The 144,179-nt window shown below is 44.6% G+C and overlaps 1 protein-coding gene and 1 long non-coding RNA gene across 2 annotated transcripts; one reads left to right on the forward strand and one right to left on the reverse strand.

Annotated features, from left to right (window-relative positions):
* Positions 1-26,088: 26,088 nt before the first annotated feature.
* On the reverse strand, positions 26,089-28,705 carry LOC119541728. The gene is made up of 2 exons (XR_005218337.1): positions 28,319-28,705; positions 26,089-27,324 (listed from the first exon to the last, which is right to left on the reverse strand). It is a non-coding gene; the product is annotated as an uncharacterized LOC119541728 (long non-coding RNA).
* A 956-nt stretch (positions 28,706-29,661) lies between these two features.
* On the forward strand, positions 29,662-102,111 carry NUAK1 (NUAK family kinase 1). The gene is made up of 7 exons (XM_037845905.1): positions 29,662-29,958; positions 61,481-61,601; positions 79,475-79,626; positions 82,320-82,385; positions 92,407-92,526; positions 94,418-94,550; positions 97,505-102,111. Exons 1-7 carry the CDS (start codon positions 29,698-29,700, stop codon positions 98,659-98,661), a joined length of 2,010 nt encoding a protein of 669 aa, XP_037701833.1. The 5' UTR covers positions 29,662-29,697; the 3' UTR covers positions 98,662-102,111.
* The last annotated feature ends 42,068 nt before the right edge of the window (positions 102,112-144,179 follow it).

Here is a 144,179-nt window from a genome sequence, read left to right on the forward strand (position 1 = left end):
AACAAAAGAAGGACACGTGAAGGTCCCTGGACGCCAGGGTGTCAGAATCTGACCAGGGTTGGCTGCAGGATCCCCTCCCCTCACATTCTCCTCCGCTCTGGGTGTTGCTCACAACCTCTACTTATGTCCTCCCAAGTTCTGTCCCATGGGCTTCCTGCCCAGTGTTGTCAGATATTCTGAATTTTCAAGATAAGCCACCACATCTAGATTTAAAAGAATAAAATAATCTCCCAAGTTCTAAATGTTAGCAAACTCTTACTTTTCCTTACAGACTTCTTCCAGCTATCACCTCTTCTGGGGAGTCCTCCCCTTCCCCCACCCCAGCCTCCCCGGGCCCCTCACACCCTCAGCTTCTCTCTCTCATTGCACCTAACCCCCTTGTATAAGCTCTCTCTCATGGCTGCTCACCTGTCTGTCTCACATTTATCCCTGAGTTCTTTGAGGACAGCCTCCTGGCCTGACTCATTCAGTGTCCTGGAGCCCAGCACAGGGCCTGGTACTTGGGGGAGCCTGATAAAGCCTTGCAGAATGAACTGATGACTCAGTGACCAATGAGCTAACCAAAGAGCTAATGCAGGAAGATTTGTTCTGACGCTGAGCTTGCAAATTCACATCAGCCTGGTAAAAACAACATGAATCCCTGAAGCTGACTGGCTGGACCTGAGACAATACATGCCAGGATGCTTGAAATGTGAAGGAGCTAATTTCTGCCCCATTGTGTGGATCAAGCAAACTGCCTAAAAAATGAAGACACATGGGGGCTACTAGTGTCCCTTCCTTGTAAATCACTAAGTGGAAATGGATTACACACTATACTCTGTCAAAGTAGCTCTCATGTAAAGAGACAAGAAAATGGAACAGGACACAAATGACATCAATTGTTAGGGTTGTCAGGATACTGGTAACATTCCTTTCATTAAAAATTTTATTTTTTATTAATGATAGTTAACATGGGCACCTATATCATGCAGGTAGTGAGTTTCCTTCCCACCAATCTTTTACACTTGGCAATGCTGTTTTACACAATAAATAAAAACGAGGAAACAAAATAATTTTACCTGTTTATATCTAGTTCCTGTTCTGTTAGGAGCGGCGATGAGAGGCCAAGAAATCTCAGTTTTAGGGAGTAGAATTTATCTAGTAGCAGCACCAGGAAGAGAGACTAGCCTGCTTCCTAGACCCAGGAGGAGCTTATAGGGCACTGTTAAATCTCAATGGGATTATACACGATGGCTACACCAGGGAAATGACAATACATTCAAAGTCTACACCATGATGGGTACATTAATCATGTGACCTCATTTAATCTTTCCAACAGGCCGTGAGGGCTGTAATTCATTCCCATCACATAGATGAGGAAACTGAGGCTTAGAGAGGTGTGGCAGGCAACACAGCTAAGAACTGGCAAAGCTGGATTTGATTCCAGGCCTGTCCTCTCATATAGCTCGCCCTGATGAGAGGCAGCTGAGGGACGGAGCTGCAGACGGATGTGTGCCTGCTGACCAAGGTTCTTGTTCTCATTAACTACAGCTTCTCTTTGGTGCTCTGTTTTCTTTCACTCACTCATAATTTTTCTGAAAATTTCTCTCCTTAGGGCAACATTTTCCATCACAAAAGGTGGTTTGTTTTGGAAAAGTTTGAGTAAAAACAGCTCTATATTTCTTGCTTTCCAGAGAATGGAAAAACACATGCTCTTTGGTCATGTTTTCAATAGCTACTTTAAGAAACAACAGATTGACACCCACATAAATTATTTCTTCTTTGTTAATCAACCCAGATGCCATCCACAGTGTTCCCAACAAGTGGTTGGGAACATGAGCTAAGAAGTTGACTGATGTCTTATCATATTTATTCTCTTTATGAAATCTGTATCCTCTGCTTTTGAAAAATGAATGCTTGCTATTTCTCGACTTGGGATTATTTAATATTTTCCAAGGACCAGCAGACTTCCAGTGGCTTTGGGGGACATCCAAATAGACATGGTCCCTGTTAACCTTTAAATCTCATAATATGGGCAAAGATATACAAAGATACATGAAATAATTTGCATAGTGCCTTGCAGTTTAAAAGTGCATCTGCATACGTATTTCATTGGCTAACTCTATGAGGTAGGGCAGGAGGCATTTTTATTCCCATTTTACAGAAAAGGCAAGTGGGATGCTCAGCAATTAAGTGATGGGATTAGGTCACTTGGCTAAATAGCAGGGCTACCCTCCAACCAAGGACTTCTAACTCCTGGATCTGGCTCATTACACAGGGAGACGGACTGATCTGGGTTTGAATGTGACCGTGCTGCTTACCAGCTGGATTGCTCTTGGACAAGACCCTCAACTCTGAACATCTCATGCCTTCATTACAGAAGGAACAGCCACCAGGATGCCCGTAACTAGGGACATGAGAAGAATCAGTGAGTGGAGGAGAGATCCAAAAAAGCAGGTATCTTCCCTCAGGCTCTTCAAGTAGCTCAAGCAAAAGGCGGGATTCAGTGGGAAGATTCTGGGGCATCTCATAGAAACCAGGCTCTTCTTCTCTCTCTCTCTCTCTTTCTCAATCCTTCTCTCTTTTTTCTTTATGTATCCCTACTCCCTGGGACCCTGCAACCTCTCATCTCTGCTTCTCTCTCTGCCTGTCAGTTTTCTTCTTTCCCTCTCCCCATAGGCTTTCTCTGCGTTTCTGGACCCGGGACATAAAATGGCCATCTCAGCCCTTGCTGTCTTCTTGGTTTAAGCTCCAACAGACAAGAACCAGAATTTCTGAATACCAGCTACAACTTTCAGAAAGATAAGATCTGATTGGTCCAGCTTGGGTCAGAGTTCTTGGAGAAGGGGCCATGGGGTCGAGCAGTCAACAAGTATTTAATAAACTCTTCAGAGCCAGGCAGCATGTTTCCTGCCATCATGGGATCAGATTTTTTTTTTTTTAAGCTGCTATTAATTGTTTATGTGAGTCAGACACTGTGCCTGGCACTTGTGATTTCATTTCATCCTCACAGCAGCCCTTTGAGGAAGGCATTATCATGCCCATTTTTTTTTAACATATGAGGAAACTGAGGCTCAGAGAAATTAAACCATTTGACCAAAAACACATGGATAATAAGAAGCAGAGCTGAGATTTGAACCCAGGTCTGTCTGACTCCAGGGTGGCATAATGTAACCACCAGATAGTTCTGTAGTTCTGTCTGTAATGACATTTACTGTTATTGTACTGCTAAGAGATGGATGAAGGAATGAGCAACTCAATTACCATTATTTCAAAGACACATGAGAACATGGGAGTGTCTTGTTTCCTTCCCAAGCTCCTATGGAGACTAATGTGCTCCAATTAATATAAGGGTCCCTTTCCTGAGTCCTGGTTTAAGGTATTTCTTGAGCCCATTTTGGCACTGCTTCTGCTGGTTCTCCAGCACTCTCCTCCTTCAGTCCCAGATGCGACTCAGGCCACTGACAGCCAGTGGTCCCCAAGGGCACTCCTCCCTCTGGCCTGTGCTGAAGTTCCAACCTGTGTTCTTTGCACCCCTCAACACAAGATGACCAACAAATAGGACTTTATTCAAAGAGAATGAGCCTCTCAGATCCTTGTACGATGGGCAGTCTTGGAGAGTGAGGTGAGAAGCCTGTTCACTGGCTATAGGGGAGTCCAAAGAGGCACTGCCCTAAGCAAAACTCTACAAAGGGGTCTGGGGATGGTTCAGTAGCTGAAAATTTTTAAATTACTTATTTAGGAGATAGGTGAAAGGTTTTATATGTGAACTAATGCTATATATTAATTTCCCAGCTGCTAAAACAAATACCATTTGATGGACTGGCTTAACAACAGGAATTTTGTTGGCTCAGTGTTTCAGAGGCTGAAGGGTTTCTTCCACTTGGAGTCAGTATATTCTGGCTGGCCAGGAATCTTTTGAAGTTCCTTGGCTTTTTTATCACATGGAAATGCACATGGTATTATCTTCTCCTTTCTCTTCTGGATTCTGTTTACTTCCACCTTCTGGCTGCTCCCCGTGGCTTCTCCTTCTGTGTCCAATCTCCTTTGCTTATAAGGACTTCGGCCATATTGGAGTAAGGCCAAACCTCACCTAGTTTGGGCACCTTATTTAATAACATCTTCACAGTCCTATTTACAAATAGGTTCATACCCACCGGACCAGGGGTTGGGACCCAATCATGCCATTTGTGGGGGACATGATCAAATACCCAACATGCTGGGGTGGCCAGGAGAGCTCATGAAGGCGCAGACTCAAGAGTCAGGGATAGGAAACCATGAATAAGTCCTTGGGAGTGTGCGGAAAATTTTGGATAGCATTAGCATCCTTTGGCTGGATCTGTGCACACTTAAGGCAATCCTACATAGATCTCAAGAGTAAGGAAGGTCCATTTCATATCTAGATTACAAGTAGAATGTGTGTTCAGAATTGGAAGCCTTAGTTTGTGTCCATGCTGCTTTTTATTAGCTGTGTCAATAAAAAGTTATTGACAAATAACTTGTTAAAGATACTAAATCTTTCTGAACCTCAGATTCCTCATCTGTGAAGTGGAGATGATGGCTGCTTTGCAGGGTTGTTCTGAGGATTGAATGAGATAACAAATGTACAGCTCCTTGCACACTGCCCCCTGAGCATGCTTGCCCCCCACCTTTCCTGCAATTCCCTCCCCTTCTGGCTACACTTGAACATCTTCTCTGTCCTTCAGGGCCTGGCTCCTGAGTCACCACCTCTGGGAAGCCTGCCCCAGCTCCAGACAGAGAGAGGCAGAATTTCTTCTGTGCTCCCACTCTCTCTTATGCTTTCCTTTCTGGGAGGCCTTTCAGGTGTGGTATGTGAGTGAAGGATTTATTTTTATGTCTCACCCCCTGAGCTCACTTGGGTCCCTTGAATGGACTAACTTCACTTTATTCATCATCCCATTCTTTAGCAATATAATGGTTGTGCATTTCCCGACTTTCCTTGCAGCGAATGTGACCATGGGACCAGGTTATGGCCAACGGGATATGACCAGAGATGCTGTGGGAAACGTCCCTTAAAGGGAGGAGGTCTGCCTGCCTACCCCTTCTCCTTTTCCCTTCTCACTGGCTGGAATGCTGACATGGTGGTGCACCATCTTGGATCGTGTGGATGAAGGAATACTTCATGGTGGATGCTGTGCTGTGCAGCCCGGATACTCTTTCTGGATGGAAGAACGTGTTCCCACAGCTGCCAGGTCCTCAGCATTCAACCGTCTCTGAGAATTGCTCTCAGCTGAAGAGTGTCTTCTTCAAGATCACACCTTTTCCTGGGGGCAGCCGGTACCCAGTGATGAACCTCTGAGTGTTTGTATAAAGGTCCCCGCTTCCCAGCCTCACATCTCTGACAAATCTGAAAGGCCATCACATCTTCAGAGCTCCCCGAGGGGTTGGCTGAGGCCTTGATTGTGGCTGCATCACAGCCCAACACGTGGTGCTGAAACTGAGAGCACCATCGGGAAACTTCCTGCATGCCAGACTCCATCTCAGAATCTGATCCTGTGCACCCTGAACTGCAACAGCCTACAAGGAGGTGTTTTAGTTTCCTGGGCTGCTCAAGCAAATACTATGAAATGGCTCAGGTTAAATAATGGGAGTTTATTCACGCACAGTTTCGAGGTTAAGAGAAAATCCAAATCAAGGCATCATCAAGGTGATACTTTCTCCCCGAAGACTGGCGTTCTGGGGCTGGTTGCCAGCATTGCTGGGCCCTTAGCTTGTCACGTGGCAAGACCCACGGAGACATCGCTTGGTCTCTCCCTTCTCTTCTGGGTTTCATTGATATTCAGCTTCTTGCTTCCGGTGACTTTCTCTCTCTCTCTCTGAATTTCATTCTGCTTATAAAGGACTCCAGTAATAGGATTAAGACCCATCCTGATTGAGGTGGGCCATACCCCAACTGATCCTATTCAAAAGATCCTACTTAAAATGGGTTTACACCCATAGGAATGGATTACATTTAACAACATATTTTTCTGGCATACATACAGCTCCAAACCACCACAGAAGATGAACCAAAGGAAAGAAGAATCTGTGTCCCTGACACTATGGAGCTGCCAAATCAACCCTGTGCTGTTTCTCCCTGGACTGTGATGTGAGAAAAGGAAGAAACGGATTTATTCAAGCCATTGTTCTTTTCTGTCTCTGTCACTGCAGTAGGTCTTATGTCCCATGAACTGCTGTAGGCTGCAGAGGGTGCTGTGCATTGAGCAGGTGGTTGCAGATTCTATGAACACAGCTCAGTGGACAGTGCTCCCAAATCAGTCTGTGCATCTAGAGAAACTAAAATATACTGGTTTGGAGGTTTCATCCATGGCCTATAAATCTTTTTGTGTGGGACCCAAATGGTTCTGATGTAGCCAGTGAAGCAAACATCTGCAGACAGCATGCACTAGTATAGGGGAAACTCATTGGACTTCCATTAGAGGGAGCTCAGTTCCAGCCGCAAATGTCTCCTCCCCCTCTGTTATTTTTCTGGGCTTTCATAGCCTCATCTCTAAAATGGGACTAAGTTATTTAAAAGTCTTTTGCTCTGCCTATTTCAGAAAGTTGTATAGGCCAAACTGAGGCCAGATGAGGGACTCTAAAGGGCAATAGCACTGAATACTTACGCAAGGCACTGTTAGCATTGCTGGTATCGACATTAAAAGGCTGCTTTGGTCACAGTCGTGTGAACTGATGATGCTTGACAGACGGTGCTCCTACAACAGCCCAGGGGCATTGTGACTGGGGGATTGTCCAGTGAATGCCGTTCTCTTTCAAACTTGCGTGTTGAAACCAGAGAGCCAGTGAGGAGCCTTGGCTAATCCTGGATGAAGGCTGAACAACTCAGTGAGCTGAGCATGGAGCAGGCTTTTATCTGGGCCTGAACCTTTGGTTGCCCTGGGAGGAGAAGCTCTTTCAGTCCTTAAGACAGTCAGTCACGGTTGACCAAATGTGAGCCGAGTGAATCCAAACTCCCTGTCTTTGTCTTGATGCATTCTCTGTGAAGCAGTGTGTTTGTGTGTGTGTGTGTGTGTGTGTGTGTGTGTGTGTGAGAGAGAGAGAGAGAGAGAGAGAGAGAGAGAGAGGGAGGGAGAGAGAGAGAGACAGGGGCCATAGCATAGTAGCATACTGAAGCTGGACCTTAGCATCTGTCTAATCTAACCTCCTCATATTGCCAATCAGGACACAAGGCTCAGAGAGGTTTAGTGTCTTGTCTAGTGTCACACAGCACATAAGGAGATAGCTAGGAGCAGAACATAGGACCTTTAACTTCCAGGTCTGGGGCTGTTTACCACTGCATAAGGGCTGCTTATGCTAGCTACCTCAGAGGCTCAGGAGAGCTGAGGAGTGCAATGGAGGTGTCAAACACATTTGCTTTGACACAATTTCACATCTTAATAACTTGTTCCTCCCTTGGTGTTGCTACAGCCCTGTTCGAGTAGCTTCTCCTCAGAAGCAGCCACAGGCAGTGGCCTGACTGACCCTGGATGACCCTTCTTTGAAATGGAGAAGAAAGTTGATTATGTGGCTGAGGAGAAGGGATAGCCTCTGCTTCTCAAAGGACAGCCCCTCCACTGCCTGGAATTCCTCCAATAAGGTCACTCTTTGGGGTGGCCTTTCTAGGATTCCCCTACTTAAAATGTAAATACTCCTGGGAGCGCAGCACTTTTCCATCTGACCTGCTTTGGTTGCCTGGGATTGTCTCATTATCTCAGAGCAGGACCTGGGAGACAGAATCCAACTGAGCGCATTGTGGGGTGGGGTAGGGCAGGGAGTATGGGCGGGAGGACTGGGTCGTGGGAAACAAACTTTTCTCACTTCACAACTCTGAGGAGGGATTGGTGGGCTCTGTGGGCCTGGCCCCTGCCTGGATGATCTTGACCAGGTTTCCAACATTAGATAGGAGGCCTGGAAAGTCCAGGCCCTGCTAAGATGGCGACTCACCCCTCACTCCCTCCGCAGATCTGGAGTGGGGAGCCAGGCACCTCAGAGCAGAGGCTGCTGGGAATGAGGGCCCAGGCAGAGAGCCAGCTGCCATTTTGACCATGTCTGGGGACATGGACGGGCTCTTGAGGGCCCTGCCTCTCCTGGAGGCCTCATGGTGGCCCTGGCTGAGAGAGCAGAGGCAGAGCTCAGAAAGGCCATGAGGACCAAAGCAGGGCTTGGGGAAGGGTCTTTGCAAAGGCAGGGGAGGATCCCCAACTTCCTTGTGTCATCTCAGGGGAAATGACAAGTATTTCATGATCCCTAAATATCTGCTCTCCCCATTGGCTCTGCCTTCTTGTCAAAGGATCAGCAGTTCTTTTAAGAAAGAACATTTAAAAAATTTTTAAATTCATAAATATTTACCATAGAAAATGTGGAAAACATAGAAATGCATTAAGGAAAAACAAAAGCAATCTCGTGTGAACCCGCTGCTGGCAGAAAACCACTGTAAACATTTTGTCTTGTGTCCTCACAGTAGTTAGAGTGTGCAAATATTTATAAAAGTAGGGTTCCATGAAAGCAGCCCTCTACCCCATCTGAGGTCTGAATCTCTCGGGAGAGTCCGAAGCTGGGCAGATCCATACGAAGAGAAGGAGGCATTACTGAGGAGTGGGTAGGGAGGGTTAAGGAAACAACAGGCATGGCAAAGGCACCCCAAGACTAGCAACAGTGGGAAAACCTCCTTAGTGATGCGAGGCAAGAAGAGGGATTCAATTTAGAGGGGCTGGAGCCACAGGGAGAGCTACGGGGCAGGCCCCTTGGTTGTGGAGGGATGTGGAAACTGCCAGTGACAGGCTCTTCTCACCCTCTGATCCTGCTGGTGCCTCCCATTCCCTGTGCCCAGCTGAAGGCCGGAGGACAGGCTGCAGGTGTCCGGCCCAGGGACGCCAGAACAAAGAACAAAGCATGGATGGGTGGGGGGCAAAGAGATAGCCAGTGTATCCTTTCTCCCCTGGGGAGGAGTGGGGGAAGGGAAGAGAGAAGCTGGTTTCTTTCAAGTAAGTAAAAATTCAGTAAAAATCAGGTGGAGAAAAAGCTCCTCTTCCCCTACTAACTATCTCTATCTGTCTATCTATCTATCGTCTATCTATCTATCTATCTATCATCAACATCATTCTAAATCATGTCATATCTATCTACTTGTCTATCATCTATACCTATCATATATCATATCATATCTGTCTACCATCATCTTTCTAAATTGTTATATCGTATCATATATCATATCTACTTATCTATCATCTATACCTATCATATATCATATTATATCTATCTACCATCATCATCTTTCTAAATCATATCATGTCATATCATATCACATCATATCATCACATCATATCATATCATATATCATATGTCATATCATATCACATGAATCTCCTTATGTATCATCTATATCTATCATATATCATATCCTATCTATCATCTATCTATCTATCTATCTATCTATCTATCTGCCTATCTATAAATTTCTCTCTTCCAGGAAAAAAGCGGAGGCATTCTGCAGTAGCATCTAAGTGCAGGCTCTAGAACCTGGCCACGCTGGGCTCATACGCTGGCCGGACCACTTAATACCTGGGTGAGTTTGAGGCAGGTGATTTCATCTCTCGGAGGCTCAGTTTCCTCATCTCTCGAATGGGACCAGAGGTGGTTGGGAGGAGTGGATGAGTGAATGTGAGTAGTAGAACAATGCCTGGCACACAGTAGGTGCTCAGTCAGTTCGTAGCTATGTCAGCAACTCATTTGGTAAATAAGAACTGTTGAATAGTTGGGGACGGCTTCCTGGTGCCAAAGGAAGAACCAGTTGCCACTCCTAGGTGGGGCTGTGGTCTGCTTGCCCCCTCATCTCAGGCTGCTAGATTCAGGCTTCTCGGTCAGGGCCTGGGACTGAGTTTCCAGGGACTTTCTCTTCCAGTTTATCTCCTTAGAAAATGAGTGTTCTTGTGGAGAGGGAGTGATTCTCAGTGAGGCGCTAAGGACTTACCAGACCTTGGCAGGAAGGGAAGTGGCATCTACTAGCTCAGTCCCAAGGGGAGAGAAGGGGGGAGGGAAAGAATTAAGAGGTAGAGCACAGAGCCCCAAAGGGAGCGAGCTAGACAGAAGGCCAGTTTCCTGGGGCCAGGACTGAGCCTGGTCTCGTCTTGGTCCCGCCTGTGGGTCTCTACTGCTTTCTAGCTGCATGACCTGGGGCAAGCCCAAAAATGAGCTTCGGTTTCCCCTCCTGTGAAATGGGAATAATAAACCCTCATCAGCCTGTAGTGAGGTTAAAAAAAATGATGCACCTGAGAAGCTTGCTGAAGTGCCTGGCACAAAATAAGAAACTAGCACATGGTCATGAAAATAAAACCAAGTGAGTTATGATTAACAGTGCTATTATACAACAATTACGATTATCTTTTGAAAGTAGTAAGTGCTCTTTTCGAGTGCTTTTCCTTCCTCTGAGCCCAGCACAATACCAGTCGGTTCTCAACACATGAAAGCTTAAACAAAACAAAACGAAACAAAACCCAAAAACCCAACCAACCAAACAAAAATCATGGTTGCTAAAAGGATCTTTTCCTCCTCTTCTTCTTCCTTCTCCAGTTCTTTCTTCTTCTGGAAGGCAGGTCCTGGGTCCTGTTTATTGTGAGGCAGGCTAGAATAGGGCACTCTGGGCAGGCCAGGGGCATTGGTCAGTTCAGATGAAGAAGCAGCATCAAGCCACAGATGTCCAGATGGAGAGCAAGAAGGAGGGGCCGAGCCAAAAGGGGACCAAACCCTATCAGATCGAGCTGACAGGCGGACAGACAGGCAGAGGGAGGAAGGCGGGACTGGGTGAAAGGAGAACTCCTAATTCCTAGAATCGGCTGAGATAGCCAGGTGGAGGAAAAGGAGGGGTTAAGTCAGGGTGGGGGGAGAATGGGAATTTCCACCCCCAAACCCTAGCCTGAAGCCTAGTAACAGGCTAACATATAAAACTTGGACATAAACTGGCTTGGGCCCCCCTCTTGGGGCCCACCCACGCTGACCTCTCCAGTGTGAATTCCTTCTTACCAACCTTTGCTATTTCCCCACGTGTGCTGGCTTTTTCAAATAAATGTTATTGCTTGCTACTATTCCTCTTGTCCCTGAATTCTTTCTTGAGACAAGAAAAACAGGCCTGCACCAGAGCTCCCCTCAGGTGCCAACCAGGCTCAGGTAACGATTGTTTAGTTTCCAGGACCTAGCACAGTGTACCAGCGTACCTGAAAGTTTTTAGTGAATAAATGACAAAGGGCTATTCCAATGGAAAGACTTGTTTCTAGCCTTCTATTATGCTCCTAGAAATGCATCTTGAGGTTATTGACCTTGGTTATATAAATGCAGCAAAGCAATGAAAAAGCTAATAAAAATGGCAGCTAATCTTTCTTGGAGGGATCAGGAGCTGCCTTCTGTTTATTCCAGAGCCCATTAGGTGAAAATCAAAGGCTTTAAGGCAGAGGAGCCAGTACTTGGTGAGAGAGCAGCAAAGTTCTCATCCCTTCCTAGAAATGCCGAGTATTTAATCACTCACCAAAAAATCCAGATGTGTTCTTTCCAAAATCCAAGTCACTTCTCTTTGAATTACGTAAGAGGCTTTCCTGGCACTTTGTTTTATTCATTGAATGTTTCTTTGAAATGTTCTAGTTCTGGGATGCACAATAGTCACTTTTTGGTAGGGCAAGATTTATCTCAGGGTTTTGAGAGCTCATGTGTTAACACTCCTTGGATACTGGAATGAGAGACCTGTATGCCCATTTGACTGTTTTCAACAGGGTGTTTGAAACCATCTGTGATTCTTTCTCATCTTGAAGACCATGTCATGTGACTAGTCTTTGTAATAAGAGCCAAAAGGAAGAGGCAAAACTGGGGGTCTCTGGCCTGATTGACAAGGGCAGCACATAGCTGCCTCCTGCCTCACCTCTTCCTCCTGAAGATGGTCTATGCATGGTCACCTCAACTCTCACCACTACCCTTGTGCAAACTAGGGTTGCCAACTGCATTAGTTAGCTTTTGCTGCATAACAAACTACCCCAACATGTAGTGCCTTAAAACAACAACCATTTATTTAGCTCATGAGACTGTGGGTTGACTGATTGTTTCTCTTATCTGGGCCAAGTATGGTTTATCTCTGCTGGGCTCCTGCATCTGCAGTCAGCTGCAGGGTTGCCTGGGGACTGGCTGGTCTAAGAAGGCTTCGGTTGGGTACCTCATCTCTGTACCCTGTGGTCTCCCATCCTCCAGCAGGCTGGCCCAGGCTTGTTCCCATGGCAGTTGCACAGGGCTTCAAGACAGTGAATGGAAGTGGGTAAGACCTCTTGAGATTCTAGGCTTGGCACTGGCTGGACATCACTTCTGCTGCATTCTATTGGCCAAAGCAAGTCATAAAACCAGCCAGATTCAAGGATTGGGGACGATTGGAGGCCATTTTTTGCAAACTATTCAGCCATTGGGTGAAATAATACTTAGCACAGTGCTACCCATTAGCCATGCTCAGGAAATGTTGAATGAATGAATAAAAGCATTTTACTAGGTAGAAGGGATAAAAATAAGAATAAGATTCAGGTCTTGCTCCCAAGAATCTCAGAGCCAAGAGGGGAAGGCAGACTCATAAACAGAATTCTAATAGTGTCTTCAGGATGGGGATAGCAGTTTGTGTGGTACTGCTGACGTCAGCGAGAGAAGGGCTTCCCTCACCCAGCTGGGGAGTGAGACTGAATATAAGGGAGGGTTTTGAGGGGAGGAGATTCCTGAACTAGAGTTGGTAGAATGTAGTGGTTAAGGCAGGGTTTTTGGTCACATTGCCTGAACTGAAATACCAGATCTGATACTTACTAGGTGTGTGTCCTTAGTCAAGTACTCCTTTCTCCTTCCCTGTCCCCACTATGGAGACTGAACGTGTCAGGTATTCGCTTTCCCAGTCGGCTTTATAGCTAAGGTAGCTAATGTGACCAAGATTTGGTCTATGGAAGGTGCTGGGAAGTATTTTTGCCTTTCATGAAAGAAGAGAAAAATACATGAAGGGAGTTTCCCTGTTGCCTTGGCCAACCCTCCATCACCACCCCCTTTCCTTTCTTTGAAGGCAGAAGTATGAGAATGTGATGTCTAGGACTATGGCAGCCATGTGTGACCATGAATTAATATCTCAAGGGGTAAAAGAAGCCAATCAGCTAGGAATGGTAGAGAAGAGGAATAGAAAGAGCCTGTGACTTTAATGTCCTTCTTGAACTCCTGAGCTAACCCTGGAACCTTGAACCTCCAGGCTTCCTGTTGTGCAAGATACTAGCATGTCTTCATTGTTTTACTTTTACTTGGCTGCTCTGTTCCTGTCACTAAAAACATCCTCTTATAAATCCTCCGATTATGGAGGAAGATGCATCTTCACTCAATGTGCCACATGCTAAGAAGACTCTTCCCAAAAAGGGTCAAGCAATAGCCAATATTTATTGGCATGAGTGCATCCCTTCTTAGGGTGACTACTCTGAAATGGACCCCGTTCATTTTGGATTTATCAGTCCTGGTATATTTAATTTTAAAAAATCAGTCTCATTCCTTTATAGTTACACTCCAGGGCTTCAGGTTAGCTCAGTTAAATATTTACTTAGCACCAACTACATCAAGCAGTGTAATAGCACTCTGCCATACAATGAAAAAGAGATTCACACCCTGACCTCAAAGAACTCACAGTCTAAGGGGAAGAATGAGTAGATAAACAGATAATTCCAACAAAAATGGAAAGGGGAATGATGGGTATGAAAGTGTAAAGGAGTAGTCCACAGCCACATGGCAGGGGTAGAGCGGCAGCAAATCAAACCAGGAAAGAAAGTGCTTATTGAACACCCACTATGGGGTGTCTAGAGTGTATGAGTATATGACTTCTGACTTGAAGTCTCAGTTCTGGCCACAGCACCTTATCAAGAGCAACATCAGCACATGAGAGCTGTCTTCCTCCCAGGAGGAGTGCCATATCTTATCAGCATCAGTATATCAAGGTAGTCCAGCAGAGCCAGCATGGGCACGAATCAGCTGATCTAGGATCAACATATTAGGGTTTGCTTATTTGCATATAGCCAATGAGAAACAGAGTGTGAGTAGCAATACCCCAACGGAACCCAATCACAGAAAGGGAGCTCTTCCCTACAGAGCCCAAGACCCCTGATCTTTCATAGCTAGGTGGCATTTGCTCCCACTGCAGGGGCAAGGTTGTCCCCCACCGCTTCCTAAGTAACCCTTGAAGTCTGTGGCCAGAGGCTTTGGATTTTGCACTGGATCCAACCCACTGTCTCGGGCAGAGGCTGAGAAAGCAGCTGAGGCAGGCAAGATCACCCATTCCTACAGAGGACTCTTCCTGGACTGATAAAGACATTTTATCCCAAAGGAATATATGTGTGTGCATTCATGGGAAGGTTTCATCTAGATAGTTTAGTTAATTTTATATTAGATGATCCTTTTAATGTTAAATAATTCTAATTTTAAGTTTTTGCAAATATAACCTGAAAAGGCTTCCTCTGATGGGTTTCCGCTTATGACCGAGCCAGGGGAGTGAACGAACCAGCTCACCGTAGCTTGTAGACCTCCACAGCTCTGACAGGGTACCCATAAATGGGGACTTTGCCAGACATTTTTGCTAAAATAACAAGGATGGATAACGGAGCCCACTGTCTCTGTAGCTCTTTTGTTGACAGATTACACTCAAGAGGCCAGAGTGACAGCCAAGGTTAGACTCTACAAACCCAGGACAACACCCTCAGAGGACAAGAATTCTTAGGTGAAGTCACCCCTGGTCAACACTGCCCTATGCCACTTATTTGCAAAGATAATGGGAAGGTCTTTCACCCATGTTGATGCTTCCCTAGCTCATCTGGCGTGGTAGGTTGTTATATAACTCAACAAAGACTGTTCTTCATCTTAATCTGCATTCCTGAGAGTGTGAACCCATTTATAAATACGACCTTTTGAAGATGGTATTTTTAGTTAAGGTGCGGCCCAACTGAATCAGGGTGGGCCTTAATCTGTGTTACTGGACACCTTATGAGAAGCTAGGAGTCTGAGAGAAACACAGGAGGAGATCAACGACATTGCCATGCGACAAGAAGCAGAGATGCAAGCCAAGGGACTCAAGGATTGCAGCAAGCCACCACCAAAATGCTACAGAATTTGGGGAGTAAGTATGGTCACATGAATACGTTGATTTTGGATGTCTAGCCTCTGAAACTGTGAAACAATACATTCTGGTTGTTAAGCCAACTGGTGTGTGCTATTTGTCATAGCTGCCTGGCAAACTAAGACACCTGGCTATGTCTGAAATTCTATAATTAGAGTTTCATCCCTTTGGCTAAGGCCAAACAGGGAATCTGTATCATATTAAAATGCATTCTTAACTGGAGAGTGAGGCTTTCCACTTAACCTCAAAAGATTTGCTCTCATATCCTCTTCTCTCATTGGATGCCCTTGACAACCCAGTGAGATAGGCTTGATGATTACGCCTGTTTCACTGATGAGGAAACAGAAGCCCAAAGAGAAGCAGAGCTTTAAACTCTTGGCTTACATTCTGTATTTCTCAGGCTGACAAACCTCATCTGTAAATAGGACAAGATAATGCAATAGCATGGCTATTCTGGCAGTTATCTGGAAGATGGAATGAGGCACGTTACTCTTTTGTCTGTTGGTTCATTCATTCATTCATTCATTCATTCATTTACATTTAAACAAATGGTTCTTTGCAGTCCATTCTTAGCTACCAAGAATGCCTACGGAGAAATTGCTGCACCAACAATAAAAAACAGCAATACTTACCTTTACCTGAATTCTTATGATGTGCCTGACACCAGGCCCACTTTAATATAATTCTCCCTAAATTATATGAGGTATTGTTATTCTGGAACATTTTGTAGATGCAGAAACTGAGGCCCAGAGAAGTTAAGCAATTTGCCCAAGATCACACAACTAGCAATGGAGGGAACTGGGATATGCCCCAGTTCTGACTCCAGAGCTTTCATTCTCAATATTACACAACCTCTCTGCATAGCTTTATTCCCTTCAACTTTGGCTGGGCTTGTTTCATGTAGATGCACCCAGATGCTAAGGGGCTACACAATCAAATGGAAATCTGAAGTGGCAGGTAGGCCAATGACTACCAGTATTGTGATGAGATGTTGGAAAATTTTAGGTAAAGGTATTGGAAATCCAAACTCTGGATAATTGCTGTATCTGTGCTGTGGCTGGGTACGGGCTGAGTGGGTTGCTCACTGTCTCCTTGCCTCTCTTCACAAACTATCTGGGTGGCCGCCTGCATCCATTCATCATTGTCAGTGTAGGGATATAGTCCCTTGGGCCAGTCCACTCCCCATTGGCAACCAGACACGAGTGACTGGTACAGCCTCTGAAGAGGAAGGCCAGGACCTGAAGCTGGGTGGAAGTACCCCAAGAGCTCACCGAGTTCTCTAAATGCCCTTTCAGCATAATTAAGTCACCAGGAGTCCAACCGACTGCCCTTTTAAAAGAACATTGAGTCGGCTGCCCTTTTTGAAGGAGCAGGAGGCCAAGCTGAAGCTAAGTTGGGTCTCTCCATCCGGTCTTTCTCCTGGCTCTTCATTTTGGCTCCCTGTACTTTACTCTGGAGGTTCAAAACTCATCGCATCCCCTTTCATTTGGAGATCAAGTCCCTGAAACCTAACAAGTAAAAAGTACTTTTACGAATAGCTTTCACAAACATGCTCTTTATTAATTTGGACAATGCCTCTATGAGGGAGGTTAACATCATCCCATTTTATAGATGGGGGAACTGAGGCTCAGAGTGGCTGCTTGATGTGGGGGGAACTGCCGAGGACTCGGAGTTGGCAGATCGGGCCCCTTTAATCTAGCAAACAATAGTGGACGCTGCATAATGCCTTACAGCTGACAAACAGTTTTTGCATTCAACTTCTGATCCCATCTACCAGAAAACCTGGAAGGGGGTATCAGAGATAACTCCAGTGTTAACAGAACGCAGTTAGTGACAGACCCGATCGTCTAAGTCCATATTCTGTTCTTTTTCTATCATATCACTTCCCCTGGATTCTTCAAGTTCTTTGAGCTTCTTTTCCAGGGGTTGAAAAGCTTCTCCAGTAAAGGGCCAGACAGTAAATATTTTAGGCTTTGGAAACCATCTGGTCTCTGTTACCATGAGTCAACCCCACCATTGTAGCTTGAAAGCAGCCAGAGATGACACACAAACAAACAGGTGTGGCTGTGCTCCAATAAGACTTTATTTATGGCACTGAAATTAGCATTTCATATATATTTTTGGGTCATGAAATATTATTCTTATTTTGATTTTTTCAACCATTTAAAAATGTAAGAATGTAAAACCCTAAGGTGCTGCACAAAAGCAGGACAGGGCCATCGTGTCCTGGCCCCTGCGCGGTCCTCGTCTGGTAAAACTGGGGAGCCAGAGTATCTCTCCTAGGCTTGTTGAATGGGTTAAATGAAATCACACAGCTAATGCTCTTCATGCGGAGTAAGCACGTCCTCATCCTTGTGTCTCCTGTAAGAGCATGAACTTCCCTGGCCTTCAGTTTCCCCATCTGTGAGAAGGGAAGGATTGGACACTTCTGTCCTAAAAGCCGGCATGAATTTCTGCCCAATTGTTTCTTCCCATAAAGTGGTTTGTTTTCTCATTGTCCTGAGGACATCAGTGCCTCCTGGACCTCCCGTGAATTTCTCCACCTCACCCCTCTTTTTGCTCAGTCCTTTTTCTCAGACGGGCTCTGTACCTATTTGGTGCTTTGGCTCACACTGAAGTGAACTAGGTTTATTCTCCTGGTGTTTCTTGGAGAATTTCTAGTGGGTAGAGACTCAGCCACTTGGTGGTGCTGTGGGAAGAGGTTTTTCCTCAGAAAGTCACTGGCAAGAATTTGGGATTTAAGTTGGGGCATCAGAAATAGTGCTTTGGGGGAGCATGGCGGTGTGAGGCTACGTTCACACCTGTGTCTGTTTCCAGAACTTGTCCATACCCTGTTAGTTTGGGCAGTCGAGGCTCTGAGTTCAGATATTTCAGGCATCCTGAGTGTGGTGCTTTATTGGAGGGGGCAGGGAAAAACAGATCTCAATTGATCCAAATTCTTGTAAGTTCCCCAGATGTTCTCTTCTGTTGTGAGGGGGAGGGAGCCACACAATTTCTTTTTAGAGCCATTAGAGATACATCAATGACTTTTACCCCTCAGTGAGCTGATGTCTATGACTTTTATATGACCATTATTTGTGAGGTGTGATATCGCTTAGATACTAGCTGTGGGTGTGGCCAAATACCTGAGTTTGAGCCTGGCTCCCTATTTATAAGCTGCGGGTCCTCATTACTATGAGAAAAATAAGGATATCTAATCCCAAGTAACATATCATTATGAGGATTAAAAGTGACCACTTGTGTGAAAGCATTCTGCAAACTGTAAAGCATGATGCTGATGGAGATATTAGAAACTCTTTGAAGCCAGAGGATAGTCATATATTACTTTTAATCCCCAGCCCTGGCATCAGCAAAAATGTTCCATAAACATGTGTTGAATGAAAGAATGAACAGGTGTATGCAAAGCATCATGAAGGGGAGGGTGGACAGGAAATGTGCCCTTTGGAGGGTTTCCAAGGATGAGGAATTGGAAGGCCGCTGCCTCATCTGCTGAAAAGGCCTCCCCCGCTCTTGTGACCCTCCCCAGCCATCCTCTGGGAAGCCTGGCTCCACTTGGCCCCACTTGAGTCCTGCGTCACTGCTCCGACTTTTGGACCAAGAGCCTCTGCCGTCATCAGTGGGCTGCTGACGTGCCTGGAATGCGCGCGCACTCTCTCCTGCTGGCTTTCAGAACCTAAGTCCCCTGGTGACAGTAAACACCACCCATGCAGGGCTTGACACCGAGCTGCCCTCTGTCTTGGCAGGGTGGGGCCGAGGGACCAGTCGCCCATGGTTAAAAAATACAAACAAATACAGGACAGGGACATTCAGGCAAGAGTCTAAAAGAATCCAGGTCCCCAACCTATTTTTTTTTCTGACCTAGATTTTTGTTTGAGACAGAATTACTTGGCAAATTGTAATCATCTGCTTTATATGATTGCTACAGTCTTGATGGCTAATAATAATGTTATTATCAATCAAAGAGTATTAATGACAGCTACCATTTTGTCAGAGCTTACTACAAGCTAAGCACTTCATACACACTGTCTTATTTAGCCCTGCCAAGATGAATATTAACCACGTAGGATTATATCACATCCACCCTATAAGGCAAGTATTAATTTAGACCTATTTTACAGATGAGGGAATTGAGGTTCACTCACTTGTTTGGGGTCACAGAGCTAGAAGGCAAAAGAGTTGGAACTTGAACCGTTATGTACTAATTCATCCATTCACTCATTTAACAAATACTTAAAGAGCGTTTACCACGCACCAAGTGCTAGGTACCAGGGATTCATGAGTAAATGATACTGATAAAAATCCCTGCTCCGTGGGGACAGACACAACAGGTAAGTAAATTAGGTATTACATGGCGATAAATGCAAAGGTGAAGAACAAAGCAGGGAAGAGGGTAAGGAGTATGAGTGGAGGGTCAGGGGAGGGGAGGGTGCTCAGGAAAGTCCCCACTGAGAAGGTGACATCTGAGCAAAGAGCAGGAGGTACTGGGTTGCTGAGCTGCGTGGATCAGAGAGGAGCTCTTTGCTGCCTATAAACTTTGCCGATGGGCAAACAAGCAAATTGGAATCCAAAGATTTCTGTGGATTCATCTTTCCCTTAAATTCATTCTCATTCTCTTTCCTGGGCTATGCATTTCCAGGTTAGGAAATAGGGATAGTACGTTAGGGAGGAAGTAAAGGTAGTGAAATTCATTCATTCAATCACTCATTTCAAAGTTTATTAGGTACTCACTACAAACCAGGTCTATACTTCAATTAGAAAGAATAAGATCTTAATCTGCATGGTTGGATACAATAGCTACTAGCCACACGTGGCTACTGAACTTTTGAAATGTGGCGATGTGACTAGGGAAGTAAATTTTAATTTTATATAGCTTTATGAACTAAAATTAAAATATAAGTTTGACAAAGGAAGCAATATAAAATATTTTTACTGCTAAATACAACTTTATTGTTTTGGTAAGGCTACATTTCCTACATTTGATGGGGCTCTTTTGTTGCTCAAATGTGGATTTTATCTCTCTAAGCCTAACTGTGCAAATAAATCCATCACCCTCCCCGACGTGGGACAGAACTCCCCAGATGAATGAATCTTCCTGACGATGTGGGGACATGGATTCCAGGAATGGGCCTGACCTTAGCATCGAGGGGTTGAGAATGCTTTTTTGACCAGAAAGGGGGAAAGAAAGGCAGCAAAATAAGGCTAAGAGAATTCAAATAGTCAGAGGCTGTCCTGGAAGTTACTCCTATGCAAGCTCCAGCTAGATTTGCCAAATGACCACAGTATGATAAGCCCAAGTCAATGGTAGTCCCGAAATCCTATCTGAGACTCTATAAAAATGTTTCACTCACAAAGCTTATTCTTCAGAAATTTAAATCCTTCAGAGAACTCCTAGGCCAGCTAAGTCCCAAAACCCAGAGGCAATAGCCTCTTCAAGAACATCAACTAGATGTGTCTCCTTTTCTCATAAATTTGACACCCCTTTTAACACGAACAAATTAGGGTGGTCACTGCTTAGACATCCCTGAAGATCGGGAAAGTGATTAAACCAGAGGAAGGGGTAGCAACAGACAAGATGGAACTTAACAAAGGATTACGAATACTGAATCTTTATATAATTTTCTTTTTCTTAGTTGCGATGGTATTAGAATAGCTAGAAGGAAAGAATTGAAACGGTGGAACTGTAACTCATAGCATCCTTTGAAATTTGTTCTATGGCTGCTTATCAAATTGTAATTTGAGAGCCATCACATTTTGTATATATGTTATATTCCATAGTAAGGAAATAACTGAAACTATGGTACTGTAACTCATAACAACTTTGGAAATTTCCTATATAACTATGTTAAATCATACTTTGAATGATATTACTTTTTTGTGTATATGTTATATTTCACAATAAGGATCTAATTGAAACTGTGGAACTGTAACCTGTAATATTCTTTGAAATTTGCTAACTATTTGTTAAATTGCACTTGGAAAGTTGTCACTTCTATGTATATACGTTATATTCTACAATAAGAAATACGATAAAAAAGACTATAAAATATCTCATTGATGAATTTTTATGTTGCTTACATCTTGAAATTATAACATTTTGGATATATTGGTTAAAGTAAAATACAGTATTAAAACTAATTTTACTTGTTTCTTTTTACTTCTTTATAATGTGGCTGCTAGAAAATTTAAAATTACGTATGTGGCTCGCATTACATTTCTATTGGACATTACATTTCTGTTGGGAGGAAGTGGGTGCCCAGTTGGCTAACTGAGGTAAGTGCTATCATAGACCCAGCAACCGAGTGCCCGGGAGATAGAGAACTGAGCCTTCAGCTCTGCCCAGTGCAGGATCAAAGGAGGTGATGCCTTAAGCTGGGTCTCCAAGATGAGTAGGGGTTTGTCATCTGGAGGACAGGAAAAGGGACCTTCCAGGCAGCGGACACAGCACGTGCAAAGACCGAGTAGCATGAAACAGTGAGAAATGCCCCTGGAACGAAGGGTGCTTGGGGGTAGGGGCAGGTCGGGGAGAGGCCTCTTAGGGCCAGACCATACAGGAAAAGGGAAACAAGCATTACTCAGGAGAAAAGAGCATTTGCTGGGCACCTATTTGTCTTTATGCTATGTATTCATTCATTTGTTCAACATATCTTTGCTGAATGCCTACCATTTGCTAGGCATTGTTCTAGGTGCTGAATATGAAGCACTGAACAAGACAGGGAAAACCCCGGCTCTTGTACACTGACATGCAGGTAACAATATCTAGGAGGAAACAGAAAACAACCGAGATCAGGGAGGTTGAGTGACTTGGGCAAAGTCACACAGCAGGTGATTATAAGGCCAGGGTTCTATCCCGGGTCTTTTTGATGCTAACCCCAGTGCTCTTTCACCCTGCCACCTGCTCTATGTGTCAGGTTAAGGAGTTTGGAGTTTGTCTTGAAGGTCACAGGGGACCAACAGAGTGTTGGAGGAGGGAGACACCGAGTCAGATGTGTGTTTCAGGAGTGAACCATGGTAACCATGTGGAGGGGGGATGGCACTGGAAAACCGACTGGAAATTCTATAATTCCTGCTTTGCAGTTCTTGTAGGAGGCTCTCCTTAGCATTTGCCATAGCTCCCCCTTCCTGCCAGAATCACTTTTCTCCCTCAAGTCTATTGTCAACCTAGTGGCTAGAGGGAGACTTCAAAAACCCAAGTCTAATTAAGGCACTGCTCTAGTCAGAATCTGCCTGACTCAGAATAAAATCCAAAGTTCTTAAAATGGTTCACAAGGCCCTATAGGGTCTGGTCCTCCCTTAACTCTCTGGCTTCAACTTCTATTGCTCTCCTTCTATTTCAATCCACTTTACTCACATTGGCCTCCTCACTGCTCTCTGAACATGCCCCAGGCCCCTTGCACCCCATAGTCCTTATGCCGGGAAGATTCTTTCCTCAGACACCCAGATTGTATGCTCCCTCGCTTCCTTGGAATCTGTGCTCCAATGTCAACTTATCAGTGAGTCCCTTCTCACCCTCCTCACCACCTTACCTTGATTTATTCTTCCAACTAGCCCTACCATTATCTTTCATATAATACATTTATTTGCTGATGGCTCATTGTCTATCTGTAAACCCAGTGAAAACAGGGACTTCGTTTTGTTCACTTCTGTATTCTCCGTACCTAGAATTGTGATGGGTTCATAATAAACACTTTGCTAATATTGCTGAATACATCAGTGCATTCAGAGAGCACATTATAGAGAATCACACTTTCTCTTCCCACCCTACCCCCTTTAACCTCAATGAAACCCAAAGGCTTTTTCATTGTAGCCAAATAGAGTTCTATTCCCACATGACCCCAGCATGTTCCTGCATGTGACATTTGCTCTCAACTTCCTGGCTGCTACTCTTTGCAGGGTGGCATAGTGTTGTTTCCTGCTTCCGGAGTCCAGCCAGTGCTTTCCCTGTTGGTGGGAAATTTATCACATTGATGTTACTTTTCTAGATGATAGAACTGTCCAACAGATCCCTGTTGTTTTTATTCCCCCAGGAAGAAGTTATCTTACTTTTCAGTTTAAAGTTTAGGACAGAGAAAACAAAGCATATGGAACTGCTGCCACTCATTTGCCTGCCCCACATTTTTCACCCGTGCACAAAGATAGTAGGAAGAGATGCGATGGGCAAGGAACGTAAGACTGAAATCTGCAAAAGGAGTTGAGAGTTGCCAGTGGCAGAGGGTCATCTCAAGTCATTGTTGGAGACTGAATCATGTCCCCCACAAAAGACATGTTCAAGTCCTAACCCCAGGTCCTGTGGGGGTGAACCCATCTGTAAACAGGACCTTGGAAGATGTTATTAGTTAAGGTGTAGACCAGCTGAACGAGGGATGGCCTTAATCCAATAAGGCCGAAGTCCTTATGAGCAAAGGAAATTAGACCAGGAAGTAGAAACCAGAGGAGGCGACAGAAAGAGACAGACCGCCATATGGTGCAGGTAGTGGCTGAGCCACTGCCAGAATGCAACAAATTAAAGACAGAGAAAAATGACCTGCTAATAACCTTGACGTTGGACTTCTAGTCTCCAAAAACTGAGATGATAAGTTCCTGCTGCTTAAGCCCACCAGTTTGTGGTATTTGTCATAGCAGCCCTGGCAAACTAAGACACTGATCTGGCCTGCTGACATCATATCACTGAGAGGTGAAGGCAGCTGCCCAAGGGGCTAGAAGCCAGGCCTCCTTTTCTTTTGGTTGTCCCCATACCACGGGAGATCTCCAAACTGATGCTCATCCCAAAAGAATCTTACTGACCTCAGTCACGAAGTAGATGAGAAATTGAAAGTAAACTCTTCATCTGGATTATTTCAGTTGAATCCTTTAACATCCGCTGATTCTATTTATAATCCTATTTCTTGATGTCATATATCAACCCCATGAAAAAGCCTTCCCTTCTGTCTCAGTTTCCAGGCTGCTATGACAAATATCACACTATGGGTTGGCTTAAATGATGGGGATATACTGTCTTATGATGTCAGAGGCTGGAAGACTTGCTTTCCCACAGGGTTGGCAGCATTCTGGAGGCTGGAAATCCTCGGGGTTCCTTGGCTTTCCCATCACATGGTGATGTTCTCTCCTTTCTCTTCCAGGTTCCAGCTTCTTGCTTTTCCATGTGGTTTTCTCTTCATAAAGCTTCCAGTAATAACAGGATTAAGGTCCAGCTTCTTTCACTTGGCCACACCTTAACTAAAAATTACATCTTCAAAAAGTTCACACCCACAGGACTAGATTAAGATTATGAACATCTCTTCCCCCACCCCCCGCCTTGGGTACTTAATCCAACCTACCACAACTTGTATCCTTTTATACACAACATAAAAGACCAGCGGGAAGGGGGTAAATAATATTAATGGCCAAAATTTATTGAGTGCTACTACCCATCTCTTGCTGTTCTTAGTGTTTTTTTTTTGCATTAAATCATGCAATTCTCATGAAAACCCTTTGAGGTAGTTATTGTTAAAGCCCAATTTCACAGATGAGGAAACTGAGAAACAAAAAGGAAATTGCCCAAGATCCACATAGCTAGAAAGTGGTAGAGCTACCATTAGAACTCAGCTGGTTTTGATTCTGGTATTTATGATCTTAATCAACATTGTAACAATCTCTCCAGCCACTGAGCAGGGAAGGACCACAGCTTTCTGCTTTAATTTGTAAGTAAACATTCATTTTCATTTTAGTTATCTATTCTGCATGCAAATAGCCTGGGTTGTCCCAAGAAGTTTGGTGGCTGGAGGTCAGCTGAATGCTGTCAATTGTTGTTTCTACCCCAAAACTGGATAGGATCATGCTTTTCTTATCCCAACTGCATCCTCAGCCCCAGATACCCGGTGCGTAGTGGGAAAATAATAGTTTTGCATAGTAAATTGTTTCTTGCTGTTTTACGACTTACGAATACTTTTCTAATTTGATCTCTGAGGCATGTAACACAGAAAAAATTAAAGGAAAAACTCAGGCCCCAAATCATCTGCTTTCTTCTAGAATGAGCAAGTAGAGAAGATTATAACAGCTATCAAATATTTGGAACCAAATACATTTTGGTTTTTATATGTAAATACAGATAGAAGGCAAACTATATGTATATTAGTGAGTGCAATACTAGCTCTGTTACAAATAAACCCTCTAATTTCTGGGGCTTAACACAATTGAAGTTTATTGCTCACTTATGTATATACCAGTCCAATGTGAATATTCCCGGTCAGAAGGGGACTTTATTCCTCAAGGTGATGCAGGGACCCAGGCTTCTTTTATCCTGTGTCTCCATCATCATCTGGAACCTCAGTATCTTGTTTTCCAGCTGGGCACAGTAGGGAAGGCATACCCAGTTTTTAAACATGCTGGCCTAGAAGTAACTAAAATTACTTTTGCTCACATCCCAATAGAGAGAACTAGTCACACTGCAAAATTTGAATGCCAACAAGGCTGGGAAATAGATCCCTGACTGAATAGCTAGCTGCCTGTTTGTTCCCCTATGGAAGGAAGGGCATGAATTTTTGGTGGGCAGTGAACAATAACCCCTTCGTGTTGCCATTTAATGCAGATGCCCATGAGACGACAGCAAGAAATTTCATAAGGTAACTTCCCAGTACCTTATTCTAGAAAAACAGGAGAAAAATATCAACCAAAGGACAGGCATTCATTGATGTGACTTGTGATGTCAGGTAACTGAGGCATGTAACAGAAAAAATTAAAGGAAAAATAGAACAAGGTCTTTGAGTCAGATATTTGAGTTCAAATCCTGACTCAGGCAGTTGCTAACTGCCTGATCGCAGGTGACTTAACCTCTTTGAAACAGTTTCCTCAACAGTGAAATGGGGACCACAACACCCACCATGCAGTTTTATAATGATTAGAGACTATATACATATATATTGCATGCAGTAGGAAAATGATAGCTAGTATTGCTATGTTTTCTGAATAAAGATTTCTTGAGAAAGTAAACATACCTTGTTTATTTTAAATTGCTTTCATAACAGAAAGTATAATAAAGAACAAGTAATGAAATGTACGTAAATACAAGTTGTGGGGATAGCGTGGATATCATGCTTCCAACTACGGATCTAACAGTATCTGTCCTGTACCAGCATGAAGCGAAAAATCAGTCTAATCAAGCAGCATGCTTAAACCACTTGTAACTGCTCAGGATTCTAGTTAGGAGCCATGGGAGAGGAAAAATAAGTATAAGATCAATAGCCATGATTTATTGAGTGCATATATTACATCCCTTAATCTGCCTGCCAACCTCATGGGATAAAGGATTACCACTGCAATTTTGCAGAAGAGAGAACCAAGGCATAGAGAAGAATTGTCCGAGGTGGTCCTAGGTGGTAGGTAGAGGTACAAGGATTCAAACCCAGGCAGTCCAGCTCTTAATCAAGTGGCCTGAGACCTTGTTGGAGGAAATGCTTTATTATGTGTGAAAACACTTGCACATGATGCATGATAACATTGTCCTGAAGTGTGGTTCAAATTATAAATGCTATAGGAATTTGGTCTGGAGAGGAACTCCCAGGGCTTGGGCATGACTGTATGCCAAGCATTGTCCTGGGCATTTTCCATCCTTCCCATTTAAGGAGAGGCAGCACAGCATATGCAAAGGGGAAGAGCATGGGCTTTGGAACCGGACAGGCTGGGTTTAAATCCTGGCTTTGCTATCTATAAGCTGTGTGATTTCAGGCAAATTACTTAACCTTTCTGATATGGTTTCCTCAATTGAAAATAGGGATGAGAGCACCTCCTTCCCAAGTAGCGGGGGGATTTTAGATAACATATGGAGAATACCTAACACAAAACTGACAATAAAGTAGGTGCCATTCATTCAATAAGTCCTGATTAAGTCCCAGGCACTTGGGAATAACACTATCAGAGTAAACCAGATTATACTGCTATAACAAACAACCCCCCAAATCTCTGTGATTAGCTATTCACACATGCAACTTTTCCAGTGCAGGTTGACTGGTGCTCTTCTGACATCTTTACATAGAGACCCAGGCTTGGGGAGGCTCCATCTCCGTATAGCCATGTTTGTCAAGGTAGGAAAACACGAACATGGTGATCAGCTCTCTGTGTCTTTAAGTTTCCACCGGGAAAAAACATATCACTCTGCTTTCATTCCACGGTTTACGCAAGTTGCAGGGCCACATCTAACTTCAAGGGGATGGCATGGTGGATTCCTACCCAGGAGAGCAAAAGAACCAGAGAATATTTGGGGAAGTTTTAATTATCACTACAGATGCAATCTGCCTATCTATAAGACAGATCCTCCAACCCCTATTTTAAGGAGAAGAAACTGAAGCTCAGAGAGGTGAGCTGACCAAAAAACAAAGTCACACAGCCAATCCACTGGGAAGCCAGGACTCAAGCCCCCTGCCACTTGCTCTGACACTCCAATCTACAGGCACCATGTCTACAGACTGTATAAAAGCATGTTTCAGGACGGAGGCAGGGAGGCCCTGCAAAGGTGTTGGACAGAACAGGAATTGAATAAATATGGCCTTTGTGTTTGTATTATGCAATAGCTAGTGTGGGTCTGGGGAAGGCAGAAAGGGGCGGAGGGGTTTATGTCAAGTATTAGTGGAAGAGAAGTTTGGCCAGATAAGAGCACCAAAAGTAAGAGTGTGGTAGAGACTACCTAGTTAGAGAATATGATGAAGGGGACAATTCAGGGCCATTATTCTGGCAGAGGGTAGGTGCAGGAGGAAGACAGGCCTTTGCAAAAGTCCAGAGTAAGGTGATAAGGGACAGACAGGAGTGAAGACAACAGGGATGCAGAGACGCAGAGGGAAGCACGAAACTGAGTTGCTGCAGAGAAAGCTCAACGGTTCAACGGTTCAATGGTTCAAAAGTAAAGACTCATGGAGGTGATTAACACAACGCCCCAGACACTCTTCATATCTCCCCCTTCCTAGCCCAGCCTGGTATATATACCACACCATTTAGATATACATATATACATAAATCCCTAGGGCCTCTTTTCCTCTTGTCTTCTTCCCTTTTTTCTTGCCTCTTCTTAAGGAGAATGGGGCGGGGGGCGGGAGGGGGGCAGCCTAGACGCGACTGGAGGCCCTTCCTGCCCGATCCTCAGCTTGTGGAATGTGGTCTTTTTTACCATAGCCAGGACCTGACCCTCCCCGTTAGAGGAAACCTCTGGAGGAAAAAGAGGCCTACCAGTCGACTCTTGCTCAGCAGACCCCGGGCCCGGGCCTAAAGCCCCTTGTTTGCCCACCTTCGATGGCGGCCCCCGCGAGCCCGGAGGGCGCGCGCCTCTGTGGACCCAACGCCGTCCTGGCGCCTCCAGCGCCCCATCTCTTCCACGTCCCCAACTCTCCTCCCCTCCCAGGCGGCAGCCCCGCGGGAGTCCCGGATGGTGCCAGAGGCCCGGCAGTCGGCGGCAGACCCCGGGTGCACTCCCTGCTTCTCCCTTCCTCCCTGACTCCTCCCTTCTCTGGGGAGGGCGCCGGGACCCAGGCCTCAGCGTCCTTCCTGGGGTGCTCCGGGGCTCTCAGCTGCCGCAGGCGGGCGCGGCCCTTCCCCAGCTGAAGGTGGGGGCCTGCGAGGCCGGCGTGCCAGCCTTAGCTGGGCGGGAGGGGGTTGCAGTGACTCACCGCCTGTAACCCAACACCCGCCCTACTTCCCTTCCTCCAGCCTCTCCCCAATCTCCGGACTGGCGGCCGCCGCAACACCTAACAAAAAATGAACGGGCGCCCGGGCCCGTGGCTCTCCTCGCCGGGTCACGAGCGGCCTCCGGCGGCCCCCGGCTTAAGGCGCTCTCGCTTCCCCGTCCACCCGGCTCGGGGAGCCGCTCCCTCCGCTCCGGCGCCTGCAGGAAGAAAGGCCGAGCGGCCGAAGCAGGAGGCGGCGGCGGCGGAGGGCCCTCTGTAGCTCCGGCCGCGGGCGAACCCGGGAGTGCTCGAGGAGGGGGCGCCGAGGCTTGGAATCCTCCGGTCCCTATCCCGGCGGAACGAGGACAAAGCCTCCTGGCTGCCGCCGCGGCCTAATCCGCGCGGCACAAAGGGCGAGTCCCGACACGCACCCATCCCCCTCCCAGCTCGCGGTGGCCCCCGACCGGGGGATGGGGTGGTGGGGAGGTGGGGAAAGCCCCGGCCACACCGCCCCTTGCTCCCCCTCCCTGGGGCCGAGCGTGCGCGCCGCCCCCGTTCCCGCCCCGTCTGCCCGTCCCCCCGGGGAGGGGTTGGGGGGCGCGGCGCCCCACATAACACTCCCCCTCCTGCTCTCGGAGCCACCCCTCTCCCCTCCCTCTTGCAAACACCACGGCCTCCCCTGCCACCAGCGCCACCTCGCCCGACGCTCCGCAGCTCGCGGCGGCCGGTGGGCGGTGCGCGGACCGTGCGCGCCGGGGGCGCCAGATGTGCAGTCCCGGCCGCCGCCAGTGACCCAGCTGCAGCCCAAGCGGGATCCGGGCCGTTTGCTTCATGCTGCGGAGGCGACCCTGAGCGCACCCCGGTTTCCCTCGGCGGAGACCCCGACACGCTGAGCGCTGCATCCCGGTCCTACCCTCTCCAGCTCGGCCTGCCCCGCGTTTGGATATGGAGGGGGCCGCTGCGCCCGCGGCGGGGGACGGCCGGGACTTGGGGCCCGGGGCGCCGGGCTCTTCCCCGGAGGCGGCGGCGGGGGCGACCGCAGCTCCAGTGGCGGCGGCGGCTGCCCCGGAGCCCAGGAAGCCGCATGGGGTGAAGCGGCATCACCACAAGCACAACTTGAAGCACCGCTATGAGCTGCAGGAGACCCTGGGCAAAGGCACCTATGGCAAAGTGAAAAGGGCTACCGAGAGGTTTTCCGGGAGAGTGGTGAGTGAGGAAATCCCCGGGGGTGCCCGACTAAACGCGGCTGGGGTCTGAGAGCGCGCGGGGCGGGGGTCTGTGCGTGCTGAGCCTTTCTTGTGGGAGAGGGGTTCCCGGGACCCCTCCAGACTCCTCACTGTCCCCCAGCACCCCGTGACTCAGGGGTGTCTTTTAACCGAAACACTTGTTACAACCTGTATGTAATATATACATATATTGGGATATATATATCCCAACAGCAAAGTCGTGTTTATGATTTGCAAACATTTTGCAGCGTCGGGACCATCAGGGTCTCCCTCGCGGGCACGCATTCAGACTATGCCCTGGAATGCCGTATTTCTCCAACTCCAAACAGATTCGCATCCTCATCTCAGAGCCGGTGCCAAGCGTGCTGTCCTGTAGGCAAATGCAGTCTCCTTACCCACCCAGCCATCCACAGACCCTCTCTCCGTGTCCTCTCACTTGGACTCCCGGTCGTCCTGATGCTGTAGCTGTAAAGGGAGAGCAAACCTGTGCCTGTTTTGTTTTTGTTTTTTTAAGAGAAGGAGCTGGGGAGCAAAAATAAAGGCTGCTCCAAGCCTGACAGTTTGCATCGTGGCTTCTGGGAGGACCTACGCTGAGTGGCAGCAGACGCATTGCATTTCAGGTGCCGCTGCAGGGCTACCAAATCCTTAGGGGATCTGGCCAGCGGTCCCACCCCCTCTGACAGCTGAGACGTTGCCAGGGTCCCAGCACCATTTCCACAGACCCAAGGAGCGCTTTGAATGCCCTGGGGTCTCGCTGCACCATCCCAGCTTTGGTTCCTTGTCATTTTCCTTTCTGTGGAACAGCCCATTGAAATCCACACTGGTTGTGGCTAGAGGGTTGGGTTCAAAGTGTCTGACTGTTGCAGAAAGATTTTGTGTGGTGTGTGGCAGAAAATTAACATGGCTCTTTGATTTGAAGCAGATCAGATGTATTATAATCGATTTAAGGCCAAAGTATGGAACTAATTATGGGACTCCTTGTGTGCACTTTTGGGGGTGTTTCGCGGCCCAGGGCTGCTTATAAACTTAATAAATGGCCACAGGGAAAAAATGAAATGAACTGTCGAATGAAGTGGCAGGTAATGTTGACATTTTTGTTTTGCATTTGTACAGGGACAGTTATATGGAAAAAATGAGACACCATCAGCAAAGTTCAGCCCCCAAATTCTAAAATATCTGAATGTTATCGGGACTTGAGTGATTTGGATATTCTCCTCATTTCTCAGCTTCACTGGGTTGATGTAACTTTTTCCGCTAGCTTTTTAAAAAGTCTGTAATCAGTTATTTGGAAATTGGAGATGTACATTAGATTTTTTAAGCTGCTTCTGTCATAAACTCTATAGCAAGCAAGTATTTGAGAATTCACTGTAGCAGGTGCCATTTTTGTAGTGTGAACATGTTCAAGAGGAGTTGGGCTGTAAAGATGGAAGAAGAGGCTGAGAAAAATGCACTTCATTCATGCTTTTCTTCTGAGGTGATATTCCCCAGGCTGATTGTTGAATAAGCAAAAGCTAAGCTTAGCTCCTTGGTCATGTTGTCTTAATAGCTGTTGAAGAATCACGCAGGGAAGCTGGAAGGAGGAGTAATGAAAAACAGATAGATGCGGTTCCGAGCTGCAGGTTGAGGATGTGAGCATGTGAGGGCCTGAGTGGTAAGGGTGTGTCCCGTGTTTTGTGAGGGGACAGAAATTGCCTAAATGCTTTGGGGAGCTGCTTCAAACTCCTTGGAAGCATGAAACCTTTCCTTATGGCAGACTTCGTTTGGAGCTTCACTGGGGCTTCCTGCCAGGCGTTCTTCCAGCCATCTGATCCACAGACTAGGATTGGTGAAAAGTACTTGCATCAGTAAGCAGGAGCCTGCCTTTCTCTCCGCGGGTGTCTTGCTCTTTCTTTGCAGAAACTCTGAGCATTCCGTCTGGATTTAGTCAAATGGCCACTAGGGGGCGCCCTGGGAACAGCGGAGTCTCGTTTCTCAGGCGCAAGACCTGAGTCCCGACCAGGTATTGTCTAGCTTGGGTTCAGTTTCCCATTGTGCTATTAAATTCAGTTAAATCTCTTGTTTTACTCAAAAATTATGTGAAGATTTTGAATTTGGCAGCATATCCAGGCCCAGACACTGGTAACCCCCAACCTGCTTCGTTTCTTCAGGGGGCTGCTTCTGCTGGGTAGATAACTTTAGAAGGTTAGCAAGATCATCTGGATGACACCTTGCATTAAACAGATGGGAAAACTGAGGTTCGGGGAAGGGAAACCCTCCTTGGCCCCGAGTGCTCCCCTTGCTGAGCCCAGTGCTCACAGATGGTGGAAGAACTTAAAGTGAGAAACAGGAATTGTCAGGTGGAAAATTCCCCTTGTCTGGCTGAAAACAAAAAACAAAAAAAAACAAAAATTGGCCAGCAAGTTGTTCTTGTCCCTACAGTGCTGGTGACTCAGAATCTGTCAAGAGAAGCAAGAAATTGTCATATAAAGTATGAACTTGGAGTTGTCTTCTGGTTCTGATGGTGCAATAAACATCCACAACTTGCTTTTGAGGTGTAGTAGAGGAGAATTTGGAGAGCACAGTCTGCGTATCTTTTCAATCTTTGGGTAGAGTCCTGAAGTGATGTTTGATTTTCATTTGTACAAATGCTCTTTATAGCATCTCTTGAGAGGGGCTGTGGCTTTAGCCCACTCTGCTGATGCAGGGGCCTCAAATCTTAGGCTGGGTGAGCGAAAGGCTGTTTGCAATGCTGTGAAATCAACACTCGGGTGGAAAGCAAGGGCCCCTCTCAGATGAGAGAGACGTTTCTAAAAATGATAATGTTGTGGCTTTTAATTGCACATCTGGCAGGGCTTTCTGAAAACAAAACAAAACACAACACAACATAACATCATTGTTGATATTCTGTGAAAGGTAGCTCCGAAGGGAGTTGTGAATGAGAAGCTTGGAGTCAGCAGGTGCAGCCCTTGGCCCGATCCAGGCATCCTCCCGTCTTCTGTCCCAAATGTAGTTCTTCAGCCGTTTGCTTGAGCATGTCTGTGAGACCAGGATGCAAAGTGGCTTGTTCCAGAGATTCACAACCCAATAAGGAGGCACTCTTGTGGAAGAGCCAAGAACCCCAGTTTATATTCAGATCCTTCACTTACACTTCCTGCCTTTGATCTTGGACAAGCTCTGCAACTTTTTGAAACCTCAGCTTCCTCATCTGTAAAATGGGGCTATTTATAGCCCATTTCATGGACTTGTGAGAATCAAATACAATAATCTATGTATAGCCTCAAGAGGGGAAATTAGTCAATTTAGTCCTCCTTTGAGTAGATTTTCTCATCTCATTTAGACTTTCATTTAAATTTTAAGACCATCAGATGTGTTGGACAATTGGCCTTGTATCACAGAGGGAGGAAGGGGGAATAATCAACTTTTCAGGGCAATTAAATGCATGCTAGGATAATTAGGGAGGTGCACCACAGGAAGCTGAGACAATCATCCAGATTCAGATAGAATCTAAACTCATTTCTAAGGTCTTGAATTTGGGCCTGGTCTATTGCACAACTTTTGTTTTGATACAGTTTTGAGCAGGGCTGTGGGGTGAGCCCCTGTGTCATAATACAGCATGTTTTGTTTGAGCCAAACTTCCTGAACCTTCAGGACACACAAAACATTGCCAAAAAAACAAAAACAAGAAACAAACAACTTTCTGGGGAGAGGTGTCATGCAACCACCTCCCTGCCAAAGGCCAAGTTCTCCTTTCTCTCTGCACCAAGTTATCTCTGTGGGCAGTGTGTGGTATGATGTGAGCAGGGGACAGGTCTCTGGGAGGGTCAAGGATGGGAGGGGCAGGATGGATGGGCACCGTGCACCCCTGGGTCTGCCTCAGAAGGAATTTGACGAAAAAGGTGTGTTTTAAGCACCGGTCAAATGTTATTCATAGCCTTGTGCTGGAAAACTGGGGATCAGATTGGGAAATGAATGAGCTGGGCTGCTGTGCCAGGGAGCCACGTGGATGCCACCAGGCGTGTGTTGCTGCAAAGGCCCAAACCTGGTTTTAGGACATAAGGGGCCTCGGCGAACATATGGTCCAAACTTTTTATCCCAGAGGAGGGAAAAGTAAGGCTCAGAAGTGTTAAGTGACTTTTCTGAGGTTGCACAGCTGGTAACTGACTGAGCTGGGTCTAGAAAACCTGATTCTCAGCTAAATATTTTTACATCACTCATTTAGTAAAACTTTACTAGAGAAAGAATTTATACTCCAATAGCAAAGATGAAATGTACTTCCAAATATTGAACTGATTCTGTTCAGTTCAACAAAGATTTATTACCACCTGCCATATGCTACTGGCCATGTTAAATGCTGGGATACAGAGATGAGTAAGATCCAGACATGAGCTTACAGTCTGCAGGAGGAGCCAGTGTGAGCAGTTCCTAGGCCACGGGCTCCCTTTCTTTCGAGGACTCAGATTATTTCAGGTGATTTCCAAGTTGGCGTGTAGCTCATTGAAGCTTAGTTCATCAAATTCAGTCAGATCTTTGAGAGGGGCAACCCCCCACCCAGCACCCTGCTCCTACTGCCATGGCTACCATCATTAACTTGCAGCTGACCTTTTTGAGAACTTGGGGTGTGTCTTGCTGTGCTAAGCGCTTTACGGACATTTTTCTCATTTATCAACCCTACGAGTTGTGCACTCTAGTTATATCCATTTTACAGTTGGGGAAGCTGACACTTTGTGAGGTTAAGTAACTTGCCGAGGGTCATACAGTTAAAAATGTCCAACAAGCCCAGAGCTGCTGGAGGATTCGAGAACCTTCCTGCTGCTGCCCAGCTGGTGGCCCCTGGCTTAGGGCTTGGTCCTTTCACTCGTGGCGCAGGAAGGGCAGCATCCGGAGATCCTTTTCCTGGTGGTTTCATGCTGGTCTTCAGGAAGGGGATATAGGGATGGGGGCATGTACATACTTTAGGATTAAGGAAGGAGTTTTCTCCTCCAGCTGACAGAGGGCACGTGCTACTGAAGATGACCCTTGATTGGGATTGCAGAAGACTGCAATGCAGGGCAGATTTCTAGGGTGTTCCTTCAGGTGTGTTTGGGCAACAGCGAGCAGACCAGGTGCTTGGAATGCAAGGTTCCTGCCGGGGTGCTGTGGGAGACAAGATTGGTAAGAAGGGACTAGGATAGGAGAAGTAATAATAAAATTCAATAATAATAATTACCATCATAGCTAATGCATATTGAGTGCTTCTAACATGTGGGGAGCATATGAACTGATTTAACCCTCATAACAATCCTCTTATCATCCCATTTTCAGATGAAGAAACTGAGTCACAGGGTGGTTAAATAGCCTACCCAGGGTCACACACAACAGCAGAGCCAGTTGTGGACCCGGGCAGTGTGAAGGTGGAGACCTTGCCTTTAACCCTCCCTTTCGCTGCTCCTGGGCACTGCTGAGCTGGTTCTGATCAAAATGGGGCTCTGAGCGCATCCGTCCGGCATTCTGGCTTGGTGCAGGGAGACCAGCTTAGAGGTTTTCACAAGAGTGGAGGTGTGAGGAGATAAGGATCAGAAGTCAAGTTGTGGGAGAGAGACATGTCTGCTTCTGGCTCACTGCCAGAGTGGGTTGTAATGAATCAGGTCAGGAAGCTCGCTCTCCACCTGGACACACACGGAGCCCTTTGTTTCCCAAGACAGCCTGAGACCCCACATCCCTAGGGGGCCTCTGGGGAGGTCAGCTGGATCACTCCCTGACTGCAGACAGAAATGCACCCATGTGACAGGACGTCTTGAATCTTGTTTCCTTCCGGGAAGCAGCGGGAGAGCAGGGGTTGAGTCAGGGTATCTTGTCTTTTAAGCCCTGTTAACCATCTTGAATCCATCCCAAATTGCCACCTACTGCCAACACCTTGCGTGGTGCCAGGCACATAGTAGGTCTTCAACAAAGGCTTGTAGGATAGAACTGAAGTGCATAAGGTGAGCAAGTGAATATCTTAGGAGGTGTAAAGGCTGTTGGTCATCATTTCTGATCTCCAGGAGCATTCAGATTTGCTGAGAAGAAAAGATAATGCCTGGAAATGAATTATGTAGCAAACCCTGCAAAGACAGACAGACCTTTCCCTCCACAAATTCCCTTTCTGCTATATTTGCTCACCCGTTCATCAGGGAGAGACATACATCCAGGCTTGCTGGCTTCCTGGCCATGGCTTCCTGTCCTCAGTGGCTCTGGAGTCAGACAGCATAAGTCTCATTTGTCTTACCCACATGAAAGTCCTGGAGCATCTGTAAGTTATGATTTGTGAAGTATCTGCTTTAAAGCAGAATGCATTTATCATTGTGCTGGCGCAGATGACAGTATACAGTGCAGGAATGAGAAGATCCCAGGCCCTTGACTGGGAGGGGCTGGGCCAGATGATCCACCCATGAGTGGAGTCTGGCTCTATTGATAAAATTCCCTGGAAATGGCCCAGGAGCAGCCAGATGTTGAATTCATGGCCAGGCTCTTCGGTAAGCTTTTAACTGCACATTGAAACTGGGGTTGGGCAATTCCATTCCTAGGTATATACCTGAGAGAAAAGCAAACACATGTTCACACAAAAACATGAATACGGATGTTCATAGCAGCATTATTCATAATAGCCCCACAGTGGAAACTACCCAGATGTCCATCAACTGAGGAATGGATAAATAAGATGTGGTATATCCATTTTATTTATGGAATATTATTTATGGAATACTTTATTCCATAATTTAATGGGATGTTTATGTATTATTTATGGAATACTATTTGACAATAAAAATAAATGAAGTACTGATACATGCTACAACATGGATAAACTTTGAAAGCATTCTGTTAAGTGAAAGAAGCCAGACACAAAAAAACACATATTATATGGTTCCATTTATATGAAATGTCCAGAATAGACAAATCCATAGAGACAGAAAGTAGATTAGCAGTTGCCTAGGGCTGGGTGGTTTGGGGGGAAGTGGGGAGTGACTGCTAATGAGTTTAGGGTTTCTTTTTGGAGTGATGAAAATGTTCTAAAATTGATAGTGATGACGGTTGCACAACTCTATGAATGAACAAAAAACCATTGAATTATACACTTTAAATGGGTGTGTTGTATGGTATCTGAATTATATCTCAATAAAGTTGGTATTAAAAAAAATTGGGGCTTGGGGTGGTGGTTGGGGAGCAGGGAGTTGGGTGGAAGCCTGCCTAGCAGGCCTCCGAGATTCCAAACTGCAGGGCCATGGACTCTCCCACTCATTCTGTATAAAAAGTAGAAGGCAGTGTCCTGTGAGCAAGCCCTGGAGCCTGCCTGCCTGGGTCAAAATTCCATCCCACCTCTTGACAGCTGTGTGACCTTGTGCTAGTTATCAATCTCCTTTTATCCTCCGTTTTCTCAAATGTAGAAAATAAGAAACATTTCTTATTTTGTGGGATTGTTGAGAAGGTTCAAGGGGATGATGTCACTAAGCCTTCGGCCCAGTGGTTGGCATGGAGTAGGTGCTCAGTAAATGCACCCAGGACCGTTGCTAGTGTAAAAGACACCTTTGTGTGAATCAGGAGAAAGGCTCCCTTCCCGGCAGGAAGCAGTCCCCCACCCTTGTGGCTCAGGGACAGTGGTGTGGGCTATGCCATCCCCGTGCTCTCCGAGCTGAGCTCCTGTGCCCGTATGGGGCAGCCCTGGTGGTAGCTTCCATCATTCTTTTATTAGCCACTACTTATTGCTGCTCTGGGGCCAGTGTTTCACCAGCAGAAAAATCCAACATGCATTGGTAGTAAGCACACAGATCTAGCAATGAAGCAGATGTATATAATGAGCACTTTCTCATGTGCCCAGGGCTGAGGGAAATTTCAGAGGAGAAGATGATGAGTCCTGCCATTGAGATACCTAGAATTTTAGTTAGAGATATGTGACTAATACATCTGGAATAATCTAAGAACAATTCAAAACATTGGACAAATGAGGGATAGAGGAAAAATCACAGCTGTAGAATCAGACGGACTTTAATTCAAATCCTGCCCTGCTCCTCAGTAGCTAGGTGATCCTGGATGAGCTGTACGCTTTAGTTGAGCATCTGTTTTCTCATCTAGAAAAATGGGGCTTCCCAATATCCTACCAAGTGGGATTGCCATGAGACTAGCCTGCGGAAGTAGATTCTTAAAAAGGAGAGCTAGTATTTTTATTTTGGTGAGAGGCAGTTGCTTAGAGTACCGGAAACCTTATCTTCGATTGCGTGGAGATCAAACTCTGAATTTGCTGTGTCCTTCAAGGCCCGTGCTGGGATCTCTAAACTCCCACTTCCTTATTCCTGGATCTCTGGATCTCCGTTCCTTCAGAGCATGTAGAGTGTCTTTGTTTGTCTGTCTGTGCCCCCCCTCCCCTTTCTCCCCCTTTAGAAGGCAAGCAGGAATGATATCTATCGTATTTGCCATGTTTCTGGTCTGTAGCTCAGTTCCAGGCATATGGTAGTGCTCAGTAAGAATGAATGAATGTCCCGAATGACTCTTTGTTGCTCAGATGTGGCCCTCTCTCTCTAGCTAAGCCAACTTGAAAGGTGAAATCACTGCCCTCCCCTCTACGTGGGATCAGACACCCAGGGGAGTGAATCTCCCTGGCAACGTGGAATATGACTCCCAGGGAGGAGTGTAGACCCGGCATCGTGGGACAGAGAACATCTTCTTGACCAAAAGGGGGATGTGAAAGGAAATGAAATAAGCTTCAGTGGCAGAGAGATTCCAAAAGGAGCCGAGAGGTCACTCTGGTGGGCACTCTTATGCACATTTTAGACAACCCTTTTTAGGTTCTAAAGAATTGGGGTAGCTGGTGGTGGATACCTGAAACTATCAAACTACAACCCAGAACCCATGAATCTTGAAGACAGTTGTATAAAAATGTAGCTTATGAGGGGCGACAATGGGATTGGGAAAGCCATAAGGACCACACTCCACTTTGTCTAGTTTATGGATGGATGAGTAGAAAAATAGGGGAAGGAAACAAACAGACAAAGGTACCCAGTGTTCTTTTTTACTTCAATTGCTCTTTTTCACTTTAATTATTATTCTTGTTATTTTTGTGTGTGTGCTAATGAAGGTGTCAGGGATTGATTTAGGTGATGAATGTACAACTATGTAATGGTACTGTGAACAATCGAATGTACAATTTGTTTTGTATGACTGCATGGTATGTGAATATATCTCAATAAAATGAAGATTAAAAAAATAAATAAAAATTAATAAAAATAAAAATATAATTTTAATCTTAAAAAAAAAAGAGTCCAAATGGAAAGAAAGAATGATCCAAAAAAAAATAAAAACTTAAAAAAAAAAAAAAAAAAAAGAATGAATGAATGAATGAATGAACAAGTGCATGAAGAATGCACCACTAATCCCAAGAAGGGAGGGTTCTGTGAAGGAGGGAGGCAGCAGTTGGCCCCGCAGGGTTTGTCCTCCCGTTTATCTCCATCACCCCTAGCCTCCCCGCGTTGTGAGAGCCTGGCACTGCAGCCCTCACAGCTGCTGGGGAGCAGGAGACTCCAGCCCACCCCGGACACAGCCTCACCCTCAGTGGCTACTCCCCGCCATTCCTTGGCGCTCTGCAGTTTCCTTGCGCTCCTCCCACACTTTTCTGTCTTCTAAAGCTCCCAGATTCCCATCTGAGAAGCCCTGGTGTTCGTCTCTGCAGAGCGTGCAAGCCTTAGATGCAAGATGCATTTGCAAGGTTTTCAAAACATTTCATCCAGGGTTGTAAATGAAGCACTTTAAAAACTGTAAACCTGCTGGAGTGCATAGTTAATGCATATCTGGAAAAAACACCACCATGATTTGCCTTTTAAACTTGAGAAAAGAATTCCTCTTTATTTACTTTCATAAGAGACATTGAGAGCCAAGAGGAGATTTCCAAGGGGATGGAGCTAAGAGGAAGCTGTGGTAGGTTTAGCACCTTTCCTGTAAGGCGAGGGTGTTGTTGAAGTTGCTCAGGGTTCAACTTTAATCTGTTTGGCTGAAAGGCCGATTCCCAGGAAAAAGTAGTTGCTTCTTTCTAGTAGTATCTCCTAAAGGGGTCCCGTTCCCTTCTGTCCATGTCAAGCTCCTAATATTGATGTGACTCGAAGGCCACAAAGGCAGCTGATTGCACCAGGTTAGAACAAATCCTTGCCAGCTGCTGTCATTTTACTATGAATTGGGTTCGGCTTGTGTGTGATTTGCCCCAGTTGTCAAAAGACACATTCCAGTCTTTTACAGGGTGGTGGGAAGGGGAGTGGGCGATCTGTTTCGCGAATCTAAGAGGTGGCTTCTGTGGTCAAGGGAGTGACCTCTGGGGCCAGACTGCCTGGGTTCGTCTAACCTCTTGTGTCACCCTGAGAAATTCCTCTGTGCCTCAGTTTCCTCATCTGTGAAATGGGAATGGTTATGAGGGTCAGTGAGTTATAGGCTCAGTTCTTAGAAAGTGCACAGCCCGCAGTGGATGGCCTATAAATGTTATTCTTGGAAGGGGCCCTCTGGGAACAGGGAGGAGGTTATTGTGGCCGTCTCGGTTCCTCGGAGCCGGGCACGGTGCACTGCATATGCGAGGTGTCCCCGTGTTGAACCCCCTTTGTTCACTTGTAAGTTGAGGGGCTCAGACAAAACATCCTCAGAGGTTCTAGCCAGCTCATAGGAAGAGAATACTAGGATTCTTGGAATTGAATGGGTGAAACAGAGACTTCGTTTCCTGCTGCCTGGCTTTTGGCTGAAGAACTCCTTATTGCCGGGAAAGGGAAGTATCTTCAGTTCTCAAATCCCCTTGGGATGGTTTGGTGCAGGCTCCGTTAACACACACTCAAGTGCAAGGAGAGTTTTCCTTCTGGAGAGTGTCAGCCTGTGCCAGGGAGGCCTTTCGAATGTGCCCCCTTCAGCTCTAGGCAGGTGGTATTAAGTGCGACGATGAGGTGGGTTCTGAACTAGACTGTGTGAGACGGAAAGTGCTCACCTGGAAAGAACCTGCCATTTTACTCATCTGTAAAAGCAGATAATTGTAGAACCTGCCTCCTGGGTTGTCGGGTCACACACACATGGACAGGGCTGAGCACAGTGCCCAGCAGTAGCCAGTTCTCATGAAATGTGAGCTGTTTTTCCTTGGGATTCAGAGATGAGCAAGCTCATGTTCTGCTGGGTTGCTTGGAAACATCTTTGTTCATTCTTTAGATACTTACGGTCTAGGCAGGAGGGTTGTGCTTTGCTTTTGTTCACAGAGGGGGTGTGGGGCAGGGTCCTGGGTTGCCTTTGCCCTGGGCTTTGTATTTGGGTCTCCCTGGGGGCACCTTTTAGTCCTCCCCAAGGCTCTAGCGGTGGTTTGGGCATTTAGCACCAAGGGAAGTGCAGCACTTTGATCCCAGGTGACAGATGGACTCAAGGTGAGATCCTAGGAATGAGTAGACTGAGGAGAGAACCTCCCCGCCATGGGAAGGGCTTGTTTTTAGTAATCTCACTTAAAGGGAAGACTTGACTAGCATGTCTACTACTCTTTCATCATTAAAGATGAAAAAATAAAGCTTACACTTGTAAGCTCTGTGTGTTGCCAGTGTTCTCTCACTGATCTCTTAGAACCATCCTATGCCACAGATGCTCTCGTTACCCCACTTTCCAGCAGTGGGAGCGGAGGCCCAGAGCCACGCCACGTGGACCTCGAGGAAGGCAGGAGTGGAACCCACTGTCTGTCCGAGCTTAGCTATGACCCTAGACTGCTCTCCAAGGAGGAGCAGAAATATCTCTGCCATTTTTTCTAGTGGCGGGTGTTCCTTCTGCCTTTCCCAGGGAGGGGGCTTAAAAATATTTATCCCTGTATTTGTTACTCTCCTTCTCTGTGCCAGGCACTGTGCCAGGCATTGGAGAGACAGCAGAGCGTAAGATGTGACCTCTGCCCACACAGCTCTCATCCACGTTTGATGCTAGAATGTGCATCTGACTTGTCACTTCTAGATCCTCGGTCCCGTGGTCCAACTTTCCCTGCTGGTCCGTTTAAGGAGACAGATTCTCACTCCAGTAAGAACCTCACTTTGCATCTTCCCGCTGGTTAATTGATATCTGTTTCCCAGACAGAATCAAGCGGAATGCTTGGGGAGGGAACACATGTGTGAGTGGGTGTGCCAGCAGTTGGTGGCAGAAATCCTGGAGAGGAGAAGGATTAAGTAGAAATCTCCACTCAGTTGCATCCACCTGCCTGAATACATAGGAAGGCTCAGAGCAAAAGGGGGAGTCTTACCCTGAGAATCCTAATAGCAGGAAACATTTAGGGAGCTGTTACTGTGTGCCAGGTGCTGTTCTAACTACATGCTTTCTCTCCTGGGAGCCAGTATTATTATTTCATTCAATTTGCAGGCGAGGAAGCGGAGGCTTAGAGAAATCAGGTGATTTGCCCAAAGTCACAGAGCCAGGATTTGGGGCTGTGGGCTGCCCAATTTCAGGGCTCGTGGTTGTGGCCACTGGGCTCCATTCTTCTCACAGGTGCTCGGCCTTGGAAGCTTCTGCAGCTCTCTGCTTTGGCTTTAAACCTGCAGAGCAGGATGACAGACACTGTCAAACCCAGACTTAAAACTCAGAGAAGTTGTCATCCAGCTTGTGCAAACAGCTATTTGAGTAACGTAGTTCCATGATCCTAATTTTTCTGTGCCATCCTCATTTATGTACTCCCAGTGCCTGGTATATGATAAGGATGCAATACATATTTGTTGAATAGCCATTGTAGTGTTATGCATCTGGGAATGTTAGAGGACTTGGGCGCTAGTCTTAACATTGTCACAATTTGAGTTGTGTGACCTTGGGCGAGATACGTCCCTTCTATGGCTTCAGCTAACTTATCTGTAAGATGAGTGCTCTGGGCAAGAATTTTTTTTTTTTTTTACGATCCATTATTCATTCCACAAGTATTTATTGAGTACCTGTTATGTGTCAGACACTGCTCTGGATGACAGGGACAGAGCGATCAGACAAACGAGGTCCCTGCTGTCTTGGACCTTACATTCCAGCCCTTTCCAGATTCGGCATCTTGTGAGTCTTTATGTCTTGTCCCAAATTGCTTCAGCATGTGGTTGCTGCATTCTCCCTGGTTTGTCCTTTGCTAGAAGGGCTGCTCCACCAGGGCAGGGGTTTTTGTCAGTTTCTTTTACTGATCTGTACCAAGAGCATCCAACAGCATCTGGCAAATAAATATTGGTAGCATGCATGCATTTATGCAAGAATGAATGATTGCAATATCTCTGCTGCTAATGAAATCTCAGGATTTAAATATTCTGGGGCTAAAGCCTGGGAAGAAAATTAAGGCACAAAAATCCCATTTTCCAGAAAAAATTAGTCTTATAAACAAGCAAGATGCAGCTGAGTTTGGAAAGGTTTATTATCTGCCAGTTGAGGGATTAGGGAGATGGGCGGGATTCCTTGCCTTTTAAAAAAAATCTGGTGATGCTTTTGCAAACCACAAACAAAACAAAACAAAAACAAAACTCTACCATTACTTTTCCTTTGCTTCAAGCGAAAGCAGCACTTGCTTCTTAAAACAGCTCATGAAGGAAAAATTATAAAAAATATTTTGCATTTCTCTGGTGGCAGCACAGTCTGAATTCCTTTCAGCCTCACAATGAGTTCTAATTTTATGAAATGTTTGGATTAGCAACCAATTTTCCGGTGGAATTTAGGAGGCTTGTATTCGTACTTATGCTTGAAGCGAAGAAATCTCATAAAATCCATTTGGTGTATTGGGCCCAGTGGGACGTTCTAGCCAAGGACAAAATGACCATCAACGGAATGACGGAGAAAGAAGAGATCTCTTTGGCAGCTGGGGGCAGGCTTTGCAGATGGTGGTGTGTTCTTGAACTGCAGTTTCTGAGGCTTCGTGGGGATTGCATACCACTTCCAACTGATCATAGGCTATAAAAATTCCAGCCCAAGTACAGTGCCTTGTACCTGACCTTGTTCTTTCAATTCCCAGAGCCAGAGGACATTGGGGCATCTGGTAATTGGGTGAGAGGCATTTGATAGCACATGATGTACTATACCTCCCTCCCCCCTCCCCATAATGCATATTGCCTTGTGATTTCCAAGGCAATAATTACGTATTTCTGTCTGCATTGCCCAATTTGGACACATGCTATTAAAATTAAAATTAATTACAATTAAATAAAGTTAAAAACTCAGTTCCTTGGACCCATTAGCCACATTTTAAATGACTAATAGCTCTTTGTGGCTAGTGGTTCCCACTGGACAGTGCAGAAAAGATCATTTCTATCATCTCTCAGAGAAAGTTCTATTGGACAGCGCAGCTCTAGACTCTGAGTTTAATGAGGGCAGGAGCCTGTTCCATCCCTCACCTTGCTTCATTAGCTCCGTAGCATTTACTGCTATCTGAAATTATTTCTAAGTAACCTTATTCATGATGTTTAATCTGGTATGTAATAAGCACTCCATAAATATTTTTAGAATGAATGAACGAACAAAGTGGTCTGTCTGATTCAGGCTTGCTTTGTATGTGATGGACACATAGTGGGACTTAAAGTAAATTGGAATGATTACTTGTAGAGTTGTAGCCACTGAGTGGATTCATCTGAAATTTGTTGAGCGTCTACTGTGTGTCAGGCATTGTGCAAAGCCTTGGAGGATACGGTGCTGAGCAAATAGACACGGATCCTCTAGTTAAGGAGGTTTTCTGGTCCGATGGTTCTTAAATTTGTGGACCCGTGAATCTCTTGGGAGTGCCTGTTAAAATGCGCCTTCCTTGGCACCCACCCTGGAGAGTCTGATTCAGCAGGGCTGGGATGGGAAGAAGGGAGGCCTGGATGTCTTATGCATTTTAACCCAGCAACTCAGCTGAATGTGAGGCAGGAGCTCCAGGGTCTGCACCGTGAGAAACACAGCTCTGGGCAATGAGAAGCTGCTTTGCTGTATTCATCTGCACACACTCCACTCTACTTTCTTCAGTCCCCACCTTCTCTTGTGATAAACAGAGGACCCTGGGACCCCAGGTTCTTATATTGAACCTTAAACTTGAGGTCTCTTTCCCCATTATCCCTCCATGGAGTAATAATAGCAAACAGTTCCATACAGTAAATGCACGGGGTGATGCACTAAGCATGTTAAATCACTGACCTGAGCCCATCCTCCTGGTAGGTATGCACCATCATTATCTTCATTGTATAGGTGAATAAACTGAGGCAGAGAAAATTTAGTCACTTGCTTGAGTTTACACTACTCATAGGTGGGATTCAAACCCAGGAGCCTGGCTCCGGTGTCTGTGGGTTTAACTGCTCTGTGACACTGCCATTGATTGTCGCTGGACTTTAAGCCACTGCCTCCTAAATGCCGAATGTACCTTATGATCCTTTTCTGCCAGTTGCTCGGTATCAAAGTTCAGGTAGGATTAATGAATGCCTGTTCAGGGGATTAGCAGGTGTCGACATTATGAGCTCTGTTGATCTACAAATGCCTGCCCCTGCCCTCAAGGAGCATAGTTAATTCATTCTGTAGACATTTTCTTGGGCTTACTATGCTCCAGCCCTGGGTGGGGCATGAGGCGTGGAGACTTGGCCATGGTCTAATGGGGGAAACAGGCAAGTAAACTGCGAGACTTCCGGAGAGAGTGTCACACTGAAGACAGGTTTCCTTTTAGGTAGGAAAGGCAAAGCAAACCTTAAATTTAGCTTTTCCTTCATTTTCCTGCTTGTGGCTTCTCAGTCTTTTACATTATTTTGCTGCGAATACGTCTGTCCGGTAGGGGTTGCGTGCGTGTGTGTGTGTTCTTGGGTATGTGTGTTTTCTGTGTGTGGTGGTGGGTCCAGCCACCTGTTCTCTTGTCCATCCCTGCTTCTAAGGAAGGGTTAAAACTGCTTAGAAAGGCTGGAAGGCCCTCAGAGCTGGGAGCTGCCCAGATGGTTTAACTTGCTTGTGAACCTTGAAAAAAGGAGAGTGTAAGGGAGAGGCATTAACATTTCCTGACTATGTAGTGTGCCTTCTGCAAGACACACTAATTGAGCCATTTATGTGGGGAATCTCATACAATTGTCACAGCAACTCTGATGTGTAGTGATTATTAGTTTCACTTTCCAGTTAAAGAAATAGATGCTCAGAAAGAGTACTCACCTGCTCAGGTAGCACCTACATTAAAAACCTCACATCTGTCTGACTCCACTGCGGGCCCTTCCTGCTCCATCAGTGGTTCTTGGTCCTGGCTGAGCATTGGAATAAGCCGAGGAGCTTTTAAAATACATTGATGCCTGGGTCCCATCCCAGGCTAATTAAATGAGACTCACTGGGAAGGGGGCCTAGGCATCAGCATTAAAAAAAAAGATCCCTAGGTCATTTTGAGGCACTGCTAGGGTTGAGAGCCACTGGCCAGAACATCACTGGCTATGGAGGTCCCAGGGTCTTCAGTCCTGAAGGTGACCCCATCAATACCTGGTTGAACTGAAATCTTGTTCACAGGAAGGACCGTCTCCTCTCCCCGTGTCCCTGCCTCCAGTACCTTCTCACCGTCCCATGGGGATTGCATGCTTTGCTTTCTTCAGGGATGACTGGTGTGCCCAAAGCCTTCCCACTGGACCTGAGCCGGGACCTTTTGCTTGGTTGCATCATGGGCTGCCCGTAAACCGGCAGCTGGCTTGTTTGCTTTGTAGGCCCCAGTTGTAGTGACCTTTGTCTGTCTGTTTATTTCAGAGAAATAGTTCCATCCTGCAAAATCAGTTCCCTGGGGGATAAAGAAGTACATTTGGAGGGACTTCTTTTAGTGGGGTGACCTGAAATGGCCTCTCCAAAGCGGCTCCAGCTGTGCCTTTTCCCCAAACCCCTTCCCCACTTTGCCCTCTGACATTGTCCTTTCAGCCTCATATTTTGAAGCTGTCTTTGCAGTGCTCTCACTCACTGACATCTCTCTGTAAGGCCTATTTGTTAATAATAATAGTAATAATAAAACAGCCAGTATTTTTGGACCATATACTGTATGCTGGGCAACTACTGGGCATTTTCGATCTCACTGCATTTTATCTTTTCTGGGCAGTGATGAGAGTAAATATGAGTCTGAATTCTGGGGATTTTTATCCTTAGAACAGGGGCAGTAACAATTGTGCCACTGTTTTGTGGCATTGTCAGGGGATGAGGTGTTTCGTGGACTGTAGAGGCTGCCATATTGGAAGAAATTGTCTTGGCCCTGGTGGGAGTGGGGGGTAGTTGGCTAATTGCATGGAAGGGTACGGAAAGAGCAGAGAGTAGCCTAACAGCCCCTAGTATTCAAATTGCTATGGGTCTCAGACTCAGAAATGGAGAATGCTTATTAATCTGATGCATTGGTTAAGCGAATGTACTAGTAAATTGTAATAGAAAGCTCTAAATATATGTATATTTTCAAGGTAATTGAAGCTTACCCATTCAAGGGCCAATACTTTTTAAAATGTTAGCCATTTCTTACATTTCTTCATTCAAGGGCCAATATTTTTTAAAATGTTAGTCATTTCTTCTCTGAACATCAGTCTTAGGTTAATGCTGAGATGGACTCAGAAACACATTTGGAAGCAACTCGCAATATTATCTGAACATTACTTGCATTTTATGACCTGCTTAAAGATGCAGGGAATAGAAATCTTGCAGATGGGATGCTTGCATCAGAGCAGGGCTGGTTTCTGCCTTCTTAAAACAAAGTAGTTTGAAGATGGTGAAACCTTTTCTTGATATTCTTGCGGTCCTTTCCTAAATAGTCCTCAGTACTGTTTGGGAGTTTTCATATCTGCTCTTTATGGTTTGTCTATCGTTTCCCTCGACAACTTTCATTCCTTTTTTGAACCTTTTTTTAAAAAAAAAAAAAACTTTTTCCTATAGCAAAAATAATGCATGCTTAATGTGAAATCTTACAAGACACAGAAAAGTTGAAGGTAAAGTTAGTTGTCATGTCTTGATTCTTTCAGTGAGCCTGTCTCAAGTGTCCTTCTGGTTCCATTTTTCCAACTTCCTAAGTTTGCTGTTACCAAGCTTGTTGGAATTGTGTTAGTAGGGAAAACATGGGTGACCATCTGTGGGGGTTGGTGCATGGGTTCTGTGACATTTCCTTGGGTGGCTTTTCTAGGGTCTTATTTTAGAGAATCCTTCCTCATACAGTTTTCCCAGTTGAATGGGCTGTGACAGTGGAACTAGTGAAGTTGTTTTCTCACATAACAGGATGAATAATATTGGGGGAAATCGGGCTAGCCAGGGCCACCCGGTCCATATGTGGCCAAGCTGGGTCTCTTGATTTGAGGTGCGTTTCTTATTTCACCAACTCCTACCTGTCTTCTAGATTGTGGAGTTCAGGAATAAGTGGATTTGTAACAAAGGAGATGCACTATATTTGGATAACTAACACCAAGAAAAACCTATCTGTACCTCAATCATCTAGGTTGTTCAAGTGGCGGATTTTTAAACTTTTTATTTTTGAGGAAGCAAGCAGAATTTAGCAATCTCTTGAGCACATCAGATCCAGTCTCTGAACGTCAGTCTTAGGTTAATGCCGAGATGGACTCAGAAACACACTTGAAAGCAACTTGCAATATTATCTGAACATTGCTTGCATTTTATGACCTGCTTAAACATGCAGGGAATAGAAATCTTGCAGGGACAACTAATTTACTTGTTCACCTTTTATGCAGATGGGATGCTTGCATCAGAGCAGGGCTGACTTCAGATGTCTGCTCCAGGATATTTTAGCTGAACTGTACGAGTCCACTAAACAAATGTAAGAGTTCTGGGGAAAGAAGAGCTGTGTCTCAAACCAAATGTTTTACATGGAGAACATTTGGGGAATATTGGTATTTGTGTGTACAGTACATCAGAAAGGAGCTTGGAGGGGTTCAGCTGGGATGTTTTTGGCCTGTGGTTGCTGGATTTGACAGTTTTGTTGTAAGGGAATGGTTCTTATGAAGTATTGCCATAAAAGCAATGCTCGATCCAAGAAGGAGTGTCCTTGTTTAGCCGCACACTCAAATTGTTCTGATTAGCTCCCCAGTCAGATCTTCCAGGACCTTTGAACAGTCTGATATCCAAGCTGGTCTTTCCCAAAGCTTTAACACTACAGAAGGGTGTACTTGTGGTTCCATAGAGTTGGTGAAATGGGGAAACAAGTGAGGCCCAGTGAAAGCAGCAGTAGTCACAGGACCCAAATACTTGGGTGTTGCCTTTCTTATTCGTGGGAATTTTGGGAGGTTACAACTTTTCTGTTTCAGTTTTCCTCTCCTGCAAAATAGATTGCCTATCTCCTGGCATGGTGGGAAGAATAAAATAAAATGGGACAATAATTGGAGGGGGTCATTTATACAATGTGGTGTTGAATCCATGGGGTTGTGGGCTTGTCCACAGATATAGAAGCCACGTGAGACCAGAGTGGAATCTGGGATATTGTCTGGGTAGATATCTGACTTCAGCAATTTGTGGATACTGGGCCTGGTTGGTGGTGGTAGTGAGTGGATAGGTGGGAAAGGAGTAATTCTTACAAAAAATTAGGACTTATACTACTCATCATGTTTGATTCAATTCAATTCAACAAATATTCATTGAATGTTAACTTTGGCGCTGGAGTGTCCCTAGACACAGTGGTGAATAAGGCAGTTATGGTCCCCGTCCTGCGGTTTCAGCCTGCTACACCTGATACTGACTATGAATGACCTTCCCTTTTGTTAGATTATATCTTGACTGCAATCTGGGTAGCATGGATGATGACTGGAAACTATTTTGTAGGTGTGAACATTATTTGGCAGGGATATGGCTAGACTGCCTGTACCTTTCTGCAAGGTAAGTCAGGCACTCAATATGAGCAAGTGGAAGGGACAGTGGAGACGCTGTCTTGGCTCTTTTGGGGGATGGGTAAATGAATAACTGAGCAAAGTAAGACTCAATTCTGGATTGAATTGATTCTTAATGAGGAGTGGGAGTGAGACGTGGAGGGGGTGGAAATGGGGAAAATTCATAGAAAGACTTCTCAGGAGGCCCTCACCTCTGCACATACACATCACTTTGCCAGTGATCTCACAAAGGAACACTTTCCTGGGTAGTGTCTTAGAGTCACCTATGCCTCTAAGCTTGTGCATCTTGTCCCATCTGGAGTCTCACCTGCCTGAAGCCCTCCCTCCTTCTCCAGCCCACCCTGCAGCTGGGTGTGTACTAAGTAAACTAGCTCTCTCTTCCCAAGTCTACTCATTGACATCTCCTGATGGGATTTAGGGGTCTCGGTTACAAGTGACTCATTTAAGCAGAAAATGAATTTACAGGTTATGTTTGGGGTATCCCATAGAATAAAGCTTTGGAAAGCCTGAGAACTGAGAGCTCTAAGGAACCAGGCAGGAAAAGGAACTACTAACAGACGATCTCTTCAGAATGTTGCTCTTGGGATGAATGCCCCAAACATTTTCAAACCACTCCAGATTCAATTCTGGGAGAGAACATCTCATTGGCCAAATTCTAGGGTAACACGCCCACCCCTTGGCATGGGGAGGGTGCAATATTTTGAATGAGAGTCTCTTTAAAATTGCATCCAATGGGGTGGGGTGGTCTCCAGAGCAACGTCAGAGTTTCTACCAGTAGAAGGGTGAGTGGTGCAAGCAGGCCGGGGTCTCAGTGTCCACTACCCTTTCCAGTTGGATTGTAAGTGACTCGAAGGGCAGGTCTGGGTCACGTTCACCAGGACTTGATCAGTGCTTTACCCAGAGCAGATTTTCCAAAATTGCTTGCTGGGGGATTAACTTATTATTGCCCTATTTTTGGATTTTTACGGACATGACTCCCAAACCCTCCTGTCCAGTCCTGCCTTTTGCCCAGCTTCCTTGGCTGCTCCCACGGAGAGGAGCGAGACACACTGATAGCTATGCTTTTGAAGATGAAAGTGGTTTTAATACTAGATTTTAAGAGTAGGAAAGTGCTGTTTGGCCTTGGGGGGGCCTTCATCTGCAAAGATTCCGATTCAGTTCATGTTTATCAGGCATCTGTTCTGTGCCAGGCTTTGTGCTGATTGGCTCATCAAGAGCATTGTCTTTAATAAGCTACTTCAATAAGTAGCTCTCGTACTTATTGGTTGTGTGCCCAGGGAAAGTTACTTGACCTCTCTCAGACTCAGTTTACATTCACTGAGAAAGCAGAAATAATGAGAGACTGAGAGGTTTAAACGGGGTGGTGCCTGGTGCCTGGCACACAATAAGGACTGGATAAATGATAGTTAATTTTATCACTATGTGCTACTATTGGACATCATCTTCCAACCTTCTGGAGTTGGCACTGTTACTTCCATTTTAAAGGTAAAGATGAAGATGAAGGTTTGGTAATTTGGGGTGATACTGGGGCAAGTAAGGGAGAGATTAGCAAGTAATAGGCAGGTGGCTGGGCTTTAGGTTAGGTGGCATGATAAGATGTCTCACTGTGGTTTTATGTTTGTTCAGGGTCCATCTTAATACTTGGTCCATTTCGGCAATAGCTTCTTTTGTATACGCAATGCACCAGGAACCTGCTAGGCCCTGGAGACCCTGTCATGACTAAAACAGAAATGTTCTCTGCTCACATGAAGCTTATGAGTAATGGCGATTGAGGTTCTGAAAGGGGACCTATAAGTGCATGAGAGCTTATTGCTGGGATGAGCCATGTGTGGGATGGATGAGGAGGGATTTGGGCAGCTGAAGAAGTTAGTTGTGAATGACAGGATAGCGGGGATCCTGGCAGAGAAAATGCCATGCACAAATGCCTGGAGGCATAAGCCCACTCCTTCACCCAGGGGCCCTTTCAGAAGACGGCACAGCCAACTCCAAGCCTTGGGTACCTGTAGTGACCACAGACCCCACCTCACTCTCCCCAAGGACAGTAAGTGAGTGATGGGTGGCAACCCACCTGGTGGGGCATCAGCAAATGCCCACCTGGGCCTGAACATGCTCCTTGGGAGGGTGGGGGGGGGGGGTCAGTCTGTCATCACTTGGGGCTGTGCATTCATAAGTAGCCAGAGGAGCCGCTGTGACAAGTATCCCCAGCAGGTTTGTGGAGCTGTAATTAGCAGGCTGACAGGCATCCAGATAGGTTTGCAGTGGGACAGCGGGACAGGGACTAGCCCATCAACTCTCCAGATAATGGACAATGAGAGCTTCCTTTTGAAGGAAAAGAAACTGCTGCTTGTGAGTTGATGATGAATGAGGCCTCAGGGGCTCTCCAGAGGCCGTAGGGGACAGGCCCTGCAGCCCGTGCCAGTCCTCACTCAGATCTGATCTGTCTTTCCACACCCTAATTGCTGTAAATAAGTTTTCTGAATAAAAGGGACTCTGTCAGGATAAAAATAAACTTGGGAAGAATCTTCCCTTTCACGATCTATTCAATTACCCATGGTTAAACTACAAAATAAAATTTAATGCCATTCCTATGTAGGTTTCTTGTGTGTTATATTTTACCATGTTAAGAATTTAAAAAATATTTTTTCTTTGTTCTGTTCCACATGGATCAGCTAAATTCAATGGACTGATTGCCTTTCCCTTTGGAAAATTAATTCCATTTTTCAGGTCTCTTGGGTCCCTTGCTCCTTGTTCCCAAGGTCGGTGATTTGGTAGCAGCCGGGAGTTAATATTTAAAAGCAATGTTTTCAGGGGCTTAAGAAATAATGGTATGTAAACTTTTCAAGGATGCCTATTCATGTGTGATGTGAAATCAGGCTTTGGAAATTGGAACAGGGTTTGTCTGAAAACAGTGTCCCGAGCGTGTCTGTGCAAGGACAGACCCCTGGCCTGTGATGGAGGCGGAATAATGCGCCGCGCTGTGGAACGAGTTGTAGTTTGCCAGCACGCTTAGGAATAGCTGTCACTCTCCATCTCGGTTTATTAATAATGCAACAGTCCTGGGCCTGAGCTGGGGCTGAGGTCTGCCTCACATTTAGATGTCAAACCTTTCTTGGGCAGTTTTGTCCTGCTGCTGGCTGTGGCTTGGTATTTGGTTAGGACCATATGCCCTGAGTGTTAATCCCTCCTGGAGTGGAACTCAGGACTCCCTTATTGTAATTCCAGGACTACTGTTAATTTTGCGAACTTGGGCCTGTGCTTCACCCTCCCGGGGACTCGGTTTCCTCATCTGTAAAAAAGAGGAAGTTAGCAAAGAACATTCTAAGATCCTTCTAGCTCTGACATCTGATAACAATAATGGTGCCCCTCTTTGCCCTCTGTGCTCATCATCATGTACACAATCTAATTTGATCCCCACATCAACTTTGTGAGGTTGGTGCTGTTGTCACCCCCATTTGCAATGAGAAAATTGAGCCTATGAAACAATTACCTGAGTACCTCTTCTTGTAGGAGGTTGTGGTCGTGGATGACAAGGCCAAGGTGCTGATGCTGGGTTTCTTAGCATTTCTGGCTGGGGCTCTTCTGGGCTTGGAGGTTGATAAATAAAAGTTGCACAATCTTAAGCTTATCCAAGCTATGTTATAAACAGAGTCGGAGTGATCGGATGCTACAAGCTGAGGCCGTCCAACTTGTCCGTAACCTCAGCCCTCTGTCCCGTCCCACACTCCCCTACCCCAGGACTGCTGTAACCTGGAAGAAAAGTAGTTGCACTCTAAAATTCTGATTTGGTGTTGCATTTGGATTTTGGAAGTATGAATGTCCAAAAATAAACAGCTGCTTGGCAACTTGAGTCCCAGCCAAAGAGCCTTGCATTTTTAGTCTTTCTGTGAATCCGGTGTTGCTTGTGTTAGCATCTCTTATGCTACCAGAGGCCTTTACATGCAGAAGGCCTTGGGAGCATTTATTACAGCAGGCCCTAGGCCTGGAGAGACTTCTGGAGGATGCCTGGTAAGGAAAGGCTCCTTACAGCCCCTGGTCAGACCCTTCTCTGCAAAGCAGGTGGGATGTGAGGCTCCAGAGCTCACTTCCTCTCCCCTCCTTTGGACACATTCACCTTTACCAGGCTCTGGAGCCCCAGGTTGTGTGCACACAGTGAAGTCTCCCATCAGCAGCCAGCTTCCGTGGGCTGACATCGTCCGCAGGCCTGCCCCGGGCAAGGATGAGTGAAATATCCTCTGGGAGCAAACCTTCCCTTTGCCAGGGGTGAATTAAATCAGTTCACAGGGTCCCCTCAAGGAAGCAGCTTGTTTTTAATTCTCCTCTCAGTGGATGGACAGTTCTTTAATTTCCTTTTCATTAATCAGCTCACATGTGATACCTACGTTACCAAATTATAGGTGCCGTCATGACTGTGTTCACTCTGGTTTAAGATGGTAGCTCTCAAGCTTCAGAGTACAGCAGGATGGCCTGGGAATCCTGTAGAAAATGCTCATATTGGGGTTCCCCGTCTGACTTCACGAGGTCTGGGGTGGGCTCAGGAATCTGCATTTTTAATAATCACCCACATGGTTCTGATGCAGATGGTCTGCCGAGCACCCTTTGACAAAATCTCTCTCAGAGACTCTCCTTGCACTTTCTGGGCTGGTTGCTGCTTGCTTTTGGCATTGCCATCTGCTGTTGACTTTCCACTGGCCTTCTTTTTGCAGCTCCTTTGTTTCTTGTCTAGTCAGTTTCTGTCTACAAACCCCAGCACCATACAGGGAGCGTATATCTGCCCTTGATTCTTTTCTTTCTTTTTTTTTCTTCTTTTCTTTTTTTTGCATTTTTTTGATTGTGAATATATAGTGTATATACAGAAAAGTGATAACTTTCAAAGTACAATTTAACACATAGAGAGCCAATTTCAAAGAATGTTACGGATCACAGTTCCACCATTTCATTTATTTCCTTATTGTGAAATATAACATATATACAAAAATATGATAACTTTCAAGGTATAATTTAACAAGTAGCTGTAGAGCAAATTTCAAAGCATTTATATGTTACAGTTCCATTGTGTCAAGTTATTTCCTTCTAGCTATTCTAGTACCCTAAAAACTAAAAAAATAAAATTATTGATATAAAGATTCAGTATTCGTAATCCTTTGTTAAATCCTATCTTGTCAGTTGCTACCCCTCTCTCTCTTTGTTCACTGTGTGAATCTTCAGGGATCTCTTGCCTGTGATTTCTTCATCACTCTTTCCACTTTCCTGTGCCCCCCCCTCCCTTGACATTCTTAGTTCAGTCCTTGCAGGGTGGGTTTTGGAGAGTAACCTGTAGATGAAAATCTTACAGCCCCCTCTCAGGGTCTCCTGAGCAGGCCTTGGCCCAGTCAAATCAAAACCTGATTTGCTGTTTAAATTCTGGAAAGAGAACATCTTTTACAGTGGGAGAAAAATCAGCATCATCCAAGGAATCATCATCTCTTTTCTGGGGAGTTTTGGGAAGTAGAGGGTTGAGAACTGAGTTACCGAGCACTCTATCTTCAGAGCTCTTAGAAGATTAAAGAGGCTGGTCGTGGTGAATGGTGTGATGCCATTCTTTGGGAAAAAAAAGCTCTTTCTTCCGCATGCCATGCTCCCTGGCATCGGGGATCCTCTCTGCAGAACCCGTTGATATAACTCTTGGCTTCTGTTTGAAAAACATCCACGTGGTAACATGAATCGACGCGCCAAGGAGGAAGGGAAGAGAGGCCCATGGCCTGTGGCAGCCTGGCTTGGGTCTCTGTGGGGCTGGTTGCATCACAGTTTAAAGCAACTTGTTGGAGTGTTGTCCTGAGTTTGCCAGGCTACCCACAAAGGGCTGGGGGCCATTTAATGAATTACGAGCTTTGGCTGCAAGACGACCTCCTGGGTGGCATCATGGTGGTGGCCTTTGGAGACAGCTTTTCTGAGGGAAAGTCATTCGGTGACTCTGGGGAGCCATGGACCATGGTGGGCCATGTGGAGATACACCGTGCCCCAAACTCTGTCCATCTCCCAGACAAAGGCAGGAACCCCTCAAGCTGGCCTCCAACTTGAGTTGGTTTCCTGTTCCGATGTGACTGGACTCCAGGCGCCTCGGTGAGAAAAGCTCACCCTCACTGCCTCTGACTCAGTGCCCTGTGGAACACGGTGGTGGTGGCCAGGGTGAGATCACACCTTGTGAATGGCAGGGAGGGTGCCAGCTCCTGTTGCCGGGATTAGAAAGCCAACTTGTTCTCACTAAGTGATGCTAATGTGGTGTTTACTGCTGTGTTTCTTCCCTGCTGCTCTGTCCCATTTGACCCTGTAAAATTTCATCTGCTTGGATGGAGTCCATCATATTAGGCTTTAGAGATCCATCGGGGGCCTGATTCTGTCACCCCAATGTTACCCAGAATCAATAGCCTCTGGGATCAGTCTGTCTGGTTTCAAGTCCTGGCTCCATCTTTATAAGCTTCTCTGTGCCTCAGTTTCCTCATCTGTAAAATGGAGTTGAAGTTAAGAGTAAATGAAGTAATGTAAACTGGTACATGGTTAACACGTAATCAATGTTAGCCATTGTTATTATTACAGTGATTCCCACTGATTAAAAATGTTGAGATGCCAGGGCCATAGACAGCGTTCTGAGACCTCACCACGCCAGGTGTGGCCCCTGGGCCAGTGTCCCCTGCATCACCTGGGAGCCTGCAGGAATGCAGAACCCCAGGCCCCACTCCAGACCTGCAGATTCATACTCAGTGTTTTAACAAGAGGCCCAGATGACTCCTATTCGAGCGGCACTGTTCTGGAATATGCCCTGCAGGCCGTCAATTAATGAACATCCAGGGGAGGCGGCTGTTGAGGGAAGAGGGCAGAGATTCTCTTGCTTAGAGCCTCAAATACTTCCAAGCAGCCCAGATTCTCCCCCACTCCCCACAGCAGCTGCCCTGACCCCTCCGTGGCTGGCTGGATGTTCATTTTAACCTGCTCTTGCCTCATTACAGATGTTGAGGGGGCAGGGGGAAGGATGTGTGTGCAGGGGTGGGGGGGATTAACCCCCTCCTTAAACGTGGTCCAGGACCCTGTATCCCTAGGAAGACTTTGACAGGTCTCATGTAGAATCACCCTGCTAGGTGCCCGGCACTTTGCTTACATTATTTCCACTTCCTTACAACAACCCCGGGAGGCAGGCGTTGCTAACCCCATTCTACAGATGTGGAAACTGAGACCTGTGGGGTCTGGTGCTTGCCCGAGGTCACCCAGCTAGTAAAGGTCACTTAGCCTTCCTGCTCCTGTGCTTCCCCCAAACCCTGCTGAGGTCACCCGGCCCTTAGCACTCACGGCAGCCACTGTGGAAAAGGACACCTGGCAGGCTGCAGGGCAGGTGGTGCTGGGGATAGTGCATCTAATACAAGGGATGGGAGTTGGCTGGCCGAGTTTGCCCCTTAACTGGGCAGGCTCCGCAGGTGAGACGCGGCCATCCATGGCCAAGCCTTCTGCTGCATAAGGTTTAAGCATTAAGCTGTAGGGTGGCCTTATTTAAAAGTAGACCGTTTTATAAGGTGCATGGTGCCGTCTAGACTTGGGAACGTTTATGAAAAGGGCTGCACTGACTGTCAGGCTCAAACACCTGAGTCCCCCAAGCTAGTTCTTTGGAAGGAGTAGTGAAATCTCTCTGACTTAGGCAGGAACAAATTGGATTTTTCTTGGAGGGTGTAGGATTTCAGACATTTGGTAATCTCTTCCTGCTGGGCCTGTCTTTCTTTGTAGATGTGAGGATTGAGGGAAACTGGAGAAGGGGTGGTTTCCTTCATGCTCTGGGGCATCTCCCTACATTTCTTTGGTAGCCCTTGGTTACGAGGGTAATTTGGTCATTATTTGTGTTATTTTTGCTTATTGTCCTTCCTCTCCACCTCCAGAACTGAGGTGGAATATGTCAGCTCCAACCTTGGGTAGCCTCAGCCCTGTACATGGCAGGTGCCTGAAAAATATTTATTGCACTAGAGAATACGTGAATGAACAGTCAAATTTGTGAAGGCTGCAGTGATTATCTTGAAGCTGTTGATTCTCAGATGAACATTCTATTCCCCTGTTCAGCCGAATGGGCAGCGATACGGAGGGGATGGGGAAATGGTCCTGGGAGGAAGGTGGTTTTTGGGTCCAAGCTGTTCATGTCTCAGGGGACTCAGGGCTCGTGCTAATGGAGGCCCCAGCTGTTCTGAGCTTCCTGGCATTTCAGAGGAGGGTTCAGTTTAAGGACCCAGGATGGAGAGTCTCTTGCCTTTGGTGGAAACAAATGAAGTCTCCATTACTAACGCTTTCCCTCGCTGCCCCTCGAGGAACCCGGAGGGATTCGGGTTTGCTCTGAGGAAGGAAAGAAGAAAGGAGGGAAGGAAAAAAGGGAAGGAAAGAGGGAGGGAAGCAAGGAAGGAAAGAAAGAAGGAATGAAGGAGGGAGGGAAGGATGAAGGAAGGAAAGGAGGGAAAGAAGAGAGAGTGAAGGAAGAAAGGAAAGAAGGAAGGAAGGAAGGGAAAGAGGGAAAGAAGGAGGGAAGGAAGGAAGGGGGGTGCACGGAGGGAAGGAGGGAAGGTCCTATTCACAGTTGCTCACTCCAGGTTAAGAACAGCTGATGTTTCTTGAGCAACCCCACTGGGCTAGGCACATTCTAAGCACTGACTTGAGGCAAGAATTATTTCCCTACTTGACAGGTAAGGAAACTGGGGCACAGAAAGGCTATGTAACCTGCCCAGGGTCACACAACTAGTTAGTGGTCTTAGCCAGATTCAACCCCATGTCCCTAACCATGAGGCAACACTGCCTCTCTGTGTCCTGACTCAGTTTATATCCTCACAGGAACTTTGTGGAACAGGCACTATTACAGTTACTATCCTTCTCTTTCTTAAAAAACCTTTTAAAAATGTGAACAACCATTCTTAGCTCTCTGGACTCTACAAAAACTGGCCATGGACTGGATTTGGCCCACAGGCTGAGTATGCAGCAAACAAAGAAGCACGATGACTTCTGATAATGCAGAAGGATTTGAAGAAGACAAGATGGGAAAGGTGTGAAGAGATGGTAGGGCATCAAGGATGGCAGTATCAGTTAGGGGGTCAGGGAAGGACCCCCCTCCCCAAGGGGATGGTGTTAGAGCTGACGCTTGACTGGTGAGAGGGATGCAAAGAGCTTAGCATTGTGCCTGTCCCATATTTTAAGCACTGACGAATGCTGGTTATTCTTACTGTTGTCGTTATTGTTTTCTTGGTTTGCCATTAACTGGCTGCTCCTGGGAATGGAGCTAAATGTTTTCCCCTTAGCCACGGCAGTTGCACAGTTCTAAGTGATTTCTAGCCTTGGTCTACTCCTGACTTCCCATTAGCTCTTTGAGTTAGGTCGGCGGAATGAGCCTTCTTTTACATTTTCAATGGAAGATTTGTTGTAAGAAGAGGGAAGATTTGTTGTAAGAAGAGGGAAGCTTTTGTGCAGAGACAACAACCACGGGTATTAACATTTATTGAGCCCTTTCAGTTTCCCCAGTGCGGAGCAGGGTTTTATGAGAATGTGGGCACTTTCCTTTTCATGCTGGACTGGGCGTATCCTCCCTGGAAACGCACCGTGGGACTGTTCGCCTCTTGTTCCACTGTTGGGGGGAACTGACAAGTGGGCTTATTTTCTTACCCCTTCAGGATGTCAATACCCTCCCCTGACCCCTGGGTGCTGAAAGAATTTATTCCTATTATAACTTGACAATAAGGCTGCCTTAAGGCCTTCTTGAGGCCAAGTGCAGCCTGCTGCATAATCAGAGGGATGGTCTCTACCCTGGGTCCATTTTCATTCCGTGGAGGAATGTAGGAGCTGGTCCAACACCCACCCACATCTAACTTGTCTGCACGGCCTGTGTGTGTTCACTGTCTGCTTCCTCCCAGGATTGCTGGCCTAGCTCAGTAAAATGAAAGCTTCCGGTCATATCTTTACACTTGACGTAAGGGAAGGGAGGCTTTTCTTGCTACAGACTGAATGGGGCTGTCGTGAAGGCCTGGGGTAGTTTGGATCCTGGCAGTGTGATGAAAAGGGGCCTTTAAGTTGGAAGGCTTGTTGATTTCTGTGCAGCCTCCTTTTATCCATCCACAGGCTGAAGGAGGGTGGTGCTAGCCCCTGGGTTTACAGAGGGGCTTCCTTGCTTCATACTTGCTGGATTGCCCATTTAGGATACCAAAGAAATCCTAAATCATCTTACCCTCACGTCTGTCTTGGAAGTATTGTTTGGGGTGATCCCTTCCTTTTTTTTTTTTGCCCCAATTCCACTGCTGCTTCTCTGGGTTCTCGTCCCCTAATAACATCAGCCCTCCTTCCCTTTCTCCTCCCTCCCTCTCGCCTTCTCTCCTTCCTTTTCTGTCTATCTACCTACCTGCCTGCCTGCGGTAAATGTTCCTTCCCCTGCCAAGCGTTGGGTTAAACACCATAGATAAAGCTGTGAATAAGATCCCCACTAATGCAGAGACAAGTAATGACACAAATACTTATCTAATTACAACTGGGAAAAGGACTGCAAAGGAGAAATACAGGGAACTGCTAGTCGACTTAACCTGTTTATTTTTTTTAGGATGTCAGCAAATAGCAAAAACAGTAATAACAGCTTCTCCTTTTTTGTTGAGTCATAGCCGTACTGTTTATATTTTACAAATGTTTCCATTTATAGTGAGTGCTCAGTTGGGACCTGCCGCAGGTCAGACTGTAGTTAAGCCTGTGACAGTCGAGGTGGGACAGGAGAGCATTGAGGTCACAGGGGGCCGGTTTGGGAGGGAATTAAGCCGGAAGCTCTCTGAGGTGGGCAGCAAATAGATTGGGGGGCTTCCTGGGTACCCATGGATACCCTCCTTCCCAAGTGGTTTTTGCCCCCCTACCTTAGAGCCAAGCGGATTAAATTACCAACCAACTTGTTCATGAGCAGAGATGAATCCATTGGCAAACATATTTTTCCTTGTTGGATTCCCCATTGTCATTTATTGCCTTTTTATTTATGTGTTTCTTTTGAGTAATTGCTCTGTGCTTGGGCCTGGCAGTCCCCCTGCAGTTTGGATTTTCAGACAGCACTGGCATGGAGCCTTTGTAATCAACTGGGGCTGGGCAGAGAATCTAGCTGTCATTTCCTTTGTTTTGCCCTGATTTTTCTCGTCAAGAGCCCTTTTGTCACACCATGTGCTATAGAAGGTGCCTGGGGCAAGAGGATGGATGTAGGAGAGATTTGACTTCTGGGCGATTGGCATAAACACAGCATAAGCTGAGTCTTAAGACCTGGGATTTGAGGCAGAAACTGGCCTCGAGTTGGGCCATGCAATAATGCTTTTTTTAGCCACTGCTGCAGCAGCTGTTTGCTGGAGATGAGTGGGACTAATTTCACTTACCCACGTTTCATCATTGATACCCTGTAAACTGAGCTCTTCTTTTTGCCGTTTTCAAAGGATCAGGATTCCTAGAGTAAATGAATCTGGCCATGTTAAGCAGTCTCTGCTTTATGGGGAAAAAAAAAAAAAAAAAAGCCACAATCCTAAACCCCAGGCTGTTAAAACCTGATGTTTTCTGTTGCCAGGAGAAGGGTGTTTTTGCTATAAATGAAAGACATGACAGGGGGTATTTTGAAGCTTTGTTTTGGTTATTGTCAGTTCTGCCAACAAGTGACATCTGTATTTATTTTCCAAACTCTCCCAATGGCTGATTTGCATCTGTTTAGTTCTCTGAGTAACATTTCATTTCCTGACTTTATAGGTTGCTATAAAATCCATTCGTAAGGACAAAATTAAGGATGAACAAGATATGGTTCACATCAGACGAGAGATTGAGATCATGTCATCCCTCAACCATCCTCATATCATCAGTATTTATGAAGGTCAGTGATTTTTTTTTCACCCCCATATCAGTTACCATTTCTCATACCATGGGGCTTGCCAAGACTTTTAGATAATTGTCCTTCTGGGCAGAAGCCAAGTATTTTTTCTCATAATGCAAAAATAGTTGTGTGTTATCTCTTATTTACCTTGAATGCAACCAGACACATGTAATGCAGCTCCCACTGGTCACAAAATATCTCTGGCGGGTGCCTGAATCTGTCTTACCCTGATCTTTGACGGTTGCTAAGCAACCCGCCTTCTTAAGAGCCAGGATGGGAGACAGCCAGGATTTCTGAAAAAATGTGACCAAGTCACAGTGGATACATTGTAAATGTTATTGCTCAAAGCTGACAGCAGTGATGGTGGTATCCCGAGTTATTCAAAGTTAGGCTCGTTGAATCAGGAATTAACTCTGAGCAAATCTAGGAAGCACCAAGAAAGAGGGGCTTGTCAGTGGGGCAGATGCTTTGCAGATAAAGTCTAAATTGTAGTTGCTGTTTCTAGAGAAAGGTTGGGGCAAAGAACAAAGTGCTCCTGCTTTGGTCCTCCACAGCCTTTTTGCTTTTAATACCTTATAAAAATTTACACAAGCAATATGTGTTTCTTATAGAGATGATTGAAATACAGATGTTGAAATTCAAAAATAACTTCCGATCCAACTCCCAGAGGTAACAGATTGATAGATTTCTCTCTGAGTTGTATCTCTCTCTCTCTCTCTCTCTGTGGTTTTTATCCAAAATCAGATCATACTGTTTATACTTTTAAAAAATTTCATCTTTAAACATTAATTTTGAAGTAATTTCAAACTTACAGGAAAATTGAAAAAATAAAAATAACAGATAATACGGAGAACTCCATTATACCGTCTAGCCAGATATCCAGATTTATCAACTTCTAACATTTTGCGACATTTGGTCTATCTTTCCTCCCCCACTGTTCTTTTTCTTTCTTTTTCCCACCTCCCTCCCTCCCTCCCTTTCTTCCTTTCTTCCTTTCTTCCTTCTTGCTTCCCTCCTTCCCTCTCCCTGTCTCTCTTCCTCTCTCCCTCTTTCTCTCTCTCTCTTTTTTCTTCTTTCTTCCTCTCTCTTTCCTAAATATTAGAGTAGGTTACATACATGGGACTCCTTTAACCTTTAATACTTCCATGTGTTGATACCATTTTTTAACTTGATGTTTTTCATTTATTATATCATGTATCTCTTCCTATGCCAGTAAATTTTCCCTTTAAAGATATTTTAAAAGCTTTATAGCATTCCATTATGGTCATACCATAATTTATTGAATAATTACCCTTGCCAAACATTTAAGTTGTTTCAAATTTCTAATTATTGCACATAGGGCTTTTGTGATCTTCCTCACATACCACTTTTACATTTATTTCTAATTATTTTCTTAAGATAAATTTGTAGTCTTGGACTTGCTGAGTCAAACTATTTCCCAATAATTTTTTTTTAAATATATGGTTGAGTTAGAAAAATTATCCTATTTTTAATTTGTGGTCTGATCATAAGAAGTTAGTAGGTAGGGTAAGAGGAAACTAGATGGTAACCCTAAAATATTCTGATATTTTTAGTTTCCCTTTCTCTGGTTCCTTGCTTTTCCTTGCCATTCTTCTTTTTGAGGCTCCTATTTTTGCTTCTTGTTTAGAGGTAAATATTGGTAATATCTTATCTTGTATCTTTATCTTTCTAAAGCTCATTTTTGGAGCTTTTAGGGATAAGATTTTTCAGGGAAATTTTTACTCATTCAGTCATTTATTCATTCCACAGACATCTCTTGCAAAGATTCTCAAAGTGCATGGCTTGGCCTAGCAGCATCAACATCACTTGGGATTATTAGAAATGCAAATTCTTGGGCCTCACCCTGGACCTGCTGAATCAGAGACTCTAGGGGAGGGGCCCAGAAGTCTGTGTTTTAACAAATTTGAGAACTGCTCGTCTGTTGAGTTTCTACTTCCCATAAGGCACTGTGTTAAATGTGGTTAGAAATATAAAGGTGAATATGATATGGATCCTGTACTCAACACGTATTACAAGGCAAGATGGAAAACACATTAAGTATATATGTAAGCAACATATTCTGGGACCATGGAGGCCTGGGAGTCAGAAATATATGGAAATACATGGTATCTGGAGTGGGCCTTGAGGAGTGTTTGGGGGAAGAAATGGGGAAAGTAGAATTCCAGGCTGATCAAACATCTGAATATGCCCAGTGAATGAAGGGAATTTGTAGAAGTTAGAAGTGAGTAGAGATACAAGAAGCAGGGTGAGAGTGGGTTTTAATAAATTCTGAGGGTGTTTTAGAACTCTGTGTGGCCCAGTTACCATGGAAACTTGAAGGCCATAGTAAAAGATGACTGTGTTTACATGGCCTCTGTAGTGTGGACCAGTGTGGATAATATGCTCTGAGCATGTTTGTATTTTGGGACTCCTTAGCCTGCAGCAGGAAAGGTCTCTATCAGGAAGGCAGAAAGAGTTTTCTTCCAGCACTGAGTTTCCAGATTCTCTACTTGGGAGGCTATCTGTGGTAACTGATGTCTGACATGGAGAAGCCTGACTTCTTCACTTCCACCATGCCCTCTTTGACCTTGGCAGTCACCCAGGTCAAATGGAGGACAGGAATCTGTCCCCCTGCCAAAGGGCAGGTCAGAGATGAACCTTAGTGGAGGGATGTTCTGTTACCAAGGTCAAGTCTGCCTCAGTTGGGAGCCCCAGCTACAACTACAGAGTGAGTAAAAATTCTTCGGGTGGTTACAAATAATTTCTTTCAAGGCCTCTGGAAGGAGGTTGGGTCTCGATTCAAGGTCCTTACAATGGGCTTGATGTTTTTATGCCATTTAAAAGCAGGAAAGCGCCTGCTTTCTCATGTCAGACGGCCTTGGGTTTCAGTCCCAGATCCTCCACCACGGCCTTGTCACGGGCAAGATGGTGGGCCTCTCGGTGCCGCAATTACTTTACCCATAAAATGGGGATAACATACTCCTCTCTCATGGGGCTGTGAATAAGTTTAAAAGCAATGAACACATGTACCTGGTAAGCTCGACAAAGATCGTTGGTATGAGGATACTATAATCATCATGAGTGGTTCTTAACTTGGGGTCCCTAGGTAAGGGTATCCATGGCTGAGCTGCAGGGGTCTGTAAAACCCCTCTGAATAGTATATAACTGTGCTGTCCAATACAGAAGCCACTGGCCACATGTGTCCATTTAAATTAAAATGAATTAAACTTAAAAATTAAAAATTTATTTTCTTATTGCATTTACCACATGTCAAGAGCTCAACAGTCACAGGTGGCTAGTGGCTACCATATTGGACAGTGTGGATGTAGACCATTCCCACCACTACAGAAGGTTCTGCTGGACATTGCTGGTAGATAATGTCGTAGTGTTACATGCATGGGTTAATTTTTTCTGGGGAGATGGCATATAACTTTCATCAGATTCTCAAAGGGATCTTGATCTCAAATAGGTTAAAAACACCACTGCTTTAAAGTGTTTGTGGCCTGCAAGGTGCCATACAAATAAATGGTATTATTTTAAATGCAGAAAACTCCCAGGGACTTAAATGTGGCTTTTCTTCTTTTAATTTTCTTAGAGAGCTCCAGTTCGGTTCTGTTCCCTTTCCCTTCTCCCATGCAAGTTGTTTCTCCCACATCCACTAAATAATTATGGAGGAGTCAGCTCCCCTCCCTTTCCGAGGGCTTAGGAGTGGGAGATCTCCAAGGCTCTATTCCAGATCCTACACCTCAAACTGTGACCTCACAACCCTCAGGTCCCGGGACTTTATCTGCCTCAACGCCCAAGGCCCCGAGGCCTGGCTCTGAGAGTAAAATGAGAAATCCCCATGTCTTCTGTCTAGCTTTGCAAAGCTGTCTAGCACATCTAGCCCCATTTGATCCCACAGTAAACCTGTGGGGTGGGCAGGGCAGGTGTGCCCATTTTGCAGTTGTGGAAACTGAGGCTCTGGAAGGTTAATGACTTGTTGGGTAGCAAAGCTAAGTGGTAGCCCTGGCACGCAGATCTCCTGAATGCACTGGTTTTTCCCTCCGCCAGGCCTCAGCCCTTTGTTTCTGATCTTGTTTCTTCTTTTTCTGATCTCAGCAGCCCATCTCCCTGCCCCTCAGCTTCCTCCCGTGCTTGGCCTTTTCTACCCTGACGTTGATGCACTGTGTGGCAGGACCTGAGTCTGTGACTTAACATGCTAGTCTCTCTGCCACTCACAGAATAACAGGGGAAGTTTCTTTCTGGAAGCTGATTGGTTCTTTGATGGGCCAAGCAGCTGTCTTAGCTGAGTCCAGAAATTGCATTGATTTGATTAGTGGAAAATCAATGGCTAGGCACCTAAGTGGCTTTTTGGTCACTAACCAAGTGAATGGAAACTTAAAGAACTTTATAATTTCTTCTTCAGCAAGGACTTTTATGATTTAAAAAACATGCAGCAGCAGCGGCAGCAGTAGCATGACAAAGCAGTAAATAATATGCCTAATCCTGTATGTTTAGGAACATGGGGCTTTCTAGAGGGAAGACACCATCTTGGAGTAACTGGTGCTATTACCAGGGAAAACGTAGTTCATTCATTGAAAAAATACAAAGGAAGTGCTAATACTAATAGCACTGGGCATATAATGGTGAATGAAACAGGCTCCTTGCTCGGAGGATGGAGCAGGCATTCAGCAAGAGGAAAGGAGACAGACAGTAAATAAGTGAACTGATAAGGTGGGCAGGAAGCCTTTCTGACTGCCCAAGTGACTTTTGAGCTGAGTCCTGAAAGAAGTGAGACTTGAGCCCTTAGGAGGAGCTGAGCATCCTGGCCATGGGAACAGCATGTGCAAATGCTCAGAGGAGGGAAGGAGCTTGTGATGGCGTGAGGCCGAGGGAGTGAGTGAGAAGGAGCTTAGCAGGAGAGAGGAGGTTGGAGAGACCCAGGCCTGCACCGCATCAGCTACAGGAAGGAGCATGGATTTTACATCTGCAGTGATGGGAAGCCACTGGAAGGTTTTGAGGAGGGAAGCTGCACTTTTTGGATTATATTTTAAATTTCTACTAATAATAGCAGGAGTTACTGTTTACCATGTGCCAGGAGGTGTGAATGTATCATCTCATTTAATCCTCATGTCTATGAAGTATGCACTCCTAACGTCCTATTTTTATGGTAAGGAGAGTTAAGCTTAGATGCTAAGTACGTTTTCTGAGGTGACACCAACTACTAACTGGGGGATCTGAGAGTTGAACCCAGGCAGTGACACTCTGAAGCAGGTGCTCCTAATCTAGCCAGGTTATTTGGTGGCCTGCAGGGACCCCTAACTTGTCCTCGACCCTGTGACAAGGAGAATTTCTAGCCTTCACAGAGGATGCTGCCTTCTATATGTGAGAACACTAAATCCCAGCTTTGTGGGTGGTTTAGAAAATATTTCAGCCAACATCTCAGGAAGAAGCTTATGGCTCAAATCTGGAAAACCCAGAGGTCAATATTTTCCAAACTGCAGACACCATAAAAATGTATGTTATTTATGTATTATCTACAATGCCCACAGGTCCATAAAATCTGCGACTTCACTGAATCAACTCTGCTATTCACCAAATCTCAAAAATAATCCTTCTCCAATGTGTCTTTCTCATCTCAGACCCTGGGTTTACTCTCCTGTTGGCCCCCGGGTAAAGGTGATTAGCTCTCCAATTTGTCAACTCTGTGTAAACCCAAACCATAACTGGTTTCTAATGCTAAGTAAATAAAAGAGGATAGAAACACTCCTTGTACTGGGTGATACGAAGGGCAACCTAATCTAATCAAGAAAGAAAAGAAAGGAAGAAATCTCTGGCACCATCTCAGAGATGGACCCTTGTTTGCAGTCAAAGGAATTCCATCCTCTCGGCAGGGAGGTAATTGACAATATGGAAAGCACAGCTGAAAAGGAAGTGCCCGCCGTCGGAGCTTTCAACTTGGTTACCTAGGATGGAAGAGATAAAAATTGTTTTTGCCTGAGGTTCTGATTTCAGGACCCAAGTTCAAACATCAAAGACAAGTTGTCTCTCTCCCATTTCCTCTTTGAAAGCCTAGGAGACCCAGTCTGGGAAACATCTTGCCGCCGACACTTGGGGGACTCTCAGCCTCCCGTCTGGTGACATTCCTGTGTGCGAACGCGCAGAGGTAGTGGAGCGGGGAGATTCCGCCCGTGCCTTCACTTTTATGCCCTTGGTTTTCTTCCCTGGAAATCTCTCTTCCTGGCCATGCAAGATAACATCTCACTCTTGGCCCTTTGCATTGTGATATGCGTAGAACTGGCAAGTGGTTTCCTCACTTCTATCTTAGGTAAGTATGATCCTGGCTTTCTGAGAAGCCTAATTGGCAGCATTTGTCAGTGATGATCTCTCATCTTTGGGTGAGTTTCTCAAACTTAAAAAATATAAAACAAAATAGAAAACAAACATGTCTCCTTTTGATAAGCAGGTGAATCGCAAACCTCCGCCCTGTGCGCTTTAATCCCTTCTTACCTGATGCCCATGAGAAGATGTAAAAGAAGTATATTCTTGAATATTCTTTGAATTCCTACCATCTAGACACTTTGGATGGGTTTACTATCAGTTCAGGGTTCCCCCGTCTTCCTAGAAATCTACATTACAATATGCTTTTTCAAGCCCTTTGTACCTCCTGGGATTCTGATAGATGCTTCTGGAAGGGCATCTCTCTCTTACCTCTTGGTGAAATTACTGCTCTAGAAATCTGGCTAAAAGAGAAATCAAGAGACAGGGCCTGCGGAAATGCTGGTATTATGCTCTCTTGCCTCTTCTCCCTGCCCTTCCAGTTTGTGGCAAGGGTTAGTGGGGCTTGTGGCAAGATGTTTCCACAGGACCCAGCAGAGGTTCTGGAGTCAAAAGCTGTTGCTGCTCCAGTCCCTGCCCCTGGAGATGCACTCTTGTTCTTGAAATAGACCCTATGAGAATAGTGGGTGTGGTGGTTTGAAGCTGTATTTACCCCATAAAAACATGCTCTTAAATCTAATCCGTTCCTGTGGTTGTAAACCCTTTGTAAGTAGGATCTTTTGATGAGGCTAGTTCAGTTAAGGTGTGACCCCCCTCACTGAGGATGGAACTTAATCCTATTGTTGGAGTCCTTTATAAATGGAATGAATACAGAGAGAGAGAGAGAGAGAAAGCTAAGGAAGACAGAAGCTGGAAGCAGCGAAACCGGGAAGAGAAGGGAGAGACCTGCGGACGCCACTGTGTGCCTGGCCACGTGGCAGAGGAGCCAAGGACAGCGGCAGCCGGTCTCCAGGAAGAAAGCATCACCTTGATGATGCCTGGATTTGGACAGCTGGCATTAACCATGAGCAAATAAATTCCGGTTTTTTTAACCTGACCTATCTCCTGATATTGCTTTAAGCAGCCTAGAAACTAAAACAGTGGTACCCTGATAAACTGTCTAAGAATGCGTTTGAGCAGCAGTCCTCGGCAGCTTCAGTGTCACCTGGGCCCCAACCCAGACCCACTGAATCAGAAACTGGAGGTGGCCCAGCGATCTGTGTAAATAACAAGCCCTCAAGTTTGGGACCTATGGTGAAGAGAAACCCCTCCTCAGAGGGTCAGAAAATGAAGCAGAGGCCCCGTTTCTAGTGTCAGTTATTTGGAAATACCTACAGTGGAAGCAGTTCACATTTTTCTTCTCAGGCTCAGATGACCTAATCCAGGATTCTCAGGCAGACTTGGGAGCAGGTCATGAATTAGGTTCTTTTGACGGCAGGGGGACAGTGGAATTATCTAACAAGATCAGGCCGTCATTAATATCACCCACTGTTCTCATTCATTCGTTTACGTAGTCATTCATTCATCATTCATTTTACAAAAATTTATCGAACACTTGTGTTCCAGGCAACTGTTCTAGTAGGGTGACTCTGTAATTTATAGTCTTATATAAATTATTAGGTTTTTGTGCTGATTTTGCCAATTACTACTGTGAGACCTTGGGCCAGTGACTTCACTTCTCTGAGGCTTGGTTCCCTTATCTGTAAATGGGGCCAGTAGCTGGCTACTTTATAGATCAGGGTGTGAAGATCAAATGAGATAGTAAATTTGTTAAGCACAGTGCTGGGTAGATGCTCAATAACTGGTAGCAGTTATTCCTGAAGTGGATGTTTAGGGATCAATGAGAGAAACTTCTATCAGGAGGTGGTAGAGAGAAGGCCAGATTGTTTCAATCTGTGAGTGTCAATGTTGGATGCACATTACAATCTCGTGGGCAGCTTCTAAAAAGTCCTGTTGCCTGGGTTTCCAATCTAATCCTGCAACCAGTATGAAATGAGCCCTGCTCTAGAAACCTTGTCTTGGTCTGATTGTTTGCCATCAGTGAATTCTAGAAAAGAACCTGTGCCTGGCAGCTTTCGCCAGTGAATACTGAGTGATACCTTTGGGTTTGGATTTACTTAGTTGGCCATTTGGTTGCTGCCCTCATCAGGGACTCAGAGCCCCATGAAACAGTTTGTTGAACTTGGCAGAGTGGTATATTGTGCTTGTGTTTACTCTTTCAAACCCATGGCGAATTGTTGAACATTTAAAGACACTCCCTTTGCTGCCCAGATGCACTAGTTGCACATGAAGTCCCTGCAGACTGGATCTAAATTGAGGACTCGCGCCTGTTAATAATAGGCATCAGTTTCCTCACTTGTAAGCATATGAAAGAGCTCTTCAGCTGTGGATCTGCCCAGCCAGGTTTTTAATGAGTTTCCTATTAAGTTAGCTATTTGACCTTCAAGTGTATTATTTTCATTGTTTTTGTTTAATTACACCCAAGCCATTTTTCTAAAGGCTAGAGATTAGAAATAAAACAACTGAAAACGAATGCTACTCCCTGGCTGTCCTGCCTCACCCTTTTGGGTTTCCTGGAATTCAGTATTTGCTAGTGCCTTAAATAATACCACTTGCACTTGAAGCTATTTTTTTTCTCTTTGAAACTGCTTTTTATTGGCTAAATTATTTCTTAATATCAATAATGGTTACTTTGTAGCCTCTATACCTGCAACACGGGGGAATTTACCTTCATGAGAAGAACCAAAGATGAGAGTCACAGCCTTCTTTTTTTTTTTTAAAAAAAAAACTTTATTTTGAAATAATTTCAAATTTACAGGACAGTTGTAAAAATAATACAAACCCCATTCAGAGAACTCCAACATAACTCCCCCGCGCCAGGTACGCAGATCCCACCAATTTTTAATGTTTTGCCACATTTGCCATCTATCTCTATCATCTATCTATCTATCTGCCTATCTTCTATGTATATCTTTTCTCAACATTAGAGATTAGGTTGTATACATCATGGTTCTTGAACACTTAATGCTCGCGTGTACATTTCCTAAGAACAAGGATATTCACTTATGTAACCACCTTAAGTACAGTTGAGCTAATTGTTAAAGAAGAAAAATGAAACAATTGCTATTTAATATAGTGTCATTTGAAATTAAATGGGATGACTCTCTTTAATTTGCTTAGGCAATCCACAGCATGAGTTTAGGAAGTCTCCTAAAACATAGGTGAGGGGCCTCTACATTTAGATACTGAAAGGGGGATTGTATTAGATGAACCGTAACTTTGAGCCTGCCGAGTCTGGGTTTCTTTGATTTAGGAACCTTGTGCCTGTCCCCCCACCCCATGCTTCTGGCAGTAGGTTCCTCTGGAATTGTGGCTTTGAGATGACGTCAGTGGTTTGGAACACCCCCGGGGAATGAAGAATGGACCGCAGCCATGTAAGGCATGGAGCAGCCAGTTAGGAGAGCTGGGCCTGCTGCCTGCTGTGGGCCACTCTGTCCCAGTCCTTTGATGTCTTTGAGTATTAATTTCACTATCTCCTCCATCTCCCTCTCCTCTACCCCCCATCAATCACACAAACATGCCTCAGTGGTACAGATGCCATCTCAAGTACAGATTCTGCCAATAACAGACTGCCATATCCATAATCTTGGATTTGATCCAGGCATGTCTTTATTTGTTTTCCTTTCTTAAATTAAGACATGCTGCCTAATAACAGCTAGCAATTACTTGAATATTACTGTATGCCAAGTACTATCTTGATAATCTTCATAATGAGGATATAAGGTAGAAGCTTCATTTTACAAATGAAGAAACAAAGGCACAGAAAGGTTAAGTAGCTTGCCAAGATCACCCAACTGCTAAGTGGCAGAGTCTGGACTTGAACCCATGCAGTCAGGCTCTGGGAATCAGTCTCTTAACCACTACACTATGTTGCCCAGTGAGGTAAACTGGAATTTAGAATTGAGAAGATACTTTCCAGAGTGGCTGAGCCATACCTGGTGAGTCAAGCAGTGGCTAGAATCAGAGATCTCGGAACCACAGGCCTGGATTTTCTACCCTGGGTGGGTGGTAAGGGTGAGATGAGCTCCCTTAGCAAAGCCCTCTGGGGGTTTTTGGGAGAGGAAGGCTACAGCTGTCTTCACAGAAAGATTTCTCCCCACATCACTGCCTGAATTGGATGGGGAGTGTGCTTTTTTGAGAAGTTCACCAGGTTAAATACAAGAGTCTTAGCTTCAGCTAAGGTTCTGATCAGTTACAGGAGCTGGATTCAGGATTATGTGAGTGAATGTGTGAGTGAGCGTGTGCATGTGAGTGTGTGTATGTTTCTTTATGTGTGTGTGCATGTGAGTGTGTGTGAGACGAAAAGGCCGAGACAGGGCAATCAAAGGAATGATCAGGGAGACTGTGGGGCGTGAGTGGTGGGTGTGAAGTGATGGCTAATGGAACCCATTGCCGTCTTGGCACACTGCTTGGGTTCCTCAGGAATATAGTGTGGTGTCCAATGGCTGGGCCCACCTGGTGCCCTTGACTCCTCTATCCTGGCCATGTCCCTGCCTTCCAGGGTTTGATATTGGGCTCCTAGGTGGCACTAGTGATCTTAGTGGGAATGAATGGATCTTGGCAGGCCTCCTGCATCCCCTCTTCTGCAGGTAGCTTTTAGACTCTCTCGCCATTTCTGCTGGCCCTTGGTGGTCTGGTTGGCTCAGGTGCTCCTTGGGCAAGCCAGCCAACATCCAGAAGGAGTTTTGGTTTAAGAAAAAACAGTCAGTGAACTAAAGAGCCTTTCATTGTCCAAACCAGAAAGCACATTGGTTTAACTCAGATGGAGGGAAAGCTGCCAGTCCAGTTGATTTTTCTCACCCTCCCTGTCCGGGCTTTCAGACTCAAGGGATCAGAGGACCATTTTGTGAAGTTGTGAGTCCATGTAGTGTTCGGAATTTCATTTTGGGGAGGAAACTTTTGAAGAATGAGTCTTGTATTGACTATATGATCTAATTAGGTCACAGACCATTCTTTTAAAAGAATAATCCATTTCTGAAATAAAAAATAAGCTCACTTTCTGTGAGATTCCTACTGACCTTTAATAAAAGAGCCCTGCTTAGGAGTGGTAAGGTATTTCTATGTGGGGCCGTTAGGAAGGTAATAAAATGCTACCACATTGGGAGGCAGGAGGATGGAAGGAATGGCACATCTTGGAACTAATTTAGGAGATGGACTTGACAGGAGGCAGAGGGACAGAGAGAATTCTGACTGGGCCTTGTCCCACAGAAAGATATCCTCCACCTTTTTCATGGAGCCTCCTGTAAATGGAGTCCCCTCCTCCTCCCTTCCTAAGCCCACTTTTCTCCTAACTGGCCTGGTATTTGGCTTCACAATGGCTGGTGGATGGTTAAAATCCCAAGATCTACTCACCCATCAGTGCTTTGCCCAGGCCAGAGCATTGTTTTTATAAAAGGCATCTTCTCAAGTTATACAAGTTGTGTTATTAACCTCGAGGGCAGCAGGAGGGAATCCTTAGGAGTTGGGTAATTAGTGTGGTGTGAAAACCAGACAATCAGAAGGCAGAACTGGACTGTCAAACTGAACATCTGATGAAATTCAGAATTAATTTGGAGAAGTAACTGTTGCTATAGGAACCAATCCCCACTCTCCCTTGAAATGGAAAATAAATAGAAAACGAGAAAAATAACGCAAGTTGGTGTCTGGGAAGAAGGCCCTTCTGCAGAAGAAAATGCAGAGAGTTTGGATATTTTAGGATAAGCCAAAATGATGGTACTGCTCTCTAATAAAAGCAAACTCAAGTCATTTTTGCTGGTTAAGTTTTGTGCCTGTTTTCTCTAGGGCTCTTTTCAGGACTATTCAACCTCATTTCACCAATCTCTCTCTCTCTAAGTTATCTAAGTACTTGAAGTCCATACCACACAGGTTAGCACTTGAATTATTTTGTAAGTATTAGTTGTATCCAATTAGATAGCAATTCCTCAAGGGCAAATCATGTTTCTTACACATAGCACATAGCAAAATGCTTAGATAAATGCTTCAGATAGGCTGATATAAAAACATTTTCAGAAAAGGCAGTGATGCTGGTTCTATTTAAAGAAAGAGAGCCTTTATTGAGAATTATGCTGGAGAGGAAATGGATGATGGAGGAAGGCAAGTTGAGTTGTGGCTTTGGAGTCAATACCCATTTGCAATCAAATCCTTATTGGTTACCCAACAGAAATATGTACAGATGCTCATCAAAAGATACGTAGAAGAATGTTCAACAGTGGCAATGTTCAGTATGGCCCCCAACTGGAAACAACCCAAATGTCCATCACAGTAGAATGGATAAATAAACTGTGGTGCATTCACGTGATGATGTACTCTAGAGCAGTGAGAATGAACAGTCTTCAAGTACACGGATAAACATGGAATATTCTCACAAACATAACATTGAGTTAATGAAGCCAGACAAATGAATATATACTGCATGATTCCATTTTTATAAAATTAAAAATTGGCAAAACCAATGTAGGATATTGGTTTATATAAGGTTATCCTTGGGAAGATGGTTAGAGATGGAAAGAGTACATGGGGGTGCTCATGGGGTGCTGGTAATGTTGTTTCTTGATCTGGGGGCTGGTTTCCTATTTATAAAATAGGAATAATGTTAGTCCTTCCCTCATCGAGTTGCTATGAGGATTAAAGGTGATAATCCATGGCATGCAGTCATTACTCAATAAAAGTTAACTGTTGTTATTATAAGCCATCCAGGACAGGAGCAGCTACTTTCTGGGAAGGCTCCTGGGGAGAAGGGAGCCTGAGCCCTTTCAGAGGTCCACAATCCCAGATGCTACCCTGCTGCTCATTTCTGTCTCTTTGTGTTTGTCCCTGTAACCAGCTACCACCAAGCTCCTTATGGGCATTCAAGGTTTCTGTGTTTCATTCATAGCCTGCCTCTTCCTTCCCTTGTCTTATTCCCTGACACCCGCCACCTGCTTGTAGTTCTCCTATTTCTGCCCCTGTGCCCTTACTCACTCCTCCGCCTTGGCCGTCTTTTATTCCCATTTTCATTCGGTATCCCCAGTGCCAGCCATGTAGTAGGCGCTTTATAAAAAATTATCATTATACTGAAAACTAAGGTCTGCACCAAATGCATATGCCTCCAGAACTGTGGGCTGACTCAAGCTGAGTTACATTCCTGTCCAGGGTTTGCATTTTCCTGGTACGCCTGGCACGCCAAGGGCCATAGTTTCCCTGACCATTCTGGAGCCATGGGGCTTCTGGGTAAAACTGTCTGGCCAAGAGGTACATGCTTTCATTTTTCAGAGAGGAAACCCTTCCCAAGTGCTGGAAAATAAGCTTTTGCTTAGTGACTAATAACATAAACACAGACAAGATTTCTGGGCTTATAAATAACCAGCTGTAAAAGTGCCCAAGGGAAGCGGTCCTTTTTACCAGAAGAATGGCTGTGAGTGCTCCTGTCACCTCGCTGATAGTGACCTTGCCGTGGGCAAGATGCCTTGGGCCGAGGGTGCGGAAGTTGCTTATTCTTCAGTATGAATTCCCAAGAACTTACGGTTATATGGTATAAACCCTAGACTATTCTGGAAAAATAATAGATGATCTGTAAGGTCCCTTCCTGCTCGAAAATCCTGTGATTCTGCAGCAGCTACAACATGTTTTAAAGAGAGATGCCAGTGAGGAAAGTCTTAACTTTTTGTTTTGCCAGAGCTGCCTAAGAGGCAGATGACGTCATTATGAGAATAGCTTCCATTTATCAGGCACTGGCTGAGACACTTAGCTGAGCACACCAGACCCCTGAGCTTGCTGATTCCCCTCCCAGCAACCAGGTTAGGATATTATTATCCTCATTTGACTGAAGAGGAGACCGAGGTTCAAGGAGGGGAAGGTACGTGAATAATATAGCATGATGGATAAGACTACGGAGTCTGCGTTTGGACTGCCAGGTCCATCCTGGTTCTGCCTCATACTTGCTCTCTAGCAACTGATAGTTGTGTAACTATCTCAGGTTTTCTCATCTGTAAAACGAGGATATCCTTAGGACCAAGGCCATAGAGTGCCATGGGGATTAAATGAGATGATTCATGCAAAATGCTTTTTAGCACAGTGCCTGGCACATAATAGGCCTTCAATAAATGCTGCTATTGTTAAGAAAGGACTCAAGAGGCTCCATGTTTAATGTCACAAGGCCTCCTTGAAGAATCATGGATGCCCCAAATCCAGAAGTGTTGTTTGAATTTAGCCAACCTAAGGGTAGAATCATGGCCTTGACTTCAAGACTTGGCAGCTTCCTGGGAGTGGGGAGTGGGGCCACTTGGATGGTACACTGACCCACTGCCCACCAGCCCTGCCTGTGAAAGTGAGGGGGTGATTTTATCACTTAGATATCATCTCATCTATCCAGTGTTTCCCAAACTGGTTCCTGGGAACATCAGTTCCTCTGGATGTGAGTAGGAAAGCTCTGAGTTAAAGAAACCAGACTATCTAAGAGCGGTGACAGAGTGTCAGCATTTTTCAAATGCTTGACATGGAACCCTTTTTTCTCCGGCATGGAGCAAGATTAGTGCTCCATGGAACTTGCATTTGGAATGGTTCTCCACCTCCACCAAATGCAGTCAGTCGTGGGGAGCAGGCAGAGTGAAAACTGGGACTTCAGGAGGAAACTACAGTGGCCCAGGCCAGAGAGGATGGGTAAGGGGTGGCTGGGGAGGTGAGACACATGGACACATTCAGGATGTATTGTAGAAGTTGGACTGGTGGGATTCAGGCATGGCAGCCACATTGACATACTGAACTCTGTCGAACTGAGTTGCATTTATGTCTCCTTGGTGCCAAGTGAGTCATTTGGACAGGGAAGAATCCTATCCCTGAAGCAACGTTTTTGTCTGCGTTAGGCAGACCCACACCTTCTGATAGTCACTAAATTAACTAGTGGTTTGGATCTCCTTCAAGGATGGATCAGATCCTTTGGGTTGCAAGGCTCCTTATTTATTTAACTGTCAAAGTGCTTTTCCTCTTTCCATCTTCACTGCCTTTTTTTTAAAATTAGAAAACCCGCTGCCTTTTCCAGGGCATAGGAGTCTTATCATTTTTGGAGCTTGGGCCATCCATCCAGAGGCAGCTTTTCCAATTTCTAAAGTTTATTCTTAATGAAAAGTGCACACAGTCTCAAATCCCTGGCAGGAGCTGAAGCTGCGGGGTACTATACCAAGGCCAGCAGACGCAGGAGCAGCCAATTTTATCTGGCTGTTCTCTCCTTCTCCCCACCCTCCTCCTTCCCCCTTATTTTATCGGAGAGGTTTGGCTGGGCTTGAAGGATCCAAAAAGGAACTGGAGAGGTCTGAGCTTCTAGCAGCCAAGGACAAGGTGTGGGAGAACAGGGGACCCAGGCCTGGGGCAGGTTCCAGTTCGACTCAGTTGCACATTGAGTGTGTCTGTGTGTCTGGCTTCGTGCTAGGCCCTGGGGGTCCAGTAATTTTGATACCAACAGTGATAGCTAACATGATTGATTGTGTGCTGTAAGTTCAGGGCTTGGTTCTAAGCATGTAACTGATATCAATAACTTCTCCCAACAGTTTTAAGAAGTACTTATTATATTATTTGCATCTTACAGTTGACTAAAACGAGACACAGAGAGGGCAAGCAACTTCCCTGCAACATGATACGTCCCCATCCGTGCACAGCAAGTAAAAGGCAGGTCCAGGACTCCTAATTTGGAAGTGTCTGATTCCAAAACTCAAGGTTTTAGCACTCTCTCCCTGAGCTCACGGCCCAGGCAGAGGAAATGGATATATAAACTGACAAATAAATGCCATGCAGTTTGGAAGTGCTCTGATGCAAGTATCAGTTGCACAGTGAGAGGCAGACAGGAGGCAATGAGGAAGCCATCTGAGTACAATGCTGACTGCTGAGCTGGTGTTTCCCTGGCTGGTAAGACAGGTGGGGGTCAAGGCAGAGGGAAGAGCAGGTGTGAAGAGCACAGAGGTGGGAAAGAGCTCTGTGTGTGTGTGTGTGTGTGTGTGTGTGTGACTGTGAGAAACAGCACACATTGGTGGGCAGAGAGGGCCTAAGGTGGAAGATAGAAGCTGGTAAGACGGAGGAGGTAGGCAGGAGTCCTTCTTGCAGGGTCTGGGCTACCCTACAGAGGTTCTTGTACTACATCCCTTTGGGAGTGATGGATTTCGAAACTGTTATTTATATCGTCTTTGCTCAAAGGACATCTTATTTGATAGCCCAAAATGTAAAAATGGAGTGGCTTTGGTGCAGGTGGCGCTGAGGGCTCAGAGCCTGACCTGGCCTCGCCTCCCTCCACATTCCTCCACCCCCAGGCATTGGCCCCTGGGCATCTGTCCGGAATCCCAAGGACTCAGTAGAGAAGAAATTGAACATCACTGCTAGGGAGAATCAGGGTTGAGGAGAGAGAACCTTTTGATCATTTCAGGCATTTTAGAAAATGACTTCCATGGAGGTGTGGGGGTTGGAGGAGGAGGGGCTGAGTCTGGAAGCAGGGAAACCAGCTCGAGGCGATGGCTGTGAGGGCCTCCTGACGTGCCACGTCCCCATCCATGCACGAAGCTAAAGACAAGCTGATTTCAGCCACCTCTTGGAGAGGTCATCTAGTCTAGAGGTTAAATGCTTGTCTCTGGAACCAAACTGCCTAGATTTGAATCCTCTCCCACTGGTTGCTGGTTTCTTAACTTCTCTGTGCCTTGGTTTCCTCATCTGTCAAATGGTAAAATTAGGACTATTTCCCTCATTCTTTGTTGTAAGATTTAAATAAGTTAGTACATGTAAACTACCCAAAACCTTACATGAGCCTGGTACATAGTAGGTACTATATAATTGTTTACTATTATTGTCCAAAGTGCATTTATTAGGTTTTGAGTTCACTCATTTAATAAATATTAATCAAACCCCTGTTATGTGCCATGTACTGTTTGCAGTGCCGGGGATACATCAATGAATGGAATATACTAAGTTCCTCATTTACATTCTAGTGGGGGAGACAAAATAAATAAAGACACAGAATACATGTATAATAGTGCTAAGAAGCATCCACAGGACCATCTAGGACTTTGTGGGCCTCCTTAGGAATTTGGGGTTTTATTTAGAGTGGGATGGGCAGTCTCAAAGCTTTGAGCAAAGAGGTGACAAGGTCAGTCACCCCCATTTTGGGGTCAGAGTAGCTTTATTAGGTCGGAGGACCCGGCCCACATCAAATGGTTACGAAATGGTAAAGTTTCCCACCTCAGGAGAGTTCTTCTGGGTGAGAAGGGGTTGTGAGAAAAGGTCCTGGTGAACAGAGTGGGGTCCTCAGAGAAGAGAGCCACATTTTTCCTGTAAAGTTACAAGGCATGTCCATCACAGTAAAAATGGCATCAGTGACCACCAGGTTGGAAGTCTTGTCCAACGCCTCCTGATGTTGAATGGCCTGATTTGTGTCCCGGCTGACAGCTGTTTGCTCCCTGCTTGGTGACATCTCCGTTGTCCTGGCATGCACTCTGTGTGGTCACAAGTGAGCTTGTTGGGTAAACGGGGTGTTTGTTTATTGCTGTTTCTCCCCACAGTGTTTGAGAACAAAGATAAGATTGTGATCATCATGGAGTATGCAAGCAAAGGGGAGCTGTACGATTACATCAGCGAGCGGAGGCGCCTCAGCGAGAGGGAGACCAGACACTTCTTCAGGCAGATTGTCTCTGCTGTGCACTATTGTCACAAGGTACGGGGCTGGACTGGCCAGCAGCTGTGGCTGCAGGTGGTTGCCATGGCCCAACGTGAGTCCGTTCATACTGTAAAAGTGATATTTGTCCATTGTCGTATATAGAGAGAATTTATAAAATAGAAGGACATCACCATCATCTGTAATTCCAGAATCCAGGGATAACCCACTATTGACATTTTTGTTGGTTTCTTTCCAGTCTTCCTCCTCCTCACATTGATTTTTTTATTTAAACTCTTTATTTTTAATGATTTTAGACTTAAGGAAAAATTTCAAAGATAGTACAGAGGGTTCCCATATGTCTACTGATTATCCTATTTCCTCTAATGTTACCAACATTTATTACTCTGATACATTTCTCAAAACTAAGACACCAACCTTGGTACATTATTATTAATGAGGCTCCAGATTTTCTTCAGATTTCACCAGTTTTTCCACTAATGAGCATGTTCTGTTCCAGAATCCAATCCAGAGTATAACACATTGCATTTATTTTTGCATTATTTATGTCTCGCTTTTTTCACTTAATATTTGAATCTAAAGTTTTCCTGTGTTATTAAAAATTCTCTGTAGAGATTATGTTATTGTACCGTGATTGTTGGACATTTAGGCTGTTTCTAATTTCTGGCTATGAGAAATAGCAATCAGCATCTTTGTACATACATCTTTTCCTCTCATTTGAATCATTTACCTAAGAGAGGTTCCAGAAGGGAATTACTGGGTCAGAGGGTCTGTCTTTGTGTGCTTTTGTCTTTCCTTGCATAGGTGCCATATGCATAGTTTACCTATATACACATCCATTTTACTGCAACACACTGCATGGGATGTGCTCATCATACAGCCACAGTATAGCTCCCCTTGGCCTCTGGGGAAGGAAATGAAATGCACAGATAATTCCGAGCCATAACTATCATTGTTATTAATCATTTTAGCCATTATTTTCATTCCATTTAGGCTTTCTCCCAAGACTGTATGCTTGATTGAATCAGTCATTTACCTTGGGGACAATCGCATGTTGAATCCAACATGGCATCCAAAATAGAGTCAACTGCATACAAATGGTTACAACATGGGGCATTCTGGCTAGTTAAAGATTCTGGTTGAGAGTGGCTCTCTCAAGATTGCCAGTAATTAGAAGACTATGTATTATTCAACACCTTTAACCTATGTGAACAACGTTTGACTTCTCTTTGATGACTCAAAAGGCACTGATGATTCAGATCCTACAATATGTGATTTATCATCAGGTATCATTGTAAAGTACTATAGACCATTATTCTCATTATTTGAAGTGTGTGAATGTTTGGATTCTCTTTGAAAGGGGCTTTATGACACTCGTTCCATTTTATTATGAAAACCAGGAATGCAAAAACACGAGTCAAACTGCTCCCAATATTTAAAACTAAACAAAGCCAGGTCCCTTGTATTGTCTCTCTCTCTTCCAGGAGGAAAGTTTGGTTTGTGCATTTCTGAACTCAAAACACATCCTTGAAGGTTTGGATTGGAAAACAAGTATTAGGAATCCACGTTTTCATCTCTCTTTCCAATCAGCGCTTTCTGAGGTAGTGGGAACTGTCAAACCAAAAGGAAAATAAACAACAAAGAACCAAAGATAAGCTTGCGGATTCTGAACTAAAGAAACCTTGAATGAAACATGAAGTATTTCTAGTCAGTTGGTTTACCCAAAAAAGCAGTTTCAATTGCAAACATCACCTCTGCTGAATGATGCTCAAAACCAGCACCCAGCTGTTTATCTGCTCAACCCCAAAGAGCTGGTTCTTTCAGTCCCACCTGTCTTCCCACACCCACCCACCCCCTCACAAGATAATTGGGTTAAAAAAAATTGAGTATGCCAGTTATTACCGCTATGTAGACCAACGGCCTGTTGGCTGGCGACTCCTGTCACCTTTCTGCTGGCTCCCTGCTCGGCACTGCAGCTCAGCCTCCAGCCTTGCCGGAGTTTGCCGAAATGGAAACACAGCGACCTGCTCTGGCTGGGCCAGAGGTTATGGTCTCATTGGCCTGCTCCCGCCCCTCACCTTCTGCCCCTCACCTTTCACCCTGCACCAAGCCCTGCCCAGCCTAGAGGGACTTTCAGAATCCTGCCTTCTAGCTGTTTAGGAAATGCCCGTGGGAGTGCTCCCCACCTCCACCCTGGGTGTCCTCAGGACAATTATGGATCAGTTTCATGGGTCAGAATAGATTGGACCAGGATTGGTCCTTTCCAGCATTCGGGAAGCAGGCAGGTAGACAGACAGACAGACAAGCCAGGCCTGTGAGCACCACATTCCAAGGCCCCAGCAGGGCGAGATGCTTCTTCCTGGGGAATCACATCATAGACAGACATTGTCTGCTGCTGCCTGAGACTATTGCTTTCACACAGTGGATTTACATTCCGACAAAGAATCCCCCTGCTGTTTTACAGGCTCTGGGGGGAGAATAGATTCCAATCATTTTTCCCTTAACCACAGAGCAAGTGACTAAGGCTCTCCTGTCCCTGGGCTGGTTGCTGGTCGCTGGTGGGAAGCATCCAGACAGTTCGAGCAGCTCTGAAGGATGGAGGCAAAGACCGCCGGGCTGGCGTGTTTCTTCCGTCTGTCAGAAACTTCCCTCTGCGCACCTACTCCTTCCTGTTTCTCGTGCTCTCATCCCAGCCGCTCCCATTTAATTCCCTCCCTGTCTTCTCATTTCAGAACGGTGTGGTCCACCGGGACTTGAAGCTGGAAAATATACTGCTTGATGACAACTGCAATATTAAGGTAAAGCTCTTGCCTCGCTGATGGATATACAGGGCTTGGGTGTTGCATGGGGGCTTAACCGGTTCCAACCTGCAGGCTGGAAATAAGGAAGCCACTTCCATGCCTGGCAGGCAGGGGGAGAGTAGCTTGGCTTGAGCCCTCAGTTCAGTTCAGTCAACTCAAGTCAGCAAGCATTTATCAATCTCCAACTATGCCAGACACTCTTGTTCACACTGGGATGAAGAAATGCTCAAAAGAGATGACTAGGATGCATTCCTTGCCCTCAGGAATCATCACCCTAAAAATACATTTAAGACCAGCATATTGTGGGCTTTACATACTTTGCCTGATATCATTGAAAATCAGTCTTCACGGCAACCAAATGAGATAGGTGCTGTTATTTACATCATTTCACAGATAGGAAATTGAGGCACAGAGAAGTAAAGTGACTTGCTCAGGGTAACACAGTGGTAAGTAGTGGAGTTGAGATTTGAATCGATGTCTGTCTCACTCATGAACCCAAGTTCAAGCCACTATGCTCGATTTGCTAGCAGGGCCTCAAATTACTTTTGAGTTGACATTCTTTCCCAGCGCTTTTCTGTCATCCCTCTACCCTCATGTCTCCCACCTCTCCCAACCCCCACCCCTACCCCTGCCATTCCTGAAACGAGCCACGGAACTGGGAAGCTCAGTCTGAAACGATGATGGCTTTTGCTGTTGGGAAATCGCATACCCTCAAGTGATGGCGTTTACTTTTATGGAGAGTATTATTGCTGGCTGCTGCTGGAACTGGAGAACGCTTTCCTGGCCAACAGGGTTCAAGTGCCTCCCCCCCGAGCACTCCGAATGTCCTTTTGATCACGTCTGCAAAATAAGCAAATATGGTTTCAAAATAAACGGAGCTCACCGCATGGGCTTCATTATGAAATGGCCTTGGTACTCCCGGCACCAGGGGGAGCCCTCCGATGGGGCCGTTGGTGACATTAGTGACTCATCCCCGTCCCAGGACAAAGCCTGGGAACGACCCTGCATGGTCCTCTAATTTTGTTGTTGTTCCCATCATTCGAGGGGTGCATTGCAGGGAGACTGTTTTCTTGCCTGGAAGGATGTTGTTGCTCTGGTGTCAGAATTCTGTTTGCAGATCATGGTAGAACTTTTAGTCTCCATTACCCTGTCCGTGTTCCAATGACCTCCTCTTGCAGAGGGGTTGACCGTGGTCCCCAGAAGTTGGAAGTGGTTGCTCACAGCAGTTCTCCCTAGGGACAGGAAGTGAAATCTCAGGGTGTCTCCATTTCTGCTGAGTGGCTGAATCATTCTAGAAGGAGCACTGGCTGTTGAGTTTGAAAATTCTGGGCTGTGAGGTTTACTCACTGTCCATATTGGAAAGCCACTTAACCCCATTTCCTCATCTGTAAAATGGGGTAACAGTAATACCCACAGGCTTGTTTTGAGGATTAAATGGGATGCTCTTCGTTTAGTTTTATAAACTGCTAAGTACTGTGCAGACGAGGTAAGGTTAAGAGAAGTGGCTTTGGCATTGGATTGCCTGGGTTTGAATTGCATCCCTACCCCTTGCTAACATCAGGATTTTGGACAAATGATTTAGGCTATCTAAACCTCGATTTCCACATCTATCAAATAAAGATGCCAATTCCTGTTTCTGGGCATTGTTGTTTATTTGTTAATTCTTTCAGTGAGCACTCACGATATGCCGTGACCAATGCGAGGATTTTAGACAATGCTAGAGCCAAAGCTTAGCACCAGGTCCGGCCTGCAGTAGACACATAATAAGGAATAACAATTCATATGTGAGGAGCCTGCTTCAATGGCTGGTCCCCAGAGAGGGAATCAAACAGCATCAATGGCTCTGAAGGTGCCAGGGTCCTGGGGAGAGGTGGTCAGGCCATGGTCCTAGTCTGAGAACCACATTCTAGGGGTCTGTGTCATCGACCCTGCTGACTTTCTCTCCATATTCTTCCTGCCACCTGCTGCTGGAGCCCTAAAAACTAAATGCGGTCTTTACAAGGCCTGGAATGTGAGCCTCTCGCCTGGGGATTGGGTTTTGTGGTACAGAGTGACCTCTTGGTCCCATGATGTAGTCCCAGAAGTGATAAGGCACATAGCTTTCTACAGGGTCATAGAATTCCCCAGTGGAGGAGTATAGTTAGAATTCTGAAAGCAGTTGTGCAGGGACAATGGGGCAGGGGCCTGGGAGAATGGCTCATTTGCATAAGGGATAGGGCAATGATGTTGGGGCTAATAGCCCCCTACCACCAGATCCTTCAATCCAGGGTCCCCATCCATCCAGTACAGGGAAATAGTTCGCACACAGATGTTATAAAAACAAAGGCTGTAGTCATATCTTTCTCCTTCAGAATTCCCACTCCTGGCATTCATTTCGCTAAGGTAAAAACAACACACACACATATACACACACCAAACAGAAATCAAACCTTCCTGTTCTTTTATTTTTTTCCTTTCTCATCCTTAGAACCCTAAAATTCTCTATTTGTTCAAGGAATGCTTCTGGGATCAGAGAATGTTAGAGCTTGCTAGTGCCGTGGGGATCATTTTCCAGTCCCTCGTTGTAATGATTATGGCTCAGAAGGTCTACGTGAAGTGCCCAAGACCACATGGTGAATCAGCCAAAGCCTTTTTTGCTGTGTCTTTGTTTCCCCAGTGTAGGAAAGTGCTCAGCATGCATAGGTTCTTAAGGGAGGTTTGTTTTTGGAGTGAAGGAATGAAGAGCCGGGATTAGAACTCACATTTTTAACTTCCAGGCAACTTCTCTTTTCATCGTCTCACATCCGCTTCCAAGGTTTTGTAAAATACGTTTCAGCTGGTGTTGATCTGTCTTCCGGCTGTATGTTCTCAGCTCTTCCTGACTCAGCATTTTGCTGAAAACATATTTAGAAAGGGCATTTGCTGACAAAGGCAGGCAGACACATGGCCACAAGCTGGCCTCCATGTTCAAGACAGTCTATATTGTCAGTGTCCGGACTAGGGAGCCATTGACTCCTGTGTTGGGGGCCCCTCTGATGCCTCTCTAAATGGGGGTCCACCTTGCACCTTTAAGCCTAGAAGGTTTTTGCCTGGTTTAAACTTGTCACATGTCACCACAGTTTAGGAGTGAGCCATGTAGCTTGTTCCTCTCCCCTTTGCTGCCTGATGCCGATTTGCAGTGAGCACATCTGGCACTGAAAATTATTTATCTGGCCACTGTGAAAGGGTGTGGTTTCTAAAAATATTCACACAGTCAGTCGGCAGAAAGAATGAGAGCAATGTGCTCCTTTGGGTTGCATTCTGTACTCTGTGGAAGCCTGTCTACTAAAATAGACACCCAGCATAGCATTAATTTGCAATTAATAAAAACGGCCAGATTCACCTCCCACTCTCTGGGAGCAAGGAATGCCGACAATTCCCATAGAAGGCTCCTGTAAAAATGCCTTACAATGAGAAGAGGGCCAGGCACCAGGGTCAGCTGACCTCCTCAAAAGAGGGCTGGGAATTTGGCGAGCTCCCAGGGATCTGAGCAGAGGGGCATAGGGGAAATGGCCTGTTGCCCTTGGTGACAATGGAAACACGGCTGCTGTGGATAAGAAAAGCAGCTTTGAATGGCCAGGGCCAAGAGGAGAGAGAAACTTCTGGGGCTCAACGAGACCAAGTGGGCGGCTCAGCCTCATGGGCCTCTGGGCTTTGATCATATGAATGTGAGGACTCTGCATTCAGACATTAATTAATCCATTCATTTGTTCATTTATTCATTCATATATATAAATGTATGTATCTATGAATGTGTATATATATGCATATATGAATAAGTGTGTGTGTGTGTGTATTTTTTCACACATGCCTTCTTTAACTCACCCATTGCTGCATACACTCATTTAGCAATTGAACATCTCCTATGGGCAGTACTTATTCAATCAAAAGTGTTTATTAAGTCTCTCATATGTTCTTGGCCTTGTGCTGGGTGGGAGAGATTTAATAATGAACCAGATGGCCAGGTCCCTGTCCTCTGGTTGCTCAGAATCGAGCAGCTGTTAAGCAAGCAGTTAAACAAGCCATGAGAAAGTTAGGGAGGTGAACAAGGAAGACAAGCTACCTGCCCTAATGGACTTAGAATTCCAGTTTAGGCAGACAAGTAATAAACAGATAAATACCGACTGTAATTGTCCAGCACCAAGGAAAAGCCGTACTGGGTGAGGATGGAGAATGGCAGGTGCTATTTTAGGAAGGCTGGTCAGAGAAGGCCTTGCATAGGGCTCGAACTCATCAAATCCACTAAGCTCTCTCTGGCTTCCTGGCCTTTGCAAGCAAGTTTCCCTCGGCCTGGAATGTTCTTCCCACTCCTCTTCACTTGCTCCTCCTTTGGGTCTTAGCTTCTTCTAGGAAGTCTTCCTTGAGCCTCATCCCTTGCCTGGCCAGGTGGACCCCCAGGTGGCCCATGGCAGCCATGTGGAAGCATCAGCAGGAAGTGGGGGGGGGGGGGTAGCGTTGCAGCTGGATGGACCAGGAAGCCTTCCTGGAGGAAGGGGTAGTTAAACTGGGTTTTGAAGGATGGGTAGAATTTTGATGCAATGGAATGTGATGATGGCATTTCAAGGGGGAAGGAACAGCAAGCACGGGAACAGGGCTGGGGGCTGGAGGCCAGAGCTCTGTGCCAGACCTTCCTCTTGCCCTATTTTCTTTGGGTCCTCAAAATATCTCCATGGAAGTGGGTCTGATTGCCCTCATTTTATAGATAAGAGGGCTCCCACAGCTCAGAAGTGATGGGACTGGGTTATGAGCCCATGGCTGTGTGAGTCTAAAGACCAGCTACCAGATAAAGTATACCCACTACTGCTACCACCTAAATTTGTCCTAAATCCAAGAGTGTCTCACGAGGGCACTTTGTGGTCCTCACTTAAGCTGGCCTTACCAAATTCGCAGGCAGGCTGACAGACAGCTGTCCCTGGGAGAGAGAATTCAAGTGCTGGTGGTGGCTGATGGCCAGGCTGGCTGAGTTGCGGCGGCTGGAGCAACTGCATGGGGATGACAGAGTTGTGTGTTGGGAATGGGTTGCTCATCAGCATCTCCTGAAAGGCTTCTTGGTGGATGCTCCCTTAGTTAAGAGCTTTCCCTGATTGCTCTAGGTTGGTAACTTCAAGTCTCTCCAAAGAGGCGGTGTGAGCTTAGATCTTCCGAAGATGAAAGCTGACCCCACTCATTTCTGCTCATTGTTCCACTCCCTGCCTTCACTTCCTGACAACTCAGGAGTGAGGCTGTCAAGGCTAAAGCCACAGCAATTAACTCCAGGGCCGGAAAGGAGCTATGGAGTGTGTCTTCCTTGATGGAATTGATGTCTTCCTGAGGGTCGAACAGAAAGCCCATTTCCTCATCAACCGTTAGAGCAATAACTCCTTTATGTTGAGCTTTACAGCCAAGAAAGCCCTTCACCAAAGTCTCGGGCTAGCCACTTAACTGCTCTGTGCCTCAGTTTCCTCACCTGCAAAATGGGGATAATGACAGTACCCATCTCATAGGGTTGATGGGAGGATTTAAGAGGTCAGTATATGTACAGTGCTTGGCATGTAGCAATGCAGCTATTATTATTATTGTCTCATTTAATCTGACTTCAGGTTTCACAACACTGTGGTTGGTATTATTGCAGTTCCATTTTACAACAGAAGAAACTGAGACTCAGAGAGGTTCAAGTAGTGACAGCTAACATTTATTGAAAGCCTACTGTGGGCTGGGGTGGTTTTAGGCACTTTCCATGCGTTGATTCATTTGATTCATGTCAGCCCTTCCAGGTAGCTTACTTTATTATGAAGTCCATTTTACAGATGAAGAAACCCAGGCTCAGAGTGGTAATGTGTAAATGAATCCCCTGGGGATCTTATTAAAATACAGATTGTGATTCAGTATGCCTGGGGTGGGGCCTGAGATTCTGCATTTCTAACATGCTCCCAGCTGAGGCCCATGCATCTGGTCCAGGGATCACAGTGGAGTTGGGAGAGATGAAATAATGTTCCTAAGGTTAGATGGCTGGTAAGAGGTGAGGCTAGGTTTGAACTCAAGTTTCTGCAACCATACATCCCTTACTTTTCCTGTTGCAAGGTGCAGCCTCTCATGTTGGAGATGCTTTTCTCCAAGACAGATGGTTATATTTCTTTTGTGGGCAGTGACTCTGAGTGCTTTCTGTCCTAATTTGTCTGGCCTAGCAAACAATTGTTAAATCAGCCAAACTGGTTGTGATTTATAGTCTGCCAGGTACCCAGGAACTTTCCAGGGGCTTCTTGTGTGTGTTCACCAGTCCTCACAGCACCTTTACGAGGGCTTCTATTATTTTTCCCATTTTTAGATGAGGAAATTGACTAGCTCACTTAGTAGTGGGAAAGCAATAGTCAGCCTCAGGTTCTTCTGGCTCCAAAGCCTCTGATCTGCCTGGTGTACCGCACCACCTCTTAGACAGTCTAAATGACCATCAGACTATCGCCTGTTATTTCATTGTCACCAACATCCTTTTCCAGTGGTTAATTATCAGAAAGCGGATACTTCCTTTCTCATTAGGAGAGCTCATTGTTTACAGTGACCTGAGGTTAATCCTTCTGAAATGTGAATAATCACTTCCTAATTACCTTTCTCACTCAGATTTTCATCCAGCAGGGCACACCTTTAGAAAGGCTTGATTACAACAAATAGTCACAAAATTAAAGACACCAGTGTTAACTTCCCAGATTCCTTTTCTGAGGCAAGGCTGAACCGAACAGCACAGGACAGGGACAGAGGGTGTCTCTGAACCAATGCGTGGCAGGAGAGCAACCTGCCATCAGAAGAAATGCAAGCTACGTAACTTTCAACAAAGGTTACTGGTTGCATCAGCAAAATACTACTTTAAAAGCAAAGTCCAGTGGCCTCCTTGCAGAGTCACCCTCAAGACACAACTGATGTTCTGCTACAGAGAAACTGCACAAGTCGGAAAGACCCTCATGTTGTGTACTTGTTGCTCTCCTTCCTGACCTTTGGCAAAGCTTCTTAAGTCCTCCAGCCTTCAGTGGTTTTACCTACAGTGTGAGGGGCTGGGTTAGGTCATCTCTTAGGACCCTTTCAGGTTGAAACCAATTCTGGAATTTCACTGTTTTTGTTTTATTATGTTTAAATCAGTATTTCCCAAATTTCAGCTTTTTTTCATGGTCTTCATTTTTTTTTCCTTTTTCTAGTATCCTCTGTGCTATTGTACTTAATATTTTTTATTTCCGTACACTTTAGAAAAAGAAGCCTTGTATAATTACTTTAAATGGGAAAAGCAGTATAACTTGCCTTGAATAGAAGATGAGCTCAAAAGTAAATATAATGGAAACCCACCAGTGTTGTTAAATTCTAGTTTGATGGTGGTTGCTGCCGCAGGCTCTGAGCCCAAGGCCTGTTCTCTTTGTTAAATGTAGAAATGCTAAAGATACACCAGTCCAGCTGAGACCTTCTCCTTGACTTAATCCAGAGGACTGAAAAAGAATTGGGAAAAGATGAGCCTCTCAAAAGTTGTTTAGTCCGTAACTCTTCAGCATCTAAAACCATCTCTTGTTCCTTCACTGTCAAGAGTCTTGATGTTGGGGTACACCCTGTTTCAAGTTTCATGAAGTTAATAAAGTTAACTGTCTGGATTTAAGGCGGGAAACAAATATTTATTGACTTCCCACTCGACTCCAATTACTGTTCTAAGCATTTTACACAACTGATGTCATTTAATCTTCAATGACACTGTGGCAGTAGGTCCTATTCACACCCCCATTTTGCAGATGGGGAAACTGAGGCTTCTGAGAGGCTTGGGAACCAGCGATCATTTCCCCTGATTGTCTCAATAGCCAACATAAACGCCATACGTTATTAAACCTTGCAGCTGAAGCCCAAGTTTGAACGACTCAAGGTTTGAGAACTCCGTGTGTGTTGATTAATGTTGCTTTTCTGTTGAAGTGCCAAGAACATGGACTAATCTAGATTTCTATTAATCTTGTCTTAGCGGCAACGACAGTTTTACTGGGTGAGGCTGATATACATCAGTCCGTGAGGATGTGAGCGGGCCAGAACATAAGCACACTGCTCCAGACAGGATATAAAGAAAGCAGGACTGCTCGGACTTGGGGCGTGCTGGTGTGAAAATGCCTCGCGTACGTGTGCACGAGTGCACGTCGGCCTGCGGGTATTTGCAGGGGGTGGCTGCGGGTGGTGCCCCTCACATACGTGTGAATCTAGAAGCTGGTGCAGTGCCTCCTGCTGCCGCAGACATTGCTGGACAGGAAGGGAATGTATTTTCCTCAGGTTGCTCGCCCTGGTGCTACCGGCGGGAAGGTGAAGCCTGGCGACTTTGCTGGATGTTCCATCCCTGATCTGATTGACAGGGCTTCCAGCAAACAAGTCAGGGGCCTTGATAAGAAGGTGGAATTCAGGGGAATTAAGTGCAGTCTGAGCCCTGAGAATGCATTTTCCGAGGGCGGTTGTACACCAGCTGCTTTCAATGACATTCCGTTCATTCAGGGATGACTTTTACAAAATAAGCTTTTTCTGGGGGCAGCTTTCAAAACAGAGTTTCAGCTCTGTGTGGGCCAGGCTGCTCATTGGGCATGTGACCCACCCAGCCTAATTATAAGCCTCAAATGGAAACCAGCTTGGGGAAGGGCAAAAACCCCTGTGGCTCAGCTTGTGAGGCTGGCTTAGATTGGAGAGAAACATGCAGATAAACCAGGGCAGTGTTGGACGTTGATTTGAAGCTTTAGAGACACAGGGCTTTGCGATGCCACGTACTAATTACATCTCCTCGGATGAGTAATTGAATGCCTCTAAACCTCAGTTTGTTTATCTGTAAAATGGTGTTTTTGATACGATTAGGGGATGTAAAGGGCTTAGAACAGTGCCTAATAATTGTAAAGTTTTCAGTAAGTGGTAACTAAGTTTACTGATGTTATTACTATCGCTACTACTATTAGTTTTATGCATCACCTAATGATTACCTTGTGCTTTACAAAATACAATGCCTGTTCTCATGACAGGAATTTCTTGAGTGGGGACAGGTGCTAAACATTGATGACACAAAGATGAAGAAGACATGGAGCCCACTTTGGGGACTCCAGTCTGTTAGGGAAGGAGAATATATACATAGAAAACAAAGTAGCAAATGGGGAAGAGTGCTGCCATAGAGGATAAAAATAAAACTCTTCAAGAGAACAAAGGAGGAGAATGACTCCCAGGGCTACACACTAAAACAGAAGCAAGATTAGGTAAACACTTTGTGTGCTATTTGAAGGTTAGAAAGCGCTTTAACACTCGTGGTCCATCCTGATTGATTTCCCCCACCTCATTATTCTCGTAATAACCCTGTGAGCTAGGACAGGGCAGGGATCGTGGGTTCCAGGGCAGGGATCATGGATGGGTAAACTGAGGCTCCAAGTAGCCAAGTGACTTGCTCAAGCTCACACAAATGGCAGGTGGCAGAGTCTGGGCTGAAATATGGTGACCCGAAACCTGTGCGCTGAGTCCATATCGTCTGGGTTCCCAAGGCATGCAGATTGCAGTTCCAATCAGAGTGTAGGGGTGGATAGAAAGGTGGGGTCACTTGCCTAAGTCAGGGTTTTCCCAAATGCGACATGGATGCAATGTGATTTTAGGCAGCATACCAATGTTAATTAATTAATAGGTACACATTTTCATATCCACCAGAAGCATCAAGTTCACGATAGTGACTGATTTCTTAGGGCTGGTTTAAAATGAAGTTAAGATAGGGAGACCAGGTAAGGAGTATTATGCAGTGAGTGATGGTGCATGTAGTAGGCAGGTCTGGCAGAAGGCATCGTGGTGGGATGCAGAGGAGTGCGGTGGGGAAGTGCTGGCCCGGTGGTGTTGAATGGTTCTTTTATAAAGGCTGAGGACTGGAGAGAAGGTGGCTGGTCAGCTGACAGTCTATCCAGCTGCCCCTTAGCCACTCTCTGCCATGTGGTGTGTGTTCACGTAATGCACACAGTGATCAGTGCTAACGAGCCTGCTTGGATCTTGCTTCTCTTTGCAGATTGCTGACTTTGGGCTTTCCAACCTGTACCAGAAGGACAAGTTCTTGCAAACATTCTGCGGGAGCCCACTCTATGCATCTCCTGAAATTGTCAATGGGAGACCTTACCGAGGGCCAGAGGTGAGCAGGTGGCCTCGTGTGTGTGTGTGTGTGTGTGTGTGTGTGTGTGTGTGTGTGCATGTGTGTGTTTGGGGGAAGAGGGAAGAGGGAAGGCAAGGACTGGATAAGGAAAACACTTACAAAACTCCCCAAAGTAAGCAAAGAAAGAAAGCCTTTCCTTATATGATTATAAAAGCAATACATGCTTCTGGGAGAAAATTCGGAAAACCCGGAAAAGCTGCTAAAGAAGAAAATAAAAGTTAATCTGCAAACCCCCTAAGAGATAACCTCTTTTAACATTTTTGTGACTTCTCTTTAGGCTTTAAGCAGTATAGATCTCGGCATTTAGAAAACGATTGAGGTCATTATATATATAATTACATATGTGTGTACATGTATATATAACTTGCTTTTTATTAACTTAACATTATATCATCCCACTTTCTGAATAAATTATTAATTTAAGCATAATGTTTTATTGTATGCTTATATCCTAATTTAATTTAATCACTTCCCTAGATTTGGACATTCAGATTATTTTCAGATTTTCCCTATTGCATCGAAACCAAGAAAACCAACATAGAAAACAAATAAAAGCCACCCCCCCAACTTCAGTGAATACTTTTTGCATTTATCTTTGACTGCATATATTTTTGACAACGGAAATACATTTTAATTGCTTCTTCTAAGTCATGAGAAATGTATTGCTCTACATGCTTAAAGCTATCAGGGCCACTATAAGAAATGTATATGTGAAAATATTATTTTTAAAATGGGTGATTTGCAGAGTGATTATTCTCTTTTTCAAAAAAAGTTTCTCTTTACAGTGATTCATCTACTCAGTATCCTTTAAATAGCAGCTGTTCAGTGTGTTGAAATGTTTTCTTACAAATATTTATCTGTTTGAGAGCATTTGGGGGCAGGGTAGAGGGTGAAGAGCAGAATGCCAAGAGCCTCTACCAATTACAGTGAAGAGAAAGTCTTTCTAAAATAAGAGTTTAAGGGAGGAGCGTAGGATTCAATATACAAAATTGTAGAAACTTGACGCTGTAAGTTTATGGTAGATAATGAATGTGTCTTTGATCTTTGATGATCTGTTTCTGACGTTACAAGCTGGCAGCCTGTGATTTGGCCACCAAACATGTTTTATTTGGCCACATTAGTTTTTTTTTTTTTTTTTAACTGGGCAAACGTTTAAATAATTGGGAGGTTTCACATAAAAATCTGGTTTCTGACTTCTCTGGAAAAACCCAAGGATCTAGCAGTGCTGAGTGTACATTACCATGTGACAACAATTAGCCAAGGAGAGGCTGCCTGCATAAGATGGGTGATGCACTCTACAGTTTGTCTCTGTTGCCAACACTCTGTGTTGCATCCTGAATTTTGCTTTGTTCATGTTTGTTACCTGTATGGCCCTTGTAAGCATTTTGAGTTTGCAATGTCTGATCCATTTGAAGAAGGTGCAGAAAGGAATTGATTCCATGTAATAAAAAGATTCCAGGCTTAGGGGTGAATAGCCCTGCATCCAAATCTGGCCTCCCTTACTGGCATGGAGGCTCTGAGGAAGCCATTGAGCTTCCTTGTGCTTTAGTATTCTCATCTGTCAAACAGGTTTGCAAAATAATACAGGCTCTGTCTGCTTCACAAAATTTTAGTGAGCATCACACAAGATAATCTATTTAAGAAAGTTCTTATATAGATGGGGACTCTGGGACTCTTTGCAGTCTCTAGAGCAGGTTCCAGTGGCATTGTCTGTCAGCTTTCAGACTGTGGTGGGAATCTGCCTGCCAGGTGCTAAATTTGACTCTTGGGGGTGTTGGGGGTGATTGCTTACCCTGTGATGCTAATGGTTTGGAAGGCATCCCATGAATCTGCTTCCCCACCTCCTATGTGTCTTGTCACTCTGCTCCAGGTGGACAGCTGGGCCCTGGGCGTGTTGCTTTACACTCTTGTTTATGGAACAATGCCCTTCGACGGTTTTGATCACAAAAACCTCATTCGACAGATCAGCAGCGGAGAGTACCGGGAGCCCACGCAGCCCTCAGGTGCGTGTCTGTGGAGGGTCAGAGGTTGAGGGGAGAGTGTTGGCTGACCTGCCCTTGTGCATGCTGCCTACTTGTGTTTTAATATACCTGTAAGGAGTCTTCCACTTTTCCTCTTTCTTCTCTCCAGATCTTTGCCTTCTATCAAAGCTGGCTTGTTGGACTGTGTTCTGGTTTGCTAAGGCTGCTTTAATGCAAACCAGCAGAAATGGATTAACTGTTATAAAGGGGATTTATTAGGTTACAGGTATACAGTTTTAAGGCCATAAAAGTATCCCAACCAAAGCATCAACAAGAGGATACCTTCACTGAAGAAAGGCTGATGACGTCCAGAATAACTTTGTCAGCTGGGAAGGCACATGGCTGGCATCTGCTGGTCCTTTGCTCCTGGGTTGTGTTTTAAAATGGCTTTCTCCAAATGTTTTCGGGCTTCTCTCTTAGCTTCTCTTCCTCAGCTCCTGTGCATCCTTGCTTGTTCTCCCAGGATGTTTCTCTATAAGCATCTGGTGTGTGTGTGGGGGGGTCCTCTCTTAGTTTCTCTGGGGTAAACTCTGGGCTCCATCTCTTAGCTTATCATCTCCAAATGTCTTTCTGTCTGCATCTCCAAGCATCTGGGTCTGTGCTAGCCCCTAAGCTCTCTTAAGGACTCCAGTAAACTAATCAAGACCCACCTTAAATGGGTGGGGTCCACACCTCCATGGAAATAATCTAATCAAAAGGTCTCACCCACAGTTGGGTGGGTCACATCTCCATGGAAACAACCTAATCAAAAGATCTTACCCATAATAAGTCTGCCCCCAGAAGACTGCATTAAGAACCTAGTCCTTCCTGAGGTATATAACAGTTTCAAACCTTCCCAAGAGAAATTTTCAGAGCTAGGAGTCCTGTTTGCTTGCTGGGTGAACTTGGGCAAATCTCTTCACCTCTTTGTACCTCAGTTTCTTCACTAGAAAGTAAAATTTTGGAAAAGATATTATATGAAATCCCATCCGGTCCATATAGACATATAACCCCATGCCCCCACCCACTGTAAGTGCCTTGAGGGCAGTGCCTGCTTGTCTCATTCACCTGAGTTATTGAACATGAGCGCTACTTCAGTATTTATTGCTGCCCAACAACTCTAGCCCCTTTCTTCTCAAAGAAACAAACTGGTTTCAACAACCACGTAATCATATCTTGATTCCGTGGGCCGGCCAGGGCTCTCTTGTGTTGCTTGGGGTTTCCTCTACAGTTGCGTTTGGATGGCAGCTGGGGCTGAGTGTCGGTGCTCATCTATGCAGCCCTCTCTCCTCGAGGTGCCTCCGCCGGGTTTCTCTTCTCCCTCTTACATGGCTGCTCAGGGATCCAAGAAGGAGGAAGAAGAAGCTGCCGGGTCTTCTTAATGTCTGCCCTTGGAAGCCAGAGAACATCACTTCAGCTGTGTTCTGTTGGTCAAAGTCATCAGGTCCATATACTCCATCTCCTGATGGGAGAGTCTCATGCATGTTCAAGGAAGGTGTGAGCAAGTGACCATCTTTGGAAAATAGTTACTCTGAACTACTTACCATGCACTTGTGCATGTATATGTGAATCCAAATTGATTCTCATTCTTAGCAGTAGTTATGTTCTATAAAGTCCCTGGGAACAATGAATTAACGAATACTGAATCAGCTTTATGTGACCTCAGCTGGGAATTTTTCACCCTTTGCCCATGAGTATATCCAGGAATGCCCGTGAAAGCTGTGGGTGCACCTTGTGCATTTTAGTGAATAGGAAAATTCACAAATAAATGAAGCTGTTGGGCTAGACTGTATATTTGTGTGTATGTCTCTCTGTGTGTGTGCATATTATATTTTAAAATTTATTTTCTCAATAAGCCAGTATGTTTTGGGAGAAGTTTCAGGGTGATCTCTGTGGTGGCCCTAATTGTCCCACCAGCTAACTGGTGCCAGTGCAGTTCCTGGAAATGTTGATTGATTGATTGAATGAATGATCATCCTGTGAATTCTCAGGGGTGCAACTCACTCCAGTCCCCATCGCCAGCCCTTTGCCAGCCGAGGGGAGGTAGAGGCTACCCCAGGATAGAATTCAACTCCAAGTCAGGGGAAGACAGTTTGGTCTTAAAAGTCAATTTATAAGCTGTGAGAGTGGGTTGGTTCCTGCAGCCTCCTCTACTGCCCCCTTCAGCCTTTCCCCTGATTTTTTGATGGCAGAAATTTGCAGGTGGAATTTTTCATACAGGCTATAAATTGATGGCAGATATAGCTTAGCTCTCTGACCTAACAGCTCAGTGGGATATGCCTTATGTAAGAGAGGGAAGGGACTGGGTATGGGTCTCAGAAGCTGTCAAAGTCCTCAGGGTATGGCCTCTCTCACTGCCCAGGTATGTCAGATGAGCGAGTGCCCTCTGACTCGTTGGCCAAAGACTCCTCTCCATCCTTCTCTGTCTTTGTCTCTTCCATGAGCATCCCTTTCCTCTCCAGCTCAGCCCCAAATTTCCATTTTTGTGCTGACACAGTGATGGTGAGTGCTATGTGCTTATATGAACATACCCCTGGAGGAATAAAGAAATCCATGGTAATCTACTCCTGCTTTCCCTTTCGGAAAAAAATCATAGCCACCAAAGGAATAGCAAGGCCCTGCTCAGGGTCAGGTCTGGGATTCTTTCCCTGTTACCCAGCTATCCCCATTTTCTAAAGATCGAGTTGATAGAAGGGTCAGTAGTTCTGTGACATTCTTTCACTAACATGCAAAACATGCTGCGGTTTGATAGCGCATGGACCTATGGATGTGAGCCTTGATTGTGGTTTTAGTGTATTCTCTGGAAGACTCTGGCTCCCTGCTCAATAGAGTGGTTGGACCAGGGCAACAACTGGACTTTTCCTAAAGTAAGCGTGTTTCCATGATCACTCTTAGAGGGTCATGCACATTCAAAGGCTTCTGTGTTCGCCTCATTCATTTTGTCCTTTGCCTTCTAGATGCTCGAGGACTCATTCGGTGGATGCTGATGGTGAACCCCGATCGCCGGGCCACCATTGAGGACATCGCCAACCACTGGTGGGTGAACTGGGGCTACAAGAGCAGCGTATGTGACTGTGATGCCCTGCGCGACTCTGAGTCCCCGCTCCTGGCTCGGATCATTGACTGGCACCACCGTGCCACTGGGCTGCAGGCTGAGGCTGAGGCCAAAATTAAAGGCCTGGCCAAACCCGGAGCCTCGGACGTCATGCTAGAGCGGCAGCGGTCGCTGAAGAAGTCCAAGAAAGAGAACGACTTTGCTCAGTCCAGCCAGGACGTGGTGCCTGAAAGCCCATCCAAGTTGAGTTCCAAGAGGCCCAAGGGAATCCTAAAGAAGCGAAGCAACAGCGAGCATCGCTCCCACAGCACTGGCTTCATCGAAGGGGTTGTCGGTCCCACCTTGCCGCCAGCTTTCAAGTTGGAGCAGGAACTGTGCCGGACTGGCGTGGCCCTCACCAGCTCCCCTGAGGCCGAGGTGCCAGGCAGACTTAGCCCCAAACAGTCAGCCACGGTGCCCAAGAAAGGGATCTTGAAAAAGACCCAGCAGAGAGAATCGGGTTACTACTCCTCCCCAGAGCGGAGTGAGTCTTCAGAGCTGTTAGACAATAACGACGGGATGGGCAGTAGCAGTATCCCTTCCCCCAGTCCCCCAGACCCATCCAGAGTGACTTCCCACAGCCTCTCCTGCCGGAGGAAGGGCATCTTGAAACACAGCAGCAAGTACGCCGCGGGCACCCTGAGCCCGGCCCTCATCAGCCCCGAAATGCCCACACTGGAATCCTTGGCGGAGCCCAGCGTCCCCACCGAGGGCCTTTCCCGGAGCTACAGCCGGCCCTCCAGCGTCATCAGCGACGACAGCGTTCTGTCCAGCGACTCCTTCGACTTGTTGGATTTGCAGGAGAAGCGTCCCACCCGCCAGCGCATCCGGAGCTGCGTCTCTGCCGAAAACTTCCTCCAGATCCAGGACTTTGAGGGGCTCCAGAACCGGCCCCGGCCCCAGTACCTGAAGCGGTACCGGAACCGGCTGGGAGACAGCAGCTTCTCCCTCCTCACGGACATGGATGACGTGACTCAGGTCTACAAGAAAGCGCTAGAGATCTGCAGCAAGCTCAACTAGCTCACCGAGGCGCAGGGGTTGGGTTGGGGGTGGGCATGAGGGAGGAATGGATGGGAGCAACAATTTGCGCCAACAGGCTGGTAGTACCTCTTTGCTGGCCGTGACAATAGACTGGAAAAGCAAGGGTGCCGTCTCAGTGGGCCAAGCTTGTGAGCTTGGGCCAGTGCCTAAAAGGAAGAAGTGGGCTCTCCGCCAGTGCTGTCAACTGCCAGTCAGAATTTGGGTCCTAACTGGCATTTGCATTATGGCACCTCCCAGAGAACCAGCAGTCTAAGGGGGGTGGTGTTGGCCAGCATGTAGTAGGCTGGGAGGAAGCATATGGGAGAGGGAGCCTTTCCCTAGAAGGCATCAGATGCTTCTGGAGAACAGGGCCATATGCTTTTAGTGAATCCAAAAAGTCTGCTCCTCCTTTCTTTGCATTAGCAAGCTTGATCTGACTGCCTGGGGCTGGCAAGTAGATCTCAGCAACCATTAATATTCAATTGCTAGTGGCTGCCGGTATGCTGGTTGGAGTAGCATTCTGCTCAGTCACATACGGAAGGAGCTCTGTGATTGACTCATAATGACTGCCCTGGGGATGGGAAGGGGGGCAGTGGCACTCACGCTGCGTAGTTGCCATCCTTGGCTTGGCTAAGCCCTGGAAGTTAGGTGAAGGTATCCTGTGGGATCTATGCTAAGTCTGTCATGCCACCAGCATGGCATTTGCTAATTAGCTAGTCTACCCTGGATGGAAGACAGCGCCTTGGTCAGGGAAAGAATGCTTTGAATTCTGCTGAGGACATAGAATCAGCCCCTGGTGATTTTTCAGCTCCTTGCTGTCTGCCTCTTTCTGGAAATCTGCCCCATGCCCTTATGCACAACCTGCCAGGGAAAAAGATGGTGGCATCAGAGGTCACAACTGTGGTATACAGCCTGGGGACCCTTTGGGGTCTGTGCACAGATGATTGGAAGTTGATCTACACTAGCAAGGCTCACTTGTCAGTTTCTTTAACGTCTCAGTATTAACTCGAACGCTGCCTGTGGGGTTCGCACCTGCACGTGTGAATGCTTTGAACTGGATGCCTCACTCACTGCCCATAGTCTCCAAAGGATTAACTGGCTCAACCATTGCCCTGTTTACCAACAGCAAACGAGTTCCCTGTCCACCAAGTGCAGAAAGCTCAGAGGTAGACGAGTTTGCTTCCAGGAAGTTAGCGTGTAGGTGGGATATTTGGATGGGTGAAGGAAAGTCAGGCAGAAGGTACTTTTTCCCAAACCTAAATGTGCTATCTCATGATTTTGAACTTTGACATGAACTCCTGGGCTTTGAGGAAAAGGAAAGTTTCATCCATTTAAATGGATAACGTGTTGAAAGAGCAGAGTGGATTGGGAGGAAGTGTATATGAGAGGAAGGATTTCCTTAGAAATCATCCACATGCTGCTGGAGGAGGGAGAAGAAAGGTGTGGCAAGGCTTTTACCTTAAAAAGTATAAAAACTAGGTGTTTCACTCCTAACCCCCTAGATTATAGGTGATGAGACTTCACTTCCCCAGTGGGACATCTTCAGGATACTAGATTTGGAATTAACGGTCCTGTAGGGTTGGCTTCAGATTCTATTGGCCTGAGCAAACTGAAAGCCTTATTTCAAGATGGCCGACCTCTGGCAGCCACTAGATGCAGAAGGAGGACTGACTAGTCTTGGGGGTGTCTTTGGATAAGCCAAGAAACAATAGTTCATAGGGAGATGAAAGAGAATGTACCTTAGGGCATAAACAACATTAATTTGGATGAAACTGCCCTTTCCCTAAGGAGATGGTTCTGTTTTCCCTTTGCCACTAGCTTTGATGCTTTGGCTTGTGTATTCCTTCAGGTTTAGCTGAGCAATGTATTGTGGGAAACTGCTCAATTTCCTTACATTCAATTCCACCTCCTTCGTGAATTCCAATAAAGGTTAAAAGGGGAAAAAAGTCCATAGATAGCAAATTGTGTGTGGGGGTGTATGGGTGCATGAGGGGCATCCCGAACCTCCAAACTCTCTGCTCCAGTTTATGCAGCCTTTTCTGAGCAGACAGCTTGGCCTATAGTGCCACACTGCTGGCCCCTCACACGTGACAGCTGGCCTGGCTGGTGGCTGTCAGTATGACATAGGTAAACATCTACCTACTTGTTAATGGGTGTCTGTTTAGTATTTTCCAGCTGTCTAATTTTTGGTAAAAATGATTAAAAAAAACAAAACACATTCTGCCCTCTTCCCCTTCCTCAAACACATGTATATTCTCTGTTAATAAGCTCAGTGTGGCAAAGAAAGGCTCAACTCAGAGGCAAAGTCTCCGGGTTGAGTCCTAGTCTGCTGCTAACTACCTGGTGGCCTTAGACAACTTCAGTGTCTCTGGGGCTAGGTTTTCCTTTCATGGAGGGCTGGAAGGGTGGATTAGCCGGTCTCTGTGGCCCTGCCTAGCTCTGACGTTTCTGCTGACATCGTCTGATTCTGGATGCAATGTTGACTCTGTCCTTTCAAGGAAAAACTTGGAAAAGAGGGAAAATCCCTTCAAAGCAGCTCCTCTGCTTCCTGATTAAGCCCTGCCATCCCTAACAGCCAATCCCCCAGCCAAAGAAGTCATGCTTGATTCATTTCTGCGGAATTACAAGTGACAGACACTTTTATGACCCAGTGGACAAAGCAGGAGATTCCCTGTCAGCTCTCCTGGCCCCTTCCTTGGCTCTGTGGGCCTTTCAGTGTCTTAGTTTACACATCTGCCAAAGGAGTAGAATTGTACTTCTTTTTACAGGCAAATTCAAAGGCATGATCAGTTTTCAGAAAGTGCTTCAAGACCCCAGGCGAAATGAAAATGCTAAGTTACTGTCTGAATTCCCATCCCTGTTGCAAGGTGCTGCTTCTTCAGATGATGGGGGGCACTTTTCAGGGTGAAATTCGGGCGAGTTTTGCCCAGGCCTGCTGTCTTGAGTACAAATGTGAATGATCAACTGACTGTTTGTTGCCAAACTGGAAATGTTCTGTAGGGATTTACTGGCGTGATATCATTCCTAGAAGAAAAAAAAGAGGGAGAGAAACTTGACTGCACATTTTTTTTTAAAATCCATGTTGTGACTTTTATTTAATTTCTTTTTTTTTTTTTTTTTTTTTTTTTTTTTTTGGTAACTAAAAAGTTGACTTTTTTATTTGAATTTGTCTTTTTTATTTATTGGTCTGAAAGGCATTTCAAAGGTATTATAATAATATATTGGTGTAATTTAATTGGTGCAACATGCTTTATGGCTCCAGTCAAAATCGGTTTTCACTCATTTGATTGGTTTGAGCCCAGAACAGCCTACAGGGAAAAAAAGCTGGATAACCACCCAAAGTGTTTGTATTTTCATTGGAAATTGATTTCTGTTTTTTTGTTTTGTTTTGTTTTGTTTTGTTTCTGTTTTTATTTTTAAATTAAATAAAATGCAATGAACTGAACTGAATTTCTCAGCCCTTCCTTCTTTATTTGGTTGTTTTCTCTTAGTCAAGTAAGTGACAGAATGGTTACAAGTAACAGAAACCCACCCAAGCTAACTTAAGCACAAAAGAGGAATTTATTCAAAGTTCTCAGAAGAGGAAATGCAGCTGGAACCAGGAACTGGAGAAGCGAGATCCAAGAGATGTATTTACCCCCTTTTCTGCGTCTCTTTGCACACAGGCTTTATTCTTTTCCCTCCATTTGCAGCCTGGCTTTCTGCCCCCTGATTGTGTGGCCCACTTTGGCTCACCTCATACTTTCACATTGACATGTTCAGTTCTGGTTTCCAAAAGAGACTGTTGACGGGGCTCCTTCAGTCTGAATTAGAAACATCATCAGAAGTTAAGGCTCAGTCATGCTCTTTCCCACCCTTCAGCTTTCTCTTCCTGCCCCCTTCCGAGGTGCTTCCCTCTCTCCTGGGGGCTGACAAATTGCTAAACTGATTGATCAGAGTCCAGGAAGAGTGAGCTATACCCCACTAGTGGGCCAGGCTGTTGCTCTGTTGATAATAAAATAGCTTCTTGAGTCCCATTTTGCTATTGTCCCTTGTGTGAACAGAGCCTCTGGGATACTTTTGCAAAGAGGGATAAATAATACGGTAAGGTTGAGGTGTTCCTGGATCCTGGCCATAATATAAAATAACATCAAAACTCTACCCTAGTATCGAACATTATAGAATCTTGCTCTGCACTGGATAGTACTGTTTTCCTTTGCATATAATTTATGTAAAGGGAAGTTCTACTTTCCAAAGAAATTACTAGTTTCATCCCTTTTCTGGTCTGCTGGAAGAGCATCTGATGTAGCATTGTTAGATTTAGCAGATTAAAAAAAAACTACACTGATTTTTTTGTAAGTATGACCCCAATATGTGTGAGACATGTTTCTGCTAGAAAATTGTTTGTCTGAAATTCAAATTCATCTGGGCATCCTGTATTTTATCTGGTAATCCTAATCTGATGAGCTTCAATTGGCTAAATTGACAAAACAAAATAAAACAAAACAAATGATAGACGGTTGAGAAATGGAGTCTTATAATTGTGACCTGCCAAATTAGGACGTGTCAGTGCCTCCCAAGCTGGGCTAAGATGGGAAAAATGCCAATTCCTGTCTGGACTTGCTGAATGCTTTTGAGTCAAATTGTTTTACCTCTTTGGACCCCAGTTTTCTTATCTGTCTAATGGGTATATTAATTGCTATCCTACTATCTACAAAGATGAATGAGAAAATTTCTACAAAGTTGCCTCAAGGAGTGTAAAACTCAATATGAATGGGCAATGACAGTCCTTTCCTTACAAGGCAATGTTCACTGACTTTAAAATTAGGACATTTTAAGGTGATTTGCCCTTAATTCTTGCTGTGGTCCCTGCCACCATCAGCAAACAGGCCTGTCAGTCATTTGCAGGGTAATAGAAGGCTTGAAAAACATAAATCTGTATCCAGATAGGAGGAATAGCAGTGCATGACCTTAAATGACCAAATGTGGCATATGAGGAGTAGTAAGGAAACGGGGGTGGCTGAAGTGGTGGCAGCACATTGTGAACTGATAGGTTTGTGAGATTAATGGGGAAGGATCACTTTGAGGAGAAAAATTGAGAGGGCCAACATTTATTGAGATTCTACATGATCCTCACTTTATCCTTATTCAGTTGCAAGTGGCAGAAACCCAACTCAGAGCTTGTGAAGCAACAAGAATCTCCTACTTCCTGTAACTGAGAAGTCCAAGGTGTGTGTCTCAGGTACAGCTGGATCCAGGGGCTCAAGTGTTGGCCTTGCCTCTTTTTCTCTCACTCTCTCTGGATATGAGCTTCATTCTTAGGCAGGCTTTCTCCACATGGCAGCAAGATAGCCCTTTTGGGCCTCAATTTCCTCATCTATAAAATAGCATTAATAATCCCTAACTTTCAGGATTATTGTGAAGATTAAATGAAATAAAGCTTCTAATGCAGTACCTGGCACATAGAAGATTTTTAGTATATCCAGATAATGTCAATGAAGATAAGTAGTAGTAATATCATTGAAAGGAGATATATTTGTTGGGAAGATTCCAGCTATAAGTATCAGAAAATCCAGCAGATGTTGGATTAAGCACTACAGGGACTTGATTAGCTCATAAACCTGGAATTCTAAAAATATGGTAGATTTCATGGTTGTTTTGGGTAATGGGAGAAACAAGCAAAACCCCTCATAATTTCAGATTGTAATAAACTCTATGAATAAAATGCGCTATGAAGGACATGGATAGGGTGCATAGTTAGAGAATTAAGGGGAGGGTGGGTGCTTCCTATAGAAAGAGTAGTCATGGAGGGCATCTGTGGAACTAGCTTTGTGGAGAATGTGCATTCCAGGCAGAGGGAACAGTATGTGCAAAGTCCTGGGGTCTTCAAAACAGGTTTATATGGTGAATTTCTGGTCCATTGTCATGGATAATCATGGCCCTGGAAGTGTGGTATTTTGTTAACAACACACGTTCTAACATGGATGGCTGTCACCATTTATGACTTTGGGCACCCTCAGTTACAAATGGCTTCTTTTTTCAACAGGTGGTCCCCAGATGAGATATATGCTGTGATGTGCAATTTTAAATGAGAACATGTGTCTGCTGCAGAACTGCCAACTTAACTGAAATTTATGGAGAAGATGTTTTAATCCACAGAGTCATGCAAAGTTTGGGGCATGGAAGTGCAACAGCAGTGACGATATGTGAAGACGAGAAAGTGCAGACTAAGGTTTTCATGGCACAAAACCCACCCCGTGCTACAGTAACTGTCTGGTTCCAGTAGGGGGTTATGTGGAAAGTTAACAATCAATTTTGTTTTAAAATTGTGACAATTAGCTTCCTCCTGATGAAAAGTTGGCACTGCCCATCTCTACCTGACTAGGAATATCCAATGTGTCCTATACCCCTGTTACCCCATCTGCTCCCTGTGCTTGTTTTGGCTTAGGAATTAGTCAGGATAGACTATGCTCTGCTGATGTAACAAATAAACCCTGAAATGTCAGTGGCTTAATATATTAAACATTTATTTCTTACTCTGGTAAAATATAAAACAGGTGGGGGAAGCTCTCTTTGTTATATTGCCTTGAGTCTGAGCTCTTTCCATTCTGTGGTTCTAGCTATGTAGATGAGGAAGAGAGAGCACAAGTCAGGCCTTTCAAGGTTTGTGCCTGGATATGGTATACATCATTTCTACCCATATCCCACTGGCCAGAACTCAGTTACCTGACCCCATTCTAAGTGTATGAGAGGATGGAAAATATCATCTTCCTGTGTACTTAAAAAGTGGACAATGAACACTTAGTAATGTCTTGGCCACAAGTTATTTCTGCTCCCCATATAGAGCTCCCAGCATAAAGAAAAATAATTGCTGCTAATATCTACCAAGTATTTGCTGAGCATCAAGTGGTGTGCCTACCCTTTACATACATCATCTCTTTTAATGCTCTTCATATCTGCTTATCTTCATTCTTATAGATAAGGAACCTGAGTGTTGGAAAAGTGCAATAACTTACTCTACTCACCCAACTGTTAAATGTGGAGCTGGATTCAAATATAGGCCCTGCGGACTGGCTTCGGTGTCCAAGCTCTTAATAGCTCTGTTGTGCAGCTGGGATGATCCTTCCTCAACTTGGCTCCTTGGTCATAAGTCTCATCCTGTCTTCATTCCTGTTCATGTAAACAGCATTTTCCTGCAGGAGCTAAACAGATACCATCAGGAATGAAGACATTGGCCCAAGTCGGTGCACTCTCCAAACAAACATGGAGAGGAGAGCAACTGTTCTCCAGGACCTTGTTAGTGTCAGGTTCTAGAAGATCCAGTCTCAGCAGTTAGAATTAATAGGATTGATTTTGATTTCTTAACTCCTCTAGAGTGGATGGGAAGGAGGAGGGACTCTTTCTCCATCCTGAGAACATCCTGTGGCTCAGAACTTAGTAGAAAGGACAGCAGACCTTCAGGGCCTCTGTTTCCTTCTGTTCAAAGCAGGGCAGCTGCTCTCATCCCAACAGGGTTCCACATGCTCTCTCCCCTGCTGTTGTGTCTCAGGGGACCCTACTTCCAGAGGCTGAGAGCTCAAAGCAAACTGCTTGTTTCCATATGGAAGCGTGGAATGTCATCCTGAGCTGCAAGGACTTGTCTGGGGTCAGGCACTGCAGCAGCAACTTGCATCAAACAAAAAGCCGAGCATTGCCACGTCTTCAAAGCCCAAAGCAGGGAGATGACACAGGCCGGACTCCAAACTGCGCTTCCAGAGGCACACCTCGCTATCAAGTGAAGCTGAGGGTGGGGGCCAGTTCATTCTGGAGCCAGCTAGAGGAAAGGGGCTCCAAAAAATAGCCTGGGAAAGTTCTGCAAATTGGAATTTGTGAATCACTGGAGCTAAAAAACATCTGATTCAGCAGTGCCTAGGGCATTCCAGAAGCTTCAGCCATCAGGCGTTGGAGCCTAGACAAAAGGATGTGTGAAAAGCAGAAAGCCAGATGCAGTCCACTGAAACAGTCCTGCTGGTCAGCCCCAAAGAGGTCATGTTTGTGGGTTCAATCCCTAAGAAATACAGATGGCCCCTGGCAGAGGGCCTGTTTAGGCTAACTTCTCATAAACACATATAGCTGGATACCATGATGATGAAGTAAAGAGGCGTGGAAGGCTGGGGCAAAATTACTTCCCCTCTTAGAGAAACAGAATCACATGCCCAGTTCCTTCTGAGACCCAGAATAGTGGATAATGTTGCCCACAAGTCTGGGTTGGCACTAATGACAATGCTCCCCTTTGAAAAGAGGATTCCTAAGTGAAGGAACACATTAAAAGAATTAAGTTATCCTCCGAAGCTCCAGTGCAGTCACATGTTGGTGCTCTGACTAGTGTTTCACATGGCTGGGGGTGGGGGTGGGGGACTTTCTTGTCCTTGCCTCTTCCGTTCTGGAAGATCTACCTGTGATCCTGCTGCCATATCCAATCAGCTACATATTGCTCACGGCCAAAGCCCTGGACGTCATCTACTGAACCACTTCTGTCTTCTCCCGGCCCTTGAACTCTTGCTTTGCCTGTGCTCTCAGCCTCACACTCATTCCTTGAATGGGACCACTGCCGTGATTTCCCTACTGTAGGCATTTAACTGCACTGGGCATCCACTCTGCCGGACCCAATGCCTAACAAATGATTTGGAAATCAACCTTTTAAGCCAAAGGAAGTCAGGGGTCTTTGTCCAGCGTTGGGAGTCAGGAGACTTAGTTTTGGTGTTTGTGATCTTGATCCAGTTGTTTTCCTTGCTGGACGCCATTTTCCTCATCTGCAAAGGGAGGAGTTAGATTAGAGCAGTGATTTTCAAACTGTGTTCTCTGGATCACCTTTAAGGATACCTACCTGGGTCAAGGAGAGTGGGGAGAAAGAAAGTTGAGCTGGTGGGGTTTAAAAAACATACCCACACTTTGCCCTAAACTATTCCATTTTAGCTGAATCATGCCTCTTTAAAGGCTTTTTGTTGAAAAGTGAGATTCATGGCCAGAAATTTTTCATAAAAGCACTTGTCTATATAATCTTGGCGGTGTGCTGGTAAGATGTTTAACAACTAACTGGCTCGCTGGGATTAGGGAAGTAAAAAGGTAGGGGAGGGCAAGGAGATGCACCAATATATAAGGTTTGCTGATTTCCTTGATATAAATACTCCCGCCATGGCCAATTTCAAGATACTGATGTGATGTCTACCAGCTAGAAAAATTCATGAAAATTTAATGTTTGGCTCTCGTGAGCCAGCACAAGCCTGCTCCAGGGCCCTGCTAGTCTTAGTGGTCTTCTCTAATTGCAGCACAAATAGACCTGTCTGCCAGATGATCTTCAATTATTTCTACAAACAGATTCCTCTTCAATAGATTATGTGCAAGAGGTAGAAGCTGGCCAGCAACTTTATGAAAATGGTGAGAACCACAGCAAAAGCAGTCCATTCCCAACCCAAGTCCCATGCCAAAATCACATTCACTATTAGCAAAATGACGCACAAAGTCATCATTTTTTGAATAAGGGAGCAAATCTTTCCATCTGTCCTCATCTGTTGGTGCCTCAGTAATTGTTTTGCAAATGCTCTTCCCGTCTTCATTGTTTCAGGGAATTCTCTGTATCCAACATCATTTTTATCTCCTAGGACAAAAAATCAGATTAGTAGTCTGGGGCCAAAGAGGTGATGATTTCTGCCTCTATAGGTTCTATATACTATTTCATATAAATGAAATAGACAATAGATATGCTTTTGGGTCTAGCTTCCTTACCTCAGCACAATGTTTTTAAGATTCATTCACCTTGTTTCAAGTATCTGTAGATCATTCCTTTTTATTGCTATGTGGTACTTCATTGTATGAACATACCTCAGCTTGCTATTATAAAGAAAGCTGCTGTGAATGTTTGTATGCAAGTCCTTCTCTGTGTGCAAGTCTTGAGTAAATACCTAGGAGTGGAATTGCTGGATTGTATGGTAAATGCATGCTTCACTTTATAGGAACCCCAGAGTGCGGGACACTGATTACGTGCTTCAACTTGGCGGGCCTGGGCTGGGGGACCGGATCCACCCCTGGGGAGGGTAGTGGGTACGGGTGACAGCGCCCTCCACAGCCTCCCGGGCCTGGGAAAGTGAGGCCGGAGGCAGGCCCCATTTCCTCACCCAAATTACCAATGTTAGGGGAGGCTTGCCGGAGGGAACCGCCTTTTCCCCACCCCCTTATCTTGCCCGGACACTCCCCGTTGCCAGCGCAACTCCCATCACCACCGGTGCGCATACATTGTTGCCGGACACCGTTACGGGAGCAACTTTCGCCCCTTTTCAATCAACCTCCGCGCTCTCTCAGAACCAATCCAAGCCTTTAACCCCTACAGCTACCCCGCCCTCTAAACCGCCCGATATAAGCTTGTACTCTCCCCTAATAAACTCTCTCTCTCTTGGTTTTCTTCATCCTAAAAGAAACGTGTCCTGCCTGTTCCTTTCTCGCCGCCCTCCATACTTTGCACGCCTCCCGCCGGGGACCTGGCCAAGTCCCCCGCCTCGCCCTCGCCTCCAGGAAAGAGCCCCCGCCGCCGGTACCCTCGGAGCAATCCTGGGAGCCTAGGATTTAGCAACCGGCCGCCACCCTCCCCCAGACGAGTCAACTGCGACTGCAACTGGCGCCCAACGTGGGGCCCCTGGAATTAAAAGTCCTCTCCACGCAGCGGTCCAGTGAAACCACCCGCTCGCCCGGACGCCTCTCCAGCTCCCCTTCTCCTCGCCTGCAAAGTAAGGGCCGCCTCTCCCTCGCCGCCCCGCGGAGCCGCCCCTCCCTCGCCGCTCCACGTCTGGAGCCGCCCCTCCCACGCCGCTCCGCGCCCGGGCCGCTCTTCCTTTCCCGCATTAACCTAACTCTTGCCCCCGACTACCTTTCGTCTTCTCTTCCTATATCCCCCACATTCCTCCTAACACTCTTCCTCCAGTAGCTTTCCCTCTTCCCCTCCATTACTTTGCTGTGGTCCTCTGTGTCTTTGTTTCTTTGTTTAGCGCGGTGTGCCTCTTTGCTACCGCCCCCCCAAACTGCTCTCGCTACTAGAGGGTCCTGCCTTCTATTCTCACCGTCTCCTTCGGCCTCGCGGCCACGGTTTACCTCATTTTCTTTACTCTATAATCAACCCCCCTTTTTTCTTTTCTCACTCTGCTATGGGTAATCGTCTATCTGCACGCCAAGCACCCCAAGTTCGCGCTCTGGCGGGTCTCCTAGACACACATCGCTGTAAAGTGTCTGTCCGGCAGCTGCAGGTATACTGGGACCTCCTGCTGCCCTTTAACCCATGGCTCACCACTTGCCATCTTTGGGACCCTGTTACTTATGATCGCCTTATTGATCGGGTCACCAACGCCATGGAACATGAGAGCAAGCGCTTCCCTCCCGGCTTGCTCCCCACCTTAATAACCGTCCGCTCCTGCCTTCAAGGCTCCCTCCCCCCTGATCGAGGCCCCATTAAATCCAAGGAGGCCCTATCAACCCAGCCAACAGATTCAGACAGCGATACTAATGTAGACCACGATTCGGACACAGAATCCTTAGTCGAGCAAATTAACAACGCGCTCGAAGTCGCCCCCCAAAAACAAAGCAATACTAAACCTCGCCAAGATGGCGAACTTCCTCCTTCTTCTTCCATCGAGGGGAGGAAGTGCTCCGGCGATGACGTCAGCCCTAAGCTGGGCCGGAAACCGCATGCGCTTTACCCCGCCCTTTCACAGGGCGGAGTTAGTCCGCCATCTTATGCCTTGGGCCCCGCCCTTTCACAGGACGGAGCTAGTCCACCATCTTATGCCTTAGCCACTCCCACCGCGCCGCCGTCTTGCGACGCTTGGGGCCTCCCACTTCCACCTCCCCCTCCGGCGAGCTCCCCCTCGGAGCCGCTACCGGCAGCTGCCGCCGCTCCTCCCACCCTGCCAACTAACAACCCCTGGCTGCCTTCTACACCTCAAGGCAACCCTTGGGGCAACGCTCCCCCTACCCCCACTCCCGCGCCAAGCCCTCTGCAAGCGCATCCTCCTTTCTCTCGTGCTTTTCGCTGCTTTCCTCTTAACCTTACCCCCACACCACAGAAACCGTATGACTGGTATCCCATTGACTCTGATACTATCAAGCAGCTTCGCAGGGCCGTCAAGGAAGACGGGTTAGGTAGCCCATACGCTTCCCAATTACTACAGGATATCGCCATGAACTTTTGCCTCCCCCAAGACTGGGCCTCGCTTGCCCGTTCCATTTTTAACCCCGGCCAGTTTGTAGATTGGCGTGCTCACTTCCAGGCGGAAGCAGCTAAGCAAAGCGAGCAAGACGCAGCCACTGGAGTCTATCATCACCCCGAAGCCTACTTGGGCACGGGAGCGTTTATAAATGCATCCGCCTATATTAATGCGCCTGCCGCCTTTTGGCCTATCCTTCGGGGAATCGCCTTGCGAGCTTTTGCCAACTGTTCTGCCTGTCGGCCTACTAAATTCACCAAGCTCCTCCAGGAGCCAAATGAGCCTTTTGCCACCTTTGTCTCTAGGGTTGAGGAAACCTGCGCTCGAAAGGTTAATGATCCCCAGGCCCAACTGGCTCTCGCTCGAGAACTCATTCTCGAGGGAGCCAATCCCCCTTGCAAGCAGGCTATTCTTCCCTTGCGGGAGAAGAACCTATGCGATTGGATACTCGCCTGCAGCGCCTTTGACCCAGCTGCCGCGTCCCTAGCCCAGGCCGTCTCTGGCGCTGTCACTGCCGCCTTAGCCGCCACCACCGGTTGTTTTAAGTGCGGGCAGAGCGGTCATTTTGCCCGGGAGTGCCCCAATGCAGAAGTCAACCGCCCGCCTTTCATGCAGCGTAATGGGCGCCCCCCTCCCACTCCTTGCCCACGCTGCCAGCGTGGCTATCACTGGGCGCGCGATTGCAAGAGCAGCACCAGAGATCTTAGCAAGGATAGCTTAAAAAACCTCTGCTATCCCTGGTGCCCTGACGGCAGTCAGCGCCAGGGCACTGAGCAAGCTTTAAACTCCAAGCGGGGCAAGCCTCAGCCCCGCCCCTAAGAGGCAGCGTGCCGGCCGGTTCTAATAAAACTAATCACTTCACCGGCAGTAAAACGCTTCTCTGGACAGTCCATATCACCCCAGAAAAGCCTACTCGTAAGTTAAGAATAGAGGGGCAATGGTACACGGGCACGCTCGATTCAGGGGCAGAGGTCTCTTGCATGCCCGCTCAGTATGCCACCATGTGCATGGTTCTCGATAGTCCCTCGGTAGTGGGAGCCACTGGTACCTCCACCTCTCTTCAGGCCATAGGGCCCATTAAGTGGGAGGATGAAGAGGGCCACTCAGGCACCTTCCGCCCGTTATTTCTACACACCATAGACCAAATTTTATGGGGCCGTGACATCCTCGCCGCCTCTGGGGCAGTGCTTACCACGCAGCCCCCCCAATAATGTGCGCCACTGCTCGTTTAACACCTCCAGCTCCCGTTCCTCTGCAGTGGGATACTGAGGAACCTATATGGGTGGAGCAGTGGCCCCTTCCCACGCATATTCTCATAAAAAAAGAGGCTGCAAACCAACCAGGCCAAAATACTGCATTAAAAACACCCTCTGGCATAAGTCCCAACCAAATCATTAACCCCCTTTTTCCACAGCCCCCCAGCCGCACCTCGAGTACAAGCAGCACACCCGAAAACCGTACCTCGGCTGCAAACAACGCATCGCCAGCCCCACCACCCCGACCTCCTCTACCCCCCTCTCGCTACTCCTCTCGCTACTCTTCTCCCCTCCTCGGCCTTATCCAAGCGGCCTTCACCTCAGTGAATTCCTCCAACCCTAATCTTACCTCCTCTTGTTGGCTTTGCCTCTCCACTTCCTCCCCCCTGTATGAACCAGTTGCCTCCAACCTCTCCTTTTCAGAAAACACAGAGGACAGCCCCTCGGAATGCAATTGGAATACCTCTGCCGTCCCCCTAACCTTTCATTCAGTCTCCTTTACAGGAAAGTGCATCCGCCCTCGCTCAAGTAACTCTCCCAACCTCACAGCTTGCGCCGACTACTCATCTCCCAGCAGCTCTACCAAATTTCTCATTCCTCATAACTCCTCCCAATGGCTCTGCTCCTCTACAGGACTTACCCCCTGCCTTAACGTGCAAACCCTCAATACAACTAATGAAACTTGCCTCCTAATTGTCCTCATCCCTAGGGTCCTATACCATAGCGAGGAAGACTTCTTCCTCCGCCTGGAAACGACTGCAGCTTCTGCCCCACTGCAAAAGCGAGAGCCCATCACCGTCCTCACGATTGCCTCCCTCCTAGGTCTTGCAGGCGCTGGCACCGGAATCGCTGCATTAGCCAGTCAAGACTCCGCCCTAACTCACCTCCGGGCGGCTGTTGACGAGGACATTCGTCACCTACAAGACGCTATTTCCCATCTTAAAAATTCTGTCAATTCCCTCTCTGAGGTAGTGCTCCAAAACCGCCGAGGTCTCGACCTTCTCCTCCTCAAAGAAGGAGGCCTCTGCGCCGCCCTAGGAGAAGAGTGCTGTGTATATGCCAATTCCACAGGTCTCGCCGAGGACAGCTTAAAAAAGGTCCGAGAGGGACTGGAACAACGCAAAAAAGACCGTGAAGCCACCAGCTATTGGTCCCACATCTTTACCCCCCTCCTCCCATACCTCCTCCCTCTCCTCGGCCCCCTACTAATGATTATTCTAGCTCTCACCTTAGGACCCTGCATTATCCGCAGAATTGTCCAGCTTGTAAGGAAACAAACGGATGCTATTTTTTCCTCGTTCGTGCAAGTCCAGTACCAGTGACTCGCCACCTCTGACGCTCCCTACTCCGAAATGACAACCAACCCTCCGCGACCTCACCGCCACCGGTCAACCCGCCAACCGCGAGGCCCTTCTCGATCGCCTGAACATCGCACCAACCTCGAGCTCCAGCTTCTCTGAACCTCCAACTTTAAACCCCCCACCCTCGTCCATCCCGCAAGCAGCAAGGCCCCTGTCGAGCGCCCGGGCGCCACACCAACGCCGAGCTCCAGCCTCGCTGAGCCACCGTCAACCCCTTTTCCCCTCCCCGACCACTCCCTTCCCTCATCCCTTAGCGGACCTCTCCGGTAAGCTTCTTCCTTTAATTAGAAAAGAAGGGGGAAATGCGGGACACTGATTACGTGCTTCAACTTGGCGGGCCTGGGCTGGGGGACCAGATCCACCCCTGGGGAGGGTAGTGGGTACGGGTGACAGCGCCCTCCACAGCCCCCCGGGCCTGGGAAAGTGAGGCCGGAGGCAGGCCCCATTTCCTCACCCAAATTACCAATGTTAGGGGAGGCTTGCCGGAGGGAACCGCCTTTTCCCCACCCCCTTATCTTGCCCGGACACTCCCCGTTGCCAGCGCAACTCCCATCACCACCGGTGCGCATACATTGTTGCCGGACACCGTTACGGGAGCAACTTTCGCCCCTTTTCAATCAACCTCCGCGCTCTCTCAGAACCAATCCAAGCCTTTAACCCCTACAGCTACCCCGCCCTCTAAACCGCCCGATATAAGCTTGTACTCTCCCCTAATAAACTCTCTCTCTCTTGGTTTTCTTCATCCTAAAAGAAACGTGTCCCGCCTGTTCCTTTCTCGCCGCCCTCCATACTTTGCACGCCTCCCGCCGGGGACCTGGCCAAGTCCCCCGCCTCGCCCTCGCCTCCGGGAAAGAGCCCCCGCCGCCGGTACCCTCGGAGCAATCCTGGGAGCCTAGGATTTAGCAACCGGCCGCCACCCTCCCCCAGACGAGTCAACTGCGACCGCACCAGAGTTTTCCAAATTGGTTGTAGTAGTTTACATTATTGCCATAAATATGTGAGAGTTCCACTTGCTTTACATCCACTCCAACACTTTGCATTGCTGGACTTCTTAAAATTTAGTCATTCTTGTAGTATGTAGTGGAATCTAATTGTCATTTTCACTTGCATTTCCCTGATGACTAATGAAGTTGAGCATCTTTTCGTGTGCTTTTTGGTCATGTATCTTCTTTTGTAAAGTAACTCTTCAATATTTTGTTCATTTTAAAAATTGGGTGGTCATCTTCTTATTATTGAGTTGTAAGTGTTCTTTATGCATGCTAAATTTTGTCCTTTGTCAGACATATGTTTGCAAATATTTTTTCCTAGTCTGTGGGTTTGCCTTTTCATTTTCTTAATAGAGTAATTTTAAAAGCAAAAGTTTTGAATTTTGACAAAGCTCATGTCATCAGTTTTTTTAGTGGTCTGTGCTTTTGGGGTCCAAAGAAATTTTTACCTACACCAACACTGCAAAGATATTTTCTATGTTATCTTTTAGAAGCTTTATAGTTTTGGCATTTAAATATAAGCGTACGATCCATTTTGACTTAATCTTTGTGTACTATGTGGGGGAAGTGTCAAGTTTTATTTTTTCCACATGTATCTTCAATTGTTTAAGTGCCATTTGTCGAAAAGACTATTCTTTCCCCATTGAACTGACTTGGCACCCTTGACAAACACTGACCATAGATGAGTGGGTCTATTTCTAGACTCTTTTTTTCCATTGATTTTTTTCCAATGATTTTTCTATCATTTTGCCAAAACCACACTGTACTGTAGCTTTATAGTAAATCTTGATATTAGGTAATTCCTTCAACCTGATAGTTTTTAAAAGATTTCATTCATGTGAGATATTAGTCTGTAGTTTATTTTTTGTAATGTCTTGGTCTGTTTTTGTTATCAGGGTAATTCTGACCTTAAAGTGTTGCGAAGTCTTGCCTCCCCTTCTGTTGTCTGAAAGAATTAGTCTAGGACTGGTCTTATTTCTTCATTAAAAATTTTATTGATTTCACCTGTGAAGCCATCTCAGCCTGAAATTTCCTTTGTGGAAAAGTTTTTAAAATATGAATTTAATTTTTAATTGATACGGGGCTATTCATGTTTCTATTTCTTTAGTTACTTTTGATTTTCATATCTTTCAAGGAATTAGTTCATAGCATCTAAGTTATCTAAATTTTGACATATAGATGTTCATAGTAGTCATTATATTTCTTATTAATTTTGTAGGGTTTTTAGTGATTACTCCTCTTTCATACTTAATAATGATAATTTGTATCTTTTCTCATTCCCCTTTCTCTTTCTCTCTGTCTTGCAGAATTTTATCACTTCTATTGATTTTTTTTCATTCAAAGAATAAGCTTTTGGATTCATCAGTTTTTTAAAGATTGTTTGCTTATTTTTATTTCATTGGTATCTGTTCTTTATTATTTTATTCCACTTACTTGGGTTTAATTGCCTTTCTTTTTCTAACTCTTAAGAAGCTTAGATTGTTGATTTTGATCCTTCTTTCCTAATATACTCATTAAAAGCTATAAATTTTTACTTATCACTGCTGAAGTTGTATCCCACAAGTTTTAATTTGACTTGTTTTCCATTTTCATTCATTTCAAAACATTTTGCAATTTCATTGGTGATTTCTTATTTTCCCTATATGTTATTTAGAATTGTGTTCATCTTTTTGCTACAGATTTCTAAGTTAATTTCATTGTAGTCAGAGAATATACTCTGTATGATTTCAATCCTTTTAACTTCATCTAAACTAGTTTTACACACAGAGTATGGTCTACCTTGGTGAATGTTCCATTATGCACTTGAAAAAACATGTCTATTCAGGTGTTGTTGCATTGATTATTTTATTAAATGTCAATTAAATCATGGTGATTGATAGTGTTGTTCAAGTCTTCTATATCCTTACTGATTTTCTGTCTATATCCTCTATCAATTGCAAAGAAAAAAGTGTTGAAACCTCCATCTATAATTGTGGATTTTTTCATTTCTCCTTTTAGTTGTCAGTTTCTGCTTCATGTATTTTGAAGCAGAGCTATTAGGTGCATATATTTATGACAGTATGTCTCCTTGATGAATTGACTGATTTATCATTATGAAATGTCCTCCTTCCCCTAGCTGTATTCTTTTTCCTTAAGTGTGATAATAATATGGTCATTCTAGCATTAGTATGATCAGTGTTTACGTGGATATAGCTTTCTCTTTTAGTTAAATCCTATCTGTGCCTTTATTTTTTTTTTAATCATCATTTTATTGAGATATATTCACATACCACGCAGTCATACAAAACAAATTGTACTTTTGATTGTTTACAGTACCATTACATAGTTGTACATTCATCACCTAAATCAATCCCTGACACCTTCATTAGCACACACACAAAAATAACAAGAATAATAATTAGAGTGAAAAAGAGCAATTGAAGTAAAAAAGAACACTGGGTACCTTTGTCTGTTTGTTTCCTTCCCCTACTTTTCTACACATCCATCCATAAACTAGACAAAGTGGAGTTTGGTCCTTATGGCTTTCCCAATCCCATTGTCACCCCTCATAAGCTACATTTTTATACAACTGTCTTCGAGATTCATGGGTTCTGGGTTGTAGTTTGATAGTTTCAGGTATCCACCACCAGCTACCCCAATTCTTTAGAACCTAAAAAGGGTTGTCTAAAGTGTGCGTAAGAGTGCCCACCAGAGTGACCTCTCGGCTCGTTTTGGAATCTCTCTGCCACTGAAGCTTATTTCATTTCCTTTCACATCCCCCTTTTGGTCAAGAAGATGTTCTCCGTCCCACGATGCTGGGTCTACATTCCTCCCCGGGAGTCATATTCCACGTTGCCAGGGAGATTCACTCCCCTGGGTGTCTGATCCCACGTAGGGGGGAGGGCAGTGATTTCACCTTTCAAGTTGGCTTAGCCAGAGAGAGAGGGCCACATCTGAGCAACAAAGAGGCATTCGGGAGGAGACTCTTAGTGTGCCTTTATTTTTAAAGCAGATTTTCTGAACACAAAACATATTTGGTATTCTAGTTTGCTAGGCTACTGAAAGCAGATATAATGAAATGGGTTGGCTCTTAACAATGGGAATTAATTAGCTTATATTTTGAGGCTGAGAAAATGTCCAAATCAAGTCTTCCTCAAGGCAACGGTTTCTTCCCAAAGACTGGCTGCTGGTGATTCTCGGGTCCTGTGCACATGGCAAGGCACATGGTGGTGTCTGTTGGTCTCTCCCTTCTCTTCCAAGTTTTGTTTGTTTCAGTTTCTTGCTTCTGTGGCATTCTCTCTCTGTACTCATCCCATTTATACAGGACTCCAGGAAGAAGACTAAGAGCCATCCTGAATGAGGTGGGTCACACCTTAACTGAAGTAGCCTCATCAAGATACCCATACCCATGGGAATGGATGAAGAACATGCTTTTCTGGGGGTACATGTAGTTTCAAACCACCACAACTGTATTGCTTTTTCATACAATCTACCTTTTAATTAGGGTGTCAAGACAATTTATACTTTATGTTATTTTTGATATGGTAGAATTTAAATTTATCCTCCTGATATTTGTTTCCTATTTGTTCCATTTCTTTTTCTACTCTTCCTCCCAGTCTTTTCTTTCCTGCATTCTTTTGTGCTAATTGAATATTTTTCAGTATTTCATTTTAATCTTTGCTATTTTGAGTATCAGCTATTCCTTATTGTTTTATTATTTTTTAATCAGTGATTCTAGGGTTTACAATATTCATTTTTAAGTAATCACAATCTACCTTCAAATAATATTATGCCACTTAATATATAATGTAAAAACATCACAACAGTATACTTTCATTCTCTCTTTTGTCCTTTATGCTAACATTTTCATATATTTTACTTTTACATGTTACAAACTTCACAATACATTAATATTGTTTTAGTAGCCAATTATCTTTAAAAATATTAAAATCAGAAAATGTCTTTATTGCTTACCCATAATTTTCAGTTGTTGTGTTTTTGCTCCTTTGTGTTCCAAGATTCTATCTTGTATCATTTTCTTTCTTTATGAAGAATCTCTGTTAACTTTTCTTCTAGTGAAGGTTAACCAGAGACAAATTTTCTTAGACTTTGTCTCAAAAAAACTTTATTTCAACTTTATTTTTGAAATATATTTTCTATGTCTACAAAAATAGAGGTTGGCAGTTTTTATCTTTCATGCCTTCAAAGATTTCATTCTATTTTTGTGATTTGCATAGTTTTCAATGAGAAGTCTGTGATTTTTAAGAAATCTTTGTTCTCTGTATGTAACATGCTTTTTTTTTCTGTTGGTATTTAGTATTTTCTATTTATCATTTTTTAAAAAAAGTAATTTGATTACGGGTTCTCTTGACATGATTTTCTTTATGTTTAATTTTCTTTGGGTTAATTGACCTTCTTGGATCTGTAAGCTTAGTTTCCATGAAAATTTAGATTTGTTTTTGCCATTATGTATTCAAATAATTTTTGTTCTGTTTCTTCCTCTCACTCATCTCCTTCTAGGACTCCAATTACATGTATGTTATACCACTCAATATTGTATCATAGGTCAATGAGGATCAGTTCAATTTTATTTTCCTTTTGATCTTTTATTCTCTGTGTTTCATTTTGGATTTTCTTTCACTCTTTTTTGGCATCTTCAAGTTTACTGACCTTTTCTTTGGCAGTGTTTAATTTCATCCAGTGAAATTTTATTTTAGATATTGTATTATTTATCCTTAAAAGTTCAATTTGTGAATTTTGTATTCATTATTGCTGGATTTTGTTATATCCCTTTAAAAAGTTTTAGGTTTTGTACTGGCATGTAGTTCAGTAACTTGCACTTCAGACTGATTCCTCTAAGGCTCAATTTTAATAGTTTTATATGGCTAATTTAGCTCCTTTACTCAAGGGCTAATTTAGTTCCACTACTAAGGCATACATATTCTAAGGTGTTAGTGAATTCCCTGTACATTTAGCAATGTCTCTGAAATCTAAGTGGTGATAATTTGAATATCTCCAGCCCTGGGTGAGCTTTAAGAATTGTTTGGCTTACAGCATTTCAGTAATTTTTCTTTTTTTCTGTTACCTTCTTTAGCCCAGACTCATGGAGTTTTACTCTATGCACATGCAGATTAGTATTTAGCTAAAGACTCAAGAGTGCCCATATGCAGAGTTCTGGAGCTCTTTCTTTGTATAGTTTCCTCCTACCCAGTACCCTGAGCCATATAACCTAGCTGCCTTGACCTCCCTGATCTTTATCTCCTCACTTCAGAAAGATTGATTTGATTTGTTTGGGTTCCTCCTTCCTGTGATTTGGTCCATAAATTACACCCAGAGAGAAGTGGGACAATTGTAAACTTTACCTCGTTTTTTCCATCTACTGGAAATCAGGGTCCCATGTTGACCATTGTTCAATGTCTGAAAGAATTGTTACATATATGTATGCATATTTTTATTGAGATTGTTTACATACCATACAACTATCCAAAGATCCAAAGTGTACAATCAATTGCCCATGATACCATCATACAGCTGTGCACCCATCACCATAATAAATATTTTTTTTTCAATTTTTAGAGCATTTTCATTACTCCAGAAAAGAAATAAAGACAAAAAAGGAGGCTGAAATCCTCCCATACCCCTAACCTCCCCCCTTCCATTATTGATTCATGGTTTTGGTATAGTACATTTTTTACTGTTGATGAAAGAATGTTAAAATACTACTAACTGTAGTATATAGTTTGTAATTGGTATATATATTTTTTCTACAGGCCTCTCTATTATTAACTTCTAGTTATAGTGTCATACATTTATTTTAGTTTGTGAGAGAAATTTCTAATATTTGTACAGTTAATCCCAGACATTGTCCACCACAAGATTCACTGTTTTATACATTCCCATCTTTTAACCTCCAACTTTCCTTCTGGTGACATACATGACTCTGAGCTTACCCTTTCCAACACCTTCACACACCTTTCAGCACTGTTAGTTATTCTCACAACATGCTACCATCACCCCTATCTGTTTCCAAATGTTTAAGTTCACCCTAGTTGAACATTTTGCTCATAATAAGCAAACACTCCCCCTTCTTTAGCCTCATTCTATATCCTGGTAACTTATATTTCATGTCTATGAGTTTACATATTATAATTAGTTCATATCAGTGAGGTCCTGTAATATTTGCCATTATGTGTCTTATTTCACTCAATATAGTGCCCTCCAGGTTTCTTCATCAACCCCTTTCGTTTAAGACGGTTTTGTTCACACACCATACATTCCATCCTAAGTAAACAATCATTGGTTCCCTGTATATAATGTATTTATATATTCAGCACCATCGCCACTATCTATATAAGGACATCTCCATTTCTTCCTCAAAGAGGAGGAAGAGTCAAAGAAGGCAGAGAGAACAAAGAAAAAGAAAAGAGAGAGAGAGAGAAATAAAACAACAATAAAAAAACATGACAACTAACAAAGCAACAAAAGGAAAGATAGCTTTAATGTAAAGTAGAATAAAGAGTCAGACAACATCACAAATGCCAGGAGTCCCATATCCTTCCCCTACCCACCCCCTTATGCATTTAGCTTTGGTATATTACCTTTGTTATATTAAAGGAAGCATAATACAATGTTTCCATTAGTTATAGTCTCTAGTTTGCATTGATTGTATTTTACCCCCAATTCCCCCCTATTTTTAACACCTTGCCATGTTGACATTCATTTGTTCTACCTCATGTAAAAACATATTTTTACCTTTTATTACAATTGTTGAGCACCCTAGGTTTCATTGAGTTTATACAGTCCCAGTCTTTATCCTTTGTCTTATGTTCTGGTGTCCCACATGGTCTCAATCTTCCTCTTTCAATCATACTCACAGTCATCTTTGTTCAGTGTACTTACATTGCTGTGCTACTATCTCCCAAAACTGTGTTTCAAATTTCTCACTCCTGTCTTTTCCTTTCTGTCTGCAGTGCTTCCTTTAGTGTTTCCTGTAAAGCAGGTATCTTGTTCACAAACTGTCATTGTCTGTTTGGGCATATTTTAAGCTCTCACTCATATTTGAAGGACAGTTTTGCCGGATATAGGATTCTTGGTTGGTGGTTTTCTCTTTCAGTATCTTAAATATATCACCCCACTTCCTTTTTGCCTCCATGGTTTCTATTGAGAAATCCTCACATAGTCTTATCAAACTTCCTTTGTATGTGATGGATCACTTTTCTCTTGCTGCTTTCAGGATTCTCTCTTTATCTTTGACATTTGATAATCTGATTATTAAGTGTCTTGGCATAGGCCTATTCAGATTTATTCTGTTTGGGGTATGCTGCGCTTCTTGGATCTGTAATTTTATGTCTTTCATAAGACATGGAAATTTTCATTGATTATTTCCTCTATTATTGCTTCTGCCCCTTTTCCCTTCTCTTCTCCTTTGGGGACACCAATGACACATACATTCCTGATTTTTGTTTTGTTCTTAAGTTCCTGGAGATGGTGCTCATATTTTTCCATTCTTTTCTCTATCTGTTCTTTTGTGTATAGGCTTTCAGTTGTCTTGTTCTCCAATTCCTGAGTGTTTTCTTCTGCTTCTTGAGATCTGCTGTTGTATGTTTCCATTGTGTCTTTCATCTCTTGTGTTGTGCCTTTCATTTCCATAGATTCTGCCAGTTGGTTTTTCGAACTTTCAATTTCTACCTTATGTACGCCCAGTGTTTTCATTATACAGTCCATCTCTTTTGCCATATCCTCCCTAAACTTTTTGAATTGACTTAGTATTAGGTATTTCAATTCCTGTATCTCAGCTGAAGTGTAAGTTTGTTCCTTTGACTGGGCCATAACTTCATTTCTCTTAGTGTAGGTGGTAGTTTTCTGTTGTCTAGGCATGGTTTCCTTGGTTACCCCAATCAGGTTTTCCCAGACCAAAATGGGCTCCAGTCCCAGAAGGAAGAACTATTCAGTATCCGTTTTCCCTGAGGGTGTGTCTTAGACGATTGGTACACCCTGTGAGACCTCGGGTCACTATACTTTTCTGCTCAGCAGATGGCGCCTGTCAGCCTGTAACTCCAGACTGGTGTAAGGAGGTGTGGTCTGTGGCTGTTTTCCCCCAGGCTCTGGGGTCTGGTTCTGAATGGAAGGTGGGTAGTAGAGCTGGGCCCCACCCCTTTCCTCTTAGGGAAGATAGAACCCCTAGGGAGAGGTCATCAGCATTTCAATGGTCTCTCTCTGCCTGCGCTATCTCCACCCTTGCCTGGGTCAGTGCACTGGGAACTGAAAATGGCTGAGGCTTTCTCCACTGAGCCAAAACAGGGACAGAAAGCCCCCTTCAGGGCCAGTCCATGGCCATCTTCTGGCTCTCCAAGGTCAGTCATCACCCAAAGCCTCTGTCTGCTTGTTGGGAATTTGTGTCAAGCAGTCCACACTTGTTAATTAAAACCCCAGTTGGAGCTCAGCTGTGCTATATTTGCTCACTTGGAGAGAGCTGCTCTCTGGCTCCATGAGGCTTTGCAGCTCAGGCCATGGGGGGAGGGGACTCCCAGCTTGCATCCACAGTGTTTACTTATAGATTTCATTCTGTGATCTTGGGCATTCCTCCCAATTCAGGTTAGTGGATGATGAGTGGACGGTCATGTTTGTCCCCCCCCGCAGTTATTCTGGATTATTTAATAGCTGTTCCTGATTGCTTATTAGTTGTTCCAGGGGGACTAATTAGCTTCCATGCCTCCCTATGCCACCATCTTAGACCCTCTCTATTTATTTATTTTTATTTTTATTTTATTTTCCTTTTTTTACAGCAAGGAGGAAAACCCCATGGGAGTTATTCCTTCATCAGTAGATGCAAAAGTAGAGGTTAAGTCTTTTGCCCAATGACATATAGTTGAATGCAGAACTGAGTCTAGAACTTGGACATGACAGACTTCAACGCCTATGCAGTTCTCCCTTTTTAGAATGACATTCCAGAAAAATGGTAGTAAAAGACAGTCAGTGAAAAGCAGGTTGGTTATTCTGCTTCCTGGAAATTCTAGTAAAAATGATTGCCCAAGTGGTTTGCTGCTATAGTTGGCTACTTCTCAGAGGTGCCCTGCCCAAGTTAGTTTTCATTTATTTTCTTCCTTGTGAGTCAGTAGAGGAAGAATGGGACAAGTCTTCATTTACTTTTTCATTCTTTCACTAATTCTATCCTTTAATCACCCATTCACGAACAGCTACCACATTCATGTTGGGGAGGAAGAAGTTTCTCCCAACAGGTTTTCCTTTGCATTCTTCTTTCTCTCCTTGCTTACTCTTCCAAATCTTCAATGTGATCATGTGGGAAAGTCCAGATGGTGAAGTTTAGGGATGTCTTCCTTGACCCTGGTGGAGCTTCTGGCAGTTAGGAGAGAAGTTAGGGTCCTTCCCTATTAAAAGGAATGCTAATACCCCTGGGAAAAATCAGTCATTCGTCCATTCTACTCATTGTCAGCTAAGCTTGAGCTAGTCATTAATGCTTCAGGAGAGAGCTATTAAGTGCTAAGTGAGAGTAAGAATGGCGACCAACAAAGCCTCCTTGGGAATTGGCACAGGAAGAGGAAGCAAGGCTATTCTCAAGGAAAGGTGGCAAAGAGAGAGTCTAAAATTTTGCCCCATGCTGAGCCACTTAAGTATATGTCTGTTGCTTTCTTTGGTGTGCATGTAGTAACACTAACAAGGTTTAGTGACGTTTTATCATTTACAGTTTCCTCCACACTCATTATTTCCTTGAAGCTTCTCAAAACCCTAGAGGTCAACACAAATACTCCTGAGTAAATGGAAGTTTGAAGAAGAGAAAGTCTTCCCATTGGTACGTACATGGCCTGAATTTGAACTCAGGCTGTCTAACTCCAGAACTTCTGATCCTAATTTTGCTCTGAACTGTAAGGATGCAAAGCTACTTGCTATGACTGAATCATTTCTGTATTCATTATTAGTATCATCAAGTAAGAATTTTGCATGTACAACCCCTCTATAGAACACCAAGTTTTGTGTCAAAGGTCATCTGAGCCCTCTGCATGTCATCCGGATATTTGTTGCCAAACTTGGGGACAATTTCTTCCCCTTTGAGGATGGTTGATTGGAATGGATGTGAAGAGTAAGTCTGGCCAACTGCTGTCTAGAGGAAAAAAAAAGAAAACCAAAGGGGCACAAAGATGTTTTGCTGCCCAAATGTTCTTGTCATCAAGCTCTGCATAAAATCAGGGCAACTAAACTGGAAAGAAAGACCTTTTAAGGAGAAGCAGGAATTAAATGATAGCTTATCATCAAGTTTATTCCTGCTAGAAATTAAAATGCAATGTATTTTCAGGGTGAGGTTACAGGGTTATTCTTAAGAAAGGCACCAGCAGACTTTAAATGAAAACTAGATGGACTAATGAAATAAATGCATTTCCTCCTTCACCATGATTTATATTGCTAAGCCTGCACTACATAGTAATTCAATAAAGCTAAAATGGCAGGAATGTTTAGCAGATTTTCCTTTTTGGAATATACTTGGTTTAACATGGTGGTTTGATTTCAGTATCTGGAAAAAAGTTAGATACAAAGGGATATCAGAAACAACCTTTTCCCTCTTTCAGCCTCTACTCCCTGAGTACAGCCTGCCCCATCTCATGTCAATGTGATAAATTATTTATTGACAGCTTCCTGAATCTTTTGATCTATCTGAGAATGATGATATACTCACTGCCTGCCAATCACAGTTCTCAGAATTAGGAAGTTTATGCTTCAATTAATGGTTTTTCTTTTTCTCTTGAAATAACAAGAAGCTTTGGCTCTGTCTCCTGAGTGATACTGGGACTGATAGCCACTGCTATTTTCTTCTGTTATGGCACCAGGGATAGTTTGAAAACTTTAGCTTGCATGTGTCTGTTAGCAGCATTTTTTGAATACATATTCTGTGCTAATTATGGTTCTATAGTGGAAAGATGCTTTTTGTTGGTTCTGCATCGCTTCCTTTAGGAAGCTGTCCCTCTCAATGCAATGTGATTCCAGTAGGGTAATCACATGATCATAATTATCTTCTACATTGCAGAGGTGAACTTGTCACCCACTCTAACTAGTTGGATTTCTTCTTCCTGGACCAAATAACTGGTTCAAGAATAGGGCCAGGTACAAGGACCCAACAGGGCCAATCTGAGCCATTTAGGTGGTCAGGTATTGGTGTTGGGATAGAGGAATTTTTCTCCTCCTCCTCCTCCTCTTCTTTACCCCTCTTCTTCTCCTTTTTCCTGGAATTACCATGAGAATAATGTAAACTGAGTGATGCTACTTGTGGCCAGTTTTACCAGCAAGTAATAACAGAGGTGGTTTGAGAAAGAAGCCAAGAGAGAGAAAAACAGAAATAAGGAAGTCAATGAAATGAAATGAAGTAACTTCATTTGACCTTCTGGATCTAGCCCTTCCTAAAGCAAAAATTTACCTGGGACTTCACAGTTATGGGAGTTATTACCTTTTCTGGCTTAGTTAGTTGAGATTCTGTCACTTGCAACCAAAAGATTCTTGGCTGATAAAATTTCTGAGCATAAAAGCCAAAGGAGCCCCTTAGTGATACAGTGGTGAGCAAGTCAAATGTGGCCTTTGACCTCGTGTTGCTCATGGTATAAGGGGCTGTGATTTCAATGTCCGTATCAGTCAAAATTCTTGACTTCAAACAATAGGAACAAATTCTGGTTAATTAACGCAGAAACAGAATTTATTAAAGGCTATCCACTAAACACAGAATCTTCAGGAGGGTCAGGCTTCAAGACTGCATGTGCGGAAATAAAATTCTGTTACAGAATTGGCTCAGTGGAGACCCCACTGAAAACCCTACTGGTCACAAACATTGCCTCTGCACTGCCAATATCCAATAGGGTGATGTTGGGGATAGGAAATTAATGATAAAATATTTACACAACTGCCTCTAGAAATTGGAGGTGGCTGCCACTAATCCTTCCAGAATGGATTCCATGTGGGGTCTATGTCTGGGTCAAAGTTAGGAGACTGGGTCACATGCCTGCATCCTAGTTATAAGGGAAGTGACTACCTCTTTTCTATAGAAACCTCTAATGTTCATTAAGCCTCATAAAATGGGGATTTCTTCAGGCAGAGAAAGCACATTCAAGGGTGTTAGGACACCAATTAGGATGACAAATATCTACAAGGAAGGTTAAGTTTGAACATGGAGCATCATAGGGCTCCAACTATGAGAACTGTTGAGAATGCTGCTTGGGAGGACTCAGGTTGGATAGGTGTTTTAGTTTCCTAGGGCTGCTGTAGCAAAGTACCACAAACTAGGTAATTGAAAACAGTGGACATTTATTGTCTCACAATTCTGGAGGCCAGAAGTCCAAAATCAAGGTTTTGGTAGGGCTACCTCTGAAACCTGTAGGGAAAAATCCTTCCTTGCTTCTTCTAGCTTCTGGTATTTGCTGGTAATTCTGGGTATTCCTTGGCCTGTAGATGTTTTCACTCCAATCTCCACCTCTGTCTTCACTCCCTGTGTCTCTTCTTCTTAAAAGGACACCAGTCATATTGGATTAGGGCCCATCCTAATTCGGTACGACATCATCCTAACTTGAATACATTGGCAAAGAACCTATTTCCAAATAAGGTCACATTCACAGGTACCAGGGATTAGGACTTGAACGTATCTTTTTGGGACACACAATTCAACCCATAACAAGAAGGTTTACAAAGTAGGCTCATGTGGCATGTTTCCCCATGAAACTAAGCAACGGATACTGCTTCCTTTGTGATTATAAGTTATCTTGTAGTAAAAAAACAATAATAATGAAAATGATAACAAAAATAACTTCTAATTTGGGATTGATAAGGTAATAGATAACAATACTTCTCTCTTCTCCACGGTTTGAATCTATTGAGAAACCAACTTGGGTATCAGCTTTATTATTAGCTTATTGCTGATAAGCAAAATTAGAGAATATGGCTTGGGCCCAAGGCTTAATGGGCTTTTTGTTCCTTCTTTCTTCAAGTGAACTCATCTAGTAGTAACAGGTAGAGAAGAGGGATATCTGCAGCCCCCCGCACAGATTGTGCTTCACCTGGGACCAAGGAAAGCGTGTGGGATTCCTATGGACAAGTGGTGAGTGAGACCAAATGGTCTTGGGTAAGTTTGCTCAATGCCCCTTTTCTGGTCTCACCAACCAGATAATCACTGTGCTTCATTGGAGAGAAGAGTAAAGACAAGGACTAGACATTATCCTCTTAGCAAAATTCCCTCCTGTCAATTAGATAGGAAGTTCTCTACCCTTGGTCAAACAGGAGTAAGCACCCTTCTAATATTATCATTAATCTGAGTCAGACATGGTGCTTAAGTACTTCACAAAATTATCTTGTTTAATTTTCATAGAAATCCCATAAAATTATATAACAGCTATCACTTATTTAACCTTTACTCTATGCCAGAACATTTTCTAAGCCCTTGACAAATATTAATTTGTTCAATCCTTACCAGTTTTAGTCAGGGTTCCCTGCATGAAATAGGATAATTTTAGAAGAGTTAAATAAAGGGACAATTTATGGGAGTGCAGGCAGGGAGAAGTGAAGCCTGGGGGGCATGTAGTACCCAGGGATAATAATGCAGAAAAGGAAAGGAGCAGGTACTGGACTCCTGAAGGAGAGAGCTGGGTAGAATGGGCCCCCTTGACAGCAGCCATCATCGAAGGAAGTAGCCAGCCAGAGGAGGCCCTGCAGGGAGGGCATCTGGAAAATGACAAATTTGGCCTCACTCTTTTCCCTTCATTAGATCTGCCAGCTCACCCCATTGGTTGAATTTCAGTGGAGCCAGATGGAAGGGATATTTATTGATGTCATGGACACTGACCAGTTTCCAAGAGCCCAGCACTGGGTGGTGGGTCTGGAAAGGCAAATGGGAGACACTCAGCAGAGATTTGTGCTATTATTATCCATTTTTTATAGATTAGGAAACCAGGGCTCAGAGGTTAGTTATAGCCCAAGATTATAACAATAAAAAGACAGCAAAGAGGGGGGCTGTAGAAAGGCTTTGAAAATGGATTTCTTTTTTTTTTTCTGTCTTTCTTCCTTTTCTTTCTTTCTTTTTAAAAACTATTTTAAGTAGCTCATTACAGAAAGCCTCAGATATTTGCAATTGGCAGCTGCACCCAGGCAAAGGTGGAGCTAAGATAGGTCTGAGAGACAAAGAAATGAGTCTAGTGGGGGGGATAATTTCCTAGAGGGCACAAATTCCCCAAGACAAGGGAGGACAGGGCCCAGACAAGTGGTGGCCCTTCTTCAGAGAAATCAGACTCTAGGGACTGGAAAACAGAAATAGCTTGAGTCAGCCACACCCCTGGCAGGACAGGGGCTGCTCGAAATTAAAGGCACCACATTTCTTTACACCTATGGGGAGCTGCAAGCTGACAAACACCACCTGCTGGACAGGATAGGAAAAGCACAGAGTCTAGAGGCATCACAGGAGGTTCTGACAACCTGTGGGGTCTCATTTCCTGGGAAACATCATATGAATTACACCCTCCTCCTCCTTCTGAGACCTGGGCCTATCTGGACTGGGAGAATCTGATTGGGGATGATCATATCTGGGAAGATCCTCTCACAAAAAGGTTACATAGAGGCAGGGCAAGAATCAAAAAAACAAGAGCTGAAAAATTCTGATCAACTAAACAGAAGCTATGTTAGAGGTCTAGAATAAATTGAACTGAATGCCAAAGAACAAATAGAGAAAAAAGCCAACAAACAAGCAAATCCTAGGTAAAAGAATGAAAAAGAGCTCCAGAATAAACTAATCAAGAAAATCAGATGCCTAGACAACAGAAAATTATGAGCCATACTAGGAAACATGAAAATATGGACCAGTCAAAGGAACAAACTAACAGTTCAACTAAGATACAGGAGTTGAAACAACTAATTAAAGATGTTCAAACAAATATTCTAAATCAAATTAATGAGCTGAAACAAAATGTGGCAAAAGAGATGAAGGATATAAAGAAGACACTGGATGACCATAAATAAGAATTTGTAAGCTTGAAAAAACAAATGGCAGAGTTTATGGGAATGAAAGGCACAATAGAAGAGATGAAAAACACAATGGAGGCATGCAACGGTAGCTGTGAGGAGGCAGAAGAAAGGACCAGTGAACTAGAAGACAGGGTGTCTGAAAACATACACACAAAAGAACAGAAAGGTAAAAGAATGGAAAAATGTAAGCAGGATCTTAGGGAGCTGAATGACAGCATGAAGCACATGAATATACATATTATGGGTGTCCCAGAAGGAGAAGAAAAGGGAAAGGGGGCAGAAAGAATAATAGAAGAAATAATCACTGAAAATTCCCCAACTCTTATGAAAGAAATTACAGATTCAAGAAGCACAGCATACACCAAACAGAATAGCTCTGAATAGACTTACTCCAAGACACTTTCTGATAAGATTGCCCAATGTCAAAGACAAAGAGAATTCTGAAAGCAGCAAGAGGAAAGTGATCCATCACATACAAGGAAAGCTCGATAAGACTATGTACAGATTTCTCCATGGAAACTAGGGAGGCAAGAAGGCAGTAGCATGATATATTTAAGATACTGAAAGAGAAAAACTGCCAACCAAGAATTCTATATCCGACAAAACTGTCCTTCAAAAATGAGGGAGAGATTAAAATATTTTCAGACAAATAGACACTGAGGGAGTTTGTGAATAAGAGACCTGCTCTACAAGAAATACTAAAGGGAGTGCTACAGGCTGATAAGAAAAGACAGGGAGAGAGAGGTTTGGAGAAGAGTGTAGAAATGAAGACTATCAGGAAGGGTAAAAGGAGAGAGAGAAAAAAATAAAATGACATAAAATCCAAAAAATTTTATGGTAAAAGAAATTACTGCCCTTACAGTAATAATACTAAATGTTAATAGATTAAACTCCCCAATAAAAAGACACAGACTGGCAGAATGGATTAACAAAACAGGACACTTCTATATACTGTCTACAAGAAACTTACTTTAGACACAAGGACAAAAATAGGTTGAAAGTGAAATGTTGGAAAAAGATATTTCACACAAACAACAACCAGAAAAGAGCAGGGGTAGGTATATCAATATCAGGCAAATTAGACTTCAAATGTAAAATAATTAAGAGACAAAGGACACTATATATTAATAAAAGAGACAATTCATCGAGAAAACATAACTATCATAAATATTTATGCACCAAGCCAGACTGCCCCAAAATTCATGAGGCAAGCACTGACAACAATGAAGAGAGAAGTAGATACCTTTACAATAATAGTTGGAGACTTCAATACACTGCTCTCATCAATGGATAGAATATCTAGATGGAGGATCAATAAGGAAATGGAGATGTTGAATTGTATGATAAATGAACTAGACTTGACAGACCCTTATAGAACACCACACCCCACAATAGCAGGATACACATTTTTCTCAAGTGCTCATGGCTCATTCTCTAGGACAGACCACATGTTGGATTACAAAGCAATTTTCAACAATTTATAAATGTTGATATTATACAAAACACTTTCTCGGATCATAATTTAATGAACTTGGAAATCAATAACAGGCAGAGGCTCAGAAAATTCACAAATATATGGATGCTAAACAACACATTCTTAAAAAACCAGTGGGTAAAGGAAGAAATTACAAGAGAAATTAGTAAATATCTTGAGGCAGATGAAAATGAAAACACAACATATCGAACCTCATGGATGCAGCAAAGGTGGTGCTGGAGGGAAATTTATTACCCTAAATGCCTGTATTACAAGAGAAGAAAGAGGAAAAATTGAGAAATTAACTGTTGACCTGGTGGAACTAGAGAAAGAACAGCAAGCTAACCCAAAGCAAACAGAAGGAAAAAAGTAATAAAGATTAGGGCAGACATAAATGAAATTGAGAACATGGAAATAGAGAGAAGCAACAAAACCAGAAGTTAGTTCTTTGAGAAAATCAATAAAATCAATGGATCCTTAGCTAGGCTAACAGGAGAGAGAGAGAGAGAGAGGAGAGAGAGAGGAGCGGAGAGAGAGAGGAGAGAGAGAGAGAGAGAGAGAGAGAGAGAGAGAGAGAGAGAGAAGACAGCAAAGACCGGGCCCCTCCCCATTCAAAATGGGGGAATGAGATGATTCAGGGCTTCACCCTTCTACAGAAACTTTGAACAACCAGCAAGAACTGGCAGAAACATCTTTCTCAAAGCTCAAGAAAACAGTTAAAGAACTGCAGTAACAAGGTGAATGCCCAATCAAGTAAAACACTACGTAAAAGCAGTAGGATCTCCTGGCACCCTGGTTGGCCCCACCCCTACCCCTAACCAGCCAGGTGTGGAGCTGGTTAGCTCCCAGTGGGGATCCCTAGTCCCGGTTCTGGAGGGTGCAGAGTAACCCTCATGCACATCCAGGGAGCATGTATGTCTGGCCCGATCTGTCAGTGGTTTTGGATTCATGATGCATAAACATGAGATTTGTGAAAAGAACTACATAAAGGTGGGGTAGATGGAGGGGTATAGGAACATAGTTTGTGTATACTATTGAAGTTAAATTGGTATCAAAGCCAATTAATTTGTTATAGATATAGGATGTTAAAATTAAGCCCCAAGGTAACTACAAAGAAAATATTGGAGGTCATAGAGACAGAAATGAGAATACAGGTTGCCAGAGGAGGAAGGTGAGTTAATGCACAAGGGGTGTAGGGTTTCTGTTTGGGGAGGTGAGGAAGTTTTAGTAATGTGACATGGTGAGGGTACTGAAATACTGTGAATGTGATTAATCCAATTAAATATTATGCTTGGGAATGATCGAGGTGGGAAAGTTTATGTTGTGTGTATGTTCCCCCCACCCCAAAAAATGAGCAATTAAATGGATAATTAAATGCAATACGTGATCCTGGATGGTATCTAGCAAGGGAGGAGAAAAGGCTCAAAGGGACATTGTTGGGAATATGAAAAAACTGGAATTTAGTGTTGTTTTTTAATTTTCTTTCTTGGCTAGCTGTAGCTTCCAACTGACAGAAACTCAAAGCATTAGGTAAGGAGCAGACACAGGGGTGGGCACAGGAAGAACTCTCTCAGCTCCAGGGCCTGGGGGTCTAACTGAAGAGATCGGGGCTTTGTGTGGGGGCGTGGGTGGGATGTGGGGACTCCCTGTGCTGAAGTGGGAAAGAGCCCAGCCCCAACGGTGAGAGCAAATCTTAGTGGCTGCTTGTGCTCAGAACTCAGCTGGGCGAAAATCAGGAGCCAGAAACCAGCCTCAACTCAGCTGGTTGGGAGATGAGGGACCAGATGCTAATGCTGATTTCAACCCCCCAGCAGCATCCACAGCACAGTCTTCACCAAAGATTCTGGACAGCTGGTATTTTGAGGGTGGAGAAGGGCTCTATTAGGGGCTTAACCAAATGGGCAGGGGTTAGGGATGTAGCAAGCACAGAGGAGTAACTGTCCAGCCAGCAGGTCCCAGGCTCTGGTGCCACGGAAGCTGTGCAGAGCCTGCAACTGCCCACCTTCCCTGCTCTGTAAGACACCTTGGATGGGAAAGTGGAGGGAGATCCCGCATCCAAGGCCCCAGTCCCCACCCACCCCCACCAGAGGGTACTATGTGGGCTCACTGAGAGCAGTTAGGTGAGGAAGACAGGAGCTTAGAGCTGGGGGATTAGCGCAGGTCTTATATCAATGTTAAATTTCTGAATTTCATAACTGCACTTAAAGTGGTTACATATGTGAAGATCCTTGGTCTTAGGAAATGTACATGGCAGTATTAAGTGTTCAAGGCACAGGATGTATACAACCTACTCTCAAGTGTTCAGAAAATGAATTGATGAATAAATCAACAGACAGACAGATAGATGGTGTTCCGGTTTGCTAATGCTGCCGGAATGCGAAGCACCAGAAATGGACTGGCTTTTATAAACGGGGTTTATTTGGTTACACAGTTACAGTTTTAAGGCCATACAGTGTCCATCAACAAAGGGAACCTTCACTGGAGAAAGGCCATTGGCATCCAGAAAACCTCTGTTAGCTGGGAAGGCACATGGCTGGCATCTGTTTGTTCCCAGGTTGCATTTCAAAATGGCGTTCTCCAAAATGTCTGCATCAGCTTGCAATGGCCATCTTCAAAATATCTGTCTCAGCTCCAGCTAGTTGTGATCTCCTTCTGTCTGAGCTTTTATTTGCTCCAGTAAACTAAACAAGGCCTATGCTGAATGGGTGGGGCCACGCCTCCATGGACATTATCCAATCAGAGTTATCACCCACAGGTGGGTGGGTCACATCTCCATGGACACTGAACCAACAGGTTCCAACCCAATCCACACTAATACTTCTGCCCACACAAGAATGCATTAAAGAATATGGCCTTTTCTGGGGGACATAAATATACAAATCAACAAGATGGATTGAAAGAATTTTACAGCAATTGTGGAAAAATTGGTGGATATGGGTATCGGGGGGTATGGGATATGTTGGAGTTGTCTTTATGGGGTTTGTATTATTTTTGTAACTGTCTTTTAAGTTTGAAAGAATTAAAAAATAAAAAGTTAAAAAGAAAAAAAACAAGATAGTAAAGACAGGCAGCAACTCAGTCCCCCTGGCTCTAAAGCCTGTGCTCACTGCAATCATTCTGGCCCCAGGCCTTTGGGTGGACCTCCTTGCCTCTGAAAAGAGACCCACAGGCCTTTGTTGCATCCTGGACGATGGGGACCAGCATAATTGGGGTTCTACTTAGTCCTAGGCACTGTCCTAGGAATTTTCCTCAAACAAGGCCTACTGAGATAGGTATTCCTGAATCTATTCTGTATGTAAATAATCTGAGCCTCAGAGAGGTTAAGTAATTGGCTCAAAGCCACACAGCTGGTTATGACACTAACCCAGGTCTTTCTGATTCCAGAGCCTATGATCTTGATCATTTCTCCGTATCACGTGATAGGGGTGTTCCAGTTTGCTAAAGCTGCCAGAATGCAAACTACTGGAAATGGATTGGCTTTTATAAAGGGGATTTATTAGGCTACAAATTTACAGTTCTAAGGCCATGAAAGTGTTCAAACCAAGGTATCAACAAGAGGATACCTTCACTGAGGAATGGCTGATGGCATCCGGAATACCTCTGCTAGCTGGGGAGGCACATGGCTGGCGACTGCTGGTCCTTTGCTCCCAGGTTGTGTTGCTTTCAGCTTCTGATACCAGTGGCCTTCTCTGTAAGCATCTGTGAGTTCACACTTAGTTTCTCTGGGGCAAACTCTGGGCTTCATCTCTTAGCTTAGCATCTCCAGATGTCTGGTTTCAACAGCTGTCTCCAAAATCTCTCTGGGCATTTTCTCTCTAAGCATCTCTCAGTTCTCACTTAGTTTCTCCGGAGCAAACACTGGGCTTCATCTCTTAGCACAGCATCTGCAAACATCTTCCTGTTTGCTTCTCCAAGCATCTGGGTCTGTGCTGGCTCTGAGATCTCTCTCTCCCTGAGCTCTCTTAAGGACTCCAGTAAACTAATTAAAACCCACCTTGAATGGGGGGGTGGGGTGTCACATCTCCTTGGAAATAATCTAATAAAAATGGTCCCACCCTTAATTGGGTGGGTCAAATCTCCATGGAAACAACTTAATCAAAAGGTCCCACCCACAATAAATCTGCACCCACAAGAGTGGATTACTATGCAGCAGTAAGAGGGAACAAGGTTCTGAAACATGGCAACATGGATGAACCTTGAAGATATAATGCTGAGTGAAATGTCAGACACAAAACAACATATATTGTATGTTACCACTTCTATGAACTCTTTGAACAATGTAAAATCAATGTCTTATAATGTAAAATATTGGGGACCTAGAGATAGACAGAAGCTAGTGAGGGGGACTGATAATCTAATATATTCATATATGTTAATGATGATGAGTTCAAAGGTATGGGAATGGATAGAGATGATGATTGTTAATGGGATTATAAGTATCAGAGCTGTATTAAAGGTGAATAGGATTGAAAGGGGTTGTTTAAAGGTGTGTTTTCCACAGATCAGTGCCACAAATACAGATAGGTACTTGCATGCTGTACTTCTAAGGTATGACACTAACACAGAGAGTTGTAAACAGAAGGGTACATGGGAAAAATCTACCTATTGCATAATAGGGACTATAATTAATAGGAATACCACACTAGTACCACACAAATGCTAGGGACATATAATTAAGGGCTGACAAGAGCTACAAGGTATTTTGGGTCATGAGAATTGTTTAAAATGGAGGGTGATGAGGACTGTACAACTAAGGGATGATAATGTGAGATATGGATGGATTATTGTGGACATAGCACATGCTATGTGAATTTAGGAATCCCATAATTTGTAAGACAAGCCCTCGATCTTGATGCTTGCTTGGGTGAAACTTACTGTTGTAAAGGGGAGGTCAAGTCCACTTATAATGATACCTAGAAGTCATCTCCAGAGGACCTCTTTTGTTCCTCAAATGTGGACTTTCTTTCTCTAAGCCTAACTCTGCAAATAAATCCAGCACCCTCCCCCTGATGTGGGACAGGACTCCCCAGATGAATGAGGGACACCCTCCTGGTGATGAGGGACATGGATTCCAGGAATGGGCCTGACCCTGGCATTGAGGGGCTGAGAATGCCTTTTTAGACCAAAAGGGGGAAAAGAAAGGCAACAAAATAAGGTTTCAGTAGCTAAGAGAATTCAAATAGAGTCAAGAGGCTGCCCTGGAGGTTATTCCTATGCGAGCTTCACCTAGATATGCCAGATGACCACAGTGTGATAAGCCCAGATCAGTAGTTTCCAAAACCCTAAAGAATACCTGGATCCCTATGTGAGGCTCTATAAAAGTTTTACTCATTAAGTTTATTCTTCAGAAACTTAAATCCTTCAGAGAACTCCTATGCCAGCTAAGTCCCCAGATCCAGAGGCAATAGCCTCTTAAGAACATCAATGATGTGTCCCCTTTTTCCATAATGTTGACACCCCTTTTCAACATGAACAAGTTAGGGTGGTCACTGCCTAAACATCCCTGAAGATCAGGAAAGTGATTAACTAGAGGAAGGGGTACCAACAGAAAAGATGGAATTTAACAATGGATTATGAATACTGAATCTCTATATAATTTTCTTTTTCTTGGTTGCTGGGGTATTGGAGTAGCTGGAGGGAAAGAACTGAAATGGTAGAACAGTAACGCATGGCATCCTTTGAAATTTGTTCTGTGGCTACTTGTCAAATAATAATTTGAAAGCTGTCGCCTTTTTGTATGTATGTTGTATCTCACAATAAGGAAGTGGCTGAAACTGGTACTGTAACTCATGACAACTTTGGAAATTCCTATATAACTGCTTGTTGAATTACACTTTGAAATATATTACCTTTTTCTGTATATGTTATATCCACAATAGGGAGGTGACTGAAACTGTTGGAACTGTGACCTATGATCTTTGAAATTTGCTCTCTAACTGCTTAGTAGATTGCACTTGGAGAGTTATCACTTCTATGAATATATGTTATATTCTGCAATGAAAAATATGAAAAAAAGGGTGGATTAAAAGAACAGTCTTTCCTGGGGTACACAACAGTCTCAAACCGGCACAAGGGGTATGCAGGAAGTGGGAAATGAGAGGAAGATAAGAAAAGGCTGCTGTGTGGGGCGTTTGGAGGACTTATTAGAATGGGAACAGAGGAGAATTCAGGTGGCAGTGCCACTGTCAGGCTTAGGATGCATAAGGCATGTGGGCAGAATTCCCAGAGTGCCATCTGGAGTTCCATGAAGCCCTGAAGCAGACTTTGTCTCTGCAAAATCCGGACAGAAGGCCTGCACTGGGCTGAAGTTTCACATGGAAGCACACCAGCCCCCTGTGCTTTGGAAGCAGAAGGCAACATATATGATTATAGAGCAGATGGACATTTAAAATCACGTGCTTGGAGTGGTTGCAGCCAGAAGACTCTGACTCCCTAGTTGTGCTGTCAATATGTTTGCTACGTTTCTCTTCCTTCCTCCCTCAGCTGTATTTTCCACTCTGTCTCAGTTCCTCCTCCCTCCCTCGTCTTTGCTGTCACTGATTTTTGTTGTTGTTGTTGTTTTGGTTTTGGTTTTCTCAAGTTTCCTCTGCCTTCTCCCAGGTCGCAGAAACACACTTTCATTTTGATGTTCTTCAGGCCTCTCAAACACAACATGTGCAAATCAGAATCACTTTCCTCCCTGACTGTCCCCCCAGCAAACCCACTCCTCCTCTTTGGTTTCCCACTCTGCTTAATGGCACCAGATGCCCAGGACAGGAACTTGGGTAGAGCCAGCCTTGCTTTCTACCTTGCCTTCCCCCCCTCCCCTCCCTCCATCCATTTCCAACTGGTTTCTGAACTGCTCTTGATTTCACTTCTGAAATGTCTCATGTCTGCTTCTACTCTACTGTCCTGATTTCATCCTTGTGGTTTCTCACTTGATCTCTTTTAATATATTCTCCAAGCTGATTTCCTTGACTGCTTTGTTTCTTCTCCATTTGTCCAAACACTGCCACCAGAGACATCTCTCTAAAACTCAGATTGGACCTCACTTCAAAAAATTTCCTAGGAAATAACAACAGTCTTTGCAAGCAGATGATTTTGAGGTATACCAGGGTGTCTTTGGGAAGGAGGATGTGGTGGGAGAATTATGACCAAGATGATTCCACATCCTAATCCCAGGAACTGCCAATGTTACTTTATATGGCAAAAGAGACTTTGCAGATGTAATTAACGTTACCAATCAGTTGACTTTAAGATATGGAGATTATCCTTTCCTATTCAGATGGGCCCAGTGTAATCACAGGACCTCTTAACAGTGGAAGTGGAAGGCAGTGGGGAAATCAGAAAGATTTGAAGCACGAGAAGAATCCCATGCATTGCAGTTGGCTTGAAAATGGAAGGGGACACATGCCAAGGAAATGGGGACCTCTGCCCTACAGCTGCAAGGAACTGAATTTTACTAGCAACTAAAATGAGGTTGGAAGTGGGTGATTCCTTAGAATGCAGCCCTAGCAACACCTTGATTTTGGCCTTGTGAGGCCTTGAGTAGAGAATCTAGCCATGCTATGCAAGGCTTCTGACCTACAGAACAATGAGATAAAAAATAGGTGTTTAAAGCCACTAAATTTGTGATAATTTGTTACACAGCAGTATAAAGCTAATACAGAAGGAAATAAACATGTACTGCACACCTGCTGATGATTAGACATGGGGGTAAGTCCTTTTGAATACTGTTCCAGACAGGGCTCTGAGTGGCAAGCAACAGAAGGGAACTCGGGATGACCTAAGCAGAAAAGGGACTTATGGAAAAGATATGGAAAAGTGCTCAGAATCTCCAGGAAGCCTGGAGAACAAGACATGGAAAACAATTGGGAATATAAAGGAGGCAAGGCGACCAGAACACAGCTAAAATTAACCCATAGAGCCAGTCTGTTGGGACTGCAACTGCCACAGGTGAGCATTGGATCATGGCTGCTTCGCCACTAGAGTCAGCTCTGACCACTGGACACTGCCAGTGGACATTGCTGTCCTAGGAAATAGGATCATCCCAGTCAGTATTGCCAAAATGAATTCTCTACCATCCCTGCTTCTGTGGATCATCATTTTCTGATTCAAAACCATGGGCAGGTATGTCTGATTGCCCCGACCTCGGTCACAGGCCCAGAAGTTTCAAATGTCAGACTGCTAAACAACGATCCACAACAAATGACAAACCATCCTACATCATCTCATGTAAGCACATAACAGCCCAACAGGGGACCATTATTATCCCCATTTAGTGGATGAGAAAGCCAAGGCCTGGAGAGGTACAACTGGGTAGAGCAAAAACCTGAACCCAGGTCTTCCCATGGTGTCTTTAGCTGGATGAAAGCCAAGGATCAGATGCCTTCTCTGGGAAGGAGAGGCAGGTGGGTCCCATTTGATCCTTGGCTTGGAGGGCTCTGGAGAGACAGAATGGGAGCAGGAGCCAGCAAGACTCACTTCTGACCCATTTGCTCATGTGGCCTGGACAGGGCAGAGCTTTATTCTTCTTTGGTGAAATATGCCTTAAGACATCTGCTCTGAATCGGTCCCCTTTTGTTACTATTTACTGTGTGACATAGACTACACTCATTCAACCTGAAATTCAGACAAAAGGATGTCTGAGGCCCTTCTGGCAAGACCACCATGGGGAATCTCACCCTTGCCTCTCCCTGCCCACCCACCCACATCAGATATCAGCTCTCCTCATCCCCCTTGCTGTCCTTGTTCACCAAACATTGTAAACGAAATAGGATCAAGTCTTGGAGTGATGGTTAATTTTATGTGTAAACTTGACTAAGTTATGGTGTCCAGTTGTTTGTTCCAACACTGGCCTTATTGATGCTGTGGAGGTATTTTGCAGATGGGATGAGCACCTACAACCGGTTGAGCTTAAATAAAGACCCTCCGTTATGTGGTGGTTCTCACCCAATCAGTTAGAGGCTTTTTATCAGCAAGAATGGAAGGTTTCAGGGATCAGAGGGAATTCTGCCTCAAGGCTACATCCTCTACTCCTTCCTGAGTCTCCAGCCTAAGGAATTCAGACTCAAGGATTCAACATCCGTCTCACTGGAATTTCCAGCTTCCGGCCTGCCCTACACATTCAGACTTGCCAGCCCCCACAATTGCATAAGCCAGTTTCTTATGATAAATCTGTCTGCCTTCTGTCTTGTCTGTCTGCCTCTCTCTCTCTATATATATACATAAACGGCACATGCATGTGCATGCAAACACACACACACACACGCACACACACACACACACATATAGCCTGTTGATTCCATTTACCTGGAGACCCCTGGATGATATACCTGGGATTCCTACTCTCTACAGCTGAGTGGATTCTGACTGGATATGATGGACACGAACCTCAGCGATCCCTGGAGTATAGGATTCACCTTGTGCATTCAGCAAGTCAGGCTCCATCTGGCATTCATGGTATAGCTCTTTCTTCTGTCAATTCTGAGCCAGGCCAACAGAAAGAATGAAAAAGTTCTTATTTGGAACAGTCTTCACCACAGGCTGGTGATTACAAGTTACTAAAGTTGTGTGAGGGTTAGGCTGTATGGAAACCAACCAAGTTCAGACCCCTTAGCAAGGAAACCCTAATTTGAAAGTGCTTTGGGAATTACCCTCAATAATAGCCATATGTGAAGGTGATATGGTGGCACTGACAAGAATTGGTTCACTTAAGCATTTATTTATTCAAGCAATATTTATTGCACACTTAGGGCTATGCAGTTGAGTATCGGAATTAAGCACCTTCTCAGAACACCTTCTTTTGGCGAGACATTCAGCACACCTGATCTCAGTTAATATTGACATCAGCCTTCTGAGGTAGGTATTGTGAGATCATGAGATCATGTGAGGGAGACTGCTTTTATACATTGTAAAAGTACAGTGGATGTATGATTATAGCTACTGTCATTATGATCAATCATTATTACTAATTATAATGATTGTGAAATATAGTTGATGGTTACATAAGGACTTCTGGCCCAGTCTGATGAAGCATCAGTCAGGAGGATCTACAAGATGAAGGACAGGGTCCTTTGTCCCAAATTCACTTCCTGTGTCTATTTAGTCATGCTCTGCCCAAGGTACTTTGCTCACATAACTCATCTGATCCTAACAATAAAGAGAGCTTATTATTATACTCATATTACAATTGAAGAAACTGAAACATAGAAAGTGACTAAGCAATTGCTTGAGTTCATATAATCAACAGGGATTTGAATCCTGGCAGGCAGACTCCAAAGCCTCTTTGCTTTACCACTAAGCCATATAGCCTCCTGGCCAATGGCTAGCCTTTATCACATCCTAAGGGTGTGGGATTGCCTGGCTTAGTAAATAAAGATGCAGGATATCAAGTTAAATTTGAATTTAAGATAAATAAAGAATACTTTTTCAGTATAAGTATGCCTCATGCGATATGTTTATGTGACAATGTATGTAAAGAGTCTGTTAAACCCCTAACACATAGTAGGTGCTCACAAAGCCTCATTTCCTTTTCTATGGCAGGTACTACTAGTTGCCTACCCCAATTCCTATTATCCATCCCTCCTCAGTAATAAACCTTCATTTCCAGCTAGGCACATCATCCAGAATAGAAGACTACATTTCCCAGCCTCCCTTATAACTAGGTGTAACTATGTGACCATGTAATATCAAATGAAATGTAATCACAAGTGCTATTTGGAGCCTCTGGGAAGTTTCCTTAAAAGGGAGGGGATACTGTCTTCTTCCTTCTTTTTGGCCTCTCACATTTCCCCTTTCTTCAGGCATGAAATGACTCGATTCCAGCAGGTCTTGGACAATCTTGGACCATGAGGTGACCTTGAGGACAGAAGCAATAGGATGAGGTCAGTGAAGCAGCAAGAAAGATGCCATGTCCCCAGTGATTGCAGATTCATCATATTTGCCCTGGACAGCCTCCTTGTAGAACATCTTTCATGTGTGAAAGGAATAAGCTTCTTTCTTAGTAAGTTGGATCTGTTTTAGTAGTAGTCAAATGCAATTCATGATGGAAACTCATCCATTCAACAGGCATTTAATGAACACCTACCACACACTGGACATTGTGCTGGTTTCTAGAAATAAAATAATGTCTTGCGTGGCTCATGATCTTCTCAATTTTTCTTTTGTTAAAGTTTAGGTTAGAGTTAGACAATGTCCTTTGATGCACAAAATTTTTTCATTTTGATGAAGTCCAATCTATTTTTTCTTTGGTTACTTGTGCTTTTGGTGTCATATCTAAGAAATAGTTGTCTAATCCAAGGCCATTAAGATTTTCTATGATTTATTCTAAGAGTTTTATAGTTTTAGCTCTTACATTTAGGTCTTTGATCCATTTTGGGTTACTTTTGCATGTGGCTTTGTAGTTGTCCCAGCACCATTTGTTGCAAAGACTATTCATTCTCCATTGAATGGTCTTGGTGCTCTTGTCAAAAATCAATTGACCATAGATGCATGGGTTTATTTATGGATTCTTAACTCTATTCCATTGATCTATATGTCTATCCTTATGCCAGTTCCACACTGTCTTGATTCTTGTGGATTTGTAGTAGGTTTTCAAATTGGGAAGTGTGACTTCTCCAATTTTGTTTTTGTTTTTCAAGATTGTTTTGGCTATTCTGGGTCTTCTTAATTCCTTTTATACAGTTGTGTAGTACTCCTTTATGAGACGGTGCATATTTCTCCAACCAGTTTCCTACTGGTGGAAATTTAGGTTGTTTCCAAAGTTTTATGATTATAAATCATGCTACAGTGAATAACCCTGGACATATGTTGTGTTGCACTTGTGCAGATGAGTTTTCAGGGTGGATTCCCAGAAATGGGAAAAAGGATAAATGCTATGTCACCTTATGAGATATTTCCACATTTCCATATATAGGGGTTATATCATTTGCATCCCCTTCAGCCATGTGAAATGCTTATTAATCCACAGTCCTGCCGATAGACTGGGATTGAACTTTGATTTTTTTGACAATCTAATAGGTGAGAAATGGTATCCCAGTACAGATTTAATTTGCATTTTTCTTATTATGAGTGAAGTTGTATGTCTTTGTATGTGTTTTTAGGCCACTAATTTTTCTTTTGTATGTTAGTACTCTACTTTTGCAAACTGTTCCCATTGCTGTATGGATTGTTCCTACTTTCTGCTGCACTCTGGCCTTTTAATCCATATTAATTGTTGCTGATTAATGCCTTGTTATATAAAAATAACAATGCAACAAGCATTTATGTAGTGATTATTGTATGGCAAGCAATGAGCAGGGTACTGTAGATACAATGATAAACAAGGAGATTATGGTCTGGAAGTGGGGAGTAGATCAGCAGGTAAGCAATCGATGGCAGTCAGCTTTTGGATGTTTCCATCTACAAATGTGTGTATGTCACATGGATGTACTGGGTGAACTGGTCAAGCCAGCCTTTCTTCTTACTCTTGCTCAAGTCTGAGCAGGATGAAGGAGACTGGTGGTTTTGCTCTTTTGCCTTCTCCAGATCACCCTACTGAGCACATGCTCATTTTATCAGGCTCTGTGGAATGTGTCCATATTTAGAAAGGTTGGTCAACCAATTGTAACATTAAAAAGTTCTTTTAAAAGTTCAAACCACATGTGGAATTAAGAAATACATTTGTACAGGCATATCATCCTCTGACATTGTCTTCAGCATTATTCATTTCTGACGAGAATTTAAGAAAACTGAATTTTTCCTTTTATAGTTTTGTGTTCATTGGTCCCCATAATTTTCCACCTCCATTAGACTGCATGAGATTGGACTGGAATAGGGTCTCCTACTTTTTACTGCCTGGGACTTTTTTCTTATTCCTTTTCTCTTGTCTTCTGAACAAACTATTTATTAAAGAATAACCAATCTTGTTTTCCAGCTATTTATGATTTAGACACATAAACATTTCCGATAATATAACAAAATCACATTTTAGGAATTCTTATGATGACTCTGACAGCTGATCAGAGCTTCTAATCAGCACCTGATAAAAAGTGTTCCTGGCACACTTGGTGTCCAGTCTGTGGCCCACAGAAATCAATGATATTTAAGGTCTTTTCTAGCTCCACATCTGTGATTCTAAGAGGAAAAAAAAATACATATATAATCTCTCTTTGCAGCTCAGGGGACTTAAGTAGAGCCTTATAGAGCATGGTGGCATGCAGCGGATGCCTAATAATGGCATCAAACTCTTGAATAATAGTTGTCCACCTACAAAATGGTCTCTCCTTCCC

This window comes from Choloepus didactylus, chromosome 8 (assembly GCF_015220235.1).
Source record: "Choloepus didactylus isolate mChoDid1 chromosome 8, mChoDid1.pri, whole genome shotgun sequence".
NCBI lineage: Eukaryota > Metazoa > Chordata > Mammalia > Pilosa > Megalonychidae > Choloepus > Choloepus didactylus.

Excerpts from the sequence above, each read along its gene's own strand:
- NUAK1 (XM_037845905.1), top strand. The coding sequence starts at position 29,698 with ATGGAGGGGGCCGCTGCGCCCGCGGCGGGGGACGGCCGGGACTTGGGG. Across the intron at positions 82,386-92,406 it reads ATGACAACTGCAATATTAAG|ATTGCTGACTTTGGGCTTTC; the intron begins GTAAAGCTCTTG and ends TTCTCTTTGCAG. Across the intron at positions 92,527-94,417 it reads GACCTTACCGAGGGCCAGAG|GTGGACAGCTGGGCCCTGGG; the intron begins GTGAGCAGGTGG and ends ACTCTGCTCCAG.